The 114,965-nt window shown below is 43.5% G+C and overlaps 1 protein-coding gene across 3 annotated transcripts; it reads right to left on the reverse strand.

Annotated features, from left to right (window-relative positions):
• Positions 1-29,489: 29,489 nt before the first annotated feature.
• On the reverse strand, positions 29,490-100,958 carry EDC3 (enhancer of mRNA decapping 3). Of its 3 annotated transcripts, XM_068275675.1 has the most exons (9): positions 100,584-100,957; positions 97,355-97,407; positions 95,563-95,758; positions 90,229-90,512; positions 87,835-87,891; positions 67,597-67,941; positions 46,442-46,595; positions 40,237-40,454; positions 29,490-30,231 (listed from the first exon to the last, which is right to left on the reverse strand). In XM_068275675.1, the coding sequence occupies exons 3-9, from the start codon at positions 95,724-95,726 to the stop codon at positions 29,879-29,881; spliced, it is 1,575 nt and encodes a 524-aa protein (XP_068131776.1). In that variant the 5' UTR covers positions 95,727-95,758; positions 97,355-97,407; positions 100,584-100,957; the 3' UTR covers positions 29,490-29,878. The 3 variants fall into 3 exon arrangements, with proteins under 3 accessions (XP_068131776.1, XP_068131778.1, XP_068131777.1); XM_068275677.1 differs by lacking the exon at positions 87,835-87,891 and having other exon boundaries at positions 100,584-100,958; XM_068275676.1 differs by lacking the exon at positions 97,355-97,407.
• Between the last annotated feature and the right edge of the window lie 14,007 nt (positions 100,959-114,965).

Below are 114,965 nucleotides of genomic sequence, written 5' to 3' on the forward strand. Positions count from 1 at the left end.
CCAGGATAGAGGTGCAGATGACGTATTCTATAGTGGCAGAGTAGAAGTTTGACATAAGCTCCTGTGCCATCCCAAACTTCCTCAGTTGGCGAAGGAAGAAGAGTCTTTGTTGGGCCTTCCTCTGAGTGGTGCTCGTGTGAGTCTTCCAGCACAGGTCCCTGGTGATCTGGGTGCCAAGGAGGCGGACACTAGATACCTTTTCCACCTCCGTGCCTTCAATGAAGATTGGGGTGGGGAGGGGCCTGCTTCCTGAAGCCAATAACCATCTCAACCGTTTTGGCTGTGTTGAGGACCAGCCGGTTTTCCTTGCACCAACGACAGATTCTGTCGACTTGTTGACGATAGTCTTGCTCATCATTTTTAGACACAAGACCAATGATGGTGGTGTCGTCAGCAAATTTGACGACCTTGACCGAGTCTGCTGTGGATCTGCAGTTGTTGGTGTAGAGGGAAAACAGGATTGGCGACAGGACGCAGCCCTGTGGGGCACCAGTGTTAGTAGACCTTACTTGGGAGGAGATCTTGCCCAGCTTGACGACTTGTGATCTGTCGGTCAGGAAGTCCATGATCCAGTGGCGTAGGATCGAGTGGGCGTCAAGTGCCTCCAGGTTGTTCTGGAGGATGCGAGGGCAGATTGTATTAAATGCTGAGCTTAAGTCGAGTAGGAGGATTCTGGCGTATGAGTCAGGTTTATCCAGGTGGTCACTGATGAGCTCTAGGCAGATGTTGATGGCGTCGTCAGTGGACCTGTTTGCTCTGTACACGAACTGGAATGGGTCTAGTCGGGGGAGCGTGGAGTTCTTAAGTTCGGACAGGACTGCTTTTTCTAAGGTCTTCATGATGACCGAGGTGAGGGCCACAGGCCTGTAGTTATTTAGGTCGGATATGCCCTGCTTCTTGGGGACAGGGATAATTGTAGACCTCTTGAAGCATTTGGGGACTCTGCCCTCCTGTAGGGACTTTGCATAGATGGAGGAGAGGACGGGGGCTAACTGCTGCGAGCAGGATTTTAGGCATGCTGGTGACACACCATCCGGGCCGGAGGCTTTCCTAGGGTTGAGTGAGGCCAGACGGCGCCTGACCTCGGCCTCGCTTGCCCTTGCCAGAGGTGGGCTCGATTCGGACTCAGCAGCAGGGGGGGGGGGGCATGGTGGTGCAGGGTATTGGAGGCCCTGCTGGTTCTGGCTGATTCTGGAACCTGCAGTAGAAGGCACTGAGCTCTTCGGCTAGCTTTAGAATTAAATTATATACGCGCTCTCTGTCTCAAACAACTTAGGAGTATACAGTCTCACACCAAGTGGCCAATAAAGTCCTTAGACTGGTTCCTCAGGGCAAGCAGTATTCCAGAAAGAACTGGCTCCTTAGTCCAGGACAATCATCAACATGTAAAATAAAAGAGATAAAAGAACATAGCGTAATACTATTTTCCTCCAATCACTCCTTCACCAGGAGAAAAATACACCATGTGCCTTTAAGGATCACCTTCAGATCACCTGTGCCGGGACACAGCCCCCCAATGTGCCCGCACTCACCCTAAATATCCTCCAAGATCTCCGGAGGCAGGATTAATCATATATGGGGGTATACACCAGGGAACACTCCGTTTCAAACACTGGCAAGGCTTCCAATTTTACTGCAACTTAAAAAACACTAACATAGTGTAATACTGTAAATTTATTAAAAAGTTTAAAAGTAGTGCACTCACAAGCGTAGGGTAAATCAAAGCATGTAATGCAAGTAATGCTGACAGCGCTGGTCCCCGGGTAACCACTCTGCAGATGCCGCATCAGATTCCCCTCTGCCCGATCCAAGCTGCACTTCCAGCGTCTCCAGCTCAACTTCCGGTCTCGTGTACTACTGCTCCGCCCTATGCATTTCGTCACAAGTGACTCATCAGGGGCTCGTAGTACAACGCAGACCAGCATTGGAAATAATGAACAGCGGGACCTCCCCCCCCTTCCCATTGGTCAAATACATTGCCCTTATTAAAATTGCATACGGAATCATCCGCACACCTCCGCAAAGGTCAGATACATTGTCCATATTAAAATTTCATACGGAATCCTCCGCACACCTCCGCAAAGCGGCACCCTTACATAGATCACCTCGTCTATACAAATACACTCCTATCCACTAATACCATCCCCATCCAACCACCCACCTGCACCTGCAATGTTATATACCATTCATCATGAAATTAAGCGAATCAAGTAAACAGATAGAATCTAAACAATAAAATGCTATAAGCACTTACTTATTACAAATAAAAGCATTAATATCCAAATCTATATTCATGCCATTAGGAGCAGCTGACTCCAAATTGAAGATCCATTCAGTTTCTTTTTTTGATACTTCCCTCAACTTGTTACAGCCTCTCCATGAAGGTCTTAATTTCTCAACACCACAAAAATACATATTCTTAGGGTCTGAATTATGCTCTTTTTTAAAATGCAAAGATAAACTATGCAGCTCAAATCCTTTCCTGATGTTGTTAATGTGTTCACCTATCCGTTCTCTTAACATTCTGGTGGTGCGGCCCACATACTGTAGGCCGCATTCACACCATACAACATAGACAACATATGTACTTGTACAATTAATGTGGAAGATTATAGGGTGCAATCAGAGATCCTTAAAACCAGATTTATAGAGAAGGGATATAATAGGGAATGGTTGGGTTATGTCCAGAATGAGGTGGGGAATATGGTGAGAGATTCTCTGGTAAACTCAACGAGGGATAAAAAAGAAGAGGTAAGTCCTTTTACTTTTTGTACAGATTTTTCCACACAATATAAGCAAATTGAACGAATTTTTACTAAGCATTGGGAAATTTTGCAAGGGGATCATGTACTGGGGAGGGTTTTACCCCCTAGACCGCCATTTGTATATAGAAAAACCTTAAATTTGAAGGATAAATTAGCCCCCAGTTGTGTGGCCCCCCCGACACAACAAAAACTACAGGGTTGGCAATCAGATGGTTTCTTTCCATGTAGAGGATGTAAATGCTGCAGAGAAGCCAAGGGTATAAAAGCAAGGGAAGTTGTCTCTGCAGTAAATGGGAAAACGTTTAAGATACGTAATTTTATTAATTGTACAAGTACATATGTTGTCTATGTTGTATGGTGTGAGTGCGGCCTACAGTATGTGGGCCGCACCACCAGAATGTTAAAAAAGAGCATAATTCAGACCCTAAGAATATGTATTTTTGTGGTGTTGAGAAATTAAGACCTTCATGGAGAGGCTGTAACAAGTTGAGGGAAGTATCAAAAAAAGAAACTGAATGGATCTTCAATTTGGAGTCAGCTGCTCCTAATGGCATGAATATAGATTTGGATATTAATGCTTTTATTTGTAATAAGTAAGTGCTTATAGCATTTTATTGTTTAGATTCTATCTGTTTACTTGATTCGCTTAATTTCATGATGAATGGTATATAACATTGCAGGTGCAGGTGGGTGGTTGGATGGGGATGGTATTAGTGGATAGGAGTGTATTTGTATAGACGAGGTGATCTATGTAAGGGTGCCGCTTTGCGGAGGTGTGCGGAGGATTCCGTATGAAATTTTAATATGGACAATGTATCTGACCTTTGCGGAGGTGTGCGGATGATTCCGTATGCAATTTTAATAAGGGCAATGTATTTGACCAATGGGAAGGGGGGGGAGGTCCCGCTGTTCATTATTTCCAATGCTGGTCTGCGTTGTACTACGAGCCCCTGATGAGTCACTTGTGACGAAATGCATAGGGCGGAGCAGTAGTACACGAGACCGGAAGTTGAGCTGGAGACGCTGGAAGTGCAGCTTGGATCGGGCAGAGGGGAATCTGATGCGGCATCTGCAGAGTGGTTACCCGGGGACCAGCGCTGTCAGCATTACTTGCATTACATGCTTTGATTTACCCTACGCTTGTGAGTGCACTACTTTTAAACTTTTTAATACATTTACAGTATTACACTATGTTAGTGTTTTTTAAGTTGCAGTAAAATTGGAAGCCTTGCCAGTGTTTGAAACGGAGTGTTCCCTGGTGTATACCCCCATATATGATTAATCCTGCCTCCGGAGATCTTGGAGGATATTTAGGGTGAGTGCGGGCACATTGGGGGGCTGTGTCCCGGCACAGGTGATCTGAAGGTGATCCTTAAAGGCACATGGTGTATTTTTCTCCTGGTGAAGGAGTGATTGGAGGAAAATAGTATTACGCTATGTTCTTTTATCTCTTTTATTTTACATGTTGATGATTGTCCTGGACTAAGGAGCCAGTTCTTTCTGGAATACTGCTTGCCCTGAGGAACCAGTCTAAGGACTTTATTGGCCACTTGGTGTGAGACTGTATACTCCTAAGTTGTTTGAGACAGAGAGCGCGTATATAATTTAATTCTATTGCTTTGTATCACACTATCTCATTACGCGAACCATCTAGTGTATCTTATATCCTGAAGCGCATACTCAATTTAAGTTTTACTCTTCGGCTAGCTTGTTGCTGGGTGTGGCGTGCTGGGGGGGCTTATAATTGGTGACAGTCTTGAGCCCTTTTCAAACGTCTCGTGGATCGTTTGAGCTAAGATTGTGCCTCAGCTTCTCAGAGTATTCTTTCTTAGCTGCCCTGAGTTCCCTGTTGAGGTTGTTCCTCGCTGCTCTATACTCGTCCAGGTTGCCTGACTTGTGCGCTGTTTCTTTGCGTCTCCGCAGTTGTCGCAGCTTGTTGAAGAATCACGGCTTATTGTTCGGGTAGACCTTGAAGGTCTTGGTTGGAATGCAGGAGTCCTCACAGAATGCAATATATGAGGCGACGTTGTCGGCCCACTCATCCAGGTCTGGTGCTTCCAGAGCCCTCCAGTCGGTGCTGTCGAAGCAGGCCTGAAGTTGGAGCTTCATCTCGCTTGACCACACTTTAGTTGATCTCAGGACTGGTTTCGCTGTCTCCAGTTTTCGTTTGTAGGTTGGAATCAGGAGGATGAGGCTGTGGTCCGATGAGCCTAGAGCTGCGAGCGGGACTGCTTTGTATGCGTTTTTCAGGACCGTGTAGCAGTGGTCCAGAGTGTTTAGATTCCTAGTAGGGCAGTCGACATGCTGATAATAGCGTGGGAGCTCTTGTCGGAGGTTGGCCTTCTTGAAATCACCCATGACAATGAACAGCGCGTCTGGGAGGGACGCCTCCCACTGCGAGATGGTATCGCTGAGGTCGCTCAGGGCTTGTTTGATGTCAGCGTCTGGTGGTATTTACGCACCTGCAAGGACGAGGGAGAACTCCCTAGGTGAGTATGGGGGTCTACAGTTGATTAACAGAAGCTCGAGATCTGGCGAGCATTTCCTGGCGAGCACAGAACTGGAGGGACACCATAGTGAGCTGATGTAAAAGCAGATGCCGCCTCCCTTCTTTTTCCCAGAGAGGGCGGTGTCGCGGTCAGCCCAGATAAGATTGAAGCCGGGAATTTGGAGGGCATTGTCCGGGATGCTGTCGTGCAGCCACGTTTCCGTGAAGCAGAGGATTGATGTGTGACTGCTGAGGCCCCTCTTATCGCTGAGAAGACTGAGTTCGTCTAGCTTGTTTGGGAGGGAGCGGACATTTGCAAGGAGGACTGAGGGAATGGATGACCTCAGGCCTTTCCTTTGAAGTCTGACTCGAGCTCCTGCGCGACAGCCTCTCCTGCGCTGTCTTACCCCAGGACTGTGGGTAGAACCTGGGATCATTAGAGCATGGCTCCACACCGAGTTGTACAGGTGCCAGTCCTTTGGGTTTAGGGCAGAGTGTGCTTCCCAGGCGGTAAAAATGGACAGCTACTGCACTTTCCACTTTTTCATTTTTTATATTGTTTAAATGTTCTCCTATTTGTGTACTTAGGTCTCTTCCCGTCTTTCCTATATAAATTTTGCCACACGGGCCAATCACCTGATATATAACTTTGGTAGTGGCACAGGTTATAAAATCTTTAATCTTATATTCCTTACTTCCGGGACTATAAAAAAAAAAAAGAATCACCTTCCACCACATATCTGCAATGTGAGCAATTTAGACACTTAAACATTCCTTTATGTCTTCTATTGTCTTTCTTCAACTTGGCAAATTCACTAGATACTAACATATCTGCCAAGTTGCCACAACGTTTAGCCATCACATGGGGTCTTTCACCTACTATAGAGGCTATTTCCTTATCTAATACCCCCCCAATTTTTCTCCAAAATTTTCTGTAAATCTGACCAATGATCTCCATATCTAGTGACTAATCTAGTCACATCCTGTTTTTTTTTTAGACTTTCTTTGTCCTTTCTTACCAATAAAGTTTTTCTTTCTGTTTTCAAACCCCTTATATATGCTTTACTGATTAACCTCGAGGGATAACCTCTTTCCTTCAATCTTTTTCTCAAATTTCTTGATTCTTCCTTATATAATTCCACTCTAGCACAATTGCGTCTTATTCTTAAAAATTCCCCTATAGGTACTGATCTAATCCGACATCCCATGTGATGGCTGTCCGCATGCAGCAAAGTATTCCCTGCACTCTCTTTTCTATAGGTACGTGACAGTAAACGACTGCCTTCTCTAAATAATTTTAAATCCAAAAAAGTGATTTCTCTTTCACCACAGTTCCACGTCACATATATATTTCTTTGATTTTGATTTAACTGTTCTACAAATTTCCTTAAACTTTCCTCATTTCCTCTCCAAATTATTTTGTTGTCAATAAAGCGCAGCCAGAGGGCGACACCCTCCCCAAACCCACGCATGCCAAACACCTCCTCCACCTCCCACTTTCCGAGGTGCAGGCATGCATAGGCCGGGGAGCATGCCGCCCCCATGGCTATGCCCCTCAACTGCTGATATTCCCCATTGAATTTCAAGAAATTTCTAGTTAACACCAATTCCATCAAGTCCTGTATAAACACATTATGTCCCTCTTCACCTTCTCCATAATATCTTTCCAGGAAAAAGTTCACAGCTTCTAAACCTACCAAATGAGGGATTGAGGTAAACAAAGACTCAACATCCAAAGAGACCAAAAGACATTCTTCTGGCAGAATTACATTTTCTATCTTTTACAATACTTCTGTGGTATCTCGAACATATAAAGGTAGAGAGACCACTATTGGCTTCAATTTTTCCATCAATAAATTGTGCTACTCTCTCAAATGGACCCCCATTTGCTGACACTATGGGCCTTCCTGGGAGTTTAGTTGGATTCTTATGAATTTTTGGGATTATATAGAACGTTGGTATGTTATATTCCTTTACTCCCATATATCTAAATTCTCTCTCTAATAAAATTCCTTCTACTAGTCCCCATGATAATTTTCTGTTAATTTCATCCACCAGATTCTTAAAGGGGTTCCCCCGAATTTTCATATAGCAATTTCTATCCGATAGCAGTCTCTCACTTCCCTAACATACATTTCTCGTGGCATTAGGACTACATTTCCTCCTTTATCACTTTTTTTTATTTCAATCTCATCCATAGACTGTAATTCTTTTAGGGCAAACAATTGACCCTTTGTTAAATTGTATTTATTTTGACCTTTCCAATTTAACGTACATAAATCTTTTTTCATTAATTCCAAAAATATTGTTGTGGACCTGTTAGTCGAATAAAGGTGGCATATATTTCGATTTCGGTTTTAATTGTGTATGCATTTGTCTCTCCTCGATTTCCATTTCCTCTTCAAATTCTAGATCATCAATATCATATATCCCCGAACTCCTCATTTCTTCACGACTTTCTATATTCAAACCTGTTATATCATCTCCTTCTATAGCATCACGACTTAAATGCATTTTTTTCAGGAGTACTCGTCTCAAGAACAAATGGATGTTCTTAAAGAGAACCCGAGGTGGGATTTAATTATGTTAGTGGGGCACAGAGGCTGGTTGTGCACACTAACACCAGCCTCCGTTGCCCCATGGTATGCCTCCAGGACCCCCCTGCGCGCCGTTATACCCCCCGCAGTGCTAGAGACACACAGCGTGTCGCCAGCACAATGTTTACCTATGCCGTTTCAGTCAGCGCCGCTCCCCCGCCTCCTCTGTATTGGCGCTACCCACCTGTGTCCCTTCCCTCCAATCAGCGGGAGGGAAAGGACACGGGCGGGTAGCGCCGATACGGAGGAGGCGGGGGAACGGCGCTAACAGACAGCACATAGGTAAACATTGTGCTGGCGACATGCTTACGTGTCGCTAGCACTGCGGGGGGTATAGCGGCGCGCAGGTGGGTCCAGGAGGCACACCATGGGGCAACGGAGGCTGGTGTTAGTGTGCACAACCAGCCTCTGTGCCCCACTAACATAATTCAATCCCACCTCGGGTTTTCTTTAAAGACTTCAAATTCCTCCCCATGAGTTGTGGGGCAAAATGTCAGCCCTCTACTTCGCACATAGTAATGATCTTCCGACAAAGGGAGTTCGGTTAGATTTATGACACTGAGATGTTTTCTATTCCTCACGTCTTCTGACTTTCCCATGCTTGTAACTGGGCTCTCGTCATTACCCCGTCCTGATTCTGTTGATTTGGGGTTATCTCCAAAAAAAGGCCCAATATTGGATGTTGATTCTTTTTCTCTTTCACTTGCTTCCATTGCAAGTAGTATTGCATCATTAACCATCTCCTGCTCTGAAGACATATCACTGTCACTGTTATAATCTGAGGAGCTATAGGTATTTTCACCCAATCTTACTTTTTTACTTTTCCTATTTTTTCTATTTTTACCTACGGCTGCGCAGTAAGGCGCCGCATGCGTAAGGATAAGGAGGGAGCCCGTGATGCGGACAATTGGCCGCGTCCACCGGCCGACTGGCGGAAATGACTGGACCCGGTACCGGCGGATACAGGCAGCGGAGGACGGCAGCGTGGGAGTGATCCGTGCGTATGGGGCTGGAGGAAGCCCCAGGTATGTATAAAAGCTAATCTTTGATTCATCTCTGGTTCTCTTTAATGTTTTACTTTCATAAAATGTATGTACAAAGGGGGTGTCCCAATAAATATGTTGCAGTATGGAACAGCTCGTTGACCTTTCCCTTAACATCAGGTACAGGTGAATCTATTCTGTCACTGACGGGCAAGGTTCTCCTGTTCTTTTAGTTAGAGCTTTTGCATTTATTATTTCTCTTCTAGCGATCCAGCCAGTTATTTAGTTCAGTGTTCACCAACCCTGTACTCAAGGCCCACAACAGAGCATGGTTTGTGGAAATCCACAGAGGTAATTAATCAGCTCTGCTGAGACACTAATCACCTCACCTGTGCATGTTTGTGGTTTTCTGCAAAACTTGTGCCAGGGAACACACTTGACTGTTTTCGTACGCGTTTTCTGCACAGAAAAACTGAGAACTCATGTTAATCAATGGGCTAGTACACACTTAATATTTTGTTCGCGCGCAGAAAAAAAACTGGGTACTTATCCGTTAGCCGGGCGCATCCGGCAGGTGGCGACAAAACTCCACCAGAGTTACATCTTTCCCTACTATCCATGTCGGCCTGGAGGGGGAATAGTAATTAGCGCAACCTGCCGGATGCGCCCGGCTAACGGATAAGTACCAAAAACTGACATTCTGCATCATGACTCTGCACGTTTAGTCAGTTTTTTGTATCAATTACATCAGCTGCTATGAAAAAACGTTTTCCTGCATAGAGACACACTTGGTGTGCAGAAAAAGTATGCAGGAAACCGCGTGCAGAAAACTGAAAGACAAGTGTGTTCCCTGCCACTGTTGGTGGCCCTTGAGGACAGGGTTGGGGAACTCTGATTTGACAATTATAAGGGCCCGTTTCCACTAGAGCGAATCTGCATGCGTTTCCTGCATGCAGATTCGCATAGACAATACAAGTGGATGAGACTGTTTCCACTTGTCAGGATTTCTGAGCATTTTTCTTTGCAGATAAAATCTGCACGGCAGAGCCATCAGAATTTGCATACCGCTATGCGATTCGCATACAATGTATTTACTAGGGAATTCGCATGCGGTTTTGGTATGCAGATTTTCATGCACACAGGCACTGCCATGGTTAAATGTGCATACATCATCCATGCGAATTCGCATGAAAATTCGCATGCAACCGCATGTGAAATTTGCATCCGCATGCGACTTTTTACCGCGGCGATTCCCACCGCACAAGTGGAAACGGGCCCTAAGACTTCTGAGAATATATAATTTGTGTTCTGAGAAATGTGTGAAATGTTATTAGAGCACTATTTGAAACCAAGTGAAAATTGTCTTTTTGCATGCCATATTGTACTAATTTGTGTTATGTTTGTACACTCATTTAACTTCCTGTCATTTGTACTAACTTTTGATTGCTGGACATTTATTCTGCATTACATCTCAAAACATGTTTAAAAATAAGTGCATTGAAGGTTAATAGTAAAATACTGGCAGATATTTAAACAGTAAAGTTTTGCTGTGATAACTTAAAGAGAAACTCCGACCAAGACTTGAACTTTATCCCAATCAGTAGCTGATACCCCCTTTTACATGAGAAATCTCTCTCTTTTCACAAACAGACCATCAGGGAGCTCTGCAATGGCTGATATTGTGGTGAAACCCCTCCCACAAAGAAACTCTGAGTACGTACTCTTGGCAGTTTCCTGTCTGGGAACCTTGCTGCATTGTGGGAAATAGCTGTTTACAGCTGTTTCCAACTGCCAAAAAAAAAAAAATGCAGCAGCTACATCACCTGCCAACAGTAAAAATTTCACCATGTAATAAATGTCAGAATGTAAAACAGGGATTTAAAAGATTTACAATAGGCAAATACTGACTAAATCATTTATACAAAATTATTGTAAAAATGAAACTTATTACATTATTTTCACTGGAGTTCCTCTTGAATGCTGTCAGTTGTAGCAAACTCAATATTTTTTTCCTCAGCGCTTTACTGGATGTTTGAAATTAACACAGTGAAGCTTAATTGCACATCATAGTGAATAAAAATCTGCAGGTCAGCCTTCCAGTATGTGGTGAGCAGAAGATGGGATGAAATAGATGCATGGGTAAATCCCATACAAGAAAATCTCACAGTATAGAACAGTACAGAATTGGTTAAATCTCACAGGATAGAACATGTTAAAATGCACCCATTGTATGCGGCTTCCCTATTCAGTGATCCAATGAGTTGAAAATTGCTTGGCTGACTGCTATTACAGTTCCTGTTGCCATCTGTAGAGAGCACTCCTGCTCTGTCCATAGAACAGATTAGTCTGCTGAATAGTGAGTCTAGGAGCACATCTATATAGGAATCTTGGATCATTTGTCAGAACAATTATGGCTGTAGCTTAACTCTCAAGGTGCGTACACACATGCGACTATAGTCGTTTGAAACGATCGTTCCCCGATCGTTTCAAACGACGATCGTTTAAAAAAAGCCAACGACTATTAAGTCTAACAACGGACGAGCTAGATCGTTAAAAACTAACGATCTAGCTTGGCGGATTTTTTCCAACGACGATCGTTTGCAAAAGTAGTACATCGTTGGAAACGATCGTTCGTACTAGGCTTGACATGCGCATTTCGCTATTTCTCCATGAAACTTCTCATTTTTATGCGCAAGCGCAATAGTTGCTTTACGTGATGTAACGTTCGTTCTAACGATCAGATCGTTACACACATTTTAAAACTAACTTTACTCAGGTCGTTCTTTCATCAATTAAAAGTTTGTTCGTCGTTTACAACGAACGATCGTTGTCGCATGTGTGTACGTAGCTTAAGACTGCACACACCACCTTGGCTTTTACATTGGTGGTTCTTCCTACAGTTGAAACTGGTTATGTGATGCTGCTACACTTCTAATCCACAGCACTAATAGTGTATGTTTGGGTCTCCTATGTATCTACTGCAGAGATGACCACACTTTTTTGGCTTGTGAGCTACTTTAAATTAAGCAAGTCAAAATGATATATCTATGTACAATTTTACGAGCACACTTGTATATACAGAATGGAAAATGTAGTGCAGTCGGGATTTAACATGAAGTCCTTTGTGATCTACTAGTATGGGCACCTGATCTACTGTATAATAGTAAGACAATATTGAGAGAACTGATGAACCTGCCAGCTCAAATTTACTGCCTCAGCACAGATTTGTATTCAGAAGCTGGTGAGTTATCTTACAGATTATTCATACACTGCGCCAGCTCATTTGGGACTATGGCACACAAAAAGCAGTGAGAGAAGCATTCCTCCCAGTCACTTATCACCATTACCTAGTTCTATTGCAGCAATCATTACCAATGTGAATAATAATTGTACTCACCATTCCAGCCCTATAGACATGGGCAGATCAAATGATGATGTGGACAAAAAAAGCAAGCTGGCACCACTTCCCATGGCCTTCCTTCAGATCATTTTGTGGCATGTGGAATAACATTTACAGCTAATGTGAAGAATATTTGCACTCACCATTTCAGCCATATAGACATCATTATTATTATTATTATTTATATAGTGCTGACATCTTCCACAGCGCTCAGTATATTGTCGTCACTTAACTTGTCGTCTCCCTCAGAGGGGCTCACAATCTAATCCCTACCATAGTCTTATGTCTAGGTATGTATCGTGTAGTATACGTATCTTAAAGAGAATCTGTATTGTTAAAATCGCTCAAAAGTAAACATAGCAGTGCGTTAGGGGACATCTCCTATTACCCTCTGTCACAATTTCGCCGCTCCTCGTCGCATTAAAAGTGGTTAAAAACAGTTTTTAAAAGTTTGTTTGTAAACAAACAAAATGGCCACCAAAACAGGAAGTAGGTTGATGTACAGCATGTCCACACATAGAAAATACATTCATACACAAGCAGGCTGTATACAGCATTCCTTTTGAATCTCAAGAGATCATAGTGTGTTTCTTTCCCCCTGCATCTCTCATGCACTGAAGTTTCAGGCTGCTCTTTTCTTCCTGCAAACAGCTTTGCCCTTGTTTGTAATTCCTTAGTATGTGAAAGCCCAGCCAGCTCAGAGGACGATTTATCCAGCTTGTAAAAGATAAGATAGAAGAGAGAAGCTGCTCTAATCTAAATAATACACAGGCAGTGTGCAGAACGGGGCCTAGAAGGGGGAGTTCATAGCAGAACCACAACACTGAAGAACTTGGCAGCCTTCCAGACACAGGCCTGACAAGTCTGACAAGAGAGAGATACATTGATTTATTACAGAGACAGTGATAGTATAAAGTGCTGCAGTTTGCCAGAACACATTAGAATAGCTTTTGGAACTTGTAGGATGATAAAAAAACAGGATGCAATTTTTGTTACGGAGTCTCTTTAAGGCTCATACACACATCAGACTATAGTCTTTGGAAAATGAAAGATCACAGACCAATCTTACCACCCTTCATGTAGTATGAGAGCCATACTCTACACAGTCTATTCTATGGAGCTGAACTCCCCATCAGAAAAAAAATCATTGTAAGATGTTGCACACACACAAAAGATCAGTATCTGCAAAAGATCTATTCCTGCCAAAGAGCCGTTCCTGCAAATTGCATTCATAGTCTATGATATCTGCAGATCCTCATACACACCTTGTTTAACTGACATTCATCTGCAGATCAATCATCTGCAGATCTGAAAATCCATCCTGGTGGATCTGATCTGCAGATGAATGTCTGTTAAACAAGGTGTGTATGATGATCTGCAGATATCAGACTATGAATGCATTTTGCAGGAACGGATCTTTGGCAGGAACAGGTCTTTTGCAGATACAGATCTTTTGAATGTCTACAGCATCTTTGTGTGCAGCATCTTGCAAAGATTTCTATCTGATGGGGAGTTCAGCTCCATAGAATAGACTGTAGGTATGGCTATCATACTACATGGAAGGGGGTAAAATTGGTCTGTGATCTTTCATTTTCCAAAGACTATGGTCTGATGTGTGTATGAGCCTTTAGTCTAGGGCCAATTTGGGGTGAAGCAAATTAACGTATCTGTATGTTTTTTGGATGTGGGCGGAAACCAGAGTGCCCAGAGCAAACCCACACAGACATGGGGAGAACATACAAACTCCGTGCAGATGTTGACCTGGCTGGGATTTGAATAGGGGACCCAGCGCTGCAAGGTGAGAGTGCTAACCACAACGCCACCGTATGGGCAGATCAAATGATGAAGTAAAGCATCATCTGATCATATTTTTATTTTACACGCAGTGCAATGACTTTTCACTGTGTTAATTTCAAACATCCAATCAAGTGCTGCAGGGGAAAAAAAATTGACCATTTGCTACAAATAACAGCATTCAGTTATAGTGAATCCACTGTGGGTTGCTGCGGTATACCGCAGTTTGATTGTGCATGGCAATCATACCATGCACAATCTCATTTACTGGTTTTCGGGGGCGGGGTGACATAGCGGCAGGCACACGAACAGCAAAGGGGATAAATACTCCCTTACCGGTGTGCAGGACCTGCCAGCAAGTGAGTATTTGCACCCCTCTGCTGCTGCGTCCCCCCCTGGCTGTCTATACTGCGGGCACCTATCCTGGCTACCTACACCTATCCCTGGCTACCTATGCTGCAGAAACAAACTACTGGGTACACCTATCCCTGGCTACCTATTATTGGCTACACCGATCCCTTAACGCCATCAGGACTTTTGCAGGAGTCAGATGAGACTTTTTACAGTTTTACCCACCGCCCCAAATCTTCCGGTAGCTTAATCATGTGTGCCGAGGGAGTGAAGTAACCCACACTGGGGTGGGGAGAGCACATTTTTTAGACAGTTATCATACCGTGAAATTTCATACTGCTGCACGTTGCAACCCTACTAAATATCTGTCAGTATTTGACTATTAACTTTTAACCTTGCCAGGATCTTCGATTTAACGATTTTAGACAACCATTCAGATTTGTTGAATGTAGTGCTATCCAGCTTAGGAGGGCACATTTGGAATCAAAGTGGCAGTAACCAGGCAGTGTTTTGTTTTACCTCACAAATACACACATAATTAGGCAGCACCCCCCCCCCCCCCCCCAATAAAAAAGAACAAAACCAAAAAACAACAAACTATTAAACAGTGGTTTGGGTTGAGCTGCCCCTTCCTGGGTACCTTGAGATCGTTGGTGTCAGTGGTGGCATCTGAACATACAAATAATTTAGGCACCTGTTAGGTCAATCCCTGATATTCATTTCAGTAGCTCCAGCTACAAACCTCCATGCTGGGCCAACTTGTAATTAAGTCCCTGTTGATGCAGTTGGAGTCTGTATTACTCTGCATTACCAAGACTGCCACTACCGCTGGAAAGCACAGGTGTGAGATTCTCTGCTGCCACTCTGTATTCTAGGATCTTATGGCTCATACACACGGGTTACAACTGTTGCCGCAACCACGTGCCACGAACCGTCACTAGTCAGAGCTGTGGCCAATCGCCGGCAACAGCTGTCGCCACAACTATCTCTAGTCCGCCACGCGTGCTGCGTGTGTATGCGAACTAGCGACGGCAACCCATAGACCATGGAAGGAGCTTCCGGTGGGGGGGGGGCAAGGAACCTTCAGCGACAGCTTCCGCCGCATCTCTGTCCCTCTGTGCGCCGTATGTACGGCTGCTGTACAGAGGGACCTGGCGACAAGCTGTCGTGCACATGCCCCCAGTGTGCTAGCGACAAGCTACAGCGGTACCCCGAGGCAACAGAACAAGAAGCAACTGCTGCAACAAGTGCTCTGGCAGATGGACAGCCCTGGTCTAATTAATTACTTCCAATATGTCCATGTACCCTTCCAGCACCTAAAAGCACTCATACAAAATTGTACAGAGATAAAAATAATTTTTATACATCACTGTGCTCAGGACACCAGTGTACTGAAAATGCATAACAACCAGGGCCGGATTTAGGCCAAGGCCTAGGGCAGTGCTGTCCAACTTCATGGGCATGGAGGGCCATTTTTTTTTCAGACCCCATGGTGGAGGGCCGAAGGTTCTTGCTAGAGCCGCAGACACCCCCTCTCCCCCCTCCCCCACAGGAAAAAAAAAGCAATTAAAGAACAATTAGATTGGCAGCACTTTCCACAAAATGCAATTCAAGATTTCGGTGAAGTTGTGTGGCCGAAAAACATGAGTGTTCCGTTGTGTGGCCGAAAAATGGGTGTGGCCATGGACCAGAATGTGGGTGTGGCCACGGGTGGAGACAAATTTACATGAACTTAGCACTGTGGGACATTAGATTAGGACAGTGGTGGTGAACCTTTTGGAGGCCGAGTGCCCAAACTGCAACCCAAAAGTCACCTTATCTATCTGATATCTATCGCAAGGTGGCAACAGCAATTTAAACTACATACAAACGTTTTAACTCATACATGAACATTATGGAAAAGCCAAGTTGAAAATAAACTGTGAAGATAAACAATTTCATCCATCCTACTCCTGAAAATGTATTTTTTTTTTTAGAACCTCCCAGTTTTATTTTCCATTTTAAAAAGCTAAAAAAGTAGGTTTAATGCTGTTGTCTCATATGATGATGATGATGATGATGATGATGATTCAGCTTTTCCCATAGTCTCGCGGTTAGCAATCATGTGACCCCCAACAAGACAAATTCAGCAATCATGAGGCCCCCAACAAGACAAATTCAGCAATCATGAGGCCCCCAACAAATCATGAGGCTCCCAACAAGACATATTCAGCAATCTTAAGGCCCCCAACAAGCCAAATTCAGCAATCATGATGCCCCCAACAAATCATGAGGCCCCCCAACACGACAAATTCAGCAGTCATGAGGCACATAAATAGACAGCATTTCACATAAATAGGCAGAATGCACCTTTAATATGGTAGACACCTCTCACCTGGCTTCTAAATTCTCCTCTACGGGCTGCTGTGCCTGGCTGGCCTGGCAATACTGTTTTTGGCCGGATTGGGGATGATGTGTGGGCTGAAAGGCCTTGCGGTGATGCTGTGGTGTGGCCAGATGAGCTAGTGACAGGTGCCCCCCCCCCCCGTTAGATAGTGACAGGTGCCCCCCCCTGGTTAGATAGTGACAGGTGCCCCCCCTGGTTAGATAGTGACAGGTGCCCCCCAGCCTAGTTAGATAGTGACAGGTGCCCCCCAGCCTAGTTAGATAGTGACAGGTGCCCCCCAGCCTAGTTAGATAGTGACAGGTGTGAACCCCCCCCCCCCCCCCGTTAAATAGCGAGAGGTGTCCAGCGCCTCCTAGCCGCGTTACCTCTGCCGTGTGCTGCCTTCTCCTGTGTCCCCGTTGCCGCTGCTTCACACTCACAGCTCAGACCTCACAGATCGCGGCGACTGAAGCAAGGAGAGCGCGCATAGCACCCACGCGGCTGAACTTCACATGCGGAAGTGACTAATGAAGTCACTTCCGCATGTGACGTACTCCGTATGTATGCGGGTACCATGCGCACTCTCCTTTCTTCAGTCGCCGCGATCTGTGAGGTCTGAGCTGCGAGTGTGAAGCAGCGGGGACACAGGCAGCGGGGACAAGGCCACTATAGGAGGGAGCAGGCATGGCGGGGCCGGATGCGGCCCGCGGGCCGCCAGTTGGACAGCGCTGGCCTAGGGCACCAAAGCAGCAGGCTAAACATGCAGGATTTGCAAGCTTGCAAACGCTGCAATGCAGGGAGATAAAGCAAGCGCCTGACCGCGGTACTCTGCTGCCGGTGGCCCGTGCAGCGGTCACCTTTTTCTCTGTGCCCTTCTGTGTTGTTGTGGATGGCTATAGACTTGGTAAGCATTGGAGACAGATGGGAAGAGGAAGCTTCTGCACTGGAGATGAGCTAAGAAATGAGTGACACTGATGGCTGCTGCAGTAAGAAGGCAAGCTGACTACCTATACTGGAGGGGAGAGGGGGTTGGGGAAGTCATCAGGTTACCCATACTAGAGGGAAGGGGTCATCTGGCTACCTATACTGAAGGGAGTGGCTGATAACAGTGGCCTTGGGCAGCAAAGAGTACAAATCCAGCCTTGATAACAGGAGGCAGCAAACCACGGGTTAGAACTTGTGTTCTATTAATGCAATGCCAGCATATGTGTTCTGACATTGCATTACATAAAATGGAAGTTCAAGCCTCTAGTGTGCCTCCTTCTGTTATCAGGTTGTTACACTGCATGGAGCAGGAGTGGTGTAACTGCCTGGAGAAGCACACCGGCATTATTTCTCCTATAAGGGTTAAGAGCTATATTGTGGTCCCACAGTAAGCTCTTATACTGTAAATTTGTTTAGATTTAAAAACAAGTATTTCTTACATGAAGTCAAGCTCATGCTGCTAACTTGCATAACTTGAAATTTTGCCCTTTTCACAGTGTAATATTCACCCATTAACCTTCTTGCCGGTTATCCCGAGCTCAGCTCGGGGTAACCTGCGCAGAAGGATTTCTCCGGCCCCGCTGGGCCGATGCTCACAATTTTTTTTGTACTGCGCGCAGCTAGCACTTTGCTAGCTGCGTGCATATCCCGCTCGCCGCCGATACCGCTACCCGCTGCGCCCCCCCCCCTTCAGACCCCTTGCGCAGCCTGGCCAATCAGTGCCAGGCAGCGCTTAGGGGTGGATCAGGATTCCCTCCGACGTCCGTGACGCCATGGCGACGGGGGAAGCCCTGCAAAAAATCCCGTTCTGAACGGGATTTCCTGCTTACTCTGATTGCCGGAGCCCTGGGCTCGCTACAGGATTCATTTTTTTTCTCCTGTCCTGCGCCGCCTTCTTGCTGTTAGAATTGGAACGCCAAGGGGGTTAACACCCCCCCCCCTCCCCCCAAAAAAAATCATGTTAGCACAGTACAGATGCCCCATAAAAGGGTTAGGCTACTTCCACACTATTTACTAAGACCATGCTTGAGATAATGAGGCAAATGAAAGTTCACCATACACTGGTCAGTATATTCACTGAAGAAGCTTGCCTTATTAACATGTAGTGACAAGTTTTCACAGTGAGAGCTGATCAAAGTCAGGAAATCATCTTCTGTTTAAAATAACTTTTCAGTACTGTGCAATTGAAAAAGTACCAAACAGTAGCTGAAAAAAGTTAGGAGGAAAAAAAGGGAATTGGATAAGGCCCTGAGAGTGTTATCTTATCACTCCAGTCAAAGTGTACCTGAGATGGGGCCATAACAGAAAAACGTACATACCTGGGGCATCCTCCAGCCCCCTTCGGCCTGACCGCTGTCATGCCATCCTCTTCTGACTGCCTGTTCACCCGCAACTGGCCCCAGAAAATCTTCCAGTAGGGGCCAGTTTGGCACATGCGCAGACTGCCACGTGTGCTGCCATTCTGCGCCTGCGCAGTGGTACAGCGCAGACGCAGAACGCTCCAGGCAACGTGAACGTGGCCGGGCAGCGCAAGTGCGGTTGGCCCCGGACCGGAGAACTTTCCAAGGCCAATGGCAGGAGAATGGGCAGTCAGAAGAGGATCGCGTGAGAGCGATCAGGCCGTAGGGGGCTGGAGGATATCCCAGGTATATATATATATTTTATTGCTGTGGCCCCATCTCAGGTTCCCTTTAAGTTATAATTTCTAGTTCTTTTTACATGCAGTAGATAGGGATTGGGGAGCACACACAAGGAGAATGTAGCTCTGCCCCTTCTGCTGCCTCCTTTAACAGGAAGCTTACACCAACAAGGATCTTGTGTATGGTAGCCAGGGAAGGGGAGAGAGCGATTGTGTGGGTGTGTGTATACATATGCTTGATGCATTTTCCTTCCTCCCACAGTGTTCCCACTGTGCATATTTATCTGTATACGTTCTGCGTAAAATAAAGCAGACAGCCCAGAATCCTCCATTTTAAAGTGACATCTCTAATAACACTACACTTAATGCTAAGTACACACAGATTTTCTGGCAGATTTCGGAAATCAGATCAGATATGTTGAAAATAATCAATCTGACAGTAAATCTGCCAGAAAATCTCAGTGTGTGTACCTAGCATAACAACTGTTGTGGCCAGGTGATGAATTCTCTCAGACTTCAGTGTTAACTCTTGTTTTACTCTGTGATCAGACATTTCTCTTAATTTAATCCTTTACTTAAGGCTTCACTGGTTAAAGTAACCACTACATGACCACAGGCTTACACGCCCCCTAGTGACCAAGCCTCTCCTGGGGACAGGTTAGTGACAGAGCTGTCCCGTGTACAGCGCTGCTGTAGATCGCAGTACTGTACAAATGAATCAACTGGTCTTTTTCCAGTTCAGAGCCTGCCAGCTCTGATCATGGATGGCAGGCTATTTGCGGCAGTGTCCATGCAGGGAACGTGCGTCCGCACGAGCGCTCGTTCCTTGCTAATCTCGCTCATTGCGAGATGACGCAATTCTGCATTAGGGGTTCCTGGCGAGCCACTCTGCAGCCGCAATCCTGCATTAAATTTCTATTCTATGGAAACAGCGCTCAACAACCCACATAAAAAGATTCCACATTAAAAAGTCCACAACACCCTCAGTAGGTGTTATCCACAAGTATCCAATAGATAGTCCAACCAATAAATCTTCATATACAGTTCATAGCAGTAATGATATATTCTCACCGGAACAATAGGCCAACCACTAACTATTAGCAATCACGTTTTTGGACCATGCCAGCAAACGAACTCCTCCACTGATATAGAAATCCTCAGACGTGTGTATACATATGAAAAAGAGACACAGCAATAGTGTGATACCGTTACAGAGCATACACTTTCCAGCACCAACCAGTGCTCCCACTCCACTCATGGGTCACCCTAAAGTGCCTCCACCAGCTATGCACTCAAGCCTCTCACCAGATAATATGGCCGACCCTTCACAGACCAGCAGCTTTAGCTTGTTGTGATGCCTTTCTCTTGTGTCAGCAAAGAAATGATCTAGGGCTCAAACAGGTGTACCATAGCGTAATTCCATTTAATAAAACATAGTAAAAAAAGCAAGTGCACTTACAGACATCCAATTAAAATGCGCATATAAAACAATCCTCGAGGTGATCCAGCGTCTGACCGGCTCCTACAGCGCCGCCCGACTAGTTTCGTCACTTGGACTCATCAGGAGCTTAGCCAATAGGAGCCTGCAGACGCTTTTAAACAGTTTCCACATCACATGATCATATGATTCAGTGAGCGCCATTCGCCAGAGCTCTTTGGCTCGTTTCAAACCTCGCTGTCTATTGGCTCTACTTTGTGTGTTATCAGGGACTGCATTACCCATCTTTCCCTAGGGTCAGCTCTATTCCAGACTCTCCAATTGGGTGGTTAGAGTCACAAGCCCCTCAGGGCTCCTCCCCTACAAATTCCGCCTCAATTATCCGGAATTCCGTAATGCCTATCAAAACGGACTACAAGTAGCAGCATATTGAACGGAATTCCGCATACCAAAACGGAATTCCGCATTCAAAAAACGGAATTCCGCATACAAAACGAACCTTCCAATGTTACTATACATTTCCGCCCCCAGACCTCCGGAATTCCGTTTCCCCCTTTATTTTAGGACTAGCGATCCGGAATTCCGCATCTTAACCGGGCAAAGACCTCAATAGACTGGGATCATGGGTCAAATCCGCAGCAAAGCCTCCCAATTTGGGGAAAACTACATCAAAAGGCTACCCAGCTGCCATAAGAAAGGGAAATTTGCCCTACATTTGCCTCTGTTACTAGGCGCTCACTTCCACATATGTAACAATCCTACATTACAATTTAACCCCTTTATATCCATAATGCCCCAACCCCTTAATTAACATATTCGCCAATTCCAATAACTAAATTGAATACAGTGTCACCGTCACATTTGTATCCCCCTTACATTATTTATATATACGGCTCCATTCAATCATCAGCTATATGACAATTCAGATCAAATTCAACGTTCAATCCACCCGGCTGCATTGTTTTAAGGTCATAAATCCATTTTATTTCCATCTTAGATATCTCCCTAATTTTGTGACAGCCCCTCCACCTTGTCGTTAATTTTTGTACCCCACAAAATTTCAACAATTTAGGGTCCTTCCCATGCTGCTCAAAAAAATGTTTAGAAACACTGTGTCCTTTATATCCTCTACTAATGTTCCCAATATGTTCCCCAATTCATTTGTGTAAAGCTCTTTTCGTACGCCCCACATACTGCAGCCCGCACGGGCACCATAACAGGTATACCACGTGTGTGCTGCAGCAGTGGATAAACTCTCTAATTTTCTGCACTTTTCCAGTTTGAAATGAGCCAACTTCTTTTATTTTTATCCCCTGTGCTCTTTCACATGCATAGCATTGATGACATGGAAAAAATCCCACATTTCCCCACATATCTGTCCTGTTCTTAACCCCAGGTGCATCCACATATGTTTTGACTAGTTGCTGCTGTAGATTCCTTGCCCGTCTATAAATAAACTTCGGTTTCTCTGGGATTACTCTGCCCAAAATTGGGTCAATCTGTAGCAACCCCCAATGTTTCTTATATATTTTTTCTACTTCTCTATGTTGTGAATTATACCCCATCATTACTGCATATTCAAAGGCACTGGATTTGTTCTCCCTCCCCATGTCGTTTTGTAGCAATGTGTCTCTCTGCTGGTACATTATTTGATTGGATAGTCTCTCAAGTTGTTGGCGATTATAACCTTTCTCACTAAACCTATCTATAAGCACTTCAGCCTGTATAAGGTAATCAACATCAGAGCTGCAATTCTGCCGTATCCTACTCAACTGTCCCTTTGGAATATTTCGCATTCAATTTGGGTGATGACAGCTTTGGATTGGGATGTATGAATTTCTATCTGTTTTCTTAAAAAACGTTTTTGTCCCCAAGCAACCTGCCTTATTCATAACTACCACATCGAGGAAATCAATTTCCTCTTTATTACACTTCATAGTCAGCTCAATGCCCAGCTCATTTGCATTTAACCATTGTATAGAACGTTTTAATTTTTGTTCACTCCGCCCCCAGATCCAAAACAGGTCGTCAATAAAACGTTTCCTATTTCTAACTTTATTACTTTCTTGTGCTGACAATATGTTTCTCTCCCATTGGTCCATAAATATGTTGGCGACGCTGGGTGCAAATTTTGCCCCCATGGCGCAGCCAACACACTGTACATAGAACCCTCCCCCATACCAAAAGTAAATATGTGTTAAACAAAATTCCAATAATTGTAAAATAAACAAAATTTGATCTTCCTTTAATTCATTCCTCTCCCTAAATGCCTTTCCTACATTTTCCAGTGCCTTGTCATGAGGAATGATGGTGTACAGCGCCGTAACATCCGCCGTTACTAATAATTCACCTTGTTTCATTTCCAACCCATTAATACTTTGTAGAAAATATTTCGTGTCCTTCAGTAAGCAGGGCAAGGTTCTAACAACAGGTTGCAAAAATCTATCAATGTATTCGCCTAATCTTTGGTTCAATGAACCTATACCGCTGATAATAGGCCGCCCAGGGGGATTCGTCTGATTTTTATGGATTTTGGGATTTATGTACATCACTGGGATGTACATAATTACTTTTGGTATGGGGGAGGGTTCTATGTACAGTGTGTTGGCTGCGCCATGGGGGCAAAATTTGCACCCAGCGTCGCCAACATATTTATGGACCAATGGGAGAGAAACATATCATCAGCACAAGAAAGTAATAAAGTTAGAAATTGGAAACGTTTTATTGACGACCTGTTTTGGATCTGGGAGGGGAGTGAACAAAAATTAAAACGTTATATACAATGGTTAAATGCAAATGAGCTGGGCATTGAGCTGACTATGAAGTGTAATAAAGAGGAAATTGATTTCCTCGATGTGGTAGTTATGAATAAGGCAGGTTGCTTGGGGACAAAAACGTTTTTTAAGAAAACAGATAGAAATTCATGCATCCCAATCCAAAGCTGACATCACCCAAATTGAATGCGAAATATTCCAAAGGGACAGTTGAGTAGGATACGGCAGAATTGCAGCTCTGATGTTGATTACCTTATACAGGCTGAAGTGCTTATAGATAGGTTTAGTGAGAAAGGTTATAATCGCCAACAACTTGAGAGACTATCCAATCAAATAATGTACCAGCAGAGAGACACATTGCTACAAAACGACATGGGGAGGGAGAACAAATCCAGTGCCTTTGAATATGCAGTAATGATGGGGTATAATTCACAACATAGAGAAGTAGAAAAAATATATAAGAAACATTGGGGGTTGCTACAGATTGACCCAATTTTGGGCAGAGTAATCCCAGAGAAACCGAAGTTTATTTATAGACGGGCAAGGAATCTACAGCAGCAACTAGTCAAAACATATGTGGATGCACCTGGGGTTAAGAACAGGACAGATATGTGGGGAAATGTGGGATGTTTTCCATGTCATCAATGCTATGCATGTGAAAGAGCACAGGGGATAAAAATAAAAGAAGTTGGCTCATTTCAAACTGGAAAAGTGCAGAAAATTAGAGAGTTTATCCACTGCTGCAGCACACACGTGGTATACCTGTTATGGTGCCCGTGCGGGCTGCAGTATGTGGGGCGTACGAAAAGAGCTTTACACAAATGAATTGGGGAACATATTGGGAACATTAGTAGAGGATATAAAGGACACAGTGTTTCTAAACATTTTTTTGAGCAGCATGGGAAGGACCCTAAATTGTTGAAATTTTGTGGGGTACAAAAATTAACGACAAGGTGGAGGGGCTGTCACAAAATTAGGGAGATATCTAAGATGGAAATAAAATGGATTTATGACCTTAAAACAATGCAGCCGGGTGGATTGAACGTTGAATTTGATCTGAATTGTCATATAGCTGATGATTGAATGGAGCCGTATATATAAATAATGTAAGGGGGATACAAATGTGACGGTGACACTGTATTCAATTTAGTTATTGGAATTGGCGAATATGTTAATTAAGGGGTTGGGGCATTATGGATATAAAGGGGTTAAATTGTAATGTAGGATTGTTACATATGTGGAAGTGAGCGCCTAGTAACAGAGGCAAATGTAGGGCAAATTTCCCTTTCTTATGGCAGCTGGGTAGCCTTTTGATGTAGTTTTCCCCAAATTGGGAGGCTTTGCTGCGGATTGGACCCATGGTCCCAGTCTATTGAGGTCTTTGCCCGGTTAAGATGCGGAATTCCGGATCGCTAGTCCTAAAATAAAGGGGGATGCGGAATTCCGGAGGTCTGGGGGCGGAAATGTATAGTAACATTGGAAGGTTCGTTTTGTATGCGGAATTCCGTTTTTTGAATGCGGAATTCCGTTTTGGAATGCGGAATTCCGTTCAATATGCTGCTACTTGTAGTCCGTTTTGATAGGCATTACGGAATTCCGGATAATTGAGGCGGAATTTGGAGGGGAGGAGCCCTGAGGGGCTTGTGACTAACCACCCAATTGGAGAGTCTGGAATAGAGCTGACCCTAGGGAAAGATGGGTAATGCAGTCCCTGATAACACACAAAGTAGAGCCAATAGGCAGCGAGGTTTGAAACGAGCCAAAGAGCTCTGGCGAATGGCGCTCACTGAATCATATGATCATGTGATGTGGAAACTGTTTAAAAGCGTCTGCAGGCTCCTATTGGCTAAGCTCCTGATGAGTTCAAGTGACGAAACTAGTCGGGCGGCGCTGTAGGAGCCGGTCAGACGCTGGATCACCTCGAGGATTGTTTTATATGCGCATTTTAAGTGGATGTCTGTAAGTGCACTTGCTTTTTTTACTATGTTTTATTAAATGGAATTACGCGATGGTACACCTGTTTGAGCCCTAGATCATTTCTTTGCTGACACAAGAGAAAGGCATCACAACAAGCTAAAGCTGCTGGTCTGTGAAGGGTCGGCCATATTATCTGGTGAGAGGCTTGAGTGCATAGCTGGTGGAGGCACTTTAGGGTGACCCGTGAGTGGAGTGGGAGCACTGGTTGGTGCTGGAAAGTGTATGCTCTGTAACGGTCTCACACTATTGCTGTGTCTCTTTTTCATATGTATACACACGTCTGAGGATTTCTATATCAGTGGAGGAGTTCGTTTGCTGGCATGGTCCAAAAACGTGATTGCTAATAGTTAGTGGTTGGCCTATTGTTCCGGTGAGAATATATCATTACTGCTATGAACTGTATATGAAGATTTATTGGTTGGACTATCTATTGGATTCCTGTGGATCACACCTACTGAGGGTGTTGTGGACTTTTTAATGTGGAATCTTTTTATGTGGGTTGTTGAGCGCTGTTTCCATAGAATAGAAATTTTGTACAAAGTGTGACACACACAATTGAGAAATAGCGATCCGACCAGACAGAGATTTATCAATAATTAGAACATCTATTGAGGAGCGCACTGATCAAATATAGAGCAATCCTGCATTAGGCGGTTGCAGGGTGGTTAAGGAGTGAATGCTTAAAGAGAACCAGAGATGAAGCAACCTCATGTATTTTACCTTATAAATCAGTGGGAACATGACAGTAAACACCTAATCTGCTCTTTGTTACATTGTTCTCTGTTTAATTTGCCTGTTATCACCTCTAAGATAAGAATCCCGACTAAGCAGTCGGTCTGGCTTTGCTACAGAATAATTATAGCTGAGACTGTGTTCTTTGCTGTCTTCAAGTCCAAGCCTGCCCCCTGCTGGCTTTGCTCAGGAATCATTATAGCTGAGTCATTATAGCAAAGCCAGAATCAATGCTCAGTCCGGGATTCTTATCTCAGCTAGATAACAGACACTTTTAGCAGTGAGGATGGAACAGAGAGCATGGTAAATGTTTTCTCTAATGTTCCCACTGATTTCTATGGTAAAATACACAAGGGTGCTTCGTCTCTGGTTCACTTTAACATAAGGAATAAATCCTTAACAAGGATGCAGGTGAAACTTACAAAATTAGAACATCACGCAAAAGTATATTTATTTCAGTAATTCAACTTAAAAGGTGATACTAATATTAGTAACTGATTTTATAAAGGGGTTGTTTGAATAGGCACAGTACGTTAATTATTGATTACCTCATTTTGAGCAATTAAAGTATAGAATTTTTTTTGCAGTATATCCCATTTGTATTCATTTTTCTTAAATGAAATAGGAACCCTTTGTAGGCGTTTTAGATTAATTAGCTGGTTAGAGTCTGACACTTTGAGCCTAGAACATTGAACATGTTCACAATATTCTAATGGCCTGACATTTTGATTTTGGGGTTTTCATAAGCTTGCAAGCCCTAATCATCAAAATTATAACAAAGGCTTGAAATATCTTGCTTTGCATGTAATGAGTCTATTTCATATATTAGTTTCACCTTTTGATTTGAACTACTATAATAAATGGACTTTTGCATGATATTCTAATTTTTCAAGTTTCACCTGTAGAATCCTTAACTTAAAGATCGCATGAGGTTAATTTCTTATATGAATCCTAAATGATTTATCACCATGATGATAAGTGTAAAAACTTCTCATAATCCTAATTAAATTAACCTTTTCACAGCCCTGCTCAAGTTGTCTCATTTTAGACAACTTGTGGCAGAACAGCGTGGGCTGGTTAAACTCAACTGCCTATTGCAGCCATTCAGAGTGGGCGGCAGGAAGCTGTCATAGTTACTTGTCCAGACGTCTGGATCGGTTTTCTTCTCCTTTCCTCCACCTGCAGCGGTGCTGCATTCCCAACATCCTCCTCTGGGTTCTGATCATGATATGATGTGATCAGGGGCCCAGAGGATGGTGTCAGCATTACAGTGCCACTCAGTGGTGGAAGAAACATTTCCACCACCTTGTGGAACTGTAATGTTGACACCGTCCTCTAACACCGATCACGTCATATGTGATCGGAACGGAGAAGACATGTTGGGGGATTGCAGTGGTGCCACGGGTGGAGGAGAGAGAAATTAAACCAGCCTTCCAGACAGGTAACTATGACAGCTCTCTGCTGCTCTGCTAGACTGGGGAAGGCACACTACCCCAGTGGCAGGAAAATTGTGGCCCTGTAGCCACATAGTTTTATCGGCTAAAAGGTTAAAGACAGGAAATAAGCTTAGTGCGTTAATAGCCACTATCCATTGGTTTGCAGGTCCAGAAGTATAGGATTGCAACTATGATGGAAAGTCACATCACATAATCACATCACATAATTTCAATGTGAACCAACACATACAGTGCAACATAGGGTCTATAGACTTGTGCTTGCACCACACCCAGAACCGCATAGTAGAAGTGAGGAAAGAATAGGCTGCAGAGTCATGGCTGTTGGTGGGTAATGTGATTGGAATGAGGAAAAAACAGGCTGCAGAGTCATCGCTGCTGGTTAGTGATGAGATTTAAGAGAATAGGCTGCAGAGTCATGACTGCCAATGATTTATGTAATGTATATGGATTGAGAAGATAAAGTGTAGAGAAACCGAGAGCCCAATATAGTGTAGTATGTTAAGCATAAATGAAGTAAAGGTTATCGTGAGAAAATTATACTCACAAACATGGGTTACCACACAGGCAACCACTGTATAGGCAGGTGAGGAGATTAGACCTGTCCTCACTCAGGGATAAGAAGTCGCTCTCTGTAGATGCGAAAGGGGGTAGATCACCCCTCCACCAGGGGTGGACACGGTATAGCAGTAGGAGAACAGAGGCGCCAGCAGGATAAAAGTGGATAAAAACTTTAAAATTTGCTGGGAGGAAGCGGTGGACTTACCTCCATAAAGCAGACACGAAAGACTGTCTGAATAGTAGTCACATTTATTACTTAGTACCCCAAAACAGTGCAATGCGTTTCGCAGGCCCAGGCCGCTTCATCAGGCAATAAAAATGGGGACAAGACAGAATTTCAGCAATAGCAGGTGTAGCGCCTCAGTACTGACTGACTGAGGCGCTACACCTGCTATTGCTGAAATTCTGTCTTGTCCCCATTTTTACTGCCTGATGAAGCGGGCTGGGCCTGCGAAACGCGTTGCACTGTTTTAGGGTACTAAGTAATAAATGTGACTACTATTCAGACAGTCTTTCGTGTCTGCTTTATGGAGGTAAGTCCACCGCTTCCTCCCAGCAAATTTTAAAGTTTTTATCCACTTTTATCCTGCTGGCGCCTCTGTTCTCCTACTGCTATGGATTGAGAAGAGAATAGGCTGCAAAGTCATGGCTGCTGGTGAGTAATATAATGTGATGGGCCTGTGGAAAAAAAGGCTGCAGAGGTATGGCTGCCAATGAGTAATGTAAGGATGTTCGGGTCACAAAGTTCTAGTAACTAGTGATGTGTCACGGCCAGTTACTGCTCCTGCATGCAGCTTACCTCAAATATTTTTTTAATGGGTGTTTTTACTCTTGCTGCTGGAAACTGGGAACGACCCTTTACTTTCTAATGACAGTCAGTAGAGACTGTTCAAACGGATTAGGATAGATCAAGTAGCTAAGCATTTACAGCAGGTCTATGCATGCAGTTTAGCAAGTCTGATTAATTGTTGTTATACCTGTAATCTATTATGAATAACAAGCAATTATCAATTAAGTAGTGACAAAATACAGCCCTTAAGGTAAGTGTTTATGCTGTGTAAGTGCCTGTCTATTCATTCTAAGTATGCTAAAGGATATACAGGACAGTCTGATTCATTGTGTAGTTTGTGACATATTAAGCTTGATGCAGAATTAATGTTTTGTAAACAGCCAAAAATAAATACAAGTACACACAAACAAGTGCTTCATTTGGTAAAAGCCAAATCCTTCCAACAACTTAACAGTGAACATGGCAGACAACTGGTAAAGCTATACAACAGATTTGTCTTTGTAACAACAGCTTAATATGCAATAAAAAAATAAAAGGAACATTCTTTGCTGTGTAAGAATCATGCTCCTCAGCTATAAGGATTGAGCTGCCATGTGCAGGACCAACTGACAAAACAACAGTTGTATTCCTCAGAATTCCACTAAAAGTAATAATATCCTTCTTGAGATCAGGAATCTGTTGCTGGTAAATACAGTAAATGCCACAGCGGTCAAAAAGGAGAATTATGGCAGTTTTGTACCCATATTTTTAAGGCAGCCTCTTGAAGTGTTGTCAAACAGCTACAAGTCAGCTGGTCGTATCACCCAGCATGGAATGTAAAGGGATAACAAATTTGCAGCCAAAAGGTGAATGATAGGTTATGCCCACCTCCCTGAACACCTTTTGAGGTATGCCAATGTCACACAAATAGACCCTCCCTGCTTGCTCGCCAAGAGCCAATGGGAGTCCCAACTCTAGGGACCATTTGGCGTGGATGCCTTGCCCTTGGTCATTCACAGGTGGGTCAATGCTTAGCACGGGGGCTCGGTTTTGGTTGGCCCACTCCGCAGCTGCTCTGTACCAAGGCTGGTCACGCAAAAAGGCATTTTCATGGCAGTCCAGACAGTTAATGACCAAATCCACAGGACAAATTGGCAGATCTGAGTAAAAGAAAACAGTTAAATACATTTAGAATTAAATAACTGCAATGATTTTGAACAAACAAATACACTTTTCAGAACGGTTAGGCTGGGTTCACAGTGGGGCATTGCACTGTGCTCCCTGTATAATAGGAACGGAACACAACAGAAGGAAAACATTGGGCTTCATGTTACAGCCACGTTGCAACGCACTGCATGCCATACCGCAATGCAACTGCTGCACTGTGAACGTGGCATAGGTGGTGCATTGCAGTACGGTAAGGTGCGTTAAAAAAAAACAAAACAAAAACAAAACAAAAAAAAAAAAAGCAAGCCGCTACACTGCACTGCACCAATGTGAATAAGGTCTTCACATCTTTTTAATGCGAATACAAAACATTAGATTGAATAGATGTTTATGTAAATACAATTTATCTTACAACTGTGAAAAGCTTGCTATGGCAACTAAATTGTATGATAATGCTAGAGTATAGCTTGCACAGACAACATGCAATTAAATAACCTTATTTCCCAGATCGCATGTGTGATTCTGATCTTAGAGTGCTTTGTTATTGGTTCACCACAAGATGGCAGCAAAACAACGGCTTTCTGGTTATGGTACTGACATTTTTCCTGTACTAAATTGAATACTAAATTTAAAGGAACACCGTCGATTAACATGCTTTTTCAATTGAGATAGGAATGGTTTGGGAAGTGCTGCTAAGTACGGGTGTATACATTTGAATTCTTATCTCTTTGTTTACTGTTATCAAATTCCTTTCACACTTCAGTGATGGCCATAATCTGATGGACTACATCATGAAGGGAAGGGAATACCCTTGCATTGCATCTGTTAACCCTGTGTGTGAGAGAAAGCTCACAGAGCTCTGTGCAGAAAGCTGAGGAAATATATGTTATGTGCAACATAAACATTTGTAATAGTGTAATGTGTGAAACCTGATACCAGAGCCATTGCATATAACTCTGCTTCAATATTACACTGTTCTTAGCATGTCACACTACAGATTCACCTATGCAAATGAAAAATTCCAAATGTAGCTAAAATCTACACACAATAAATTACAGCTTTTGCCTCTGATATTGAACAGAAAAAGTAGGAAAAGGTTAACACAGCTACTTAGACATTATTTGTACATTGTCATTTTAGAACAATTGATACTGTTCCTTTAACTTAACTGTTGGTGGATCTAACCTAAAGGACACCTGAACTCTGATAGGAAATATGGTAGCCTCCTTATCCCTCTAACAATACTAAGTTGCCTGACAGTGCTGCTGATCACTTTGGCTGTAGTAGTATCTGAATCACACGCCTGGAACAAGCAAGTGACCAATCTAGTCAAACTACATACATACATACATACATACATACATACAAACATACAAACATACATATCTGATCTCTATGCTTGTTCAGGGTCTAGGCTCTTTGCTAAAAGTACTGGAGGCAGAGGATCAGCAGGACAGCCAGACAACTGGTATTGTTTCTAAGGAAATATTATTAGATATCTTAGTAGTGGGAAGCCTCTGGATAGTCCAGAGGCATCCCATATCTTACACCCCACAGTTTCAGCGCTGGGTCCCTTTCTGTACCTTTTCGGCAAGCGCCACTGTGGACATGTGTCCATACTGCACACGCGCGAATACAGTATGCACAAGGCTTTTTTTTCTCCATGCATAAGTGCCTTTGTTCTACTGGGCCTGTACAGACAGCACTCACACATATGCAGTACGACCACGCCCATCCACGGCAGCACTCACACCCAGCAGAAGCCGGAGGACCCGGTGCTGAAACAGCATGGTGTAAAAACGTATGGGAAACCTCTGCACTACCCATAGGCCTCCCACCAAGGCTGTATCTTTTATTTATAGAAATGATCTGTCAAGACAGAATGATTGGGATTGCCATTTATGACTTAAAATGTTTAATGATGCAAGTGCTGAGACTATCACCATCCACTACAAATCTGAATAATATATACAGTATATCAGACCTCGTAGAGGTAGCAATGCAATGGATTGCTGTGAGTTTCTGTCTAAGGGCCAGCGCACACCAAAAAGCGGATCTGCAAACGCTAGCGATTTTTGAAGCAGTTTTCCTGAGCTATTCTAGGCATGTTTAGCGCAATTTTCTAAACATGCCTAGCGTTTTTTGAAGCATTTTTGTGTAGCCGATTTATATTTTGTTACAGTAAAGCTGTAACTGAAAAGCTTCTGTAATAAAATCTCTTGGAAAACCGCTCTGATCTAGCGGTTTTCCACTATCCTATACTTAACATTGAGGCAAAAACGCCTCAGAAATCTAAAAAAAATGCTGCAGACCCCGAGTTTGCGTTTGTGGAAAAATACGAACCGCTCTGGTGTGCACCAGCCCATTGACTAACATTAGCCAAGTGGTTTTTTACCCCCAAGCTTTTTAGAAAACGCTCAGAACCGCTCTTGTTGTGCACCACCCCTAAGTGAGAGGACCTGTCTGCCTGTGGTCAGTGTGATGCAACTAAGGCCTGGAACCCACTAGGAGCGCTTTTCTGAGCGCTTTGTGATTTGAAAAGCTCTTGCTAATGTAATGCCATGGGTGTGATCCCACTGGAGCGATGTGATTTTATAAAAAAATAAAATAAAACCCATAGCACTACATTACCAAAAGCTTTTTCATATGATTAGCGCTTAGAAAAGGCTGCTAGTGAGTTTGAGCTCTTATTCTGACTTGCATGCATATTCAATGTAAACCATATGCAGCTTAGAAATACAATAAAAACAAAAAACAAAACAGGAACTGCATTTGTTTCTAAGCTACACGCATTTTGAATTTAATTTGCATGCAAATTAGAATTCTAAGCATCTCATTGACCATCCCCCTAGTCATGATTTGTAGGGCTGATCATAGAAATTGAATTCTAGAATGGGCCCCTTGCCATTTCCCAAAGCAGATATACTTTCCTACCAAAAGTCCCCAAATCCGGTGTTTAGGGACTCCACCATTCATGTAGATTCCCAGTCTCCACTGTAGTTATGAGAATAGCTATGGATGGTGCCTTTTCATTAAGCCACATTCCCACTTCCATAGAGGGAGTCAGCATCAGTGCTACCTAAACCATTCTCAACATTTATGGAACTCTCTTCAGAAGAGCATGCAAGTGGCTGCTGTAGCTCTCTCTCTCTCTCTCTCTCTCTCTCTCTCTCTCTCTCTCTCTGCAACTGTCAACAATGTAAGAGGGTGTAAATGGCTGCATGTATTTATATCTCCAGCAAAAGAAACAAACCAAGTCAATCTACAATCAAGTACTCAATTACAAGACAGGAGCAACTCAATATGTGGCATGTCACCATCCAAAGGCACTGCAGGAGGTTGGGCTAATGATCTGACACACAGCCCACCTCTAGAAGATGCTGGGAACCAGGGCAGAGGTCCTCCCATAACATTATTGCAGGACTGTTCAGTAGGGATACAGGTGAATATGAAGGGAGGGTATGTTTAACTGTTGGCGATGCAGGGCTGAAGTGTATAGCCATGAAAATTCATCTCATCTGTTTTATGGATAGTGCTCAAATATCCTAAAATTGTACTCCCCTTTCTTTGGAAATCTTCCTCTTACCTGATCTGGGATTCTGAGGCTGTTCCTAATAAATTTAGAACATACTGTAAGGCCCAGTGCACACCAAAACCGCTAGCAGATCCACAAAACGCTAGCGGTTTTTGGTGCGGATTGCAGAGATTTGGCCCAGTGCACACCGAGCTTATTTGGGTGCGATCCGCCGGCTGAATCCGCCTGTAAATCCGCTTGGCTATTGTATTTCAATGGACTGGTGCACACCGGCGGTTTGAGGTTTTTAGCAAACCACAAACAAACCTCAAACCGCCTGTGTGCATCAGCCCATTGAAATACAATAGCCAAGCGGATCGAATTCAAATCCGCTGGGTGTGCACTTGGCCTTAATCCACAAATTCAGCACAGGTAGATCAGATCGTCAAGGCAATCTATTTGAAATGTGTTTTGGAAGGAGCGCCCGTATTGTCTACTACTGTGGCCAATAAAACAGCTGCCTTGCTGGGGAGGGGAAAAAAAGTTTTGTTTTGACAGGCTTTTCTTGGCACAGTGGCAGGAAGACAGGTGGCAGTGGTCATTGGATTGGCCATTTTGTTATAATGGCCTTGCTACTGCCCTGTGAACATTGCTAAAAAGAGCAAAACAGCAATACAAACTGCATGCATTACTGATGAGGGGGTACTATTTAAAGGGTACTTGTAACCTTTAAAAACAAAAAGGAAAAAAATGCTTAGCTCAGTACAGAGAAGCATCTGGATGGTCCTTAAGCTTCCCTGGTCTCCCTATGTCCCTCCTGTGCTGTGACCCTCGTAACAATTGTCTCATTTACATAGTGCATTGCATAGGCATTCACTTTGTGTCTAGTGTCAATGCACATTGCTTACGTTATTGAACATTTTATTATTATTACTATCATACTCAATTTTTACTTGACTTCGTAAGCTGAAAAATCATTATTGTTCTTGGCAAGGCATTGTACTTACAATTTTCACTTGGTATTATTTTCTATTTGGATTTAATTGCATTCTTACTTATTAATTGTATTAATATATTTATTACCATAGTATTGTAATGGAAAAGAGTTAAAAGGAATAGGAAGAGAAAAATACACCTGGACCACGCTGAACAGACGACACCCCACAGACGCTGCACCTACCAATCCAAGCTCCAGTACACCCTCATCACTAAGGCAACCCCATCCCGCACCATCAACAGGTCTTGTAAATCACCATCCAGGCACTCTGAATTATGTCAATTTGTGATGCAGTCTCGACTAGAAAGGTCTTTTAGAAGGACAAAGCCTTATTTACTGCTGTAATCCATGATCCATACATATGGACATCCTTGCAATTCCACAGGGGGAATTGCCCATTTTGCAAAATCACAGAATACTATAATCAGTAACTTGTGATATTTAGAGATGTGGTTCAGTTAGAATTAGACTCAAGATGACCAATTTAGAAGTAGAGATGGTCAATGAAATGCTAATAGTTTGAGTTTGCATGCAAATATAATGCAAACGTTTTGTAGCGTCAAACTGGGCCAATCAAATTAACTTTCTGTTGATTCAGAAGTGATAATGTACATAGGATATCCTGTATAAATTATTGTAAATTTCTCTACACATTAAAAAAAGTGTGCTGTGTTGTCAAAACAAGCTATGAAATGAGTCACTTTTAGGCTGGTTTCACAGTGGGATGTTACAGGCGCACGTTAGAGCAGCCTGTAACGCACCCCACCGCACAGCAATGAAAAATCAATGGGCTGTTGACAGTGCCCACGTTGCGTTACTTAGTAACGCTGAGCCATAAGACAACGTACTGCATGCAGTACATTATAAGCGGCAGAGCCGCGTTAGACTGCTTGCACATGCTCAGTAACGTTGGGGAGGAGCGGAGAGCGGCCAGGCACATGGCTAATTAATATTCACTGCACTCAGTGACGTGCAGTGTTTACTTCCTGGAGCAGCTGCTCTGTGCGGCGATTGGCCGGGCGGGACCACGTGATGCCGCATGCGTCCAAGAGTACGCATCACGGACGCCAGAGTGAGCTGCACAACGCGGCTCACTCTGATGTCCACAGCAGAGAGCACCAGGCGTTGCGTTAGGGGCACGTTATGCGAGCATAACATCCCCTAAAACGCAACGTCCTGGTGTGAAACCAGCCTTAGGCAATCTTATGCTGGGAATACACCATACATTTTTTTCAGCAGATAGATGGTCCAATAGATAATTTCCGACATGTCCGACATTTCTGATCAATTTCTCACAGAAGTGAATGGAAATTGATAAGATAAGAAAATTGATTGGAAAATCGATCAAAAATAAGATCAGACAGTAATCGACAAAAAATCTCATTGTGTATTCCCAGCATTAACATCAATGTAGTATGAAGGCTTGTGTAAACTGTCTATTCATATCATGTGTAATCTGGCTGAACATGAGGTTACACAGTGGGCAAGACTGTGAATCCAAGAGCAGCCTGTGACCAGTTTAACAATAAAATAATCTGCTACTTAATACTATTGAATAAAGGAGTATTCCCGTGCTTTCATATACAGCAGGTCTTCTGAAAATGGACACCATCAGCTGCTACTTATTAACAGGTAATGGCAGGAAATGATTTGCCAGTCACCTTTCAGTTAACAGTTCATCTGGTCACCATTCACCTACAAGCTCATTTATCTGATAATCATTAGCTGCTTGCATGCAAAGTGTTGCCGTGAGAGTTCTTCATTTACAATCTAACACTGAAATGACAACTTGGGCATAATTGGTTGTCACGAACACCACATTCCAATCCCTTTGTACTAGCTGTTAAAATAAGTAAACATTTTGAGATAGATGCAATAGAATTTTGCATAGTCTTTAAAAAGAACCAGCCACATTTATACAGTCTCCATTTATAAATCAATAATAATAATTCTGAACTACACCTAACGTTTTACCAGGCAGGAATTTAAGCTTTAAAGTGGACCTGAACTCTTGCACAGGACAGAAGGAAAACAGAGAAATTCACCCTGTATGTATTTAGACAGTTTAGCCTGTTTAATTCCCCCTCATGTGTGTCTAATCACAAGTTGTAATTTGACTTCTCCCCTGTGTCACATGACTGTCATTGGCAGAGATGGCAGATAAGCTCAGTTGAAAGCACAGGCTGTTAAAGAGACACTGAAGCGAAAAAAAAAAAAATATGATATAATGAATTGGTTGTGTACTATGAATAATTACTAGAAGATTAGCAGCAAAGAAAATATTCTCATACTTTTATTTTCAGGTATATAGTGTTTTTTCTAACATTGCATTATTCTATAACATGTGCAGATTACACAACACTCAGCATTCAAAATGATTCTTTCAGAGCAGTCTGTGAAGTAATGACATCTCCTCTGGCAGAGGAAAAGTAAATAGTCCAGGAACAGTTGAGATAATAAAAGTCAGATAACAGCCCTCTCCACGACTAACTTAGTCGGAGAGCTTAAAGGGAAGGTTCAGGGAAACCTTTAAAAAAATAAAAATCCATATCCACTTACCTGGGGCTTCCTCCAGCCCGTGGCAGGCAGGAGGTGCCCTCGCCGCCGCTCCAGAGGCTTCCGGTCGTCTTCGGTGGCCGACCCGACCTGGCCAGGCCGGCTGCCAGGTCGGGCTCTTCTGCGCTCCAAGGACGGGCTCTTCTGCGTCCCACGTGGGCGCGCTGACGTCATCGGACATCCTCCGGGCTTTACTGCGCAGGCGCAGAACTACTGCGCCTGCGCAGTACAGCCCGGAGGACGTCTGATGACGTCAGCGCGCCCGCGTGGGACGCAGAAGAGCCCGTCCTTGGAGCGCAGAAGAGCCCGACCTGGCAGCCGGCCTGGCCAGGTCGGGTCGGCCACCGAAGACGACCGGAAGCCTCTGGAGCGGCGGCGAGGGCACCTCCTGCCTGCCACGGGCTGGAGGAAGCCCCAGGTAAGTGGATATGGATTTTTATTTTTTTAAAGGTTTCCCTGAACCTTCCCTTTAATGGCTTGTTTGCATAGAGATAACAACTGGAGTTTCTCAACTCTTCCTGTACTGGAAACAATTAGACTGATGTATCTGACCTTAATGTTTTATTTCTTAGCTGTGCTACACATACAAATCATAATATCATTTTTTTTCCGCTTCAGTGTCTCTTTAACAATATGTCTGATTCCATGAATCGGGAAGTAGAAACAGTGCAGATTTATTTTAAGATTGGTATTAGCTGTTACAAAGAAATGTTTTTTGTTTAAATGTTATTATGCTGTTCAGGGGCGTAACTAGGCCCCACCGGGCCCCCCTGCAGAAATTTCAGAGCGGGCCCCCCCCTCTCCCGTTTTGTGGGGGCTGGAGGGGTGGCAGCATGAGGGGAAAGCCTTGGCCACAGTCGTCAGGGAGAGGGGAAGTTCCCATCCCCCTCTCCCTCACCTCGGGGCTCTCCCCTCCAGCTAGTTATAGTGTCGGCAGCGGCGGGCAGATACATACCTTCTTCCGTGCGTTCCACCGCATACTCCTCACTCTAGCGGCTGACGTCACTTCCGGAACTGACGTCAGCCGCTAGAGCGAGGAGTATGCGGTGGAACGCATGGAAGATATGTATCTGCCCGCTGCTGCCCACACTGTAACTAGCTGGAGGGGAGAGCCCCGAGGTGAGGGAGAGGGGGGGGGGAACTTCCCCTCTCCCCGCCGACTGTGGCCAAGGCTTTCCCCTCATGCTGCCACCCCTCCAGCCCCAACCAAACGGCCCGGGGGGGGGGCGCCTATTGTTACGCCAGTGATGCTGTTGTGTATCCTTTAGAGCCTAGGTTCTCAACGTGTGGTACGCGTACCCCAGGGGGTACTTCTGATGGTTCCAGGGGGTACTTGGGCATAATATACTTAAACAAGAATAACAAATTTAGAGTTTTAGAAAATGATAAATCTTATTTAAACACCATCAAATTAGTATTTTAGCTGATTAAAAACAATAGTAAATGCTTGGAAATTGTTTAGTACCAATTATCATGTACTAAGATTAAATATACATTTGTCAAGGGGTACTTGTGATAATATTTGCTATGCTAGAGGGTACTTGGTTAGTACAGGGTTTTAAAAGGGGTATATACCAATAAAATGTTGAGAAACAAGAGCAGAGAGGACTTCTGAGTTCAGGTCCGCTTTAACCATTGCTCATCCACAGTTTTGAGCTTTGCATAGGCTTTGTGAATGTCGATTTGGGTCAGATGGGGGGAGAACTCCAAAACATCCAAAACACAAGGGCCTATTCCCGCTCCCGACACAGGAGTCAATGAGAACTAAAAATTGGTAAGATACTTACCTAAGGAGAGGGAAGGCTCTGGGTCCTACAGAGCCTACCCGCTTTGGAAGTCTTTTCGGGAGCCGAGAGCTCCCGAAGACAGGCAGCTCTGTACTGACTTTGCATGAGCCTGCTCTTGCAGGCGCAGTATGGAGCCGCTCATCTTTAGGAGCACTCGGGCTCCTGAAGACTTCAAAGGCCTCCATTGCTGGCGGAAAGCAGCATTACTGCTACCGGGGAAGCTAGCGTTAGAACGCAGGGCCCATGAGAGGAGCGGGAATGCTCTATAGGACACAGAGCCTTTCCTGTCCATAGGCAAGTATCTGGCGGATTTTATTTTTTTATTTTAAGTTCCCATTCACTTCAAAATCATTCGGCTGCATCCAAATCGTGTGCTGCCAAAGAGAAAAAAACTGGTGCCAGCTGCATTTTTCGCAGAACAAACCGGAATACGGCACCCCAGTAGAAACCAGCCCTTCAATGTTTCTATTATACTGACTGAGCATTGTCCTTGGTATTTGGATCACCTCCCTTTTGACAATGGCCAAGGACCACTGTAGCAAAAAATGCTGATATTGTGCGAACACCACCCAACCAAAAGATTCTGATCTTTCAGACTGGATTCTCTTGGTCAGAAAGAGCTCCCATTCAATGAACAGAAATCTTTCTTTCTTACAGAAGACAGTGAGCTAAAATGGCAGAGCAAAATATCATGTCTATGTACTGTATATCTTTTTTGTGTGCAAATGTTAAGACATGTTTACTTACTGTGCAAGGGGGGCAGGTGGAGCACATTGGACCCATTTGTAACTGGGCAGGGGCAGGTTGAGTACACTATTAAAAAAATATATATACTCTATGTCTAATTAGCATGTACAGCACTGCGATCTACAGCAGCCCTGTACTGGGGACAGCCATGTGACACGGCTGTCCCCTACAGAAGCAGGGAAGTGATCGGCTGTCATAGGCTGAAGCCTATGACAGCCGATCACCAACAGATAGCTCTCTTTGTGGGGACAAAGGGGGGAAATCACTTGTGTGCTAAAGCAGAGCTCCATCTTAGGGTTGCTAGAAGGTGTTAGCTGTGACACAATTATAAATGTGATATGGCAGCCTAGATGTGGAAACAAGTCTAGCCACATGATGCAAGAAAATTAACACTAACCTTTTACATTTGACACTTGTTTTCCTTCAGTCCGACAGAACAGATTCAGTTCACTTGTAACCGGATCCAACATCTTTACAAAATTGGGCAAGAAAAGAACAACATCTACATCATGGTTGGCCAAGTGTCGGCCACAGCTTATGCCCTGAGCTCCTTTGATATGAGGCCCACAAAGAAGTGCCACAGTAGGTCGCTGGTGTATGTTTTTAGGATTTAACCTGGAAGAATAACAATGTAATTTAGATTATTACACATTACACATAATAAGAGCATCCAGTATACAGCACTAACATCTGGCAACAATTTATAAAGAGGATAAACAATACACGACTCCTCCTCCAAAAAAGGTTGGGTCAATAGTAGCCTATGGTTTGAACACTAAACATTTAACTCATTTCATTGTGGCATGAAATCCTGAATGTTAACACTAATATCCCCACTTCACACAATCCTTTGGTCTGCCAGGGCCTGGTTGCCAACTTCTCCCTATCCATAATACTAGGATTCCTGAATGTATGTGAGAAGAAATAAAATAAAAATACACACACATAATAAACATGATAACAAAAGATGACATTATGTAGAGGGGTGAATTTGTGCATCCACAGCATTATTGTATTCCCCTGCTCGTTAGTATAGAGCAACAATGTAATTTGGGAAAAATCAGATTGGCCTCAATTCACTAAGGGCAGTTCAGTAAAATAATTACACTATTTTCCCAAATTCACTAAGATTTCCCGCATGTGGTAGAAGTTCGGTAATATACCGAAAATACATGCTTCAATTCACTAAGCCCCACTCAGTAAGTCTCACGAGCTGTGGAGTATCAGACAGGAAGCTGTAAATCTTCCCACAAGTGTCTGCATGAGCCATTGCTTTTTCTGTCCAGTGCATCCCCAGGCATTCCATTAGATGTGCATACATGCTAACTAAAGGGCGTTCTTCTGTGTACCAGTATATAGATATGCACATCTAAAGGGATACAGAAAAGCCTTTTTAAATGTCTTGTATTCCTGCTCTGTCCTATTCAAGTCCCGCCCGCTAATGCAGCAGATCAAATTGGGTGAGAAGCAGGGCTGTGTGGCTCTCCCTATTTGCTGTCTGTCACTCCCTATTGACTGCTATATCTGTCAACTTTTACCGCATGGAGATTTTAAGTTACCGGCTGGTCAGAGCTGGAGATAAATACCGGTATTTTAATAACACTCACACTTAACCCTGTTCTCACATGAGCCCCCCCCTCTACCGATGCCTTATCCTAACCGATCCACAACCCCCCACCACAAAAATTGCCAATATTTACACCCAACCCTAACCCACTGTCACAGGAGACCTCCCTCCACTGATGCCCGCCTGTAACTACTCCCCTCGATACAGTTAGCATCTATAAAGGTGGCCATACACTGGTCGATTTGCCATCAGATTCGACCAACAGATAGATCCCTCTCTGATCGAATCTGATCAGAGAGGGATCCGTATGGCTGCCTTACTGCAAACAGATTGTGAACCGATTTCAGCCTGAAACCATTCACAATCTGTGGTGGTGCTGCCGCCGCTCCCCCCCCCCCATCCCGCATACATTACCTGCTCCGCCGGCGCAACTCCCCAGGTCTCTGCTGTCTTCTTCTCCACTCTGGTCTGGTCTCCGGCATGCTTCACTTCTTCCTGCCCGGCAGGAAGTTTAAACAGTAGAGCACCCTATACTGTTTAAACTTCCTGCCGGGCAGGAAGAAGTGAAGCATGCCGGAGACCAGACCAGAGCGTAATGTATACCCGCTGTATTGCGGCGGTCGTCAGGCATTCGAACGCCGCTATCGACGCACTTCCGACCCGCCGGCGATCGAGAAAAATCTTCTGCACGGACGGATCGACGGGAATCGATGGGAACGATCGATTTTGGACGGAAATCGATCGTTCTGTCAGCGGTGTGCCCAGCGATTTCACAGCAGACTCGATCACTGTGATCGAATCGGCCGTATATCGGCGGGAAAATCGTTAGGTGTATGGGCCCCTTAACCACTTCACAACTGAGGGGTTTTACCCCTTCAGCATCCAAGCAATTTTCACCTTTCAGCTCCTTCCATTCATTTGCCAATAACTTTATCTCTACTTATCAGAAAGAAATGTGTTAAATGTGTTTTTTTTATCACTAATTAGGCTTACTTTGGGTGGTAAATTATGCCAAGAATTATTTTATTCTAAATGTTTTTTAATGGACAAATAAGAAAAAAATTGGAAAAAAATCCTTATTTTTCAGTTTTCGGCCATTATCATTTTTAAATAATGCATGCTACCATAATTAAAATCCACGTAATTTATGTGCCCATTTGTACTGGTTATTACACCATTTAAATGATGTCCCTATCACAATGTCTTGCACCAATATTTTATTAGGAAATAAAGATGCATTTTTTTTTCAGTTTTGCATCCATCATTAATAAAAAGCCCATAATTTATAAAGTAACAGTATTATAGCCTCTTGACATACATATTAAAGTTCAGTCCCTAAGAAAACTATTTATGCATTTTTTATAATTGTAAATTTATTTCATTGTATTTTTTTACAAAAAAAATAAATGTTGGTAACTATTGGGGAGTGTGGGAGGTAAGGGGTTAATTTAAAATGTAAAAACAGGTCTTTGCATTTAAAAAAAATACTTTTAGATGTAGTTTTACTATTTGGCCACAAGATGGCCTCAGTTTTTTTTTATACGTCCTGTAAGCAAAATATGTATGCTTACAGGAAGTGTACTGAAGATGGGAAACTTTTATTTATTAGAATGATCGTGCAGCTTCTCATAAAAGGCGCCGATAATTGCTACGGGGACTTAGATCAATGATTAGGAATTGCTTTCCCATTCATTGATCTCCTGGTGGGCAGATGGCAACATGAACGAGCGCACAAATAAGCGGGAGCGCTTACAGCAGTGGTAGCAGCGGGAGTACGTATATTTACTCCCCTGGGCGGTTAGATGAAGTCTGCAGGGGAGTAGATATACTGTACTGGAGCTGTGAAGTGGTTAAGTGGCAATTTGATTGAAAAAAAAAAATAGTGGCTGTTGAGTGCCCCCATACAAAATTCCCAGCTACGGATTTTGTATAGTGGTAACTCCAGCACCCACTATTTTTCGGATGTCCAAATTACCACTTATAGTCACTAATCACGGCTATTACCATGGGCACCTATGGTGGCAGCCAAAATACCGTGGTGTCTCGCATGCCCAAATTACCCGATTTATTTTACCCATCCCTGCCTATGCTGTGGTATAAATCCACACCTTCCCGTTGCTGCAGAAGTGTACAGAGCAGTGAGGGGATTTGTCACTCTGTGTGCAGAGATAGGAGTATGGCTGAGAATCTCTATCGAGCTCCAGTTGGCATCAGGAACACGAGTCAGATACAACCAAGGTGTGACAGATGAGATTAAGACACTATACTTAAGTACCCTCGTCGCGATTTTGCCGCCGACCGAAAATCGAGTGGTCATTTCCACAATATCGCAACGTGGGTACATGGACGCAACCACGTAACGTCTCTTAGTGTTGCGTGTATTCGTGCGCACCCGCCAACAGGAAGAGTCATCTCTGACGACCATCGTCAAGGGGACGTCGCAGGACCCGTCGAGTGGTGAGTACACAGCGTGGTGCCATCTTCTGTTTTGTTCAACTTGTCAATGCAGATATACTTTAATTTAAAGATACAACAGGAACTATTTATTGATTGAAGATAAAATTAATAAATACTGTACTAGCAGCACCAATCTTGAATTGTATAATGTAGAAGAAGCCAATTCTTCTGTACAGCAGATAGTTATGTCCCTACACACAGTACATACATAAAGCTGTCACACAGTGCACACAATAGACAGTTACACGGCGGAGAAGGCATTTCACAGGCATTGTAACTTCTGTATTTATGTTACCACACAGTTAATGACCATTGTAGTGTTAACTCCTGGGAGATTCTGGTGTGTTTCATGCAGCAGTAATGATATCCGGTTTATTCATTCTGAAGAGCAACCCACACCTAGTAATTTATCTGTGCTTGTTTATACACACGCAAGGTTTGCAAAGCACGACATTACTAAATTGGTTTGCAGTCTGCAGACATCTGCAGAACTGGTATTACTAGTACGGTGTGAGAGCAGGAAGACAAGGGAGCAGAAGATCGGCATTGCGTGTGAAAAGAACATTCCAGGCACACTCATATCACTTTAACAGTGGGAAATTGAGGCCTGGCTGTATAACTGGCTTCATACTTTTTCTCTTATCTCGCACGCACTATGGCCTGGCTCCCAGTTTAAAAAGCAGAGCTTATGACACACTTAAAAGATATAGAGGGTAAGCTATAGGTTTTCTGTGAACTGCTGCAGATCTCTTGCCTGTCACCAAGTTATGATTGAGTAAGCAACCACATGCAACAGCTTAACTAAATGTACCTGTTATCAGTGAAAGACAGCTTACAAAGTTTACATTAGATTGTAAGCTCGCAAGGGCAGGGTCATCCTCCCAATGTTTACTGTTTTTGTAACAATATTTGTGCTGCTTGGAACTCTGCTGTACATTTGTTAGTTGAATCTATGTTCCCCTTGTCTTATTGTGCTTTGTAAAGCACTGCGGAATATGTTGGCGCTATATAAATAAATAAATAATATTAATATCTATTGCAGGAATTGCAAAATTCTATCATCAAACATGCTCAGGCTTTTTTACTCATTTATTTCTTGTAGGATGCATTGAATATTGAAAAGGTGGTTGAAAATGTGCCTTGCAGCGCTGGGTCCCCGGTTCTAATCCCAGCCAGGAAACTATCAGCACAGAGACCGCATCGTGGGAGGCGCCAGGGACAGACGAAGAAGACGTCAGACAGGTAAGCTCGACCCACCCCGCACAGGTTTACTGGGAGATATCCGGCTAGCAACTATCCGGGTGTCTTCCGGATCCGGATTTGAGCAGCCCTACTGGTAAGTATTAGACAAAGGAGTCTAGTCTGAGTTAGAAATTTTTCTTTATATTTTGAAATTTTGATGTACAAATTACTGTATGCGTCTTCTGTCATCCTCCCTGTGCAAGATTCATACATTGTCTCTATGCAAACCACAGCAAGCAATGCATTTCAACCATTCACCCTTTAGTGTCATCTTTTACGATTTTTACTTAGGCAATGAAGGGAGTAAGGATCATGAAATACAGTACTGGAGGAGGCCCAGAAAACAAGACAAAGTAAATCCGAGGCAGCAATAAACAAAAATAAAAAATAAAAAATAAAAAAAGATACTTACCCAAGAAGACGGAAGCCTCTGGAATATCCATAGGTTTCCCGTGTCCTCCTACAGAACACCGCCGCTGCCTTGGACCCTCTTGAAGATGGTATCCCCACTCACGCGGGCATGGCGCCTCTCATGGACGAGTGGCTCCAGCTTATTGTGCAGGCACAGCTGTACTTGCACAGACGCAGTGCGGCCTCACTCGTGCATGAAGGGAAGTGCGGTCACAAAACGTAACAGCAACCTCTTGTTGGATGTGTTCTGGGGGGCCGTGTACAGCAGTGATGGGGGGCTAGGAGGACACAGGAAGCCTCGGGTAAACTTTAAGCTGTGTCTTGCTGAAATCATGCCAGGATGATTTTGAATAAAAGCAAATAGTGTTTATATCTTTGTTTGAAATCTCTCATATTTTTACACATTATTGTAGAGCTGACATCTTCTGCAGCACTTTACACAGTTTATAGTCTTGTCACTAACTCATATGCTTTATACAGGGGCGTAGCAATAGGGGGTGCAGAGGTAGCGACCGCATTGGGGCAATTGGGCCAGAGGGGCCCCGAAGGGCCCTCCCTCAACTACAGTATTAGCTTTCTGTTGGTCTTGTGCTCATAATAATCACTTCTATAGATGCTATGAATAGTGGTAATCATTAACACACTGTTCCCTATCTCCTTCTTGCACCTCTGACACTGTAGTTGCCATTGGCAGGTTTTGGTGTGCTGAATCAATTGTCATGTAAAGAGTGCTTGGGGGGCCCCATTGTAAAACTTGCATCGGGGCCCACAGCTCCTTAGCTACGCCACTGGCTCTATATAACATACAGAAGTAGAAGAAGAAAACACTGGGAATATGTCCATACCATTTAAAAATAGATTATTTCAGGTCAGGGAAAATAACTTGGTCACATAGTTACTGATGTATTTTATATTAAGAGTTCACCTGTTAGGTCCACCAAGCAATGTAAGGGCCATCTGACTAGCACAAATTCCAGACATTTCCAAACGTTTCTCCACTGTTAAGCCATGCTTCTCAGCTACACTTAACAGTTTCTTATGTAGGCTATAAGAGATACTGGGCACCACCAGGCCTGAATCTGTAAAAATTAAAAAACAAAAAAAGAATCAAGATGCAATGCAAATAAGGACAGACAGCAGAATAATACATTGCAATATATTGGCTTACCAACACTTTAAACTGTTAAAACTAAAACCTTTTTCTGTAGCGTGGGTGTTGGGTAGAACTCTGTATGCAGTGTAGCAGCTTGCTGTAGTGACAAGGACTGCCTGCTCACCTAAGTGGCTTCCATTCACCAGTATTAAGGATGTATAGGAATATCCTAATACAAGTCAATGGAAGCCTGATCAGAATCTAGCTGGACAGAAGCCACTGCAGCTACTGCAGCAGACAGCTCTGATGTGAATAGAGTTCTGCTTAGAACCCAAGCTATGGTAACTATAACTTTTTACAATAAAGACAATCATTTAGCAGATGAGACCTGCTTTAATGTGAAGAGATTCAGAAGGAATTGGGACAAAAAGATGTGTGCTTTAACTACATTTAGATGAAGGGTGCTGTGTTTAGCAGTGAAATCAGTAAAATGTTAATACAAGGAGGAATGGACGCATGCATTAAAGCAGCACTCTAGGCAAGAAAACTACCATCAAGTAGCAGCAAATAGAAATGTACTAGATTGCTGCTATTGATAACCAAGCCATACCTTATGCCTGTATGATAGAAAGTAAGGTGACCAATCAATAATAGGCATTGTCACGTGGGAAGCATGCTTGATACATAAATAAATATAGACTTTCAGAAAGTCAATATTTCCATATTACCATCGTGGGGCTGTGGTTTCATAGTGAAGCAGAAAAACTGAGAACGGAGTACTGAAACTACTTGAAAATGTATAGTGCACTCTGTGGTCTGATATGTTTTATGCTGTATACACACTGTGCAACTTTCCTGTCACATCGATGGATCAATCCATAATGTCCTGCATGTCCAATCTGATTGAGAAAGGTAGAAAAGGAATACATTTTGAGATCAGCAGTACAGAAAATTCCTCTCTCGATTGGAAGCAGATCAGACATGGCAGAAATTATTGCTCGATCTGTCAACCTGAGAGGAAAAATGCATAGAGTGTATACAGCACAAAGCCCGACATTGCAGATCAATCTTCAAATAAGTCTTAGCCCTTTAACTACTCTAAGACCACTCCATGCCAATGGGTGTGGCCATGGCGGCAGTCCCAGGACTGCCTAACGCCAATTGGCGTCAAGTCCTGGGGCTGCAGTTTGCAGGAGAACGCGCCTCCTGCTCAGGGGGCGGGCCGCCTTCAGTCTCCGAGTGGCGCTCGGAAGACTGTTAGACGGTGATACCGCCGTCTTTACATGTAGTACAGAAGGGGGAGCGATCAGACCCCACCAACAGAGAGCTCTGTTGGTGGGGAGAGAAATCACTCGTGTGCTGCGTTTGTGCGGCCCTGCAGCTTGGCCTTAAAGCTGCAGTGGCCAATTATGAAATAAACCCCCTGGTCTTTAGGGGGGTTTACCACTGTGGTCCTCAAGTGGTTAAAGCGGTATAAAACCCTGACATAATATTTAATAAAAACATGTTTTCATACTTTTTATATGTCATACGGTTATCATATTTGCATTTGTGCATAAGTATTTTTATTCACTGAGAAATTACAAGTTCCCAAAAGTACAGTTTTTTTGCTTTGAGAGCTGACTTTGCATTTTATTCATAACTTGTTTTATTCATTATGTATTGAAGGCAGAAATGCTTTGAGTGTCTGTGTCCAGGAGCTTCTTCAGTCAGAGAATGCGTCACATTCCTCACTTGATACAATTAAGTAAACACAAGATAAACATTATCTAAAGTTCGGATGTGTCCAGATTTCTCTGCACTGAACTTTTAAGTCCTGTGTGTAACCCTTTGAATGCTGTTCTAGTAAAAAAAAAATGCTGGTTGTATATAATATGCTGTAAATAATGTTTTAGAGCAAAGAAGAAATGCTGGGTTTCATTCCGCTTTTTAAGACCAATACACTGGTTGCAATTTTGACATCAGCTAGACTGATCTAGCGATAATTTCCAGCATGTCTGCTCTGCTCTTGATGGAGAAAGAGATTGATTTTGAGCGATTTGTGCAGTACTGATCTCAAAATAAATCTTTGTGGATTGGAAGCAGATTGGACATGATGGAAATTATCAATAGATCAGTTGATCTGATGTGAAAATTGCATTGTGTGTATAAGCTTTTACTATATACAGGTTCAATTTAGGCATGTGGTGTTAAACATGTACATCATTTTACAAAAAGCTCCCAACTGACTTATGACATCTTGCAACAAGAAAGTCGTCATTTCCATAGTTTAAAGCTAACAGCAAGTCCTTAGTCCATTTGTATTATTCCCTAGAGCTTGTAGCACAATGTAGACTATGTTTAACTACAAATGCCCCGCCAGTCACGTGAGCACCAGGTTCTTGTTCCATCGCACGAAAGCCTGAAAGCTGCGATTAGGAATTGGCAAGATAACCAAGGCATAGTGCCAAGCCATTCACCTCAAGATCAGGCCTCTGGCAAGGTCTGGCACCACTAGGTCTCCTTCTCACGTTATGTACATGGACAGTCAGCCAAAAGTTAACCCTGTTTCCATTTGTCTGAAAATCCCTGCCAGGACTGGCTAATCTGGGTAATCTAAAACAATGTTTCATGTGTACACAAACTTAACACGCAACTACCAGCAGGTACAAAAATTAGAAACCAGCCATTTATAGTAACTTCTGAATTATTTGCTCATTAACTATTTCAGGCATTAATAATATGTATTTGTGGCCTAGCACTAAAGTGTAAAAATGCCTCATTTCCAACTCGCTTGCCATATCCAAGGTCGGGTCTAGATAACCAGAAACCAAGTTAGAGTCACTAGGCATGTCTCTGGCTATGGTGCATTAGAATGTTTAGAAAAACTCTAAATGGTTCAATAAGCCAACAATAATCAGCGGATCCTGCTCAGGGATACTCACCACTTGCTTGGTCATGTATGGTCATTACATTTTTTTTAGAAAAGCATAGCATTCTGCACAGCTGGAGAACTACACCACACTTGAACAACTCCACAAAGATTCATTGGATTGGGCATTGAACAGCAACAACATCAGCACTTCATATTTTTTTATTTTGTCTATCAAAATGTATTTGCTACAAAAGTCCTTCTGAACAGGATTATAGGAATTAGAAAGAACTCTTCAAATGCTTGTAAAATATAAAGAAGGCAATCGAGAGCCTACAATAGTGTAGTATGTTAAAGACAGTGTGGAGTAATAACAGAGTTATACTCACAAGTGTAGGTTACAATTAGGCAACCATTAAAGCGTTAGGTGAACTTGAACCAGCCCCCTTAGGCTGCATTTCCACTTGTGCGTTGCGAATCGCCGCAGCAAAAATTCGCATGCGGATGCGAAATTCGCATGCGGGTTCATGCGAATTTTCATGCGAATTCGCATGGATGACGATGTATGCGAATTTAACCATGGCAGTGCTGGTGTGCTTTTCTATGCAAATTTCCTATTAAATACATTGTATGCGATTGGCATAGCGGTATGCGGTATGCGAATTCTGGCTCTGCCATGCAAATTTTTTCTGCACAGAAAAACGCATAGGAATCCTGACAAGTGGAGACAGTCCTATTCAATTGTATTGCTATGCCAATTTGCATGCGAAAAACACACGCGAATTCGCGATAGTGGAAATGGTCCCTTAGGTATGTTAAGATGTCACTTTCTATAGGCAAAAAAACCCCGCCGTGGGTGGACTCAGTGTATGTTAAAACGATGAAACATCGTAACATACTCTTTAAATGCTTTATTGACAGTGCTGTATAAAAAGAGGCATCTGCAGAGGCAACAGAATGGGTGGATCATTACTGCAATTAATTATTGGCGACAGCCGGTGGGATTAAACCAGCATGATCTAAAGCAGGCATGGGCAAACTTGGCCCTCCAGCTGTTACGGAACTACAAGTGCCACAATGCATTGCAGGAGTCTGACAGCCACAGTCATGACTAATAAAGGCAAATGCATGGTAGGACTTGCAGTTCCGTAACAGCTGGAGGGCCAAGCTTGCCCATGCCAGATCTAAAGCATTGTACACATGCTAGGAAAAAAAAAAGCTGATAGGATTGTTCTCTGACATTTCAGCTAATAAGCATGGCGTGCCCTTTTCCAATCCAGCATGCTGAAGTGATATACAAGTGAGCACTATTTACTTTGGTTTTCATGCCACATGACATTGCTCTATCATGTAGCCATCCTGCCATCCCTTCACCCCTCTCCACAAAACCGTATATACTGCCTGGCTATAGTCAAACAGTATCTATTCAGGCCTAATGAACCTGCAAAGATAGTAAGGCTGACATTCATTTCTCATGTATAAGTAGCTTACGCTTCTTTAATCTCTTGCAGTAGTAGGTACTCCTCACAAGGCGAAAACAAGCTACTTTAGCGTTTATTTTTTAAAACACAAACAGCAGGAAAATAAATGTGTTGGAAAAAACTGCAAATACAATTAATGACAGAATTTGTAAGAAGCAAACAATTACATCTGTCAAGTTAAAGAGGAACCCTTGTGAAAATAATGTAATAAAAAAGTGCTTCATTTTTACAATAATTATGTATAAATGATTTAGTCAGTGTTTGCCCATTGTAAAAGCTTTCCTCTCCCTGATTTACATTCTGACATTTATCACACGGTGACATTTTTACTGCTGGCAGGTGATGTCACTGAAAGTAGCTGCTGCTTGCTTTTTTGGCAGTCGGAAACAGCTGCAAACCGCTATTTCCCACAATGCAACGAGGTTCACAGACAGGAAACTGCCAGGACCATGGTCCTCACAGTTTCCTGTGGGAGGGGCTTCACCACAATATCAGCCATACAGAGCCCCCTGATGATCAGTTTGTGAAAAGGAGTAGACTTTTCTCATGTAAAAGGGGGTATCAGCTACTGATTGGGATGAAGTTCAATTCTAGGTCACGGTTTCTCTTTAACAGTCTGAAAAAGGAATGTATTCATTTTTTTTTTGCATTTATCTTGATATTGACCCATGATAAGCAAACATTCGGGAAAAAAATGTAGTTGGTGACAGAGATTAAGATGGATATACCGCATTCATGAAATGATGATCATGCCACTGTAAGAATTCAGAGAAACCGTGGCCGATAGGCAGGCTTGGCACACAGACTGTAAACATTAGGTTTAGTCTTCTCCTTCAGCAAAATATAGTAAATTTACAATTTAATTAACTGTTGCAATATTTAAGACTGGCACATTTCAGACAAAACATTCAATTAGGGGAGTGCTGAATCTTCAAACCCTCTATTCCTTAAAAAGTTGCAAATAGAGTCATTCTAGAATTCATAGAATGCAAAAGGTTTTATTTATTAGTGTGTGTGGAGGAAAAAACATGTTTTGTCATCCAAGAGATAAGAATGTAGATACTGACTTCTTGCTATAGACAACCAGTTTCATTTATGGAAAAAAACTTCAGCATTATTAAGCCTTACGCACACGCTGAAAAAGACCCTGTCAAGACAATCATTCAAGGCTATCTCAGCCGATAATCTAGTGTGTGTATAGCTGCCCCCTGATGCCATTATGCCATCTGTTGTGGTGGATCGCTAAAACTATGAAAGAACCAAAGGTTGGTAAAGTGCATTATATTTTTTGTACCCTGTGCTAACAAGGATTGCCACTTACTCATTCACCAGCTGTTGTCCCTCCTCCCCTGTACATAGAACAGCACATGCTGCTAAGCTATAGCCTAAAAGCATATCTGCAAAGAGCTCTTTCCCAAAACCATTGGCCAAATGATGGATTAACAATCACAAAAGGGTGACACTACTTAAACGAGTGTATGAAGCTTTGTACTTAACAACACTCTCACAACTAACATGTACATTTAGGTCTAGGTTCACACTAGAAGGGAAAACTTGCTGCTTCCTGGAATGGACCACAACGGACAGACATGTCAATAGATCCTATGTGAAGTATAGGATCTGTTGGTTCACCTTGCATGACTTTTCAAGACAACAGACAAAAGTTGGACATGACATGGATAGCATGTCTTATACAACGGACATCAACTAAGTATGGGAACGAATGCGAAGGTCACAATGGGTTATACATAGGATCCACAATGACTGTCTGTCAGAGCTGCAGTCTAGTCTGAACCCAGCCTAAAGCCTGGGACCCACTAGCAGCGCTTCTCTGAGCGTTACATTAGCAAGAGCTTTTCTAATCACTAGCACTTAGAAAAGCGCTACTAGTGGGTCCCAGGCCTAACACAGAATTGTACAATCATAGACACTACACTATTGCTGGATCCTTAGAGCCAATATGTTTCTAGATGAATACCTGAAACCAGCTTAAGCACAATCTGTGTATCCCAGAGTCAGTATCGGCATTACAATGTGTTTAAAGTAACGAATATTGAATAGATTTCCTACAGTGTGTCAAGTTTTGTTGACACTAAACAGGGTACATGAATGAAAGAAATAGAATGAGCTGTCAGACAGGTTACTCTGGCTGCACCTGCTCTCCACAGCTGTTTCATGGTCACACGCAACGCATCCTCCATTCACACGGGTGTTTATTCATCTGCCAACATCCTTAATCTGACGAATCTTTCCCTTAACACCTTCATGTTCAGAGCAGCCTTCTACCTGTCTCTCTTCTTCTCTTGCTCGGATATAAAAAGGATGTATATTAGTTAAAAAAAAAAAATTCTTATGATACATGTTTATACTATCCTAGTGTGAGGCCCTTCTGCCAGATCTGTAACAGTGATTTTTTTTTTTTACATTATTATACATTTATATAGCGATGAGGGGGTTAGGGGCTTATGGGCTGGTGCTAAACTAATCTACATTAGTGCAGCCAGGGCTGTGGAGTCGGTACAAAAATAATCTGACTCAGACTCCTCAGTTTATAAAACACAGACTCCGACTCCAACTCTGACTTCAGGTACCCAAGTTGACTCAGACTCCTTAGTATAATACTTACCAGGACTGTGAATTGGTACAAAAATCAGGGGCTGTGGAGTCAGAATTGGAGCTATTTTGGGTACCTGGAGTCGGGAGTTGGCGGATTCATAAGCTGAGGAGTCGGAGTCAGATGATTTTTGAACTAAATCCACAGCTCTGGTAAGTATTAGACTAAGGCAGAGGTGCCCACAGTTTTTTGGCTTGTGAGCTACTTAAAAAAAATTAGCAAGTCAAAATGATCTACCCATGTACAATTTTAGGAGCATACTTGTATATAAAGAATGGAAAATGTAGTGGGGTTGGGATCTACCAAGAAGGCCTTCACTATCTACCTAATGGGCACCCCTGGACTTAGGAGTCTGAGCAATTTTAGGTACCTGGAGTCGGAGGTTTCATAAACTGAGGAGTCTGAGTTAATTGAATTTTGTACCGACTCCAAAGCCCTGCAAAAATCATCCAACTCCCAACTCCTCAGTTTATGAAACCACCAACTCCAACTTTTCCCCAACTCCTTATCTCTGACTCCACAGCCCTGAGTCCAGCACTGTGTTTTTGGTATTTAACTTTAGTATGGGGCTATACTGTTCTGGGTCTATTCCAGACCCATGAATATGCAATTATTTCATATAACAATTATAGCTGTTGAGAAGGATCCCTGATTGACACTTCTCATCCTAGGAGTGTGGGTATCTCCATAACCGATAAGCTCATTCACTTTGCTAGTATCAGAAGATAGCTTGGATTTTAAAGTAAAGTAAACTTGTGTCTACATCCTGTAAAACGAAGCAAACTTAAGAAAATATTGTAAATGCTGCTGTCTTATTATTCCAGGTCTGGTTTCAATGTTATTTTTCATTGATCTTATGCTTCAGTTAGAATGGTTAACTGTGCTCGCCCCTTCCACCATCACTAAGCTGCTCCCATTGGCCAACTGTCTCTGCCTCTAGCCATGTTATACTGATAACAAGATATCAAATGCGGGGAAGGACGACCTCCTGTGTCCATGTACACCATTCACAGAATTAAAACATGAACAAACAAAACAAAAAAACAAAACAAACAAACAAAAAAAAAGCTTACTGGCCCCACAAAAAGAGAGAAAGAACAGACAGTAGGTTTAACATCAAGGGCGCTTTTAAAAAACATTTCTGATTGCCACCGCTTTTCAGTGTTTTGAAAAGAGCTTGGACGATGAAATACCATGTGGCTATTTCAAACCTGACCATTGTTTTTATTAAAATCGCAAAAGAAATGCATGTACCATTTCTAGATGGATTGCGATTCTGGAAGGTTGGGATTCTGTAACAAAAGCACTGTGAAAATTGCTTGTGGAAAAAAAAAAAAGCTATAAAATGGCACTAGTGCTTTTTTGTGTAAAAAAAAAAGGCCTAAGACGTTATGCATTAATCTTATTAGACACCTGTAGCAGAGTTCCATGAGGACTTTTCAGGGGGTTCTTGGCATGTTTCCCCTTCAAGGTGAGCTGCCTCAGCTGGCAGGTTGAGGTAGTTTCAAAATTACATCCCCAGCTTGTCCTCTTCACTCATTTTCTGCCCATCCTGAATTCTATCTAACTGACTTGATCATCACTGGTGCAATGGTTACAGGACTGCTATGACGCATTACATTAATAATAAACATATTGGATGCCAGAACTAAGGATGAAGAGGAACAAGAGAAAACACTTATGCTCCATTCACACTTGAGCGGGAATCGCGCGATTCCCCCTCAGCGCAAAATGCTAGCGGTTTTTAAAAACGCTAGCCCATGTAAGCCTATGGCAGTGTTCTCACTACCGTATTTGCAGTTAGCGTTAACCGCAAACGCGTGACATGCAGCATTTTGCCGGAGATTTGTGATCGCGATTAGCATGCATACCACCGCTAATCGCGATCGCTCCCAAAACACTGCAGTGTCCAGTAATTTTTCTGCGTTAATCGTGGAAAAATCCCTCCTGCAAATCGCTAGCGGTAATCGCCGGAATTTTGCGCTTTTAGGTGTGAATGGGGCCTAAGGGCCCATTGCCATTTGCAAACGCAAAACGCTAGCGTTTAGTGCTAGCCTTTTGCGCTGGTGATTTTTACTCTATTAACGCATAAATTTCACTTCACACATGATCTTTAAGTGATCATGATAAGCGTTTTTTTTAGTAATGTAATAGTGATCGCTCTAAAATGCTGCATGTAGCGCGTTTTGTAATCATCACTAATCGTGAAACGCTGGCAATCACGGCAGTGAGATTACCAACATGCAACATGAAGCCACTCATGCTTTTTTCTCAGTGCTCGAGCAACTCCATGCTACTGTGCAGATGTGAACCCAATGGCACCTGCGCAGTGTGGCTGCACTCATACACAGCGGGGAGTGGGGCTGCACAGATGGAGAGAGTGCCCCGGCTGGCAGCAGAGGGATAGCAGTGGATCGGGGAAGGCTCTGGAGTATCCAGAGACTTCCCCCTAGTGATGTAAGTATGTAATTTTTTTTTTTTACGTTACAGTTGTACTTAAAGCACATTTTTATATAGGTCTGCATTAACTGGAGATTAAATCTTGTTCATTCAGACACTGAGAAACGTTGTGAAATCTGACCAGACCTGTCAAGGGGAAAAATAAAATAAAATAAAGGATTCTACAGTTGCACATGTGAATAGACAATGTAAGTTACTACGCAGTGAGGTATGAAGCAGGAAGCATTCTCATTTAAGGCTCAATGCTGATGAATAAAAAAAAAAAAAACCTTAGAAAACCTCCTTGCAAACACGGTGAAGGCACTCGCTGCAGTACAAAACAAAGCATAAAAAATCCTAGACTATAGGGGCCCATACACCTAACGATTTTCCCGCCGAGATACAGCAGATTCGATCACTGTGATCGAATCTGCAGTGAAATCGTCGCGCAAACGCTGACAGAATGATTGATTTTCGTCCAAAATCAATCGTTCCCATCGATTCCCGCCGATCCGTCCGTGCGGAAGATTTTTCTTGATCGCCGGCGGGTCGGGAGTGCGTTGATAGCGGCGTTCGAATGCCCGGCGACCGACACAATACAGCGGCAATACATTACATGTTCCGGATGGCGCTACTCCCCCAGTCTCCGCTGTCTTCTTCTCCGCTCCGAGCTCCAGCTTCACGGAACTTCCTGTCCCGGCAGGAAGTTTAAACAGTAGAGCGCCCTCTACTGTTTAAACTTCCCCTGGACAGGAAGTTCAGTGAAGCCAGCCGGACCAGAGCCCAGCGCGGAGAAGAAGACAGCGGAGACCGGGGGGAGTCACACCAGCCAGATCAGGTAATGTATAGCTGGCGGGCAGGCGGCAGCTCCACAGATTGTGATCGGTTTCATGCTGAAATCGATTCACAATCTGTTTGCAGTAAAGGCAGCCATACGATCCCTCTCTGATCAGATTCGATCAGAGAGGGATCTATTTGTTGGATTTATCTGTTGGTCGAATCTGATGGCAAATCGACCAGTGTATGGCCACCTTATGAGAAACAATCCATAAGTTTCTCATGCATTTACAATAAATGCAGGATGGATAAGACAATATAACAGAAGAGATCCAAATGATACAGTAATGAGCCAATTATAAAAAGCCATTCTTCGCCAATTTAGCACAAAGCTCTTTTCAAAACCTAAATAAAAATAGTTTTTTTTAATCTATTAACAAATAATGTATCTGTATATAACCGCCCCAGTTTAATTTCCTATATTTTTCTTACACTTCAATCCTATGATTTACTTTTAATCATGAAAATTCCTGACACCTCCTCAATGACACTCAGAACAGTATAAACATTATGTAATTACATTTAATAACAGATTTCCGTGTTCCTGTCCTAACACCTTGCGTGCCACACAGCACTACCCCACTGGCACGCTCGCTCTATACCACGAAGGCAACTTCCAGGAATTGGCAGGCAAGGGATTTAACCCTTTAGCTTCCTAGATGAGATGAGCCAGTTCTTAGCACACAACCTATTGAAGGAAGGAGAGGGTGAAGGAGAAACTACTGTCACGCAATGAGGAAGAGTCTACAGCTATTGTTTAGACTTTTAATTACTGGGTGACATGTTTGCAAGTGGAGAAGAAACGCCTCCTTCTTCAATCACGCAAGGCAATGCTGGTCACAGGATGCCTTCAGTAATAAGGGGAATACTGTGTAAACCTTGCACTGGGGCAAAGAGGGAGGGCAAGTCACTGGGCAAAAGGAGACTGGGAGGTGAAGGGCAACTAGAAGATGAAAATAAACAGTCAGAAAATGAAATGAAACTGCAGAAACCAAATGCAAGCGCTCTGTGTTTTTTCTGAACAGAATGAACTACAGCCAAAATGGAGCATGCTTGGAGAGGAAGCTAGAGGGGGGTTTGGCCATTCAGGAAGCCAAGCAATTAAAGAGGCCTAGAAAAGAGGAGGGGGGGGGGGGTGTTGTCTGCAAAGTTTTACTATGAGATTTTACAGCTGTTAGTGAAGCCAGGCACATATCGATTGAGTGCTGCTCTTAACACGCAACACGCATGCAAAGCAATCATTTACACTGTGGGAAGGGGCAAGGGTCACTTGTAGTATACACAATACTCCAGTAACCTATTTTCTGCCTGGAACGCTCTTTGTTCATTTAGGAGCTTTATAGACAATCCCGGGACACAAATCACTTGTTAGTTAACACAACACATGGAAGCTAAAATGCAAGCCCTTTTAGTACACAGATTCAGAAATACAGTGTGGAACCTAGGAAATGCAAGTCAAAGGTTGTGTGGGGAAATTAAATAAATGTTTAAAAGCACAGGGATAAGAAGGCGTTTATGGTGGGACTTGTGGAGTGATAAGAAAAACAACAACAAATCATTACATATTGCATCATCTACGACATTTTATTTTTTCCTTAACAATACCTTTCCTTATGTGATTTGAGTAATGATGATAATTTTGGCATCTCAAATGACAAAATAAATGGCAAGGAAGAAAATTCTTAAAGAGACACTGAAGCGAAAAATTTTTTATGATATAATGAATTGGTTATGTACTATGAATAATTACTAGAAGATTAGCAGCAAAGAAAATATTCTCATATTTTTATTTTCAGGTATATAGTGTTTTTTCTAACATTGCATCATTCTCTAATATGTTCAGATTACACAACACTCAACATTCAAAATGATTCTTTCAGAGCAGTCTGTGAACTAATGACCTCTCCTCTGTCAGAGGAAAAGTAAATAGTTAAGTAACAGTTGAGATAATAAAAGTCAGAAAACAGCCCTCTCCACGACTTTGAAAGTCGTAGAGATAATGGCTTTTTTGTATAGAGATAACAACTGGAGTTTCTTAACTCTTCCTGTACTGGAAACAATTAGACTGATGTATCTGATCTTAATGTTTTATTTCTTAGCTGTACTACACATACAAATCATAATATCATAGTTTTTTTTCGCTTCAGTGTCTCTTTAAAGCATTCCACTGGTGCGCTTTAGTCGAAGGACGGACTGACTACCTGGAACACAACATATCACATCTCCAAGGCTGCTGTAGCGCTTTGAGTTAGGATGATATTTATTAGCCAACTTAAAAGAATAAGAAAGTAAGCTCACGGCTGTGCAGCCTTCATCAGACTTAAATCTTGTTTGCTTACAAGCTGATGGAGCAGACAGCTATACACATGCAACATCAAAAGGGGATACATATATTTTTTGCAGGCATTAATACATGTCACTAAGAGGACTTAAACAGAAATAAAAATCTATGTATCCCCTTTTGATGTTGCATGTATGTAACACTGTTCCATCAGCTTGTAAGCAAACAAGATCTAAGTCTGACGCAAGCTGCACAGCCGAAAGCTTGCTTACTCTTATTCTTTTAAGTTAGCCAATAAATGGTATCATCCTCGTTCAAGACTTCTTGCTTTTACTTCTGGCTAACATGGTACAATACTCTGCTGCTGAGTTATGCAGCCTTTTAATGCTCATTGCAGCAGCTGCCTCTGAAACTCAGAGCTCACTGGCAAGAAAGAGGCTCCTATCACTTGGCTTATGTGTACCAGTGGCAGCAATGATGTAGTGTCATGGCCAAAAATATTGGCTCCCTTGCATTCATATCCTCAAATCTCAGTGCAAGCAGGGTAGCAGACAAGCTTAAGTATGGGAAGAACAACCAGCTTTAGCAAGCAGAATCCTGCAGCCCCCGATGCTTACAAAGACCATCACCAGGTATAAAAGCACTGATAAGTATGCAGGTAAGTACTCCACACACCTTTATTGTAACAACATAAATAAAAGTAGAAACAATCACTCACATTGTTGGTCCTGCACAATAGGGACCCATTCAAAGCCTTGAAGCATTAAAATGCTAATCATACAAATGGTAAAAACCTTGTGATGCCCACTCTAGTCAGTTCCTTAATGTGAGCCACCATCATAATTATTACTAGTAGTGCACACTGTTACTGAAATTTACACCTGACCTTGGGGAGCCGGAGGCCAGTTTCACACTGCAAACTGGCGGCAGCAACGTGGTGTGTCATGCCTGCCATACCACACTTCCAGAAACAGGCCATCAGGGAACACCCCGTTAGTACGCGGTGTTCATTGCCTGACCACCAGCCAAGCAGGAAGTGATGCACGCTTGCGGTCACTTCCTGCTTTGGGGTATCTGGAAGCGCATGGAAGCGTATTATAAAAATATGCTTCCTTGCATGTGCGCCGTGTCGCCATAGACTAACATGACTTCCGGCCCGACGCAGATCGCCGCTGATCCCGCACGATAACGTAGTTCTGCGCTAGCGTTAGATTAGGGACTTCTGGCACAGAGTACTGCAACATGGGAAGTATAATCTTCCCCATAGGGTTGCATTAGGCTGCCAGTGTGAAAAGGCTTTTAAACTGTACCTAAGGTGATGTGACATGATGAGATAAACAGGTGTCTGTACAGTGCAAAACATATTCAAAACCAGGCTGTTTTACTTGCTTTATTTTGCTGCCTGAAGGAGTTATTTTCTGTCATTTCTAGGAGTAGGAGGATAAAAACAATTGTCTCAATTGTCTCATCAGTTTATTTTCACCTCGGGTTCACTTTAATGTGAGCTACCATCATAATTCTCTCTGGTTGTGCATACTAGGTTAATGAAATTTACACCTGACCTTGGGGGAGCCTAAGTGCCCTTTCACACCAGAGGGCTTTTTCGGCGTTTTAACGCCACGGCCGAAGTTGGCGTTTTCCTAGGTAAAAGAAAGTCCATAGACTTTCATTTTACCATTAACACTAAACTCCGCGTTTTGGAGCGTTGCGTTTCAACGCTCCCAGGCGCTTTTTCTGGGCCTACCGCGGCGTTTCTCATTACAATTGATTGTAATGTATAGGCGTTAAAACGCCTTCAAAACGCCTTGAAAACGCCTGCAGCCAAAACGCAGCGTTTTAGCCTTTCACCGCTGCATCTAACATAATCCACACACATGGGAAGGGAGGGGGGCGCTAACACAAGGGGAAGTGACTAATACGAATAAGAGAGGGGCTGCCTAATAGTAGGGTGTGCACTGGAGAGGGGGCTGGTTATACTGGAGGCACATCTGGTATGGGGGGGGATTAATACTGGGGGACATCTGGTTATACTGGGTGGTACATCTGGCTATTTATAACGGGGGGGGGGGGGGGGGGGTCGGTAGTACTGCTGGCACATCTCCCTATGTATATGGAGTGGGGGGACGGAGGGCACAGCTGACTGTCTATACTGGAGGGGGCACCTTATACTGGAATCACATCTAGCTACCTATAGGGGCGCCAAATCTGGGGGCACATCTAGATATTTATAGGGGGTCTGATACTGAGGGCACATCTGGTTATCTGTACTGGGGGAGGGGGCGCAATCTGGTTATGTATACTGGGGGAAACTAAGGGCTCGTTTCCACTATTGCGGTGCGGAATCGCCTGGATTCCACCGCTGATGAAATCGCATGGGGATGCGATTCCCCATGCGTTTTTTTGCCGCGAATTTGCATAGGTGAGGGTATATGCGATTTTAACCATGTCACTGCCTGTGTGAATTTACATTGGTACCTATGCGAATTCGCGGCAAAAAACGCATGGGGAAACCGCATGCGATTTCCCTATTAAATACATTGCATGCGCTGGACGCGGAAACGGCCGCCTCACCTCGAGAGACAGCGGCCTTTCCGCGTTTCCTTACAAAAAGTACACACTGTAGCAAAAAGCCACCTTTATTTTAGAAAAAAAAAATATCACCATAAATTATGAAAGGAACAGAATTTAAACTTTATGAAAAAACAGGAGAAATAGCCAGATAAAATGTGTTTTTTCTCTTCAGTTGCACTTTTTATTTTTGATCTGGAATTGGTAAAAACTGAGAAAATGCATTTTTTCAATTTTTCAGACTAAAATGTATAGAAAACAAAACTGTCCTTGGGAAAGAATACCGCCAAATGAAAGCCTGGTTTCTCTTGAAAAAAAAAAAATGTATAATTTAGGTGTCATAAGTAGGGATAAAGTTATAGCTGATTAAATAGGGACATAGCTAAAATATCAAAACTGCTCTGGTCCATAGGGGGAAACAAGGTCTAGATGTGAAGTGTTTAATGTGAGCCACTATCATAATTATCACTAGTCGTGCATACTGGGTTACTGCAATGGACCTTGGGGGGGGGGGGGCTTTACTAATAATCATCCCCCCCCCCAGCAAAACTTTGAATTACCCCCCACCCCTTTCGTCTCCAATGTCCATACTCCTTTTACCATCTCCTCTTAGTGACCACCACAGCCTGGAGATTCATTTGAAAGGGGTCAAGTAACAAGTGGGGCCTTTAGGACTGCCCCATTCATAATGTGTGACCATATGACCACAACACCGCCTTATCTGAAAGGTGGCCATACACTGGTCGATTTGCCTTCAGATCGACCAGCAGATAGATCCCTCTCTGATCGAATCTGATCAGAGAGGGATCGTATGGCTGCCTTTACTGCAAACAGATTGTGAATCCATTTCAGCATGAAATCGATTCACCATCTGTGGAGCTGCCGCCCCCCCCCCGCCAGCTATACATTACCTGCTCCGGCCGGCACGAGTCCCCTGGTCTCCGCTGTCTTCCCTGGTCTGGGCTCCTCCAGCTTCACTTTAATTCCTGCCGGGGGAAGTTTAAACAGTAGAGGGCGCTCTACTGTTTAAACTTCCTGCCGAGACGGGAAGAAGTAAATACTGCTGGACTCTGAGCCCAGCGCGGAGATGGAGCAGCGGTGACCAGGGGACTCGCGCCGGAACAGGTAATTTATTGCCGCTGTATTGCGTCGGTCATCGGACATTCGAACGCCACTATCAAAGCACTCCCGACCCGCCATTGATCGAGCGAAATCTTCTGCACGGACAGGAACCATCGATTTCGGACAGAAACCGATCGTTCGGTCAGCGTTTGCGTGACGATTTCACAGCCGATTCAATCACAGTGATCAGCGGGAAAATCGGTAAGTGTATGGGCCCCTTTACTGTGTCAAGGGAAGGGAAGTTTATGGAACCCCCACAGCTCTGGCTCCCTTGCAGTTGCAGGGGCGGCTTCTCCCATAGTCATGTCCCTGTAATGTAGCCAGACACAGATGTTAAACATGTTAAGTGAAAGTTTCTTAATCATATCACTGTGTGTACAAAGCCTCAGTGGCTACTTAAAGAGACTCCGTAACAAAAATTGCATCCTGTTTTTTATCATCCTACAAGTTCCAAAAGCTATTCTAAAGTGTTCTGGCTTACTGCAGCACTTTATACTATCACTGTCTCTGTAATAAATCAATGTATCTTTCCCCTGTCAGACTTGTCGGCCTGTGTCTGGAAGGCTGCCAAGTTCTTCAGTGTTGTGGTTCTGCTATGAACTCCCCCTTCCAGGCCCCTCTATGCACACTGCCTGTGTATTATTTAGATTAGGGCAGCTTCTCTCTTCTCTCTTACAAGCTGGATAAATTGTCCTCTGAGCTGGCTGGGCTTTCACATACTGAGGAATTACAGACAAGGGCAAAGCTGTTTGCAGGAAGAAACGAGCAGCCTGAAACTTCAGTGCATGAGAACAGGGGAAAAGAAACACACAAATTATCTCTTGAGATTCAAAAGGAAGGCTGTATACAGCCTGCAGTTGTGTATGGATGTATTTTCTATGTGTGGACATACTGTACATCAACCTACTTCCTGTTTTGGTGGCCATTTTGTTTGTTTATAAACAAACTTTTAAAAACTGTTTTTAACCACTTTTAATGCGGCGAGGAGCGGCGAAATTGTGACAGAGGGTAATAGGAGATGTCCCCTAACGCACTGGTACGTTTACTTTTGTGCAATTTTAACAATACAGATTCTCTTTAAGAGGTTCTGGAAAGGTGAACAGGAGGCTTTACATATCAAGTTGCTTATCTTGTATCATAAACGGTTACTGTTCATGTTCCTAAAAGTTTGTGTGCTAGTCAGCTGCTCTAATATATTTAAGTTTTTTCACAAGCTGATGAAAAGGTTCAATAAACCAGTTTAATAAGCTAGATAGCTTCACAGATATGCATGGAAAAATACAGTTGTAATAGGCAGGAACACAGTAACATAATGAACATGCAAGCTATAAGAAGAATGATGATATGAAACGTAATTGTTGGCAACTAACTGGATTCCACTTTACTGAAGCGATATCAGAGAGGATGAATTTAGAATGGGCTTTTTTTTGGCTTCCTGCATCCTTTCCTCTGTTGTCCTTATAAAAATGCATACAAATGACTCAGTTGCTGATATATGGAGATGTGGGTGAGCAGGTGGCATATCTTCATTGACATGGGCAGTCATACTCCTTGTACCAGGAGGTACACTGCATTGAGCTGTGATAGCCTTTTGTATACTCTTAATAAAACACTACAAAGATTGAAACCTTTGGCTAGGTTCTCATCAAATACTGTAGAGCCATTCACTGATGTTATGCAGATGGCAGTTACTCCAACATGCAATTCAGCACCACACATTGTGGGGATACATCGTTTGCCTGTTTCTAGGACATTCTCTTAGGTAATATGGCAATTTCACCTTCTGGGAAAGTTACAATCAAAGCAAACACGACAGTCGGTAAAGTTCTCAAATCTCTTTTTCCCAACACTGTGTGTGGACTTATCCTTACTTTTAGGGTGCTCTCTCCAACTCCAGGAAAAAGTTTGATTTTATTTTTCGGTTTTTGGACAATGTGCGAAAGTGCCCAAACGGCTTTTGGGCTTTTACTCTTGGTCTTTGTAACCTTTTGGAAGAACTTATCTTACTTTGTAACCCATAAAAAAAAAAAAAAAAAAAAAAAGAGTCCAACTTTCTGTAGCAGGGACTGAAACAACAAATAAATGATTTTTTACAGTGGAGAAGAATGAGGCCAGGGTCACACTTAACAGAATCGTATGAGTTTTCCCCATAGAACATAGTGGAAAACTCATGCGGATTCTGCTAAGTGTGACCCTGGCCTTGGAACTCATTGATTTTGTATTTCTGATCCTTATCCTGAGCCCCGGAATCACCAGGGATTTATAATAAATTCATGGCTGTCCCAAGAAAAGGAAGTGAAGGTAAACCTACCCAATGGTAACCCACACAGCATTACAATCACAAAAGTGGTTCTACCACACTATGTAAACCCATTTGTTTTCTCTTCCATGGGGTTGGGGTTTACATGTAGGGCCCGTTCTCACTTCGGCGATTAGTGGGTGATTCCCGCTGGTGTTTCGTGATTAGCGGCAATCGCAAAACATGTTCCCGGCAGCATTTTACCACGATTCAGGAGTGATCACGATACAATGCTTAAAAGGGAACCTGAAGTGAATAAAATTATTTAAAAAAAAAAACAAATGACGTAGCTGCAAATGAATATTACATACTAACCTCACCGTCAGTTCCTCTCAGAGGCTCACCATACAACGATCCCTTCCAGTTCTGACAATATTTTGTCAGAACTGAAATATACCAGTTGCCGTCAGTTATACATTAACAGCTGTCAGTTACAACTGAATGTGCAAGGTAATGTCCATGTTTCCCTATGGCTCAAGCGGGTGATATTACAGTTTAACAGTGTGTTGACCAAGAAGCTGTTATGGGGTAATGGCCATTTTTTAAACGGAGGTGTAACAATCTGCTCAGCTGTCTGCACGGCCAGACAGCTGTTTGTCCATTCCTTAAGTCTGAGGGCTGCAGGTCTCTGGAAAAGAGACCGGTCTTTGCTTTGCAAGTTTAGACCTGCTCTGCTGCTGAGGAATTTGCATACACTTGTCATGCAAACTGCCTAGCTGCCTCCTTTGAAGGCTTGCAGTATAAATACCATGTGCTCCCAGAATCCTTTGCTGGTCATGAAGGTTTGTTCCTGCAAACACTCCTAGAGTGTTAGCCTTGCTGTTGTTTGCTAAGATTATCTAAGAGTAATTCCTGGGGATTGCACTAGGCATCCCTTCTAGTGCAGTCAGGTGGTATTATCTGTTTTGCCTAGTTCTGTCTCTCTGTCTCGATTGGCTTGTCGCCAGCGGCGGTCGACAGGGAATCGTTCTGTCTGTCTGGGAGTGTAGGCTAGAGCTGCAGTTGCTACTGGCTGCTCCATCTGTCTGGATTGCATTAGCACTAATGGTAGTGGCAGTGCTTTCTTCTATGTCTCGATTGGCTTGTCGCCAGCGGTGGTCGACAGGGAATCGTTCTGTCTGTCTGGGAGTGTAGGCTAGAGCTGCGGTTGCTACTGGCTGCTCCATCTGTCTGGATTGCATTAGCACTAATGGTAGTGGCAGTGCTTTCTTCTGTGTCTCGATTGCCTTGTCTCCAGCGGCGGTCGACAGGGAATCGTTCTGTCTGTCTGGGAGTGTAGGCCAGAGCTGCAGTTGCTACTGGCTGCTCCATCTGTCTGGATTGCATTAGCCCCTAATGGTAGTGGCACTGCTTCCTTCTGTATTCTGCCTCAGGGGTGCTAACCAGAGCAGCGGTTGCTACTGGTAGCCCCATCTGTTGGGATCGCATTCTCTCTAGCGGTAGCAGCGGTGGTTCCTTCTGAATTCTGTCTGGGAGTGTAGGCCAGAGCTGCGGTTGCTGCTGGCTGCTCCTTCTCTCTGTCTTGTCTTGTACGAACGCTTGCCGTAGCCTCGGTGAGATAACCGTTTAGCAAGCGTTCGCGTTCTCTATTTCGTGTTTGTGTGTCATTGGTTAGTTAGGGTGGCACGCTTATCACTGGGCGCCTAACGCGCGGTGATCGTGCTTAAACGCGTTCGCTGTTGCGAATGAGTGCGGTGTTCGCGTTTAGTTAGCGTTTGTTATTTTCCTTATTGTTCTTGCTTGCTGTGCCTTTGCTACTCTCGTGCTCTGTCCTGCTCAGTCTTGTGTCACTTCTGGCAATCGCCTCTCTTGCGATTGCGTTCCCACTTTGTTTCCGCTGTTGTGTGTTCACCGTCGCTGGGTGGCGACTAGATTGGTGGACACAAATTTATTCTGTCCCTGTGCTCTTTCTCTATTAGGGCTATCCAGCCCTACATCGCTTCAACTCGTGCAATTCCCATCTGGCATCTGTGGCAGTACAGAGGCTGAGTCCATTTGTACTCCACAGCTCCATCTGCCGGTGGGAATCTCCCTCTACAGGTGCATAGCACCATAGCTGGGTCCTATATAATTACACGCTTGTGGAGGTTTTCTGCAGTGTCAGCGCGCATTCTGTGTGCTGACCACGGAAATAATTCCACAAACGTTACAGAAGGACAGAGAATTCCATTGATCACAGTGGACAAATAGGACGCAGGAGGGGAGAAAGATTGAGGAGTAGATTACACAGGAGGTAATTATGACCTATGTATGGTTATTTTGACTTTTCAGTTCAGATTCTCTTCAAAAAGTGCTGATCACGATCGCTCAGAATTGCAAGAGTGTACAGTGATTTTACCATGCTAATCGTGGTAAAATCACTTGTGCCATTTTTTCTTTTGCAAGTGTGAATGGGCCCATATAGTTACTCTGTACGGAGTACCTTCTAATTAGCAAACAGCAGCATATAAACCACATTTAGACAGAATTGTTTGGAGACATGGATATTCCCTTACCTGTACAGTATTCTTTTCCACCTGCCTGAGGTACAACAATCCTTCTATATACAATTGGGTCAGACTCAAGTATATTTTCATCATGTCTGTAAGTTGGGGGCCTTTCACTGGGTGTACCATGTGACCTAGCTCCTCCTCCAACCCCTTTTCTTTCGTGGGTGTCTATTTCTTCAAACACTGCTGCTTTATCAAAAAGAGCAAGGTTCCCTTCAAAGTCAAAATCAGTATCTGGAATTTCATCCAAGTCCTCTCCAAAGCACTCATCATCTCTAGCTTTAAGCTGCCCATTTTTGGCACCACTTTTCTTAGGAGTCGCCTGGTTTGGATACCGACTGCTTGACGACCCTACACATAAAAGAAAGAAAAAGAATTGCCATTTAGTATACAGTTCTTAAAGTTACAACTAGTACAAGACAGGAAATACTTGTGCCTATAAACAAAAGGATCCAGACAGAAGGCAAAAGCACTACAAACTACAGAAGATAAATAATGTAAAGAGTTGGGATAATTTTGTAATAGGACAGAAAATAACAGCACTTGACTATTCCAGATAAATTGCTTCCTCAAGACTTTGCTAATAGCACATTATGTCCTTAAGACAAAAGGTTTTATTTACAAGGGTTGACAAATTCTTGTTACACATTGTACTCATTTAGCCGTTCTCTTCAAACATCCCTACAGAAATCTGTCTTTCAAGCACATCGCAGCACCAAACAGACCGAGCTGCTGTCCTCGCAGGACCTTAGCTATGTTAGGTCATATGCTGAGTCACACTATACTAAAATGCATGGAACTCTATGCATATCAACTAAGGCCACATCAATAAAGCATGCAGTACATAAAGGATTATTTTAGGGGTAACATTCAATATATGAGCAGCAGGAGTGTCACATCCACAGACTGTACACATGCTCTAATCAAGCTCGCTGAAACCGATGACAAAAAAAAAAAAAAAAAAGTGTTCTTACAGAAAGGAACAATCGTTACAGACTGCTGGGATCTAGTTATCGTCATGTTCAGCTGCTCTTCCAATGTATGGGTAAAAGTACAACACCATACATTTGCAACCCAATAATTCTCACTGACTGTTTCTAACAATGTATTCCATTAAAGTGGACCTGTACTCTTGCACAAGACAGACTGAAAACCTACAGAAATGCACCCTGTATGTAACGAGGGAGTTTAGCCTGACTGAAGGTGACCATACACTGGTCGATTTGCCATCAGATTCGACCAACAGATAGATCCCTCTCTGATTGAATCTGATCAGAGAGGGATCGTATGGCTGCCTTTACTGCAAACAGATTGTGTTCACAATCTGTGGTGGTGGTGCTGTCGCCGCCGCTCCCCCCTCCCCCCCCCCGCATACATTACCTTCTCCACCGGGGCGACTCCCCAGGTCTCCGCTGTCTTCTTCTCCGCTCTGGTCTCCGGCATGCTTCACTTCCCCGTCTGGGGAAAGTTTAAACAGTAGAGCGCTCTCTACGGTTTAAACTTCCTGCCGGGACAGGAAGACGTGAAGCATGCCGGAGACCAGACCAGAGCGGAGAAGACAGCGGAGACCTGGGGAGTCACGCCGGCGGAGCAGGTAATGTATTGCAGCTGTATTGCGTCGGTCGTCGGGCACTCGGAACGCCGCTAGCGACGCGCTCCCTACCCACGGGCGATGGACGGTAATTTCCCGTACGGAGCGATCGACAGGCTCGATCTATTACGGGACGAAATAGATCGAAATTTAGCGAGTAGCGTGAACGATGTGACAGCAGATTCGATCCCAGTGATCGAATCTGCTGTCGATCGGCGGGGAATCGGCCTAGTGCAGGCTTTCTCAACCAGTGTTCCCTGGAACCCCAGGGTTCCTTGAGGACTCTGCAGGGGTTCCTTGGCATTTTCCCCCATCGTGGGGATGTATAATGGAGCTCACTATAATAGGTGGTACTGTAACAAGAAGCACTAAATTAGGGGCTTAGGAGGCAGTATAATGAGTGGCAGTGTAATAGGGGTAGTGAAATAAACAGCCACACATACTTTTAAAGACCATGCCTCCTGCAAAATAAATGCAGGGGTTCCTCGAGATCAAAAAATTGTTTGCAGGGGTTCCTTGAGATCCAAAAGCTATTTGCAGGGTTCCTCCAGGGTAAAAAGGTTGAGAAAGGCTGGCCTAGTGTATGGCCAGCTTAACTCTCCACCATCTGTGACTAAGCACAAGTTGTTATTTGATCATCCCTCAGCTGTGTCAGCTGGCTGACATGGCAGAGAGCTAATTGGTAAACACAGGATGTTACCAATATGTCTGTCTGCTTCCATGAAAGCAAGAAGAGAGAGAGAGAAAAAGTGTGTGCGTGTGTGTGTATGTGTGCATAAACTGGGGACACACTTTTACACAAAGTATGTCAGCATTTGGGCAATGTCATAACTTGTTCACTAAATCTGCATAAAAAAAAAAAATAAAACACCCCACAGTTTGCCATTGATATTTTATTAAGAGTTGCATAAAGTGCAAGCTCTAGGACGGCAGAGGAGTGGGAAGTGTAATTTTATATTCATTTAAACACCCAGGTAGCAGGGTCGGATTTGGGAAAAGGCCCGGGCTTTAGGCGGCTGCAGGCCAAGGGGCACCTGGACATAAAAGAGGGGTCACTATCTTAAATGTGAAAAAAAGAGGAGTCACTACATATGAAAGAGGATGAAAATGGGGAGTAACACATGACAAACAAAATTGATGCTCAAGGTAGCCGTTTACGAAAAAGAAGGGCTGCTATACATGGATATCACATATGGAAGAGAGGGCTGCACATGGAATGGGAGGGGCACTGTGGCACAAGATAAAAGGGTCACAACATACTCGGGCCCAGGGGCATAAAAACATTAAATCCAGCCTTGCCTGGTAGAGTACGGCAGAGAATGAGCTGTATATCCAGAAGCCAGACAAATCTCACAATATCTGTGAACATTAGAGTACAAAACATCCACTAATAACTCTAGAGTGCTGCATGTAAAGGGGAGTAGAGCGGCAGTTTCGTCGGTCGTTCTAAAATCCTTACCGCCGCACGCCCGACCAACCAACATCTTGCAGCATGCGTGACAGACAATGTGACCAATTGGTCGAAATTGATCGCTTTGTCAGTTACCTGCTCCACCACCTCATAACTGATTTATAGCTATCTGCATGCTCCATCCACTCTATCAGGTCAGCCTTATTTGCAGTGCCCACCACAGTAATCGGAACATCTCATCCATAATCCCCTCAGTTGCGGTGACACACCGTCACCGCCTGCTGATATCCACTGGCATAATGACATCAGCTGAGCTACAGCGGACCCGATCACTGGCCGTCAGACATCCGGTCTATAAGTCTACTAGCTCTTCAGAGATCGCTATCATATGGAATACGTTACCTTAATTTGCTTGACACGATGATTGCTTTCGTTGGCTTTGTGCATATGCTGAATTGCCACTCAATGCACTTTTAATTATATTTGAATAGAAGATAATGAATTGTATGTGTAGTACAGATAAGAAATAGAACATTAGAAGCAAAGAAAAATAGTTAAACTTCAGTTATCTATGCAAAAGAGCTTTTCTGAGCTATTTGACCCACTGGGTCGAATACAGTCATGTTTTCTGAAGCACTTAAAGTGAACCCGAGGTGAGAGTGATATGGAGGCTGCCATATTTCCTTTTAAACAATACTAGTTGCCTGGCAGTCCTGCTGCAGTCTATTTAGCTGCAGTAGTGAACTGAATTACACCAGAAAACAGCATGCTGCTAATCTTGTCAGTTCTTACAATAAATGTCAGAAACTCCTGACCTACTGCATGCTTGTTCAGGGTCTAGGGTTGAAAGTATTAGAGGCAGAGGACCAGCAAGGCAGCCAGGCAACTGGTATTGCTTGAAAGGAAATAAATATGGCAGCCTCCATATTATTCTCACCTCGGGTTCCCTTAAAACATACATGTCAAACTCCAGCCCGTGGGTCAAATCTGGCCCTCTGAGCCATTTAAATTGGCCCTCAAGTGGTTTCCCCACTTTACATTATATTTGGCCCACTCTAGACCACCAGGGAAACTATAATGGAGGTGAAGCCCTAGAACAGGGAAGCCATATGGGGGAAATAACTAAACACTAGGGAACTGTATAGGGGAGGGTGGGGGCCTATAGACACCAAGGAGCTGTATAGGGGAGAGAGGACCACCAGACAAAAGGGAACTGTAAAGGGGTGAAAGGGGGGCATTAGACACCTGGGGACTTTATAAGCGAGGAAGGTGGCCAGTAGACACTGAGGTTGGCCCACGACTTGGTCCCAGGGTACAATTTCAGCCTAATTTGTATTTGAGTTTGACACCCCTGTCTTAAAACAACCAAGAAACAGTGTAAAAAAAAAAAAAAAGCTTGAGATAAGGTTTTACTGCAGAAAAATTCAGTGTCAATATTTCTGCCTTGTTTTATAGCTGAAAAGAGCGTGGTTTTAAAACTGCAACTAAGACAGGAAGATGCAACGTTGTAATACTAATGTTTTATTCATTACTAGCCAACCCGCGTCGTAGCATACGCCGCATCTATCTATCTAATAGAGTACGTGCCTCAACCTTGAAGCAAGAAGAAGTAGGCTTTCCATGAGAAAATGTATGCGTGCTCAAACACCAAGTTTAACCCTAGCAAGTCTGGCATTGCAAATCCGGCCTAATTGGCTATTCATGAGGCAATGCTCATGCAAATATGCATTTGCTTTCGCATGCCAAACTATGCAGGGTCAAAAAACCAACACTGCAAAGTGCTCTCTCGCTGCCTGGGAACCACAGCGGCACCCAGGAGTGGGAGGCTGGGTGGCGCAGCCGCCCCCCCCCCCCCCCCCAAGCGTGGCCAGCGCTGGGGAGAGCCGTCCGCACCCACCTCCTAATATTAAAAACAGCCACTTACCTTAACGTCCATTGGGTTCTGCTACATGCGCATTAATTTTCTCATGGAAAGCATTTTGTGCAGTTTGTATCCTTTGGAGGCAGGTGGTGGATGGCTTGCTCCGGTGGTGTGAACCCTGGAGTGAGTGCGCCTGTCCTCCCCCCCCCCCCCCCCCTCTGGAGTGCTGTATGTGAGCCAGCCCTGAGCTCTAAAGCTCGGGATGACCCATGCTTCTCTCCTTTCTCATGTGGTGCCCCCAAATTAATGCGCATGTAGCAGAACGCAATGGACGTTAAGGTAAGTGCCTGTTTTTAATATTGGGAGGTGGGTGCAGACGGCTCTCCCCGGCGCTGGCCACACTTGGGGGGGTCGTCCACGCCACCCAGCCTCCCCCTCCGGGGTGCCGCTGTGGTTTCCAGGCAGTGAGAGAGCCTGGGACCCTGCGGTCCCCCCAGTTGTATAAAAAGGGGGCATTGGGAATCCTCCCCGTGGCGCTCCTGGAGCACACCAAAAACTGCTAGCAGATCCGCAAAATGCTAGCAGATTTTGAAACGCTTTTTCTTATTTTTCTGTAGCATTTCACCTAGCATTTTGCGGTTTTGTAAAGCGTTTTTGGTGTAGTAGATTTCATATATTGTTACAGTAAAGCTGTTACTGAACAGCTTCTGTAACAAAAACGCCTGCAAAAACGCTCTGAACTGCCGTTTTTCAGAGAGGTTTGCGTTTTTCCTATACTTTACATTGGAGGCAGAAACGCCTCCGCAATCCAAAAAATGCCTCACCTCGGGAGTATGCGTTTCAGCAAAACGCCTCCCGCTCTGGTGTGCACCAGCCCATTGAAATACATTACCCAAGCGTATCCGCAGCCGCAAGTGGATCGCAAAACACTGCCGAACCGCTCTGGTGTACACTAAGCCGGATAGTGCTAATGTAGCATGTAGCAAGGTGACTGCTTTGTGGTATTGGTTTGTGCATGCATTTGCATGAGCATTGCCTCATGAATAGCCAATTAGGCCAGATTTGCAATGTCAGACTTGCTAGGGTAAGGCCTCTTTTCCATGGACTGTAAATAGGCAGTGAAATGGCTCTCAAACTCTCACAACTGCTCACTGCTGCCTGGCAACTGCTTGCTGCTGCCTGGTAACTGCTTGCTGCTGCCTGGTATCTGCTCACTGCTGCTTGGTAACTGCTTGTTGCTGCCTGGTATCTGCTCACTGCTGCCTGGTATCTGCTCACTGCTGCCTGGTAACTGCTTGCTGAGCACACAGCTCAACAGTCCGTGGAAAAGAGACCTTAAACTTGGTGTTTGAGCATGCATAAATTTTCTCATGCGAAGTACTTCTTCTTGTTTGAAGGTTGAGGCACTTAGTCTATTATATATATAGATCTGTAATACACACACATTTCATTATATCATATGTTTTTAGTTTTTTTTTACATCGGGAGTGCTTTACAGTGGAAATGAGTGTGCATTGTTAACAATGTAAATTTAAATAGATAGAATACTGACACTAGAATGTGGGGGACAAGGTTTACAAGAAGAAAATGCATGCTCCTCTGTATTAAATCTTTTTTTTCTTCTTGGCTTCAACCCACTTGATTTCACACTGTCACTTGGCATCATACTCTTTCCCTGGGGGTGTGGAGTCGGAGTCATTTTGGGTACCTAGAGCTGGAGGTTTCATGAACTGAGTCGTCAGATGATTTTTGTACCAAATCCACATCCCTGCTCTAGCATTAGACTAGGGAGTTGGGAGTCATTTTGGGCACCTAGAGTCGGAGGTTTCATAAACTGCGGAGTCGGAGGATTTTTGTACCGACTCCACAGCCCTGCTCTAGTATTAAATCTATTAACCCCTTGCACTCACGCAAGGGGTTTTCTTGTTACTGACCCCTGTGGCTAGGGTCTAATTCAGTGCACTCCCTCCTTCCCCTGTATGTGTTTGTCAGCATGCACACAGCTTATGCTGGTGTATGTGCATGTTGCACATGGATACATTACGTTAGCTCCCTTGTGCGATTGGTAAGATGCACTATCTGTCCCAGGAGAGGACGTCGGGATGTGTGCTCCTAATCCATTGATAGGTTTGATGCAATGAATGTGTTTGCATGTCTGCACTATGCATGTTACAGGGCCAGAGTTAGGACACCTATGTTTACCTGGGTACTTCTGCGCAGTATAGGTGACTAAGCATAAGAATGCATTCTTCTGTGAACTAAGACCCCAGCTTTTAAAGAGACTCTGTAACATTAAAAATCTCCCCTGGGGGGTACTCACCTCGGGTGGGGGAAGCCTCCGGATCCTAATGAGGCTTCCCACGCCGTCCTCTGTCCCACGGGGGTCTCGCCGCAGCCCTCCGAACAGCCGGCGACTGTGCCGACTGTCAGTTCAATATTTACCTTTGCTGGCTCCAGCGGGGGCGCTGTGGCGACTTTCTGCACGGAAATAGACGGAAATACCCGATCTCCGTCGGGTCCGCTCTACTGCGCAGGCGCCGGAAACTTGCGCCTGCGCAGTAGAGCAGACCCGACGGTGATCGGGTATTTCCGCCTACTTCGGCGCCGAGAGGCATCAGAGCGCCTGCGCAGGAGCCAGGAAGGTAAATATTGCGTCACAGCTGTACGGAGGGCTACAGCGAGACCCCCGAGGGACGCAGGACGGCGTGGGAAGCCTCATTAGGATCCTGAGGCTTCCCCCACCCGAGGTGAGTACCCCCCAGGGGCCGTTTTGTCGTTACAGTTCCTCTTTAACTTAGCTGTAGGGATAACAGTTGTGCCTGGATGAGTGAATCTGTGAATGCATTTGTTTGAACATTTGCATGCGTGAGTGCAAGGGGTTAATAGATTTTTTGCTATTTTCTCGCCACACCCCCTTCAGCACCTCCCTTTCCTTAATAACTTATATAATGTCCTAACTAGAGGCGATGTGCCTGGATATATGTATTTTTTCCTGCTCTAGTATTAGACTCAGTTTATGAAACCTCCGACTCCTTAGTCTGAGTCGGAGGATTTTTGTACCGACTCCACAGCCCTGCTCTTACCGCACATGGCTGTGTCCTGTCCCATCCTCCCCTCCACCTGAATGCAGTGTTTAACATCATGCCATTGCATGGGACAAGGGAATGCACCAGGACAATGAAGTGCTCACAGTGATGGACGCAGCAGCTGTCTGGAAATGTAGCATTTGTGTTCAAGGGCACTTAAGATATATTAGGAAGGGGGCATGGTAAGTACAGTTTAATCAGAAAACATGCCGCAATACACATACGGTATACATTTTTTCTAGTTTCCCTGCATGTTAATTGTAGCTTTGTCTGAACACACATTTCACCATTAAAAATAACACACACTATCCTAGCTCCTCCATACTGTGTATGATGACATGCTTGATGCTGCCACCTATGAAGCACTAATCTGATGTTTGACTGAGGACATACGGCATTACTTGAACTGTATTAGGTTTTTCTTTTCTTTAAATAAATCTTATTGAAACTAAAAATGACACACACAAAAATAATATCCATGGCTTACTACAATACACAACAGAAACCTAGGCTACGTTAAATCATATGTAAAGCATTGCGTGATGAACCCACACGTTCTCTTTTGTTTACATTCTGTGACACCCAAATAGGTTTTCTTTCAGGCTGTATGCTTTACATAAGGAATTCCATGTACACAGAGAGCACAGTGCTGTCCTACTTCTGAGAGACCAGCGTACGTGCCCCAGGCTTACAACCTGTTCACATGTCGTGCAGAGGGAGGAATTCCCACCTCCTGGGGGATGAACTGCAGCACCGTACCTCCGTGACAGTGTGTGTGAGCTGGAAGGCAGCGCACGCATTAAGACATGAACTCTGTCTACCCCAGCCCTGGTTATGTTTAATCTAATTGTGGAAGTGGTGAGCTTATTAAGCAGCAATCTCTCTCTGGCAGAAACAAGTCTTCTATGAATCCCTGAAGAAACAGAGGGAAATAAACATTGCTCCTACCTCTGTACAGAGGGTGCGTGCAAGAAGTTTGTTCATTTTCAGCTGTGGGAAACAATCGCACAGCCTCAGATGCCCTAGAAACCATTGATCTGGCAACAGGACAAGACTTTTAAAAAGGGCAGTACAAAAACTCTACCCTATGTCTGTACTAGTTAAGGCATGTTAAAGGAGAACTCTATTTCAACAGAAAATTGGAACTTTGCATAATGTAAGGAGAGGTCATAGGAGGACTACTGAAAGTAGTTTAGGCTTGTGGAATACTCAATGCCAATAAAGTGTTCTTTCAAAAAGACAACTTATTGGATTTGGCATTGAATAATATGTGTAGCATATCCTATGAAAGCCTTCCTTCTAGCCTCCAAATCGGTCACCTCCTCTCACTCTTGTGCTCAGGGCTTCTCAAACACTTTTCCACATCACATCCATCAAGCTCTAAACTTGAAATCTTCTTGTCCACCCTTAAAACACACCTCTGTGGACAAACAAATAATTGGACATATTCCCTCTTTGGATGCCTACCCACATCTAAACCTTCTTTGTCACCTTACCTAGTTTTTCCTTTCCAATCAACTCTCGATTTTACGCATTTTAGGGCAAGGTCCTCTACCTATTGTTTCTCTGTGCTGTATTTGTTCTAGCAAACTAACATATTACTGCATGTTAACTGTGTGTAATTTTGTATTTGTGTTGCTGAATGTTCTCATTTTACAGTGAATGGACTACAGTAAGGATTCATGGTACCAATGGTTTTATTTAATTAGCATTTATACAGTCCTGACATATTTCGCAATGTTTAAGGCACAGGAGTTAGAAATATGCACTTGCTGGGCAGTTCAGTCTCCTGCCGGCCGGCCACAAACGCTTTTTGGGTGCAATTGAAATGCAGTTTGCAAATTCAGGTGGGTCATTATTTAACACGCAGTGGGCGTTACCTGATGGCAAAAAACAAAACCGCAACATGTCATGTGTGAGCAAGGTCCGGTTTGTGTTCAGATGGGACCCCATAGGGGGAGCACATCTCCACTGCACGAGTCCTAGCAAGCACCCAGCTGGTATACGGGAGTCGCTACAGAGTATACAGTCTTGCCATTAGCTGTCAAAGTTGCTCACAATCTAGTCCTTACCATAGTCACATGCACCATCAGCATAAAGAGGAACTCCAGTGAAAATAATGTAATAAAAAAGTGCTTTATTTTTACAATAATTATGTATGAATGATTTAGTCAGTGTTTGCCCATTGTAAAATCTTTTAAATCCCTGATTTACATTCTGACATTTATTACATGGGGAAATTTTTACTGTTGGCCGGTGATGTAGTTGCTTTATTTTTTTTGGCAGTTGGAAACAGCTATTTCCCACAATGCAGCAAGGTTCACAGACAGGAAACTGCCAAGAGTACGTACTTTTCTTGTTTCTTGGGGGAGGGATTTCACCACAATATCAGCCATACAGCGTCCCCCGATGGTCTGTTTGTGAAAAGGAATAGATTTCTCATGTAATATGGGGTATCAGCTACTGAGTGGGATAAAGTTCAATTCTTGGTCGGAGTTTCTCTTTAAAGGCTCGTACACATGCTAGATGCATATTGCCAAACGGGGATCAGGACCTGATCACTCAGCCGACATCTTTGGCCAAGACTGTACAGGAGCGTAGTTGTGCTATGCCGTTGCAGTAACACAGGTGTGATGAGCAGGTTGGACAAAGCTAGCGGCTGAATTGATGCACCTGGGGGATTGCTGTACATGGCAGATAATCTGTGTGTATTATGACCCTTAACGTGAACCTGAACCGAGTAAAGTTATTTAAAACGAACATGTACCTGCAACTTAATATTACATACCTCGCCATCTGTTCCCTTCGGAAGCTCACAATTTTCTTCTTACGACTATTCCTTCCAGTTCTGCCAAGATTTTGTCAGAACTAACATATCAGTTGATGTCAGTTATATATCAGTTGCTATCAGTTATAACTGAAAGGACAACTGATGTGCAAGGTAATGTCCATGTTTCCCTATGGCTTACGTGGGTGATATTACAGTTTAACAGTGTGCTCACCAGGAAGATGTTGTGGGGTAATAGCCATTTTCAAATTGGAGGAAAGAGAAATCCATTGATCACAGGGGGCAAACAGAATGCAGGAAAGGAGAAAGAGATTGATGAGTAGACTACACGGGAGGCAAGTATGACCTGTATGCGTTTATTTTGACTTTTCATTTTCAGTTCAGGTTCACTTTAAGGCCAGTTTGGAGAAGCCAGTTAACTTATCTGTATGTTTTTGGAACATGGGAAGAAACTAACACAAACATGGAAAAAACATTTGGCTCAGATTCGGACCCAGCACAGCAAGGAGACTATTCACTATGCCACCCATTAACCTCTTGAGGACCTCAGTGTTAAACCCCCCCTAGTGACCAGTCCATTTTTTCCTAATTGGGCCACTGCAGCTTTAAGGCCTTGCTGCAGGGTCGTACAACTCAGCACACAAGTGATCCCCCCCCCCCCCCCTTTTCTCCCCACCAAGAGAGCTTTCTGTTGGTGGTGTCAGATCACCCCCAGGATTGTTTATTTATTGTAAATATTTATTTCATTTTTATTTTAATTTTTTTTATTACATTTGCCTCTATTTTTTTTATTAATTTAATAACCCTCCCTTCCTCCCCCCGTCAGCCTATCACAACAATCGGCGTGGAGTGATCCTGGGGCTGCCGCGCTACTCACGCCAATCAGCGTGGAGCAGTCCTTAAAGGGAACCTAAACTGAGAGGGATATGGATGTTTCCTTATAAACAATACCATTTGCCTGGCAGTCCTGCTGATCTCATTGGATGCAGCAGTGGCTGAATCACACACCTGAAACAAGCAAGCAGCTAATCCAGTCTGAATTCAGTCAGAGCACCTGATCTGCATGCTTGTTGAGAGGCTGTGGCAAAAAGTATTAGAGACACAGGTTCAGCAGGAGAGTCAGGCAACTTGTATTATAAGAGGAAAAATCCATATCCTTCTCAGTTTAGGTTCCCTTTAAGCAGTTAAATGTTTGTATTGTACTATGAACAGCACCACACAGGCTAATGGTACCATATAAATAATAATATTAATGCTTAAAAAGTTATTTGAACAGATATTTAATATGCCCTGTCTACTCAACACACAATCTCCGCTTTGGTATTAAGACTGACCTGTTAAAATCCTTACAACCATATAGTGTTAAAAACAATAGCAAGTGGGTTCTTGATGAAAAACTAAAACTGCTCAGTCTTACCACAATGGGGCAGTGCAGACACATTTCAAACTCAGGAGAAAACAGTTTTAAACAATTTTTCTGAATGGATTATAAGCAAGGATTTAGAGTTTTTTCTTCTTGTTTAGGGCCAGGGGTGGGGCGGGTAAGATCAAGGCAAGGATGATTGCATGAGTTTTGAGGACAGTGACATAATTAGCTACCAGCCACATCGACCACATTTCTAAAATGCTTTCCTTGTAATGGACTCAAATGTATGTATGTATGTACCCCTACAAATACCTCTGCTGTTGTGAAATATTTTTACTTAAGGAACATTGAAAAAAACATTAAGCACTTCATCCCTTGTGAGTGAGAGTCATGTAGCACTGCAGTACTTTCTGGGTCGCGACTTAGCTTCTGATCAGAGGAAGATAGCGTCGGAGGTGGGGGGAGGGGGGCACACCTAATAAATCAGCAGTGATTGACTTATAAAGGTAAACAGCAGACTAGCAAAAAACTGCTTGTTGCTAGCCCAGCGCTATTATTCAGGGGGGGGACAACAGACCCTGGGGAGGACTGGGGCCGGTACAGAAGCACACAGAGGCATGTCACTGTCCGCATGACATGCCTCTGTGTCTTCTTAAGATTTAAAAAACCGCCTTGTGTTCTCTTTAATCTATCATCCAAACCAAGTGCTCAAAGACTCACAAACCCTGGGTACTCTAATATAGTCAGTCATTCATTTATTCTGTGTTTTTCCATTTTATGGATAGATTTTCAGACCTCAGCAAGCTAAAAAGTGCTTAAAATAAATTGTCCTAAACACCACCTTTGACGTAGGAGACCGGGGTTTGAATCCTGACTAAAGCCATGGGCAGATCACCTAATGCTCTACAGTGGCCTATTGTGAGCAGATCTGTACATCCTAACTTGCTCCATTCAATACCAATCATAGAACCCACTATTTAGCTATGGTAGTGAGCTCTGGACAGACCAAGCCAACATCCCATTCATAAATGTATGCTGTCTGATCCTTATTGCATAGCACCTGATTCCAGCAGAAGGTCAAAGGAATATTAATTTACCTGATATCTCATCTCATTGTCTGTGCACAAAAACCTTGTAAAGAGGGTTTATCCTACCCAGGAAAGGGCATATACACTCAAGAGTGTAGCGGTAATGCTCATTAATGCTAGAAGTCAGTGAAGAGCGAGATATACTGTATTTATTTAGACTATAAGACTCACTTTTTCTCACCTAAAAGTTGCTGCGTCTTATAGTCCAAATGCAGATAGTTCCTGACTTATGAATGCCTGCCAATACGAAGCTCTAACATGCTGCAATGTTGGGGACTCCCTGTACTGTGCCCATGCAGAGGAGGACACAGGGGACAAACGGAGGACACGGGGACACAGAGGTATAGAGGACGACACAGGGAGGACAGAGGTGGATACATGGGGGACACAGGAGGACAGAGGAGGACACATGGGGAAACAGAAGGACACAAGGGGGTAGAGGAGGACACAGGGAGACACAAGAGATACAAGGGGGCATGAGGTAGAAAGGGGGCATAATCCACAAGATGCCCCTTCACCATGGATGCACCATTTTTAGTATATATTTTTTTTCCCCCTAGTTTTGTCCTCTAAACCTAGGTGCATCTTATGGTAAAGGAGTGTCTTATAGTCCGAAAAAATACGGTACATTCTGCAGTGTCTTCCTGTGTGCCATTACAGTAAGGGTATAACCCACCAGAAGTTTTTTTGTTTTTTTTAAACCTGGGCTCAAATCACATTAAGGGCTGGTTCACAATGCAAAAGCTTTTACTAAGCACCTGTGATTTTAAAAGCCCTGGCTATTGTAATACTACGAGTTTGTTCTCACATGCTTACAGATCAATAGTCCAATGCAATGAAATACTTAAAGTGAATGGGAACCGCATTTAAAAAAATGAGACAGATACTTACCCAAGGAGAGGGAAGGCTCTGGGTCGTATAGAGCCTTCCCGCTCCTCTCCTGGCCCCCCCGTTCCGGTGCTGGCTCGCCCGGTAGCAGTATTTGACTAATTTTGTCAAATACTGCTTTACCCGGCCAAAGGAGGCTTCAGAAGTCTTCAGGGAGCCAGAGTGCTCCTGAAAAAGGGCGGCCCTATACTGCGCAAGCACGCTCTCTTGCATGCTCACGCCTGTGCAGTATGGAGCCGCTCGGAGGACACGGCTCCCGAACACTTCCAAATACCCTATCGGCGGGGATTGAAACGGGGGGGGGGAGCCAGCACAGGATAGAGGGCACCGAGAAAGGAGACGGGAGGCTCTATATGACCCAGAGCCTTCCCTCTCAAGTATTTGCTTCATTTTTTTTTTAAATGCGGTTCCCATTCACTTTAATATCTAATCAATTTATCTGAGTTTATCCAGAACAATTTATTCCTTCCACCTAGTTTCCCATGAGTACAGTACATCCATTTCAAGTACAGCTGGATTGCTAGAAATACAGAAGCTGCCGTTCCTGTCCAATGCTAATCTGCTCGTTATGATTCTAATACTGTAGATTTCAGTCACATGAAACTATACTTCGCAGCCTACCATGTGTAGACTGTCCAGTTGTCATAGACACCTGCCTTTTAAGCAGTCTGTTGACTTGGAAAATCCCTGCTTAACTGCTATTGTATCTGCTGCAGCATGCACCCATTATTATTTTTATTATTATTATTTAGTATTTATATAGCGCCGACATATTACGCAGCGCTGTATAGTGTGTGTATGTATCTATATCTCTCTATCGCTCTATGTCTACACACACACACACACAAACACACACAAACACACACAAACACACACAAACACACACAAACACACACAAACACACACAAACACACACAAACAAACACACACAAATCTCTTGTCACTAACTGTCCCTCAAAGGAGCTCACAGTCTAATCCCTACCATTGCCATATGTCTATATTATGTAGTGTAAGTACTGTAGTCTAGGGGCAATTTTTAGGGGGAGCCAATTAACTTATCCGTATGTTTTTGGAATGTGGGAGGAAACCGGAGTGCCCGGAGGAAACCCACGCAGACACGGAGAGAACATACAAACTCTTTGCAGATAGTGCCCTGGCTGGGATTCGAACCAGGGACCCAGCACTGCAAGGCAAGAGCGCTAACCACTACGCCACCGTGCTGCCCACGAATCAGTCTCACCCCTGCCCTCCCATAGAATGTCACAACAACAATTTATAGCAAAGTGATGTCATCACAAAAGATTATTGTTGGCAAAAGGCATCATACATGTGTACAAAGCTTAAAGCAGTTGGGAATTTGTATATAAAAAAAAAAATAAACTAGATACCCACGGAAAGGGAAGGCTCTGGGTCCTATAGAGCCTTCTCTCTCCACTCCCAGTGCCCTCATTGCAACGGAAGCTGCTCCCTTGGATTCCACTGCCGCGGGGGACTTCAGAAGTCTTCTGGAGCCGAGTCCTCCCGAATACAGGCGGCTCCATACTGCGCATGCGCGAGAGAGAGCTCGCGCATGCGCAGTATGAAACGGCCCGTCTTCTGGAGCACTCCTGAAGACTTCCGAAGCCTCCCTTTGGCGACCGAGAGAGCAGTATTTCTCCAAATTGGTCGAATACGGCTCTCGGGGAGCCAGCGCTGGAACGGGGACCGAGAGAGGATGGGAAGACTTTAGAACCCGGAGCCTTCCCTCCCCTTAAGTATCTGGTTTATTTATTTTTTACATCGACTCCCATTCACTTTAACTGACTCCCCTGAAGGACACATGCAGTTCAAATAGAACTTCATGACCAGAACACTTGTTCCAGCTGAGTGACTTCCAGCAATATAGTCAGATGATTTAAGGTAAGTATAGAAAAGTATCATCAGCTTCAAAAAACATTTTCCATATTTGTAGCTCTGCAGTCTGAAATAGAGGCACACGCACAAAAAATACATTTTATCAGCTGTGTTTGCAACACAGTCAAGTAAAAGTTGTAAAAGCAAAAGTTCATGAAAAAGTAAAATTCAGTTAGCTAACTAATCACCTTCCACACTGTTCACCAAGCTAAAATGCTTCCACCTCTGATCAACTGTAATTGATCTAATTAGTTCAGTATAAAATCAACTACTGTATTCCTGAATCATTCTAGTGCTTGGTAGTGCTACTGAAAGCAGTTAACTTTGGGTGGCAAGGCGCATTTAAAAAGAGTTTAGGGAAAACAAAGTTGGACGGGCACAAGTCAATAGATGTATATATAAAAGGAAAAAAAATATACCCCTCTGTTTGATAAGATCTGGGATCCTTGGGAAGCTTGGCTCTCCTCTCGGCCCTAACATCCCCCTACCTTATTATTACACCTATCCTGCAATACCACGGTGAACCCTCAACCCCCCGGCCCGGGCGGAACCACACTTGACGTTAGCTTCCCCCCCCCCCCCCCCCTCCCCTACTGGTCCGCTAGGTTCATTGCGGCCCTAACTATCCAGTTAAAGTTATATCTCTATACTGTTTGTACTAATTACGGTCAATGTGTCTGAACATAATGTTGTAACACTATGGATACAATGTACTGCAATATTTGCCTTTCCCAGGTTTTCTGGGCCATTGTTTGTACTTCTTATATATAAACCAAAATAAAACCAAGTTGAAAAAAAAAAAGGAAACAAAATAAAAATCAAGCTTTATCAATCCCAAAGACCAAAGTAAAATCTATCATTAAGTTGCGAAAAGTGCCTGTACTACAAACTTTCTTGGATCAGTTTGTCCCTCTAATTTGGATGGAAAAGTGAAGAAGAAACTGGTCAGAGTATGTAAAAATTGGTAGCGGAGTAAGTATCTCAACATCTTTTTGCAGTGAGAGATTAGCTACAGTGCCATGGGTTGCAAAGTTCTTGATAATGTTGCACACTGTGGACAAAGGCAAATCTAGATCTCTGGAGATGGACTTGTAACCTTGAGATTGATGATATTTTTCCACAATTTTGGTTCTCAAGTCCTCAGACCGTTCTCTTCTCCTCTTTCTGTTGTCCATGCATAGTGTGGCACACAGAGACACAGAGCAAAGGCTAAATGAACTTATTTCCTTCCTTATTTATCTTCTTTCAGGTGTGATTTTTAAATCACCCACACCTGTTACTTGCCCCAGGTGAGATTAAAGGAGCATCACATACTTAAAACAATCTTATTTATCCACAATTTTGAAAAGGTGCCAATAATTTTGTCCAACCCATTTTTGGAGTTTTGTGTGACATTACGTCAAATTTGCTTTTTTCCCCCCTTTTTTTGTTTTGTTCCAATACACACAAAGGGAATAAACATGTGTATAGCAAAACATCTGTTACTGCAATAAGTTTCTGTGAGAAATATTTGATTTTCTGGAAAAATTTCTGGGTTGCCAACAATTTCGTCCATGACTATTGGCCGCATCAGTAAGCCACATGCCTTACTTCCTGGATTTGTTTTCATGCACAATCATAGAAATTTTGTGCCTACACCTGGGCAGACCTGCCACTGTTCCACTGGAGATGACCGCTCTTGCAGAGGTTTGCTGGATACCCACAGTTTTAGAAATTGTGACCATTTCTCAGCTATGTCGATACACAGCAGCAGCAGCAGCATTCTTACTTGGGTCTTTTGAAATTTTCTTAGATTTAAGAGAATAGCAGGCAGCTTGCTGAGACTGTTTAAAGTGACCCTGAGACAAAAGGGTCATAAAAGATTTATACATACCTATGGCTGGCTCCAGCCCCCTTGCCGCAGTCTAAAGCCTTCGGGATCGTCCGGTATCAGTTCCCTTCTCCACAGCCAGTCGGGCATACTGCACATGCACGGCCTGGCCATGCGCGCCTATCGCCATGACCATTCTGCGCCTGTGCAGTACTACTGCACAGGTGCAGAATGCTCTCAACTGCGGGAGTGAGATGGGGGAGTGCGACTGGCCACACTGCACCTGCGCTGACTGGCCGGGGAGAACGGGACTAATACCAGATGATGCAGAAGGCTTTAGACAGTGGCAAAGGAGTGATCTGCGCTGAGGGGGCTGGAGGAAGCCCCAGGTATGTATAAATCTGTTATGCCCCTTCGTCTCTGGTACACTTTAAGCAACTTTGCATTGCTAGAAAAGTTATAAATTGATGTTTACAATCTAAAGAGATGAAAGCAATGAGGCAGAGGTATGTGTAGTCTAATTTTTTTTGCTATAACTAAAATTGAATCATTGGCGCACTGAGTAACAAAGGGGCCAATTTCTTATTCAAATAGACGATTTGAATATATAAAGGAATTCTGAAGGGAGCAAATATTTTTGCACACATTATACAAAGAACATTTTTAAAACTTCCAGCAAAATTAAATGACCAACATTGCAAATGTCCTTTACTAAGGCCCACTCTTTTTAAAGTACACGGTATCTGAGTACACAAGGGTCTATATGCATGTTAATAATGGGTACACTACATGCACTGCATAGCAAGCAAGGTGGAGAATGGCTGCATTGTACACAATAACATGCAGGGCTGTGGAGTTGGAGTCGGAGCAATTTTGGGTACCTGGAGTCGGAGTCGGGAAAAATGCACCGACTCCTAATAAATTTGTAACTGTAATTAAAATAGAAAATATGATAAAATGTTCTATTTCTCAGATAATAGTCATTAAAAATAATGTATATATACAGTAATAGCTGTGTTCAGTCCACAAAAATGAAAGAAACCAATCAAAATGAGTTACTTGTGCTGCTTCAATAAAGCAGTCCCCGTATTTTTAAAGTCAGATATACACATCTGATTGTGACTGTATACATGATGTGTACACAGGAATCTCTTATATATACTAAATAACATCTATGCTGTAAGTATAAAGCCTAATGTGTAGCCGTATCACTAATAGAGATGGTCAATGAGATTGGAAATAATTCTGCATTGATGCTGGTTTATGCAAATGTATGCACTCTCTTTGCTTATGAAATCAAATAAATTGATATGTTGTTAAAATTTGGTTTGGTGACTATGAATTAAAGGGTACCTGAGGCGAATTAAAAGAAAAGCTTTATACATACCTGGGGCTTCCTCACGCCCCCTTCAGGCCAATCAGTCCCTCGCTGTCCTCCTCCACCTGCTGGATCATCTGCTATGAGTCCAGGTAATTCAGCCAGTCAGAGCAGTCTGGCTATGTGCCGCTTCCACAGCCAGGAGCATTCTGCACCTGCACAATTGTGCTGCGCAGGTGTAGTATGCTACCGGCGGCGGAGTGTGTGCATGCGCACTACACCAGACTGGCTCAAGTACCTGGACTCATAGCAGAAGATCCAGGTGGCGGAGGAGGACAGCGAGGGACTGATTAGCCTGAAGGGGGCTGGAGGTAGCCCCAGGTATGTATAAAACTTTAATTTCATCTGTCTCAGGTTTACTTTGTTACACAGTAGTACTATACTCTACATATGCTCTCCCCACAGAGCTTCAGGGAATCCACTGAGAATGTTGTGCACATTGAACACAGAGGTGTTGTCTATCACCCATAAACCTTGTTCAGATTGTGCATGAAGAATGTGTAATAGAGAAAGAATCTCATTCCCCTGCAGAGTACCTACACATCATTCTTACATGTACCCACAGTTACATTGCCTAGGGCCTGATAGATGTTCTTTGTTCCGGTCTGTACCTTTTACAGATACTCTTACCAAGGACTAGTTTTAGCCTAAAGGGAATAAATATGGCAGTCTCCATATCCTTCTCACTTCAGTTGTCTTGTAAAATTCCTAAGCGTTGGCAGTTAAGAGACGAATTTCACGTAAAATACTGTTAAACAACAAAATTGTAATATGCAAATTAGAGGAGTCGGAGGAATCCTAAACTGAGGAGTCGGAGTCGGTGGAATTTTGGACCGACTCCACAGCCCTGATAACATGCGGATGCTGGATTTCTTACACACAACTGAGACAAATTAAACCTAAAATCAGACTGATTCCTGTTGAAAACAACTGCAGTATAACTTGGCATTTCTTCATACAATAAAGAAAAGGTGCCATCACACCCGACTAAGCTGCAGCCACGCTTAAAAGAAATATGCATCTCACGGTGTGCAAATCTAAAATATCTAATAGCAACATGGTGGTATCTAAACTACTAGTATACCTGCAACATCTGTTTCCTGGCATCTCCCCAAAGACTGTCCGAGGTACTTAGGAGGGGCTGGCAGCATATTGTGGGGAGAAGGTGGATAAAAAATGCAAACAATTAAGTGACACTGTCAAAATGTACTTATTTAAAAACTTATACATTTCTCACGTTTGTATGAAATTTATCATAAATATAATAAAAAATAAAACAAAGTAGTAGCAGCAGCTTTACACCTTACTAGATAACCAAAACACACACTGCCTGTAAGTATACTGCATACTTCCCCCACCTCTTTTTCTCCCCCCATTCCTTTAGATTGTAAGCTCCCAAGGGCAAGGCTCTCTCACCCTTTTGTATCTTGGAATTTGTTACTCATTTCATAGCTTGCACTCTGCACATTTTATTCATCTTGTTACATATGTAATTGTAATCACCAGTTCTGTATTTTGTACCAGTGTCTATATTTGATATCACGATCTGTATCACTATATACACCTTGTTTGTGTTCCCACTTTGTACAGCGCCACGGAATATGTTGGTGCTTTATAAATCCATGCACAGCTAACAAAAAATCCAATCATTCATCTTTACTAATGCTAACATTGTTTCCAGTTGCCTAAACTAGGTTCTGTCAACTAGAGTTATTGTTGGGAAAGGCTGAGATTGTAAATAAACATAGGAAAAACAACATTAAATAAGTAGATTGTTGTCTAAAGTATTCTCCCATTCTGTTAAATAGACTAACACAATGTTCAGCATTATTTCTTCTATCCTATAAGTTCATATACCTGTTCTAATGTGGTCTGTCTTACTGCAGCCTTTCCTAGTTGCACAGTGGCTGTATTATCTCTGTTATATAATCTAATCTTTCCTCTGACGGCTTTGTCGGGCTCAGGCAGGAATCTGCTGCTCTGCTTGTAATAGGATAGAAGCTATACACACCCTCTCCAGGCCCCCTGCAGGCTCTGTATGAGTCACAGACTGAGCTCCCCTCAGCCCATCACTTGCTGTCTTTTGCTTGTAAACACTGCCTAAAACTGGCAATTATAAGCCAGGATTGCAGCAGGGAGTGGCAGAAACAGCACAGAGGGGCCCAGGAGAACATAATGAATAGAATGGTATGCTTTTTATTGTAAGAATTTTAGAGTACAGTTTCTCTTTAACATGCACAACAAATTAAGAAAAAATGTAAAATGCTCTCCCTAAACATGTATTTAAGAGGCATCTAAAATGTCAGTGTTGTCAACATTTCAGTCCATCAAAGAATAACGTGATACCCCACTTTTGTTCCAAGAAAAAAAAAAGAAAAAAAAAAAAAAGCATGCATAGTATGAATTGCCACTTCAAAGCTATAGGATGCCATGACAAGGACCTAATTATTCAAGTGGGTCGAAAGTGCAAATTAAAAACTCTTGTACCAATTGCTAGGTACAAGGGTATTAATGTAACAGTTCTACCTCTACTTTTAGTTTTATAAATATGTAAAGGTATACATTACCTGTGTTCCTGTGCAGCACCTTTATACCAGAAGGTGCCGAGATACAGGAAGCTCTCTTCTGGTTATGAATCACTCCTCCCTCAGAGATGTGCTGCCGTGGTAATGGCTGATGCATCATTCAGAAATCGACCTGAATTGCACAGCTTTCTACTAGCCCAATACCGCTGCCAGTCACTGTGACATCAGCGGTATCCGGGCAGTGGATAGCTGCGAAGTTCAATCCATTTCCAAATGACACGTCAGCAGTTGCCACAACAACGTCTCTTCGAGGGAGGAGGCAGGGACAAGTAAGCAACAAGCAGAAGACAGCTTCCTGTATCTCAGCTTCTTCCAGTATAACAGACACTGCCCAGTGACAAACATTTTCTTACATGTCGATGGAGTTTATTTGAACCTCCATTTCTCAGTACTTTCTTTTATCTATCTGTTATTTGCACTTAAAGGACACATCCGAGCAAAACAAAAAAAAAACAAAAACAAAAAAAAGAGGGCTTCTACCCTGGGGCTTCATCCAGCCAATATGTCCCTCTCCGCAGCTCCGGTGTCCAGGGATTCCTCACGTTGGACATGCCGACTTCGCCAGATCAGCATCTTCTGCGCCAGCACATGGCCTCGGCAGTAGTTGTGCTCCAGCTCAGAACTCTCCAAACCACGCGAGCACGATCACAAGGGTCTCTCGCAGGCGCCGAAGATGCTGACCTGCCGAGGTCGGCATCTTCAATGAAGGGGGGGTGGGGGGGGGGGATCACGGGACATTGGAGCTGCAGCGAGGGACATATCGGCTGCCAGGGGCTGGATGAAGCCCCGGGTAGATTTTTTTATTTTTATTGCTTGGACCTATCCTTTAAGATAGTAAAGAGTATTTTTCACATTGTAATAAAAAATAATAAAGTGTTGCAAAAATTACTCACAGGAGTTGTGCCTCCGTCGAAAATTCTTGGCCTGATTCAGACTTTCCATGTGTTTGTCCACATAGCTTTTGGAGCATGGCTGTGGGGAGGTTCCAGCATCATTGGATCTGGCATCTGTTCTTTTGGGGATGTTCTGAGCACTAGACGCCTCTGGCCTGTGCTTCGCTGTACCATTCTGATGGCTTGTTGGCACGTAATTAGTTGTCATCTGTTCATGAAGCTGATTATTTGTCATCCTGTCGTCAGGTATTTCCAAAATCTTCAAGTCTACAATGTCCCCTGCCCTAATAGAGAAAACATGTCAATTTCAGAAACTAGTACAATGCATGGCACCAATATTTTATTTAGAAATAAAAAGGTGCATTTTTTCAGTTTTGCATCCATCACTACTGTATATTCCGCTGTATAAGACACTTTTCTCCACAAAAAACGGGGAGAAAAAGTCCTTGCATCTTATACGACAAAGGCAGGGAATCCCCAACTTACGAACGCCCGCTGGTCTTGTTCTGCCTTCTGTCCCATGTGCCCGCTCTGTCCTTCCCCTCTGCTTCCCGTGTAAATATATACAGTGATCACGTCATCAGTACAAGCCAACACTAGAAGGAGAACTGTGGAGGAGAAGAGGTCGGCTACCCCAGCAGGTGCTGCTAGAGAGGTAAGACACAGCTGCATACATTTATGGCAGTGTAGCAGGAACACGGAGGAGTGTAGCGGGGACATAGGACAGAGCGGGCACACAGGGGACAGAAGGAGGGACACCTGGGAACAGAAGGGAGGACAGAAGGGAACACCTGCAGACATAAGGAAGAACAAAAGGGAGGACACTTGGGGACAGAAGAGGACACCTTGTGACAGAAGGGGACACCTGGTAGGACATCAGGTCACTTCAGGTACCCTTTAAAATGTCTAAATGACTTATGTCACGTGATGTGTGAGACGTGATGCTAGTTTTGAAAAAACAATAGAGGCAACCATACATCAGGCGACTCGGTGGCCGATCGACCATCCAATTTGATTATTATAATCGAATTGGATGAAACTCTGACACCAAGTGCATGCCCGACAATGCAACCAATTTCGGGATGAAAATTGGTCACATTCTCGATTGCGCATGCTGCAAAATGTTGCTCAATCGGGTGCGCGGCGTTACCCGAGTACAATTTACAGATAATCGTCGAAACACCAGACGCTGTCCACCAGGTGCTCCGTGTAAAGTAAACACTACCTGTCTGCGGCCTGCACTTGTCCCTTCGCTGCTTCGAGCAGTAGGAGAACAGAGGCGCCAGCAGGATAAAAGTGGATAAAAACTTTAAAATTTGCTGGGAGGAAGTGGTGGACTTACCTCCATAAAGCAGACACGAAAGACTGTCTGAATAGTAGTCACATTTATTAATTAGTACCCCAAAACAGTGCAACGCGTTTCGCAGGCCCAGCCCGCTTCATCAGGCAATAAACATGGGGACAAGACAGAATTTCAGCAATAGCCAGTGTAGCGCCTCACTGAGGCGCTACACTGGCTATTGCTGAAATTCTGTCTTGTGGTCTTCTGCTTTATGGAGGTAAGTCCACCACTTCCTCCCAGCAAATTTTAAAGTTTTTATCCACTTTTATCCTGCTTGCGCCTCTGTTCTCCTACTGCTATACCGTGTCCACCCCTGGTGGAGGGGTGATCTACCCCCCTTCGCATCTACAGAGAGCGACTTCTTATCCCTGAGTGAGGACAGGTCTAATCTCCTCACCTGCCTATACAGTGGTTGCCTCTGTGGTAACCCACGTTTGTGAGTATAATTTTCTCACGATAACCTTTACTTAATTTATGCTTAACATACTACACTATATTGGGCTCTCGGTTTCTCTACACTTCGCTGCTTCGAGTGCATTCCCCTTTCCATACATGCAGACCCCACATGGTTTCCTAGTAAGGGTGTGCGTGTGAAAATCTACTTTCACCTGTCCACTGCACGTTCCTTGCTTCTCCCCTGCGGCTGCTCCGTCTTTTTGACTTCCGTGTCCCCAGGCACCTGTGTGATGTAATGCAGAGGCTAAATACTAGAGTCCTCTAGTGGTCAAAGTGCTCCCAGGTCTGTCCCATGCATTACATTACACAGGCGCCCAGGGACACAGAAAAGAAAAAGATGAGCAGCTGGCAGGGGGAAGCAGAGACTGAGACCACGCATCGGACAGAAGAAAACCAAACAGCCCAGGAGCCAAAATAGATTGAAAATGTATGTAAAGTGAGGCAGGTATCAAGCAGCTAGATCCCCGTTTAGATAATGATCGGGGAGGGATCTATCAGCTGGCCATATCAACAAGTGTACTGGCCATTATATGGCCACCCTAAGGGAACCAACGCATTTTGTCCACATCTGAATATATTGAACAAAACAGTCTGTTAAAGAGACACTGAAGCGAGAAAAAAAATTATGATATAATGATTTGTATGTTTAGTACAGCTAAGAAATAAAACATTAGGAGCAGAGAGATAAGTCTAATATTGTTACCAGTACAGAAAGAGTTAAGAAACTCCAGTTATCTAAGCAAAAAAGCCACTGAGCTCCACTGCTTTCAAAGTCGCAGAGCTGTATTCCGAAGCTTATCTCAAGTGTCTGGCACTGTATTGTTTGTTTTCCTGCAGAAAACAGTTCAAAAGTTTACTAGCCTGCTCTGTAAAATCATTTAGAATGGTAAGTAGTGTGTAAACTGCAAATATTAGAGAATGATGCAATGATATAGATATATATATATATATATATATATATATATATATATATATATATATATATATATATAGAGAGAGAGAGAGAGAGATATATATATAGATATATATATATATATATATATATAGAGATATATATATATATATAGATATAGATATATATATATATATATATAGATATAGATATATATATATATATATATATATATATATATATAGATATATATATATATATATATATATATATATATATATAGATATAGATATATATATATATATATATATATATATATATATATATAGATATATATATATATATATATAGATATATATATATAGATATATATATATAGATATATATATATATATATATATATATATAGATATATATATATATATATATATATATATATATATATATATATATATATATATAGATAGATAGATAGAGATATAGAGAGATAGAGATAGAGATATATATATATATATATATATATATAGATAGATAGATAGATAGATAGATAGATAGATAGATAGATAGATAGATAGATAGATAGATAGATAGATAGATAGATAGATAGATAGATAGATAGATAGATAGATAGATAGATAGATAGATAGATAGATAGATAGATAGATAGATAGAGATATATATATAGAGAGATAGAGATATATATATAGAGATATATATATATATATATATAGATAGATAGATAGATAGATAGATAGATAGATAGATAGATAGATAGATAGATAGATAGATAGATAGATAGATAGATAGATAGATAGAGAGAGAGAGAGAGAGAGAGAGAGAGAGAGAGAGAGAGAGAGAGAGAGAGAGAGAGAGAGAGAGAGATAGAGAGATAGAGAGATAGAGAGATAGAGAGATAGAGAGATAGAGAGATAGAGAGATAGAGATAGAGAGATAGAGAGATAGAGAGATAGAGATAGAGATAGAGATAGAGATAGAGATAGAGATAGAGATAGAGATAGAGATAGAGATAGAGATAGAGATAGAGATAGAGATAGAGATAGAGATAGAGATAGAGATAGAGATAGAGAGAGAGAGAGAGAGAGAGAGAGAGAGAGAGAGATAAATATATATATTAAAAAAACTACCGTATTTTTCGGACTATAAAAAGCACTTTTTCTCCCCCAAAAGTGGGGAGAACAAGTCCCTGCGTCTTATAGTCCAAAGGTAGCAGAAAAAGTAATACAAATATTGCAAAAAAACAAAAACAGTTTCTCACTGTTTGCGTCTGTGGTGCTCTGGGTGTGTGGTTTGCTCCATGCCGCCAATCTGCCTCATTGCCCGCTCTCCATGCCGCCAATCATCTGCCTTGATACCCACAATGATAGCCTCTGGCCAGCTCTTCATGTTTCCATGCCATGTGCTTGCACGGAAGCTGCAGCGGCTGTCCTCCTCCATGTATTGTGGCGGGGGGAGCAGATGAGAAGCGATCCAGGGCTAATTTCAGGCAGCGGCTGTAATCTTGTATGCTGCACGGCGGCGGCATGACAGAAGACGGAAGATCGTAGCGGTAGCTATGACTACCGAAGCCTCAGTACTTCCTTGTTTACAAGCGCCCCCTTATGACGTACGAGCGGAGGAAGAAAGTACAAGGAAGTACTGAGGCATCGGTTGTCATAACTACCGCTACGATCTTCCGTCTTCTGTCATGCCGCCGCTGTGAGGAACTTCCAAGATAACAGCCGCTGCCTGCAATTAGCCCTGGATCGCTTCTCATCTGGCTCCCCTGGCACCATGCAGGAACTTACAAGATTACAGCCTTTGTAATTATCCCTGAATTGCTCCTCTTCTACCCCCCCCCCCCCCCCCCCCCCCCCGCAATACATGGAGGACAGCCGCTGCAGCTCCTGCTGAGATTGCCCCTCAAGGGATGCTGGGATTGTGACAATGCTTCTTCATCGCATCATCACAGCTGACCCCAAGATCAATCATCACAGCTGATATCAATGGACAGGACTCTGCAGAGGAACAACTGGATAGGTGAGATCATCTAAGTTGTGGTGTTTAGTTATTGTAATTGGTGGGGAGGCAGGGGTTAGTTTAATGTAGGGTATAGTGTTACTGGTGGGACAGCAAGGGTGTGTTAGTGTAGTGTAGCAACTGGTGGGGAATCAGGGACTAGTGTAATGTAGTGTAGTGTAGTGTAGTGTAATGTAGTGTAGTTCATGGTTATTGGTGGAGCATCAGGCTTTAGTGTTACTTAGTCTAGCTGGTGGGTGCAGCAGGGGCTAGTGTAGCTGGGCACTGAAACCTAGTTATTATAGCTGGTGGGGACAGCTTGGGGGGAAAAAGGCCTACAAGACACCCCTGGACCATGGATGCACCCAGGTTTAGTATATATTTTTTTTTCTTGGTTTTTGTCCTCTAAACCTGGGTGCGTCTTATAGTCCGGAGCATCTTATAGTCTGAAAAATATGGTATATACCTGAAAATAAAAATGAGAATATTTTCTTTGCTACTGATGTTCTAGTAATTATCCGTACTGCGCAACCAATTCATTACAACAATTTTTTTTTCACTTCAGTGTCTCTTTAATGGGAGATGCATAATTAAAAAGTTAACATAATATGCTGTTCACATGAATTACCTGAATGTAACTTCTGGAACCAGGCACTTTACCCCATTGTGGAAGGGTTGAGTGAGAGATATTGTTTGACTGAGCTGGTCAACAGCAGACACTCGGCCCTGATACACTCCCAAGGTATCTCCACAGTTAATGGACACAATGCTTCCCAGCCAGTCTGCAGCCATGATGAATCCAGTGATTGACTCAATTACTAATACTGGAAAAAAAAAAAAATTAGCAGATAGCAATATCAACACATTAGGCATACATGAATTTATATTTTTACACCAACACATAAATGCTCATTGTTGCACTGGGAAACTTGAAAGTTTCTCAGATACCCTTTAGATTGTAAGCTCGCAAGGGCAGGGCTCTCTCCCCTTTTGTGTCTTGGTAACCATTATACATTTTATTCATCATGTTAATTTTATCACTGTCATTACCAATTCGATAATTTGTATTTTGTCACTAATTATGTATCTTGTATATTGGTGTACACCATTGTCTGTATTATTATGTACCCCATTTTTGTTTCTTACTTTGTACAGCGCCACGGAATATGTTGGCGCTTTATAAATCAATAATAATACCCCACCAAGTCTTCCCCATCACGATGACCATGCTGGGAAAGAGGTGGAATGTAGCAAAGACGACAGAAGCGTAGCATCTGGAATTTAGTCTTACTGTCTCATTCACTAACTCCTATGTTTCCTTCTCTAGTGTCTCCAACCCACTCCACCCTAAGATTGTAAGCTAGCAAGGGCAGGGACCTCCTCCTATTGTTTATTTTGCTGTAATTTATCATATGAACGTGTACTTATGTATATTTAGCCGTGTAAGAGGCTCTGGAATATAAGAGGCACCTAGGTTTATAGGGCAAAAACAAGGGGAAAAATATATATACTAAACCTGGCACATACATGTTCCAGGAGCATCTTGAAAATGTCCCCCCCCCCCCCCCCAATTGGTATCCTCCCATATACCCTTCTGTCCTTCCTTATGTCCGCAGGTACCCCTTTCTGTCCCGTGTGCCCACTCTGTCCTGCGGCTTGGCGTGGAGGCGGTTTCTATCAGCAGGCATTCGTAAGTCAGGGATTCCCTGCCTTTTCTGTATAAGAGGCAGGTACTTTTCCTTCCCATTTTTTGTCTTATGCAGCGGAAAATATGGTAGTGTGGATCGGGGAGGGAGGCCCTAGAGCTGCGCAGCCGCACTCGCGGCGGTGCGGACTGCGCAGCCGTGGCCTCCTCCGGCGACCATATTTGAGGAGGCAGGGGAGCCCGACCCGGGCTGTGGGGTCGGGGTTCGGCCGGGGGGGGGAGGCTAAGCAGCGGGGACCCGGCGGAGCTGCATGGAGGGCGCGGATGGCGTCCTCCGTGCCTTCCAACGTCATACAGGTACAGACCTTTTTTTTACCGTGTTGGGCTCGTAAGTCCTTTAAGGCAAAAAAAAAAAAAAAAAAAAAAAGATCTTTACTCACCCGGGGCATCCCTCAGCCCCCTGAAGCTGGATGGTGCCCTCGCAGCCCCGCTCCGATCGTCCTGTTCCCGCCGGCGGCTACTGCCGGGTTCAGTGACAGCCGCCGACAGGCTGGGAACGCGGCTGATTCTCCGCGTTTCCAGCCGCTATATCCCCCTCTATGCTGATAGAGAATATATATATATATATCCCATTTTTTTTATTTTGCTTGGACCTTCCCTTTAACGAGGAAGGAGATGAATAGTGTGTACAGAACTTAACCCACTGCATCATGTTATCATGCTAAAACGGCAATAATAAGCAAGGGAAATGGGCCATCATGGAGCTGGTACTTACCTGCATCACAGACGTATCTCAGAGAGATGTTAATTTGCTTGGTATCATTAGACCTAAAAAGAAAAATGTTAACCATGTAACATTGTACATAAGGCAACTACAAAATTTGACCAAAGCAAGCACTGCAGCTTTTAAGCTCCCCGCATTTAATTTCCCTGCAATTTTTGTATCAAAAGCCTAACCCAACCTCTCCCCACCCCACCCTGCCTGGAATATGACATTTAGGCAAGGTGTGCAATGGTTCCATTTTTTTTCCATAGCAGCAGATGCAGAGTAGTGGTGGGTGGGATCAGTTCTAGGCACACAGTGAAAGACTCAGGCCCCGTTTCCACTATCGCGAATCCGCATGCGTCTTGCGTATGCGGATTCGCATAGACAATATAAGTGAATGAGCCTGTTTCCACTTATGCGTCTGCGGGAGCGTTTTATTGTGCAGAGAAAATCTGCATGGAACACCCTGCAGAATTCGCCTGCGTGTGGAATGCAGGCGAATCGCACACAATGTATTTAATAGGGAAAGCGCATGCGTTTTCCCCATGCGTTTTTTGTCGCGAATTCGCATAGGTACCAATGTAAATTCACACAGACAGTGACATGGTTAAAATCACATATACCCTCACCTATGCGAATTTGCATGCGAATTCGCGGCAAAAACGCATGCGGAATCGCATCCGCATGCGATTTCATCGGCGGTGGAATCTAGGCGACTCTGCACCGCAATAGTGGAAACGAGCCCTGACTGCTTCCCTCTCTGATGGTATAAGGAAGGAGTTTGCATGGCTCACAGAATGGCTGTCTTTCCTGGCAGCATTTGACATTGACATGGGAAGTTTTGCAAGCCAGGTATATTTCTTACAAAAAATAGACATTGCAATGCACAAACATTTGTACATTGCTGATTATTCCTACTTTACTATCATATACAATTAAAATGTAAGGGGCTGAGCAGGATAAGGGGCTGAGCTAATAAGATTCACAAAGCAAATGATGAGCTGACAGCTTAATTCATCAAGTTGCTAGTTAATCAGTTTTCCAAATCTGATCAGCAACATGCAAAAGTTATACTTCAGGCACCAGTAATTTTGGTGGGGCCACGCATGCCCACTGCAATCTGCTCACGCAAGGTCTTTCCCTTCAAACACTTTGTTCTACTGGGCATACACAAACCGTATGCCCAGTCAGGATCTACTCATCCATGGCCAGGAGCACAGTCATAGGAAAGTTTTTTTTACCTGGTGCAAGTCAAATATGTTTAGAGGGACCCTTCACTGGAACGTTAGGCTGTAGGAGGATCTGGGAGGCCTCTGGACCCTTCCAAAGCCTTCCCACTACTGAGGTAATTAACTTTTTTTCCCCTAAAACCAATTCCACTGTACTTTAAAGAGACACTGAAGCGAAAAAAAATGATGATATTATGATTTGTATGTGTAGCACAGCTAAGAAATAAAACATTAAGATCAGATACATCAGTGTAATTGTTTCCAGTACAGGAAGAGTTGAGAAACTCCAGTTATCTCTATGCAAACAAGCCCTTAAAGAGACTCTGTAACATGAAAAAGATCCCCTGGGGGGTACTCACCTCGGGTGGGGGAAGCCTCCGGATCCTAATGAGGCTTCCCACGCCATCCTCTGTCCCACGCGGGTCTCGCTGCAGCCCTCTGAACAGCCGGCGACAGGCCCGACTGTAATTTCAATATTTACCTTTGCTGGCTCCAGCGGGGGCGCTGTGGCTGCTTTCCTCTCCGAACTACACGGAAATACCCGATCTCAGTCGGGTCCGCTCTACTGCGCAGGCGCCGGAAACTTGCGCCTGCGCAGTAGAGCAGCCCCGACGGCAATCGGGTATTTCCGTGTAGTTCGGAGCCGACAGCCGTCAGAGCGCCTGCGCAGGAGCCAGGAAGGTAAATATTACGTCACGGCTGCACGGAGGGCTGCAGCGAGACCCCCGTGGGACAGAGGACGGCGTGGGAAGCCTCATTAGGATCTGGAGGCTTCCCCCACCCGAGGTGAGTACCCCCCAGGGGATTTTTTGAGGTTACAGATCCTCTTTAAGCTCTCTGACTAAGTTAGTCGTGGAGAGGGCTGTTATCTGACTTTTATTATCTCAACTGTTCCTGGACTATTTACTTTTCCTCTGCTAGAGGAGAGGTCATTACTTCACAGACTGCTCTGAAAGACTCATTTTGAATGCTGAGTGTTGTGTAATCTGCACATATTATAGAATGATGCAATGTTAGAAAAAACACTATATACCTGAAAATAAAAGTATGAGAATATTTTCTTTGCTGCTAATCTTCTAGTAATTATTCATAGTACACAACCAATTCACTCTATCATATTTTTTTTCCGCTTCAGTGTCTCTTTAAATGTAATATTACATGCAAGCTGTCAAGATTTTTATATATTTGAAGACATAACAAACATTGTTTAGGTGATATCTTTAATGACTGACTGTACAAGATTTTTCTGCAAGCTTTTGAAACTTAAGTTTCTTCTTCTTCAGGCATGTTTCAGAACCATACACCAGGGAACTGTATAGAATAAGGAGGGGGCCACTAGACACTAGGAAACTGTATAGGGGAGGGAGAAAGGACAACTAAACATCAGGGAATTGTATAGAGGAGAAAAACCAGGTAAACACCAGGGAACTGCATAGGTGAGGGAGGGGCCACTAGACACCTGGGAACCATAAAAGTGAAGGAAGGGGCTATTAAGACACCAGGGAAGTTTATAAGGGAAAGAGAGTGGACAAATGTATCAGCACACCGGTATCTCAATAGTTAGCGATCTTTTATTGAGCCATGCGTTCCCACAAAGGAAAAAAGCCGACAATTGTTTCGGGGGCCACACAGGGTCCCCCTTCTTCAAGGCGCGTGGTTTACCACGAGATACAGCCTATATCTCAGTGTCAAGCACCCGACCAAGACAATTGATGGTGTGCCCTTCATAATCCAGTAAACATTGCTATAAGGGAAAGAGGTAGGGCCACTAGGCATTGAGGTCAGCCCGCAACTCGGTCCAGAGCTCAATTTCGGCACACTTTGTATTTGAGTTTGACACCACTGCCATAGAATAATGTCATAGAAAATGAACTACAGATGTTGGCATAGATGCAGTAATAAGTAGGGCAAGCTGATAAAAATGAGACAATCAGGAGCATACAAATAACAGATTTCTTATCAGGAATCTCAGCAGTTGTGGCACAACAGAGCACACACAATACAATTACCTGGAGGTAGAGTTGTCCAAGGTTTCCCATTGAGAAGCAGGGAATACGTGTCTATAATAACAGAAGGATGGCAATGTGCAGTTGGATGGGGGTCTGGCAATGGCAGGGGGCGTGCAAACAATTGCTGGAGCTGCTGTGTAACGGAACTACAATGAGAAATGGCGAACAGAGGGTAAATGTGGACGGAGTGCCGGGAAAATGCCCACTCTTTTTGGCAAAACTTCCAGAAGATCCCGTTGCAGGCTCAGACAATCAAAGGAGGCCTCCACTAAACTGTCTCCTCATACGCGGCCATGACAGAGGAAACGGCGTCAGATTGGAGTCCCTGCACTGAGCCTGCGCCAACGTGTAAACTGCTCCGCCCTCCGCTGCCATATTGTGGATGGCATCAAAACATAGTTGAGTTGGTTCAAATGTGCGGGAGACGGACATTAGAGATGGGAAGTTCGGATCTTTTCAATGATCCGGATGATTCGAATCGGATCATTGAAGAGATCCGGATCTTTGATCCGAATCTCGGATCATTTTACTACCGAAGCATTCGGGGGTGAAATGAACAGCAGGACAGGTCTGTGGACAGGAGAAGGGGAGGGAGTGGACACACAGAGAAGGGGAGAAGTTGGACAGAGGGCAGGGAGTGGACAGAGAAGGGACAAGCAGAGAGCAGAAATGTTTGCACACAATACCCACATGCTGCAATCATATGCTTTACATATATTTCACCTATATGGTCATCTGTATACTCTGAATGGAAACGTCGCACATTGAAAGAAAGCATTCCCCAAAGATAAGTGCAGCTGTTTAGTGCCGAGTGCAGGAGGATTATATTGCCTTTCAATCACACTGTCTGCAAAGTTACTGAGCTGTGCTGAGCCAAAAGTTTCCAATGTGATCACTGTGCAGCACTACGGAACAGGCAGCCTATACTAAGCAGCACATTGCAGCCAGTATGTGTGCTCTACACATATCTGGCAGTGGCACCCATGAGCCCTCTCTCTCATCTACCTGTCCCTGCAAGGCTGCCTCCCATCCAACAGAGCGATCCCTGCTTCCAGGACCCCGCTGCCCGCTGAGAGGGGGCGTGCCGCTCCTGGCCCCGCCCCTTTTCCGATCCGAATCGTTAATTTTGATGATTCGGATGATCGACTCATAAAATAGATTCGGATCAAAGATCCGAATCGTTCATGATCCGGACAACACTAACGGACATCGGTGGGTGTTGCGGCGGGCGGTTATGTAAAATATGACGCGGTTATGTAAAATATGAACGGTCTCATTGAGCAGTAGGACAGTGCGAAAGAAAATAATCCGTTGTGTTCTATGACGGATAAAAGCGCTATGAAGAATACGTTAAAAAAAATCCAGCCGTATAAGAATGTGCTGCAGGCTGCAAGTTACTGTAATATTTAGAAGGCATGAAAGGTCAGTGTTTCCAACAATCTGGTCATGTATGTAGAAGGGAGGAAGGGATAGAGATGTAACCTAGCCTGCCAGTAAATGCTGGGCAATAGAGAATACACACGGTTACAAAACTATAATGAGACAAGTTACACACAAATTCTGTCTAATTGAACAGGTCAATTAATGGGTTATACAGGGCTGTGGAGTCAGAGTCTGAGCTATTTCTGGAGTTGGAGTCGGAGACTCAGCGTCAGTGGTTTCATAAACTGAGGAGTCGGGAGTTGGAGTCGGATGATTTTTGGTACCAAATCCACAGCTCTGGTAAGTATTGGATGGTACTTACATATTATCCCGTCTGGAAAGTTTGGCAGCTGTTTGTTATCGTTCTGTATGATCCCCTAGCCATATCTAACCATTTTTGGAAAGCTGAAAGTCCTGGCTTTCCTTTGCACTGGGTCTCAAGTCATGCCTATGCCAGTAAGACAGGAGACAAGGGTGCATAGCTGCACTGCTCATTCATCTGTAATGAGAGACCCAGGGCACTTGACATAAGTTTTGAAGACACAGATTTATGCTGCGAAGGAAGAAGAAGACCTACCGGGTGTGCTGCTTATCATCATGCCGGGTCCGGAGGGACACCCCTCCTTCAAAACACCATAATTTGGCAACTGAGCATTATACAGACTCGGGACCCAGTGCAACAGAAAGCCAGGACTTTCCAGACAGCATAATACATAAGTACCTATTAGACTTAGGAGTCTAAGCCGAGGAGTCAGAGTCAGAGCTGTTTTGAGTACCTGGAGTTGGAGTTGATTGTTTCATAAACTGAGTCGTTGGAGTCGGATGATTTTTGTACTGAATCCACAGCCCTGGGTTATACATAGAGGTGAAAGAGAGCACTGTCCATTCAAGTTTACAGTTTAACCACTTGAGGACCTAGGGCTTTCTACCCCTTAAGGACCGGCCACTTTTTTTCCATTCAGACCACTGCAGCTTTCATGGTTTATTGCTCGCTCATACAACCTACCACCTAAATGAATTTTGGCTCCTTTTCTTGTCACTAATAAAGCTTTCTTTTGGTGCTATTTAATTGCTCCTGCGATTTTTACTTTTTATTATATTCATCAAAAAAGACATGAATTTTGGCAAAAAAATGATTTTTTTAACTTTCTGTGCTGACAGTTTTCAAATAAAGTAAAATTTCTGTATACATGCAGCGCGAAAAATGTGGACAAACATGTTTTTGATTAAAAAAAAACATTCAGTGTATATTTATTGGTTTGGGTAAAAGTTATAGCGTTTACAAACTATGGTGCAAAAAGTGAATTTTCCCATTTTCAAGCATCTATGACTTTTCTGACCCCCTGTCATGTTTCATGAGGGGCTAGAATTCCAGGATAGTATAAATACCCCCCAAATGACCCCATTTTGGAAAGAAGACATCCCAAAGTATTCACTGAGAGGCATAGTGAGTTCATAGAAGATATTATTTTTTGTCACAAGTAAGCGGAAAATGACACTTTGTGACCAAAAAAAAAAAAAAGTTTCCATTTCTTCTAACTTGCGACAAAAAAAAATGAAATCTGCCACGGACTCATCATGCCCCTCTCTGAATACCTTTAAGGGTCTACTTTCCAAAATGGGGTCATTTGTGGGGTGTGTTTACTGTCCTGACATTTTGGGGGGTGCTAAATTGTAAGCACCCCTTTAAAGCCTAAAGGTGCTCATTGGACTTTGAACCCCTTAGCGCAGTTAGGCTGCAAAAAAGTGCCACACATGTGGTATTGCCGTACTCAGGAGAAGTAGTATAATGTGTTTTGGGGTGTATTTTTACACATACCCATGCTGGGTGGGAGAAATATCTCTGTAAATGACTATTTGTTAATTTTTTTTACACACAATTGTCCATTTACAGAGATCTTTCTCCCACTCAGCATGGGTATGTGTAAAAATACACCCCAAAACACATTATACTACTTCTCCTGAGTACGGCGATACCACATGTGTGGCACTTTTTTGCACCCTAACTGCGCTAAAGGGCCCAAAGTCCAATGAGTACCTTTAGGATTTCACAGGTCATTTTGAGAAATTTCGTTTCAAGACTACTCCTCACGGTTTAGGGCCCCTAAAATGCCAGGGCAGTATAGGAACCCCACAAATGACCCCATTTTAGAAAGAAGACACCCCAAGGTATTCCGTTAGGAGTATGGTGAGTTCATAGAAGATTTTATTTTTTGTCACAAGTTAGCGGAAAATGACACTTTGTGAAAAAACACAATTAAAATCAATTTCCGCTAACTTGTGACAAAAAATAAAATCTTCTATGAACTCGCCATACTACTAACGGAATACCTTGGGGTGTCTTCTTTCTAAAATGGGGTCATTTGTGGGGTTCCTATACTGCCCTGGCATTTTAGGGGCCCAAAACCGTGAGGAGTAGTCTTGAAACGAAATTTCTCAAAATGACCTGTGAAATCCTAAAGGTACTCATTGGACTTTAGGCCCTTTAGCGCAGTTAGGGTGCAAAAAAGTGCCACACATGTGGTATCGCCGTACTCGGGAGAAGTAGTACAATGTACAATGTGTTTTGGGGTGTATTTTTACACATACCCATGCTGGGTGGGAGAAACACCTCTGTAAATGACAATCTTTTGATTTTTTTACACACAATTGTCCATTTACAGCGGTATTTCTCCCACCCAGCATGGGTATGTGTAAAAATACACCCCAAAACACATTGCACTACTTCTCCCGAGTACGGCGATACCACATGTGTGGCACTTTTTTGCACCCTAACTGCGCTAAAGGGCCCAAAGTCCAATGAGTACCTTTAGGATTTCACAGGTCATTTTTGTTTCAAGACTACTCCTCACGGTTTAGGGCCCCTAAAATGCCAGGGCAGTATAGGAACCCCACTAATGACCCCATTTTAGAAAGAAGACACCCTAAGGTATTCCGTTAGGAGTATGGTGAGTTCATAGAAGTTTTTATTTTTTTGTCACAAGTTAGCGGAAATTGATTTTAATTGTTTTTTTTCACAAAGTGTCATTTTCCGCTAACTTGTGACAAAAAATAAAATCTTCTATGAACTCACCATACTCCTAACGGAATACGTTTGGGTGTCTTCTTTCTAGAATGGGGTCATTTGTGGGGTTCCTATACTGCCCTGGCATTTTAGGGGCCCTAAACCGTGAGGAGTAGTCTTGAAACAAAAATGACCTGTGAAATCCTAAAGGTACTCATTGGACTTTGGGCCCCTTAGCGCAGTTAGGCTGCAAAAAAGTGCCAATCATGTGGTATCGCCGTACTCGGGAGATGTAGTATAATGTGTTTTGGGGTGTATTTTTACACATACCCATGCTGGGTGGGAGAAATACCTCTGTAAATGACAATTGTTTGATTTTACACACAATTGTCCATTTACAGAGAGATTTCTCCCACCCAGCATGGGTATGTGTAAAAATACACCCCAAAACACATTATACTACTTCTCCTGAGTACGGCGATACCACATGTGTGACACTTTTTTGCAGCCTAGGTGCGCTAAGGGGCCCAACGTCCTAATCACAGGTCATTTTGAGGCATTTGTTTTCTAGACTACTCCTCACGGTTTAGGGCCCCTAAAATGCCAGGGCAGTATAGGAACCCCACAAGTGACCCCATTTTAGAAAGAAGACACCCCAAGGTATTCCGTTAGGTGTATGGCGAGTTCATAGAAGATTTTATTTTTTGTCACAAGTTAGTGAAAAATGACACTTTGAAAAAAAAACAAAAATCAATTTCCGCTAACTTTTGACAAAAAATAAAATCTTCTATGAACTCGTCATACACCTAACAGAATACATTGGGGTGTCTTTTTTCTAAAATGGGGTCCGTTTCTGGGGTTCCTATACCGCCCTGGCATTTTACGGGCCCAAAACCGTGAGTAGTCTGGAAACCAAATGTCTCAAAATGACTGTTCAGGGGTATAAGCATCTGCAAATTTTGATGACAGGTGGTCTATGAGGGGGCGAATTTTGTGAAACTGGTCATATGCAGGGTGGCCTTTTAGATGACAGGTTGTATTGGGCCTGATCTGATGGATAGGAGTGCTAGGGGGGTGACAGGAGGTGATTGATGGGTGTCTCAGGGGGTGGTTAGAGGGGAAAATAGATGCAATCAATGAACTGGGGAGGTGATCGGAAGGGGGTCTGAAGGGGATCTGAGGGTTTGGCCGAGTGATCAGGAGCCCACACGGGGCAAATTAGGGCCTGATCTGATGGGTAGGTGTGCTAGGGGGTGACAGGAGGTGATTGATGGGTGTCTCAAGGTGTGTTTAGAGGGGGGAATAGATGCAAGCAATGCACTGGCGAGGTGATCAGGGCTGGGGCCTGAGGGCATTCTGAGGGTGTGGGCGGGTGATTGAGTGCCCTAGGGGCAGATAGGGGTCTAATCTGATAGGTAGCAGTGACAGGGGGTGATTGATGGGTAATTAGTGGGTGTTTAGGGTAGAGAACAGATATAAACACTGCCCTTGGGAGGTGATCTGACGTCGGATCTGCGGGCGAACTATTGGTGTGGGTGGGTGATCAGATTGCCCGCAAGGGGCAGGTTAGGGGCTGATTGATGGGTGGCAGTGACAGGGGGTGATTGATGGGTGGCAGTGCCAGGGGGTGATTGATGGGTGGCAGTGACAGGGGGTGATTGATGGGTGATTGACAGGTGATTGACAGGTGATCAGTGGGTTATTACAGGGAAGAACAGATGTAACTAATGCACTGGCGAATTGATAAGGGGGGGGGTCTGAGGGCAATCTGAGCGTGTAGGCGGGTGATTGGGTGCCCGCAAGGGGCAGATTAGGGTCTGATCTGATGGGTAACAGTGACAGGTGGTGATAGGGGGTGATTGATGGGTGATTGATGGGTAATTAGTGGGTGTTTAGAGGAGAGAATAGATGTAAACACTGCGCTTGGGTGGTGATCTGATGTCGGATCTGCGGGCGATCTATTGGTGTGGGTGGATGATCAGATTGCCCGCAAGGGGCAGGTTAGGGGCTGATTGATGGGTGGCAGTGACAGGGGGTGATTGATGGGTGGCAGTGACAGGGGGTGATTGATGGGTGATTGACAGGTGATCAGGGGGTTATTACAGGGAAGGACAGATGTAAATAATGCCCTGGCGAATTGATAAGGGGGGGGGGGGTCTGAGGGCAATCTAAGCGTGTAGGCGGGTGATTGGGTGCCCGCAAGGGGCAGATTAGGGTCTGATCTGATGGGTAACAGTGACAGGTGGTGATAGGGGGTGATTGATGGGTAATAAGTAGGTGTTTAGAGGAGAGAATAGATGTAAACACTGCGTTTGGGTGGTGATCTGATGTCGGATCTGCGGGCGATCTATTGGTGTGGGTGGGTGATCAGATTGCCCGCAAGGGGCAGGTTAGGGGCTGATTGATGGGTGGCAGTGACAGGGGGTGATTGATGGGTAGCAGTGACAGGGGGTGATTGATGGGTGATTGACAGGTGATTGACAGGTGATCAGTGGGTTATTACAGGGAAGAACAGATGTAAATATTGCACTGGCGAATTGATAAGGGGGGGTCTGAGGGCAATCTGAGCGTGTAGGCGGGTGATTGGGTACCCGCAAGGGGCAGATTAGGGTCTGATCTGATGGGTAACAGTGACAGGTGGTGATAGGGGGTGATTGATGGGTGATTGATGGGTAATTAGTGGGTGTTTAGAGGAGAGAATAGATGTAAACACTGCGTTTGGGTGGTGATCTGATGTCGGATCTGCGGGCGATCTATTGGTGTGGGTGGGTGATCAGATTGCCCGCAAGGGGCAGGTTAGGGGCTGATTGATGGGTGGCAGTGACAGGGGGTGATTGATGGGTGATTGACAGGTGATTGACAGGTGATCAGGGGGGATAGATGCATACAGTACACAGGGGGGGGTCTGGGGAGAATCTGAGGGGTGGGGGGGTGATCAGGAGGGGGCAGTGGGCAGGGGGGGAGATAAAAAAAATAGCATTGACAGATAGTGGCAGGGAGTGATTGATGGGTGATTAGGGGGGTGATTGGGTGCAAACAGGGGTCTGGGGGGTGGGCAGGGGGGGTCTGAGGGGTGCTGTGGGCGATCTGGGGCAGGGGGGGGAGAAATCAGTGTGCTTGGGTGCAGACTAGGGTGGCTGCAGCCTGCCCTGGTGGTCCCTCGGACACTGGGACCACCAGGGCAGGAGGCAGCCTGTATAATACACTTTGTAAACATTACAAAGTGTATTATACACTTTGTATGCGGCGATCGCGGGGTTAACATCCCGCCGGCGCTTCCGTATAGCCGGCGGGATGTTGCGGCGGGCGAGCGGTGACAGGCGCCGGCGGAGGATCGCGTCACGGATGACGCGATCGCTCCGCCCATGCCCTTAAATGGACCGCCGCCTCTGTGGGTGAGCCGGTCCTTAAGGGCTCCACTTCCCGGCCGCCTCTGTGCGTTAGGCGGTCGGGAAGTGGTTAAGGCATAGAACAATATGGAAATGAAAGCTGTGTATCAGGCCTCTTTCATACGGGCAGCTAAAGGTGGTGAATTCACCACCTGTCTGCTGCTCTTAGGCACCAGCCGGGATGCTTGTTAGTGCTAGGTACCTACAGTGGACAGACGGCTACCCCCATTGGAGTCACATCTGTGTGCAGCTGCAGCCTTGCTCAGATGTGACATATTGTGGCTCTCTGCCACGTATTGTCACTGCGTGTCAATCGCTGGCACACATGGTGTTACAAAACATTGCCATTCGGTTGCATTTTAACTGCATCCCAATGGCATTAGTGGGCAGCGTCCGGGAGGTTTAATTACCCAACAAGTGCACAGTTCAGCCTCCCATCTGAAAGAGGCCTAAGTGAGGCGGTCAGTGTGCTAGGTAAGATTATAGGCATGTCTAAATAGGTCAGTTTTCAGGTTGCACCTAAAGATGGAGAGACAGGAGAATATTATACATCAAGATTATTATGGTTAGAGTTGAGCTGAAATTTTCGCAATTTCGCATTACTAAAATTACGCATGCGAAATTTGCGATTACGATGCGAAATTACAGTAGCGTAATTGCCATTAAAATCGTAATTGAAAATACCGTAAGCGTAATTTTCAACGCGTAATTTCGCGTTTCGTTCATGCCGTAATTTCGCATTAAAAGCTACCGTAATTTCGCGTTAAACCGTAACGCTCCGTATAATATAAAAAAGCCGCCGACTTTAAGGGTTAATAGCAAAGCCCCCTTAAATGCTAAGAGCCTCAAATTTGGAGAATATATTAAGGAGATCAGGAGGAATAAGAGGAAAAATTTTTTTTTCAAAAAGACCTTATAGTTTTTGAGAAAATCGATGTTAAAGTTTCAAAGGAAAAATGTACACATTTAAAAACCCGCCGACTTTAACGGTTAATAGCAAAGCCTGCTTAAAGTTTAGGAACACCAAATTCCCAGGGTATATTAAGGGGATCAGTGGGAATAAGAGGAAAATTTTTTTTTTCAAAAAGACCTTATAGTTTTTGAGAAAATCGATTTTTAAGTTTCAAGGGCGAAAATGTCTTTTAAATGCAGAAAATGTCAGGTTTTTTTTGCACAGGTAACAATAGTGTATTATTTTCATAGATTCATCGATTTTCTCAAAAACTATAAGGTCTTTTTGAAAAAAAAATTTTTCCTCTTATTCCTCCTGATCTCCTTAATATATTCTCCAAATTTGAGGCTCTTAGCATTTAAGGGGGCTTTGCTATTAACCCTTAAAGTCGGCGGCTACCTAACATTGATCCATGCGTCAACTTTTCCGCTTCGGGAGCATGGCCATACGCATTAATTTCGTAATACCCGTTGCAATGCGAAAATTACGCTTACGCGAAATTTCGCGAAATCCTTCTTCATTACGATTATGTACTTACGGCCATAAACGTAATTACACTAATTACGCAAAATTTCGCGAAATCGTAATTACGCCATTACGCTCATCTCTAATTATGGTCAGTTATACACCTAGTTTAGTAGATGTGACAAAAAGTTTGCTGATATAGGGCTTGATTCAGTAAGACAAATAGCATGCCTTATCAAAGTTAACACGCCTTATCAGAGTAGCATATAAACACATAGGGGCTGTGGAGCTCTCGTCATTGCCAATTAGCAGGCATAAGTTCGTAGCACTCGCTATGCTACTCTGATAAGGTGTGCTAACTTTGATAAGGCATGCTGTTTGTCTTAAAGGAGTTATCAGCCAAAATCTAAAAAATGAGCTTTACTCACCTGGGGCTTTCTCCAGCCCCTTGCAGCCAACCACTCCGCGCAGTGAGGACGACCTCGGGGTCGGCCTTCGCACGGTGCTCGGAGACCAGGACGGTGGCGCAGAACGGAGTGGTCGGCGTGGGAGAGTCAACTGCAAGGGGCTGGAGAAAGCCCCAGGTGAGTAAAGCTAATTTTTTAGATTTTGGCTGATAACTCCTTTAAGGTGGCCATATACTTATAGATTTGCAGCAGATTCGACCATCAGATAGATTTCTGGCAGATGCCTGTCAAGTCAAATCTGACAGGAATCTATCTCATGTGTGCCACACACTAGGCAAAAAAGCACTGCTTTTTTGTCTGCTGTATAACCGCATACATTATTACAATAAATTCTGAAGATTATTCGCGCAAGGGTTGAGTCCGGAATCGATTGATTGTGTATAGACTGGATTATGATTGGAGGCTTGATGGACCTCCTACGATGATCTGTGACTCCCCGAGATTAACAGAGTGATTCCTGAGGTCTGTGGACAACCCCCGTTGTGTTTGTTGCCACACACTAGGAACAGATTTCCAATAGATTTCAGAATTAAATCTATTGGAAATCGATCTAAATGCATTATTGAACCATTAGATCCAATGCAACTCTATGGGCCATCGATCTGCTGCCAGCAGCAGATCGACCTAGATTTTCCATCCTGTTAGATAGATCAAATCAATCGAAATCGGCTGAAAATCGATAGATTTGATAGAATCGATTTCTGATCGATCAGTCGATCCCATAGAATTGATCGATGGCTGAAATCGACCAGTGTATGGGCCCCATTAGTGAATCAAGCCCATAGAATCCAAGGTAAGGGAGGAACATAAAGGTGGCCACTAATGATACAATTTGCCCAATGATCATTAACAAACAAATATTCATATGAGCAATCAGAAATGATCAATTGGGACCAATAATGGACAAAAATCTCCTAACCAATCTGAGCAGATTGACGGGATCGATCTGAAAAGAAGATCGATTTCATTAATCTGATTGGATTGGTTAGGAGATTTTTGTCCGTTATTGGTCCCAAATGATCATTTCTGATTGTTCATACAAATAATTGCTCGTAAACAATCGTTTATTGAATTATATCATTAGTGGCCACTTTTAGGTATCTTCTACACATTAAATGAATGCTGTAAGGAAGGGGGGGGGAAGAGTTGAACTATTGTGGTCCAGATCAACAGATTTCCCTTACCCTAGTATTCTTCCTTCTCCTATTTCTGTCCAGATCCTCTTGGTCTCTGTTGTCATTTATCATGTTTATTATGAACAGTGAGGCCGGTTTCACACTGCAAGCTGGCGGTGTGGCAGCCGCACTGCCAAAAACAGGCCTTTGGGCTTGATTCACTAAGACAAATAGCATGCCTTATCAGAGTCAACACGCCTTATCAAAGTTAACATGCCTTATCAAAGTTAACACGCCTTATCAGAGTAGCATAGGGATAGCTACGAACTTATGCCTGCTAATTGGCAATGACGAGAGCTCCACTCGTCCTGCCCTGAGCCCCTGCGGGTCACTTTTTTTTTTTTGCATACAATTCCTACAATGTTGAACCCCTTCCCCCATCTTGTCTCAAATATTAATATTCGGTTCTTTTTATTCCGGTTCAGTGGACTGCTGGATCCTGCTGTGTCCTTGAGAAACCTTATTTAGGAAGGCCATTTCCTCAGCAGAAAAAAAAATCTGATGATTCTGAGGCCACTAAAGTGTTGTGTTTCTATCTATTATTTTGTGGTACAGCATTCAAACTCAATCTAAAGAAAATTGGAGGCAAGCCATGCAAAATTATATCTCATGCACTAATGCTATCATAGATATTTCTTGTGCTAAGCAAGTGGTACATTTATGCACAGCAATATCACCATTTCCTCTTTTATCATCATTAGACTGAAATTAAAATGGTTGTGTGGTGCTCTGTTCTATCAAAAAAGTACCTGAAATAATTACATAAAATAGCAATAACAGACACAGCATAATAATAAAAAAGCATAATAACAGAAAAAAAGCAAAGTTAAAATGTATTAACAAAGAAAAGTGCATGGCTTTTAAATTGAGAAGATGTAGTCTTTTTTTTAAATTTGAATCTGAAATATCTCAATTGTTTAGAGCAATACAAATATTCAACAGAACTACTCTGGAACAGTGCATCGGACACAGTATGTCTTTGCTATCAGTGAATCTTGATTAGCTATGACTCTTGGTTTTGGTCTGGTACAGTCACTTTCCTCATACATTAAAATCAAGATATGTTGATAGTAAGCATTCATCTCACCTGAAACACAATGGGCCTGAGAGGCGAAGAACGCTCCTGGCCTCTGGAGTGCAACGGGGGGCACCTGCACGGCCGTGTTTGCACAGTAAGCCCTGACTTTTTTTATTTCATCTTAGGTTTACTTTAAGCCACCAGCAAGAAAATACATGAATAATTTTGACTGTACTTTTACACCTTCTTTTTACTACTTTTTCAATTGTAAAGGCTGAAAAGTTATTTATGTTAAGTTATGTATATGTGACGATTACCACGGCGTGCTATTGTTTGTTAATGCATGACCATATACACTATCACTCATGTGCTGAACTAATGGCTTACTAGCTTCTGCTTATCTCCTGCTATTAACATTTTGGCTGTACTGTGGAGACTTGATCCAAGAAACACTGCTGCTTATTTATTTGTGAAAAACTTCTTCCGTTCTGTGGAACTGTACATACTATGGAATGTACAGGCTATGACAAATCTGACTGGTCTGGACTTATGGAGTTCAGAGAAGATTTCTAGGATTTCTTCCGATGTGGATGCAAAACTGCAATTACCGTAGGGGCCCATGTTGACATACAACGGTATGATTGGTGTATGGGAGTGTGTGAGGTGTAAATTGTGGGAAGCTGGCTATCCTGGATGTGTTTTTAACTTTTTGAAATGTATAATAAAGTTATGCTATTATAGCTTATTCAGGTCTTTACATTGAATTTTTTACTGTACCTCTCCCCCACTTCATCCTACCACAATTGTTTTTGAAAAGTTAGTTAAAAAGAAGATGAAAAATTATCTTCTAGGAGAAAACGTCTGAGTAAAAGTGAATTGGACTATGGGATTTCTCTTTATACTGTATGTAGAAAGTACTTGTAATATTATGTGAAGACAGTGATGTATAACAGATCGAAAATGTACTGTAGCTCCTTAGTTTAATCAGTAGGCATGTAACGCCGCTAAGGCGGTCCTAGTTAAAACCGGGAAATTCTCCCCACCCCTTATTCTAGAAGGGCACCGATACTAAAGATTAATGAGAAATGCTTTTGCGTAAATAACCCTTTCCTTATTAAATATACCTGACAAATTCCTCAAAATCTGGTGAGAGTGGTCCAATTGGATATCACTTCAACCTTTATAATGACTTACACTTCACCTTATGCGGACATTTTCACACTTAGTCAACTCTAACCCTGGGTATCACCTCCATCTCCTGTGCCCACACATTGCCTGTCCTCGTGTCCCTCACTACGGTTAATTATGTGCAACTGTGATCTCAAACCTTGTCACTTCTTGTACTTAAAACTGCTGCTTGAATCTTTCACTTTTTGTTTTGGATTTAGATGTTTTCTGCTTCCTTCCTTTTCTCATGTATTACCAACCTCTCTGTTGGTTGGCAGTTGTTTTTTTCTGTATGCCTCAGTTTCAATAAAAAGAAAATTGAAAAAAAAGAAGTTGAATCAGTAAAATAAAAATGTACTTATCTGTGTGTAGCTGATGACTATATTAACTTAGGGTAGAAAGGGGTATACTGTATATTCACTGTTTGTTACACAAGCAATATAACGAGTTTCGCAATATGCATAGAACCCAGTAAAAGTAATGTGCACTGCCTGCACAAGTTATGTTTAACACGATTTACTGTACATACCCCAAAGTATCCAAAATACTAACAGGGGTTGAAGTAGAATTTATCCTATTCAAAATATATGCATAACTATATATAATAGTAAGGGAACAGGCTAAGTTATATTGTAAATTAGGTGCTACGTACAAAATTAGCATATTGTGATAAAGTTCATTATTTTCTGTAATGTACTGATAAACATTAGACTTTCATATATTTTAGATTCAAATACACACAACTGAAGTAGTTCAAGCCTTTTATTGTTTTAATATTGATGATTTTGGCATACAGCTCATGAAAACCCAAAATTCCTATCTCAAAAAATTAGCATATTTCATCCGACCAATAAAAGAAAGTGTTTTTAAAACAAAAACAGTCAACCTTCAAATAATTATGTTCAGTTATGCACTCAATACTTGGTCGGGAATCCTTTTGCAGAAATGACTGCTTCAATGCGGCGTGGCATGGAGGCAATCAGACGGTGGCACTGCTCAGGTGTTATGGAGGCCCAGAATGCTTCGATAGCGGCCTTAAGCTCATCCAGAGTGTTGGGTCTTGCGTCTCTCAACTTTCTCTTCACAATATCCCACAGATTCTCTATGGGGTTCAGGTCAGGAGAGTTGGCAGGACAATTGAGCACAGTAATACCATGTTCAGTAAACCATTTACCAGTGGTTTTGGCACTGTGAGCAGGTGCCAGGTCGTGCTGAAAGATGAAATCTTCATCTCCATAAAGCTTTTCAACAGATGGAAGCATGAACCCACTTTTGAACCAGAAACAGCAGAAGAAGCGCCTGACCTGGGCTACAGAGAAGCAG

Source organism: Hyperolius riggenbachi, chromosome 3 (genome assembly GCF_040937935.1).
Source record: "Hyperolius riggenbachi isolate aHypRig1 chromosome 3, aHypRig1.pri, whole genome shotgun sequence".
Taxonomy (NCBI): domain Eukaryota; kingdom Metazoa; phylum Chordata; class Amphibia; order Anura; family Hyperoliidae; genus Hyperolius; species Hyperolius riggenbachi.

Coding starts and splice junctions, on each gene's coding strand:
- EDC3 (XM_068275676.1), bottom strand. CDS start 95,726: ATGGCTGCAGACTGGCTGGGAAGCATTGTGTCCATTAACTGTGGAGAT. Junction 90,513..95,562: donor GTTCCAGAAGTTACATTCAG/GTAATTCATGTG, acceptor TTTCTCTATTAG/GGCAGGGGACATTGTAGACT. Junction 87,892..90,228: donor TCGACGGAGGCACAACTCCT/GTGAGTAATTTT, acceptor ATATGCTGCCAG/CCCCTCCTAAGTACCTCGGA.